General features: G+C 42.0%; 2 long non-coding RNA genes across 3 annotated transcripts; both read left to right on the top strand.

Annotated features, from left to right (window-relative positions):
- Window positions 1-48,341: 48,341 nt before the first annotated feature.
- Window positions 48,342-112,058, top strand: LOC147727596 (uncharacterized). 2 transcript variants are annotated; one of them, XR_015309501.1, is made up of 5 exons: window positions 48,342-48,381; window positions 50,526-50,595; window positions 56,722-56,760; window positions 61,295-61,474; window positions 64,404-64,530. It is a non-coding gene; the product is annotated as an uncharacterized LOC147727596 (long non-coding RNA). The 2 variants fall into 2 exon arrangements; XR_015309500.1 differs by lacking the exons at window positions 61,295-61,474; window positions 64,404-64,530 and adding an exon at window positions 111,849-112,058.
- On the top strand, window positions 102,662-107,962 carry LOC147727597 (uncharacterized). Its single transcript, XR_015309498.1, has 3 exons — window positions 102,662-102,704; window positions 104,739-104,808; window positions 107,924-107,962. It is a non-coding gene; the product is annotated as an uncharacterized LOC147727597 (long non-coding RNA).
- Window positions 112,059-144,179: the final 32,121 nt, after the last annotated feature.

The following is a 144,179-nucleotide window of genomic DNA, read 5'->3' as shown; positions in this document are numbered from 1 at the left end:
GACATTCCCCAATTTACTTGGCCTTTATGTCTTACCTCAGCATTTGATTTTGTAAACCGATCATGTCTTTGGCTAAGTTTTTCAAATTATAGGCTGGATGAGGATTTAGTTCACTTTCTGGTTTATTTACATAGGGACTTGGGGGCTAAGGTGAGGATCAGTAGGGAAGGGGCAGTATCAGGTAACATTGTGATTGGCAGAGGGGTCAGGCAGGGATGCGTATTGGCCCCTCTGCTTTTCATCCTATATATCAATGAGCTGAATAACGATTTATGCAAATTGATTAAGGACGTCCCGATGATTAATGGCAATAAGTAACCTGCCTTATTGTACGCAGATGATGCGGTCCTAATGGGCTGCACACCCAATACACTGCGTATTTTAGTTGGGGGTTTTGTAGATTTTATGAATAAATTGGACCTTTGCACAAATTAAAAATAATAATTTTTGAGTTGCGGGCCCAAAAACATATTCTGTAAATGTAATCAACTCTGGCTCTGAAAAAAATTTAAGCACACACACTTTTTCATATTTGGGGCTGGTCATCTCTGACTGCGAGACTACACCGGCTCCGAGAATAGCACTTCAGACGCCACCTATCAAGTTCAGGCAAGAGCCGCGCCGTGACCGGTGCCCATGATGGAACTTTTCAACGATGCCCCCCTAGGCAGAATCTAGAACCTTCTGTATGTACTGCGGTGCCCGAGCAACCTTTGGCCGATGACCGGTGGAGCTGCCCTTTGCAGCCAAAGAGGAGTTTGGCTTGGGTTCACCCCTCGGCCGTCACCTACCAAGCCGGACTTAGGACACTGTTTTTCCTCATCTCCCCATTGTATTTCTTACCCCCTCCACCCTATGTTTTTGCTATGCTTTTGCAACTCATGTAACTATTCTCCAGCACCTATTTGGCCGTCACCTACACAGCTGGTCTTCTGACATTCTTTTCCTCGTCTCCCTGTTTGTGTCTCCTTCCCTCCCCCTCCTTTGATTCAAACTGATGTAAATATGTAACCCGCTGATTCAACCGATGTAAAATACAAAACTGTTTGTACCTACCATGGAGCCTGAGCAACCTTGGCGGATGCCCAGTGGAGCTGTCCTATGCAGCTACAGAGGAGTCTGGCCCCTTGGCCGTCACCTACCGAGCCGGTCATCTGACATTGTTTTTCCTCGTCTCCCCGTAATGTGTCTCCTCTCCCACTCGATGGAACAATGATAACGCCCCCTGGGCGGATACCAAATCTGTTTGTACCTACTGCGGAGACCGAGCAACATTGGCCAATGCCCGGTCGAGTTGTCCTATGCAGCTAGAGAGGAGTCTGGCTCCTTGGCCGTCACCTACCCTGCCGATCATCTGACATTGTTTTCCTCTTCTCCCTGTTTGTGTCTCCTTCACTACCCCTCCCTCTGTGATTCTTTGATTCAAACGGTAGTACTTATGTAACCTGTAACTCGCTGATTCAACTGATATAACTATGTATCCTGTAACTTGCTGATCCTCATGTAAAGCACTCTGATACCTCCGGGTCTAGCCAGCGCTATATAAAACTTTGCAAAAAAATAAATAAATACATTCTTTGCAGTAATTTCTCATTTCCTACTCCTATTGTTAAATTTACTGTCTTCACAGTGGCCATTAGGACAAGGCTTTAGTCTCATACTGTATTTGAAACTATCAGAAAGATTTGAACCCTCATTCCTTATCCAGTTGTTTTCAATACTGGTAGGGCGTGCCACTCAGTCTCAAGAACATGAAGATTCGATGGAGGGTACAACTATCCACAATTTCGAACATATGCTGACTGCTCTTCATTTTAAACCTATCAGCGGTCTTTGACAAAGTCGACCATGAAGTACTTTTGAATTCCCTGAAACAACAAATCAGAGCAGATGGCACACTACTGTAGTGGTTCACCTCATTTCTGCAAAAACGCATTCAACTAAAAAAAATAAACAACTCAATGCCTGACATCTAAGCCATCATCTGAGGTGTCCCCAAGGCTCAGTACTCTTGCCAACACTCTTCAACATCTACATAGAGCCCCTCAATGTAATACTCAGACAAGCAAACATTGCCTGTCACCTTTATGCAGACGATATCCAGTTTTACCTAGAAATATCCTTGTTGTATTACATTCTCTGGCTTAATGCCACACACATAGAAGTTCAGAACTGGATATCTCTCAACCATTTTAAATTCAACCAAGAACAGGTGGAAATTCTTGCTTTGCCCGTTCACAGCCAATCACCACAGACCCTAGAGTGGCTAAATAACCTGGATGCTCTGAACTGCAAGCTGACTCTGAAGGACTCTGCCAACTCTCTGGGTCACCCTGGACTCAGATCTGAGCATGAGCTCACACATTAGGTCCACAGTGAAGAGCGCCATCTACTACCTAAACCCCTCAACAGAATTAAGCCTTTCCTTCCATCAAATAACCTAAAAATTGCCACACAAGCACTGGTACTATCCAGGGAATGCCACCCTCACAGGCTCACCAAAGGTATACTTAGCCCCCCCCCTAGAGCCACTCTAAATGTAGCTGCAGGGATGATCACTGGAGAAAATAGATACAATCAACCCTCCATGAAAAATCAAAGTCGCTACCAATCAAATCACTCCACACTGGCAATTCAGACTATCTCACATGTAAGCTCACAAAACCAGGCTAGTCGAGAAATTGAAGACGCTCCAACTCACTACTTCTCACCCTCCTGAAAAAACAGAAAAATAAAGCTCTTTTTCTCTTTTAGTGCAATGCCCTCAATATATGAGATTATCTCCCAATCCATATCAGAAAAAAAAACTCTTTTGTGAGCGTCAAGAGACAATAAAAAGAATTCCTCCGAAATCAGCACCTTAACCCTCTAGGAAATAACTCAGAACGCACAATGGGAAATGACGACATTATATGCTTATCCCTCTCAGTGTCCTTACAATGTTTTGACCCTCGTCATTACAATTGTACTGTACTGTCATTAACTGATTATGATTGAACTCTTGACACTACAATCAAACTGTATGGTGAATGACTGTTAATGGCTTAAGATGCTGTAAAGTGCTTTGATGCCTTCAGGTTTTGCCAGCACTATATAAAACTTTTAAATAAATAAATAGGCTATGAATAATCTTGCATCAGGTCACTTGACCAATAAACATTTACATTCGGTTTATGAACATTACAAACATATTTCTATGCTCTTTACCAATTCAAAGTCTCATGTGAGTAATGGGACGTATTGCGTTGTTTATTCCTGTAAACTTCAGATACTTTCCATTTGAAATCTATGGGCTTATTTACAAACTGCATTCTGTAGTACAGAAAGTAGAACTACAGTAATATTAATAATAGCAAAAGTTCTGTGAAATTATACGAAATTAAGTGTGAATAGGTCATTTCGTACTGTATTTTACCATGAAATGCACCCTTGCATCAATTATTTCGACACATTTGGCACTATAAAAGTGCAAAAAAACAAAAGCATCACAAGCAACAGCTGCTTGTATTCTGTTGTTCTACTACATTTGCAACGTTGATGAGGGTAGAGGTACTACACTCTGTGTAGAGGTGTGCACATTTTTACTCGGACCTGACGTGGTCCTATATTGCAATTCCTCATTGTTCAATTAGAATCCATTGACAACAACTCTGCTGTGATATTTTCCAATGCAATAGATTTTATTTAGATTTTATTTAATCTTTTCTTTCAACAAACTCATATTTTCAAAATATTGGCAGATTTCATTATTTTCAGCATTTCACATCAACCCAATGCATTTCGGGTACAAACGGACCCTTCCTCGGGGGTCTCTATGGAAAAACGCAAAAAAACAATGTTGCATTTCTAAACAGTGTTCCGAGACAAAACACTTAAGAGGGAGTAGCACAACGTGAAGCTAACAAAAAACATTATTTAACAGTGAAAACACAAGAGTGCAACTGATGGACCTATTAAGAGTTCTACTACATTTGCCAGAAAGCTTTACTCCTAAAGTATATTACTCATGTAGTACAAAATACATTTCACAAACCTACAGCTGGATACGTCTGCCTCCACCTCTTCTGTATGTTCTGTAATCTCCACGCAGGTAGAAATATGTTTATAAGTAAATATTAAATCTGGCAGGAACCAGTGGGCGTGGTGCGAAAATGGGGAAAACTAGTTAGGATTCCAAGAGATAGGAATTCCTTGAATTTTTTATTGGTAAGAACTTTGCACTGTTTGACGGATCTCCACAAAACTATGTAGACCTATTCCTATTTTAGATTGGCTGATGATGCAAAGTTTTGTGGTGAATAGTTAATTGGGTGCAAAGACAAAAGAGGGGTCCCATATCACGTTTTTTTCACCAATTTCATTTTCCTTCGATTTCTTTAGATAACTGAAATGTAGTGGCATAATGGCTATAATGGCAAAATGTTTCAACGGATTTTTATGAAATGTGGCAGAAATATGCATTATAGTGTGGAAAGGGCCCGTTTTGTTATTTTATGTAAATTGATTCAGTAGCTTAAGTTTTGAGGGAAAAAAACTTAGTGATATATTGGGCCACACTAATTTCACAGTATACCTCAGTACAAATAAATTGCAAACCACAATCTTATTGGTTAATGAAAGCCTTTATAAAATAAAAAGGCAACTGTTAGATCAGTCACTCTTAGGTTGGTCTTCCCCCAAACATTTTGCCTTCTCAATTCCTCCTTTTTGCTTTATGTTTTTGTTGGCCATAGAACTCTGAGCACTTTAGTACTGCTAACTAGTGCTAAAGTGCTACTCATGGTCCTGCTGCCCTGATTGTGCCTCCCAAACATATAGCCTTTCAAACCCATCTCAGGCCTGCCATTGCAAGACCTGTGTGTGCAGTGTACTGCCCCTTCGACTTGGCATTTAAAACCACTTGCCACACCTCTCTTTTTATTAAACTTAAGTCACCCCTAAGGTAGGCTCTATGTCCTCCTAATGGCAGGGTGTAGTATAAGTAAAAGGTAGGACATGTACTTTTAAGTTTTCACATGTCCTGGCAGTGGCGAGCACCCACATTCTTTTTTCACTACTGTGAGACCTTCTCCTCTCATAGGCTAGCATTAGAAATTCCTTAAAACATATTTAAGCTGTAATTCCTGATTGGAAAAGAGTAGCCTGAGGGACAGTGAGTGCTTAGTGCAAAAACAGAGCTTAGAACAATATTGTATTGGCGCGGAATTTGGGTGACACCCAAGCTGCTAGTCGATCGGCACTGCCTACAGGATGTACTCAGGTCGACCTGGTGTCAGGTATATCAAGCAATCTTTTATCCAAATAGGCTGTGCGAGTCTCCGGACAACCCCAGCAAGAGAAGTGTGGCTCAATGATTAGAGCAGCGGACCCTGATGCTGAGGTCTAGCCCGGGACCAGGGTTCAATTCCCCGCCTCGGGGGGTCTTGGGCTCAAAATTCCACAGACCTGATAATTCTCGCCTTGGTGCCTATTCCAATCATGGAGTCCTACTCTGCAACTCTGGGCAATAGCTTGCTTAATCTCCACAACGGCCCCCACAATGCTAAGGATGCCCGTCCTCCACCTTGGGGGTGCCCAGGAGTGGACGCCTCACAGGGAAAGCCAGGATGGGTTCCACAGCGGTATTCGTACAAGCGCCTTGAGACCCTTGAGGGTGAGTAGTGCGCTATACAAGTATCAATTTACAATTTTTTTTACATTTACCTTAGTGGGATTACCAAGGCTGCCTTAAAGAGCTTGTACTGACAGTATAAGACATCCATATACATTGGGCAAGTGGAAAGAGGTTCTCTAGCTTCTGCATTCCTTGATCCTAAAGTAGATTTTAAACTGGAACCCTTTCTAGACAAGGTCAAGTCCATTTTAGCTGTCTATATATATAAAATTCCATTATGGGACTCTTCCTCTATGTTCTATTTACTACAAAAAGGCTGCAAGCAAATAGGGAACTGAAACTAACCTGCCCTCTTTGTGGGGGATTTAACAAGACCATTGAACACATTTTGCTCTTAGGCCCAGTTTACCAAGATAATCGGAAAGAATGGAAATTTCCACTTTGTCGGCTTGTGGGCATACAAGATTGTAGAATAGTAATTAGGATATTGAGAAGCGATACTAGGCAATCCACAGTGTTTGTGGTCTCATGATTTCTGTTCTCTATTTGCAGACTAAGGTCCAAATATCTGTAGTCCAGTGATCCTGCTTTTATTACTGCTTGATTTGCACATATTCTGTATGTAAACTTGCTACTTAATTACATTCCTGGAATGATATCATTAGTTTATTTATTTATGTACTGTACCAATTGATTATATGCTTTTTATGTACTTTTATGGCTCTGTGCCGAAAAAAGAAACGTATAATAAAAGAGTAACTGCATCATGTTTCATATCTTTGGGATGGTAACGATAAATCCTCTTTAATGGTAAAGATGGATTTAACATTACTATTTTAGAAATGGCACTCCAATCAATCAATCAATCAATAAAAAATATATCTGGTTAAATATCCCAAAAAGTATTGTGCAAATACAATTCACTAGATACATTTCATAATGAATATCTAGAAAGTGCGTGGACATATATAGCCACAAAATTCATGACAAAAATCAATAGATATTAGCAAATACACATTTTAATATCCTTTATCAAATTTAACAATTAAACTAATAACCTGCTCATCAGGATTAGATAAGAAATTAAGGCTTATTAAGAAAAAGCAATGGTCACCTTGATACACTTAAATAATACATCTTTTTTCATATGGAGAGATAAATAGAGACAAAAAAGCGTCATTCCGATTGTGATAGAAACTATCAAGGTGTATTATTTCCTTACAATAATGAAAAGCTTAACACAAGTTGTGATATAACTATAAATTGTGCAGTATATTAACTCAGTTTACTGCAGTTGTAGGTACATCAAAGCCTGCCTACACAGTCCTGAGCAAATTCCTAAGTATAGATTTCCTAGGTATGCTATAAAGGTCACAAAAGAAAAAACACTGTAGTTGTGATTGGGGCATGTGCAAATCGCAACAGCACACTGCAATGTCGCTATCACAATTTGCAGCTGATGGATATGAAACAAGGAGATGAGCCATGTTGAGACTGAACTTTAACCAATGAAAACGCGGTATACTGGGATTGATAAGTAGTGTTGTGTGGTTCCTACTAATGCCTAGGATCTGCACATTTGTTTGGACAACATAAACTAGGGGCTTGGTGCAAAGACTGATTCAAAACAATCCCGCAGGATATTTTGGCCTATAGACCATCTAGCTACGGTGCCATGGTAGCCACACTAAACTACCAGGGAGCAAATGGTTTCTAGCAATCATTTATCATGACAACCCTGACCCCTCAGGGATTGTGGAAACAGTACAGATCCTTTCGCTCAGTCACTCATGCTCACTTATTGTCAGAGAAGTATACAGAGAATACACAGTGGGACGTTTTCAATAAGTTGAACCAACTTTAGTCTTATATAAAATAAGTGTGCTGCAATAAATAATAGACAGAAGCAGATAAACGTAATTACAAGCACCAAAAGCGTAAAGAGTAGATATAGTTCTACCATGGTGCGAAAACAGTGCATATATGCAGGTATATAAAACAAGAAGTAATCAAGCGTACTCCTACTTTGCAAACCCTACTCTAAGTGTACCTACAGTCTGTGTAGCTGTAAAGCCAAGAATCCCCCCAAGGGATGAACCAACCCCATTATCTGATGGGATAGGGTGAAGGACCTTGTCCTGGTCATAAACTGGAGACCTGTGACGAGATGTTAGACCACTGCATGTCAGGGGAAGTGCCTCCTCTATGGAAAGCAGACTTGCAATATGCGTAGTGATGTTATGGATATGTTGATTGCCCTGTTGCCCCGTGATGAAGATAAAGATGACATTTGTACATAGTGCAAACAGAGACCTTGTACATGATGTACAGGGCAGTGTGATATTGTTTTGTGAAGCTCGATGTGTAAACAAGTTTAGTTTCAGGGACATTAACCCAACATTGTCGTGCAAGCAAATTTATGTGAAGGTCACAGCTGAAATGTTATTGTGAGGGCAGTGTAGGACATAAGCTGCTTCGCTACATGGGCCTAACCCGGGAATATAACAGTAGATAAGGTTCTATGTTGTTAGTCGTTACCAACAAAACAAACATCCCTCCAGTCTTTTTTCCACACTCACCCTTCTCTCTCTCCCTTTGCATATGGTCCAAAATTGCTTTTCTAAACTGCAGTTTCATCTGCCTTACTGTATTTTGTGGCTTTTCAAAAAGCTCTTGGTGGCCTATTTTGGCTAATTGATTTTTCATGAACTGTAGCCACTAAATATTACAATCTTGATAGTATCATGCAGATATCTGCTCCCTAATTCTTCATGACAAATGAAGGCGGGAACAGAACCCGGTAAAGGCAACAACCTCTGTAAGAAAATATGTTCAGCAAATTGTAACAATACCAGGTCATGCCAGCCCTAAATGCCTATTCCTTAGGGGGCAGCTGCAATGCATCTGGCCTTATAAATATTTAAAATTGCACCCATAGGTGATGACACCAGCTTCTTACCAAACTTAAGGATGGATGCATCGTTTGATCAAGGTGGGTGTATTTAACTTTTAAAAGATGATTCCAGTTGCATTAATTTTCAAATGGAAGTCCTAGATATGCAAAGGGGTTTACTGTCTGTATCTGTAAAGCTCTTACCGTACCCATCAGTCTGCCTTATACCATAGTAAATGATTTTGACTTATTTATTTGATGACCTATTGAATCCATAACCTGCACAAACCAGTCTAGTAACCTCTTCAGGCCAATACGCGTTTGTGCCTTTAGTATGCTGAAATCTGCATACATGAGTAGAGGTTGGCCTCTTTTCCTCCCCGTCAGCAGCCACTGTCTTCAGGAGGTGCAGGTCCAAAATTATTCATGTATAGGCTGAACAAAAACTAAGCGAGAATACAGCCTTGCCGTACACCCGTACTGATGTAAATCAGAGGAGTACATTTGCTGCTTGTATCATACTTAACATACACAACCACCTCCTCATAAATTTGGCAAAGGATGTGCACTAACCTTGCCTCCTCTCCCAGAGTCAGCAGCTTCAACCAGAGTTCCCCTCTGTTAATGTTATCAAAAGCTACTCTGAGATCCATGAAGGCAAGGTACATGTCGTAATCTGTACATACTTTTTATACAAAAGGTAAAGGTTCGGGCACTGGTCTATAGTGCCTAGACCGTGTGTGAATCCATATTGTGTGGACAATAAAATGCTCTCCTCAGTTGTCCAGGTCCCTGTATAATGTAAGAGCGGTCTGTAATGCTACTGTGTGCATGAGTACCATGATCCGTTTTAACTGGTGTTTTTAAACTTTGCTCTATTTCACATTATTTTGTTGGTACTTACCCTGTCTAAGGCTCGCTGCACTTCGCCACTTTCTGCCAGCGCCCCGGTCCACCACGGGTTTACCCGCTTGCTGTGGGTTCGCCGGCACACATTCTTGGTCTCTCGCCTCATTGGAGACTGAGGGTCACGTGCTACTTTCCACTTAGGCGCCACCCTATTCAAACCTCATGATCTCCTACGCGCTCAGCGGACGCGCACAGCGGACGCGCGCCGCAGTCACGCCTAAGTCAAGCCCGTCTGCGCCCGTCCTCGCTGAGTTCGCGGCACGGGCCAGGGATAATGGTTTTTCCCTCGCTTGCTCACAAGTAAGTTCCTACCATTCCAGACAATCGCTGTTGGCTCTGAAACCCCTAAATAAACTCTGTCATCACACTATTCCCCCTGAGGCATACTCAGAGATTCTTAGGTGCGGATGTCAACATAGGTGCACTGGGAAGGCAAATTCCATGAAGGCACAGTCGACCACTGGTTCATCGAAGCCTTCCCCCAATACGGTCACTGAAGAGGGTTTTCTCATTGATGCAAGGTCTCTAATAAAATATAACATTGCCTTTAGGGACTTTGTTACACTAAGAAAGCCTACTTGGGTGTTTATTACTGAGACCCGGCCATCCGATGCCTCAGGACCTGACTTGGTAGATGCAATTCCCAATGGGTATGCCCTGACAAGGATGGATAGAACTGGTTGCCGAGGAGGCGGGATAGGATTACTACCTAAAGGCTCCTCTATTTGTCATACTGAATTTCTCTCTACTCCATCAAACTCATTTCAGGCTATATCATTTTCCATCAACTCTACTCCCTCAGACTCTTTCTCCGGCCTCCAGTTTTACATGCCGCCGGGCCCCAGATCCGCCTTTAGTCAGGATATGATCAAGGTGTTAGAGCCATTTATTGAGAGGCCTGATATCACTCTCCTAGGAGACTTTAATTTCCATCTGGAAAATATGGGTGGGTGTATTTAACTTTTAAAAGATGATTCCAGTTGCATTAATTTTCAAATGGAAGTCCTAGATATGCAAAGGGGTTTACTGTCTGTATCTGTAAAGCTCTTACCGTACCCATCAGTCTGCCTTATACCATAGTAAATGATTTTGACTTATTTATTTGATGACCTATTGAATCCATAACCTGCACAAACCAGTCTAGTAACCTCTTCAGGCCAATACGCGTTTGTGCCTTTAGTATGCTGAAATCTGCATACATGAGTAGAGGTTGGCCTCTTTTCCTCCCCGTCAGCAGCCACTGTCTTCAGGAGGTGCAGGTCCAAAATTATTCATGTATAGGCTGAACAAAAACTAAGCGAGAATACAGCCTTGCCGTACACCCGTACTGATGTAAATCAGAGGAGTACATTTGCTGCTTGTATCATACTTAACATACACAACCACCTCCTCATAAATTTGGCAAAGGATGTGCACTAACCTTGCCTCCTCTCCCAGAGTCAGCAGCTTCAACCAGAGTTCCCCTCTGTTAATGTTATCAAAAGCTACTCTGAGATCCATGAAGGCAAGGTACATGTCGTAATCTGTACATACTTTTTATACAAAAGGTAAAGGTTCGGGCACTGGTCTATAGTGCCTAGACCGTGTGTGAATCCATATTGTGTGGACAATAAAATGCTCTCCTCAGTTGTCCAGGTCCCTGTATAATGTAAGAGCGGTCTGTAATGCTACTGTGTGCATGAGTACCATGATCCGTTTTAACTGGTGTTTTTAAACTTTGCTCTATTTCACATTATTTTGTTGGTACTTACCCTGTCTAAGGCTCGCTGCACTTCGCCACTTTCTGCCAGCGCCCCGGTCCACCACGGGTTTACCCGCTTGCTGTGGGTTCGCCGGCACACATTCTTGGTCTCTCGCCTCATTGGAGACTGAGGGTCACGTGCTACTTTCCACTTAGGCGCCACCCTATTCAAACCTCATGATCTCCTACGCGCTCAGCGGACGCGCACAGCGGACGCGCGCCGCAGTCACGCCTAAGTCAAGCCCGTCTGCGCCCGTCCTCGCTGAGTTCGCGGCACGGGCCAGGGATAATGGTTTTTCCCTCGCTTGCTCACAAGTAAGTTCCTACCATTCCAGACAATCGCTGTTGGCTCTGAAACCCCTAAATAAACTCTGTCATCACACTATTCCCCCTGAGGCATACTCAGAGATTCTTAGGTGCGGATGTCAACATAGGTGCACTGGGAAGGCAAATTCCATGAAGGCACAGTCGACCACTGGTTCATCGAAGCCTTCCCCCAATACGGTCACTGAAGAGGGTTTTCTCATTGATGCAAGGTCTCTAATAAAATATAACATTGCCTTTAGGGACTTTGTTACACTAAGAAAGCCTACTTGGGTGTTTATTACTGAGACCCGGCCATCCGATGCCTCAGGACCTGACTTGGTAGATGCAATTCCCAATGGGTATGCCCTGACAAGGATGGATAGAACTGGTTGCCGAGGAGGCGGGATAGGATTACTACCTAAAGGCTCCTCTATTTGTCATACTGAATTTCTCTCTACTCCATCAAACTCATTTCAGGCTATATCATTTTCCATCAACTCTACTCCCTCAGACTCTTTCTCCGGCCTCCAGTTTTACATGCCGCCGGGCCCCAGATCCGCCTTTAGTCAGGATATGATCAAGGTGTTAGAGCCATTTATTGAGAGGCCTGATATCACTCTCCTAGGAGACTTTAATTTCCATCTGGAAAATATGGGCTCTAGTGATACCCTCACACTGCTGGAAACTCTGGATTCCTGTGGTTTGACACAGCTGGTGGCAGGCCCCAACCACCTGGCTGGACACACTCTCGATGGAGTCTTCACTAATGATCATAGGCTGAAGACGGGACTTCTGATCCCGCTAGCCTGGTCCGACCATCAGGCCGTCCCTTTAGAACTGTCATATCAGCAAGCAGCTCCTTCTCTTCTGGATGCCAGGAAATGGGAACTCAGAAGGAACCTTAAGGCTATTAACAAGGAAGCTCCTTTTCCTTTTCTGAATAAACTGAAGTCCGCTGAAATGCAGGATGTTAACTCTGCTGCTCTCGGATTTGCAAGTACCATCTCTGGGGCTTTGGACATCTTGGCCCCCTCTAAACAGTACTACTCTGCGAGAAAGAGGCCCTCGGCTCCCTGGTTTTCGGACAGACTTAGGCTGCTGAGGCAAGGGTGCCGTAAACAGGAGCGGCTCTGGCGGGCTCGGCTGGATCCCTTGGAGAAGGAACAACATAAACTTCTCCTAAAAGAATATAAGCTAGCCATCACGGAGGAAAAGAAGGCTCGCTTTGCTAATATGACTGCTTCTCTCAATTCTCCTTGAGACCTTTTTAAGATCATAGATTCCCTCTCCTGCCCTCAGTCAACTGACCCCAAAGTGGAAACCCAGGAGCTGTGTGATAAAATGTTGTTCTTTTTCCATTCACAAATTGTGGATATCTACGACACCCTTGAATCCCTGAACCTTGAGTTGGGACTTCCTACCAGTCCCGCCCTTCCTACAGTGGGGTGTCCGTCTGATGGACCTTCTACTAGTCTCCTGTACATCCCCCTCCTTACCCTAGAATGGATTAATCAGCTTCTTGATAATACCAAATCAGGCTCCCCTTTAGACTCTTGCCCGCTCAAGGTCTTGAAGGCATGTCGGGAAGTAGTTATCCCACCTCATGGAGGTTATGAATGCTGCGATTTCGGAGGGAGTTTTTCCTCTCTCATGGAAGATGGCGGTTGTTAAACCTCTTCTAAAGAAGCAAATTTCCACCCTCTTTCACTTCTTCCTGCCCCTGCAAAAATGCAGGAATCGCATCTTAATCAGCACCTCAGCACTTTTCTTGATGACTCCGGCCTCCTAGATGTTTCCCAGCATGGCTTTAGGAGATCTCATAGCACCATATCCGCTCTTACTGTAGTTGTTGATAACATCCGCTCCCAGGTCGATAAGGGCTACACTACCCTTCTGGTCCTACTTGACCTTTCGGCGGCCTTCGATACCCTATCTCCATCTATCTTGGTTACTCATCTCAGGGAGATAGGGGTCGGATGCTCGGCTCTGAGCCTTTTGGCTTCCTTTCTTAATCAAAGGGAACAAAGGGTGAAGTTGGGCCAGTTTCTTTCTCCCCCTAAGCCTGTGCATTGTGGGGTCCCCCAGGGCTCCTCATTAAGCCCCACATTGTTTAACATATATGTGGCCCCACTTGCCAGGGTAGTTAGATCTTTTGGGCTTGAGGTGTTGTCGTATGCCGACGACACCCAAATATTGGTCTCCCTCACTCAGCCCATGAGAGATTCTGCCCTGAACCTTAGGAACTGTATGGAGGCGGTGTCTCAATGGATGATACAGAACTTCCTGAAGTTAAATGGGTAAAAAACAGAGGTGTTGATTTTCGGGGGTAATCAGGATATCTGGTCAAATGACTGCTGGCCACCCTCACTTGGGGATTTCCCCCCCGCCAGTTCGCTAGGAACCTAGGGGTGCTAATGGACACCAGGCTTTCTTTTGAACGTCAGGTCAGCAGGACTGTTTCCACCAGCTGTGGCATCATCAGGGTTCTTAGAAAGATTGCTCACTATCTTTCCCCTGATGCTCGGAAACAAGCCACTGTGGCATTAGTTTCCTCAAGACTGGACTATTGCAACGCCCTCTATGTGGGTATAAATAAGAGCTTTATTCATTGTTTGCAAATGGTCCAGAATGTGGCAGCAAAGATGGTCCTTAATCTCCCCAGGCTTGCCTCGGCCTCATTAGCCAGAAGAAACCTACACTGGCTTCCCATTCAGTCCAGGAGCTCTTTTAAGATTCTTTGTCTGGCCCATGGGGCTCTTCATAGAACCGGTCCAGAGGGTATTAGGTCGCTTGTTCACTCCTACTCCCCCAGTCGAGCTCTTCGCTCCTCTAATAAAAATGTTCTTGTGGTTCCCAGATTTGTAAGAGCAACATGGGGAGGTAGAGCTTTCTTCTCGGTTGCATCCAGGTTATGGAACTCGCTCCCCCCTGAACTTGTAGGGCAATCTTCCCTTGCTCTGTTTCGCAAAGCATTAAAAACTTGGCTCTTCTCTGAGGCATACCTGTAATAGTACACCTTAGCGGATTACAGATTGGATGACCTGTTTGGCGCCTTGATGCCTTTGGGCTAAGTTGCGCGGTAAAAGACTCCCTTCATTCATTGAAGAGTATCCTGTGCAACACCTTTACTGTGGAATCTATGAGTGAGATTAGGCGGCAGCATTTGGGGTCCCCTCTATCACCCTTATAAAATACTAGCAGCCCGTCCCGACGTTGACCAGGTATGAATTGCTGCCGGCCAGTAGTATGTTGTTTTGTAGGATTTCGTTTTGATAGCATTTCTTATCTGTGACAGGCCTGTGAAACACTCCGATTCACAGTGCACTGCTGATGCACTTAAGAGTGTGCGGTCAGTAGTGTGTGAACTCGAGTTTCCCTACTTTATTTTTCCTTGCAATATTATATAGCGCAAACTCGACAACATGACATGAGCACAATTTACATTACAGAAGAACACATTCATTTGTGGTAGGCACAGGGAGACAAAGCGATTTGCCTGGAATCACAGGATGTTGAGCTGATGCCGAGATTCGAACGTAGCTCCCCAGCTCTAAAGTTCGCAATTCTAGAACGTCTGGCGGGAGGTGTGTCTAAAAGTGTATGTCGGTGCTGGCCATCAATGAGAGAGACCTGTGCATTTTTCAAATGGGTGGTGAAAAAATATGAGTATGTTGCTAGAGATGTGGGCCGCCGTGCCACCAATGTACTTACCGGGGGAGGGATAGTCCCTTTGTTGCTATTTTCGTTGAGGCGGGCCTTGTGTCCGGAGGTGCGTGGCTCGAGGCCTGTGCGCAACAGAAGTGGAAAATCTCCAGTGCGCGTTTTAGGCGTCACCGGAAGTTAAGGTGAGATTAGATTTCCTGCACAATGGCCCCTGTTTGCGCTCCTTCCGGCCCTTGGTCATAGCGCCATGCCTGACCTCCATACAGTAAAGCAGGTGCACGTCACTGGGAGCGCGAAGCAAGCACACCCGGCGCTGGAATGTACAGAAATATTGGGCACAACGCTCGTTTTTTTTTCCGTAATCCCGCCCCCGCACCCGCCCATGCCCTCAGCACACACCCACAGCACCCGATATGAGACATGGCATGAAGGGCGGAACGTACCACACGCCCCCAGAGTTTGTCACGCACCTAGCACATGCCCACAGCACAACGCAGACACGCCCACAAGGGACTACTTTGCTGGCACGGTTCTTTTACCTTTTAAATGTATATGGGGCGTCTGAATAGCCTATGCCCTTCTGCTGCAACTGCCCTTTCCAATGCTGTATTGGGTGTTGCGATTGGTGCTGTGGTTCCTGAGATTACCCGCTTTAAAGGTTTGGGCTCTCTCTTTATTATATTAGTATAGATTAGTTCTATTTTTTTTTTTTTTTTTTTAATTTTTGGAAAACCTTTATTGGTAATTAAATCAGTTACAATCAAAGCAATGCAGAACATCATAATCAGCCATCGGAACGGGATCAGTCAAAACAAAGCAATTAATCCATGGCAGTGCAAGGCTCCGCTCCGCAAATACTCGGTTGTAACCCATGAAGGCACTCTTACCAGAGAGTAACAGGATTAAAGAAGGTTTTGTTTCAAAAATAAAGAAAAAGGGCAGGATATGTGGCATTACACTTAAGACAAAACAAGTCAAGGGATATTCGAGAGGCAGGATGTTCATAGTCCAGGATTACTGGCGGTAAGACATAAATGTTCCGATACTGTATCAGGATAGTCAAAATGCAAGCAGTTCCCCCACCGACCAGTTCCTGACCGCGGTGGCAAAGCAATCAAAATCACCCTCATTGGTCGAAATAAGAGAAGCATGCGGAGGACTATCTCCACAGAGATCCCAAATAAGAGGAAAAAGGGGAGAGAGTAAAGTCAGCCAGAAGCAACAAAAATAAGGAAGGCCATAGAGACAAAAAGAAAAACACGAAAACAACAACACCCCCCCATCCCCCCACCCTGCACCCCTGCATGTGGCTACGGCCTACCCCCCTAGCAGCGTGCTTGCCGCCCATTGTGAACCCGAAATATAGACAGAGAATAAGAGAAATAAGGAGAAAGGGAATAACACACCAAAGGTAAGAAGAAAAGAGGAAAAGAAAAATAACCAACAGCCCACGATAGGGAAAGAAATATGAGGGAGATTCCCGGTACGGGAACCCCGACCCCCCCCACCGTCATACAACGTTCAATTGCTCAGAGAGTAAAGTCGTAACCATAGGAGCAACCACTTAAGCAGGATAATGTTAATCGCAAGTCCCACAGGAGGGTATAGATCTCCCCCAGTAGCAACAATGGCGCCCCGAGCGCACTCGACTTCCACGGGCCCCCAGGATCAATGGTACAGATGGCACCCGTCATGGGATGCCGGGCCGGGTCAGAAAGTACAAACGTCCAGGAGAAACCAAAGCCTCTTCAAAATCACACGGTGCAGTCCACCAACCACCACCAGCCGCCATCCACGGGGCCGATTATCCTGTAGTCGATCCGCTGCGAGCCACCAAGGAGTCTCCCAAGGGAGCATGTCCGCAATGCAGCCACCATTAAGTCACATCCATATATGGCTGCAGCCCCTCCGCAGGGAGTAGTAACATTTACCTCACAAGGAGTGACGGGCAAAGCTGGTGGCGGCTTACGCTTAAGCGTTGGTTCAAAGGTAATCAGAACATCCTCACGCCATTTCCAGAATATAATTCTTCGGCCTCTTGGGGATATTCAGTCGCCATCCCTCAGCATCCAATACACCCGGCCGCCGCCATAACTGGATAATATCCATCAAGTCGCCACTTTCCCAGGAAGCACCACCACGGCGCAGTACGGGCAGGTTTAAGAGTCGCCGGCCCCCGCCAGATTGAGGATTGCGAATCGCCGGTGCCCCAGCAATGAAGCAGCACAGGATGCCATTCTCCCCCACCACTGGGTATTACTTACGGGCCCCCCCCAGCACGAAAAGGAACACATTAACATCGTGCCCCCACTGGCACCAGTGAGCCGTAGCGTAAATCGCAGTTCAGTGCGTGCAAGCATGCAATGTACCTCCAGGGAAACAAGGAGCAGTTCCCAAAGTCCGGCTGCTGATGAGAAGCGCTGGGGGGGGAGAGGGGGGGGGAGAAGCAATCAGCACAGAGGGACTGTGCATCGCGCCTGTAGAGGGCTCCAGCGGTGTCGAGAGGTATATTGGGCTCCATGATGGGAGACCGGCGTCTCACAGGACCGTGTGGCCGCTGTTGTTGAACTGGCGGCCGGGTGCAGAGCAGCGCGAGGTCCCGGTCGCCGGCATCGGGCGGGACGCCCTGAGCGGAGGAGCACATCTTCGTCCCTGGAGCGCAGAATTTCGCCGGTGTCGTACGCCTCATCTCGGCGACCCCTCCGACGCGCAGAAGCTCAGTTATCGCACGGGGCAGGCAAGGAAATCAGGCGGTGAGGGGAGAAGGTCGGCGGAGCCGGGACTCCGTGCGGCCATCTTGGTTGCCGGCCCGGCTCCGCCCCTCTCTATTTTGGTGTTTTGATCAAGACATTGGGGACCACAAGCCATTCCACTATTCAGGACATTCACCAGGATTAGGACCCACCTATCCATATTGCTCTTAAGAAGGTCTATTGGGACTCCATCCGGGCCTGGCACTTTACTATTAGGGCAACTCGCCACTGCACAATCTGCCTCATTTAAAGTTAATGTCTAATGCTCGCTTATGTCTAGGGCCGATGTCTTTGCCTTGTTTACCCTGGGTTTCCATGGGCAGGGCTTCAAATGCCTTTGTAACATAGGCTACCCATTTAGGGGACATGATAGGGATATCCATGTTGGTATTATGGCCATTACTAAAATATGGAGCATTAACCACTTTCCAAAATGTTATTGTATCTTTGAACAGGCTGTCTTTCCTTAGCTTTTGCTATGCTTTCCTTTTTATTGTATCATTCCTTTTACTAAGGACATCTAAAGGACCGTACTTCCTCCAAATCCCTGGGTAATTTCTTCAGAGCACATTTTAACTGACTGTGGGCTTTTGAACAAAGACCAACAAACCCCTTGTGGATCTTTACTACACAATGGTCACCAGGATTTGATAAAGGTTTAGCGGTGCACCTGCATAGATCTATATAAGGCTCCAGTATATCCCTTGGGGTTGCATCAACATTCAAACAAGTCGCTATTTTATCTCCCTTACTTCTCACCAAACATCCAAGCAGTTCCCCAGATGCCATTTCTACCCACTTACACATAATACCTTTATTTGTGGAGTATTCTAGTAATGGCATGGTGTAAGTATGTATTCGGGCAACTAGTCCCAAGCATAGCAGAAGCACTAATGGATTATGGTCATTTTTATCACTAGACTCAATTGAAAAATTACAGACTTTCCCTCTCTTCGCTAGTGAAACTGCAAAATAATTAATTAAACTGCCCTTACCTCTTACCCTAGATGATACTTGCCCACTAGCTGTGTCCTTCAACAAGTCAACTGTAAGTATAAGATTATGTCTAACCAGTATAGTATTCCGCGAATCACCACATGGATTATGCTCAAAATGTTGGGGATAATGACAAGATCGATACCCCACAGGCCACACAGAGAATTACACGAAATTAAACACATTCTACAACTAAAGTCTTCTTCCCAAATATTAAAATAATCATTCCTTAATCTTACAACTTTAATTAGCACAGTGACCAGTGAATTCACAATTGTCAAATCACTGAACTTAAAATTATTCTGATAAAAATGTATCAATACTATAACAAGAAGTGAGTCAAAAGTTAAACTCAAAATCTGAAAGTATGGTGAATCAAGAACCCTTTCAACTATCTGACAGGGCAAAGTTATACTAATCAAAGTTAGAACTCCAACTCTGTTATGCCCATGAGCAACAGGCAAGGAGGAAGTGGTTATAGCAGAAAAGAAATTAGATGTAAATGTTCACATGCCCAAGTTTCCTGTAGACAAACTATGTGATAATCACCAATCATGTTTGCCCAATCTGAATCTGTCAACTTCTGGGCAAATCCTGCAATATTCCAAAATAGAACACTGGTATCTTTCATAGGTATGGAACTGGGTTGGCCAAAGCTCTGTGTACAACCATTTCTCCTTAGTAGAGACGCATTTATCGCAGGAACAGGAGAGCAAGCCACAACCTGGATAAAGTTTTTGCCCACCATGCCTAAACCAGCCCGTTCTTCTCCTCACACCCCTTCCTCTGTGCCCAGTCCAAATGGGGAAGGAGCCTAGAACTACTATTGTCTTCCACATTTTTAATCAGTTGGTTCTAGAGGCCTTTAGATATGTTCCACATTTGGCTCTCACACACATTCAGTATTCCCCAGTCAACATCAGCAATGGCAAATAAGCGGTTGTACGAAGGTATGACAAAAGGCACAGCCTGGGATTTTCCCAATGATGGATCCATATAATCAGACGCAACTCGTACCACAGAGTAGAGCTTATAGAAAAAACTCAGTGATACTGCTGGAATGGCATAGTTGCTTTTGGGCACCCCTGCTAGCCTATGCAGTATGGTGGCGACCAAATGAGCACTAGAAACTTTGATGACAATACAGTTGCCTTCTCCCTCTTTACTGTATTGCCCAATCAAGGTATTTTCTGCAACAAAACAATGTTCTATGAAGCACAGTTGGTCATCAGATCCCCCAAGGATGAGCATAACCAATGTATAGCCTTGTTTTTTTTTTGGGGGGGGGGGTCTGACTTGCAGTTTGGCCATGACACAGTATTGGTAAATTTTTTAGGATAATCACCTGTGGTGCCCCACCCCCCTGGTGGCAATTGAAGCACAGGCGGCATGATTAGTCACGCTTTAACAGAAATACTTTCCGTGGCAAGGGGAGGGGGAGGAAGTAAAGGACTAGCATTTAGCTTTGGAGATGGAGGGTATTTAGCAGGCGCAGTAGCAGTACCATGTACAATCTGTTAACAATTTAGTGGGTACTCCAGATGTTGGCACAATCACAGAGCCTTGACAATCGTTATGGGTGATATTCTGGTCCTTAGTGCATCTGGCATATACTTTTTCCTTTATGCATGCTAACCTATCTCTAACTGCCAAATCTAAAAGATGCCCTTTGACATTTCTCAAAGTCAAATCAATGTATGTCACAGATTAAAAATAACATGTTCCATATTTTTTCAGTCAAATTGACGGCTAATACCCTCATTCTCTTCAGCTTTTAAAACATGTTAAGAAGAAAACCCCTAGGGCCTGATCAGTTCTCTGACATCTCTCTACTCTTGTTTAGCCATCTGGTTGCTGCAGCAGGTTTCCAGATACCAGTTTTGGGCCAATTCATGCCCTTCTCCTTCTTTGTTGTAGGTGACCCCATTGGATCGCTGGTCCCCTGGGGTTCACACTCATGTATCAAGTCTAAGGGTACCTCACAAACACATGGTCTTTTCTTCGCCCTGATGCTACTTGTTGCCTGCTGGCTCTCCACCACCATCAACACCTCATCATATATGTGCCCATGCATATTCTCTGTGCTCCCGAAGGAGGACAAGGGATCAATTCGGTTAGAGCTCTTAGCTGTAACCAATTTTAGGGCTTTCTTTATAACTCCTAGTCTTTCCTCTGCACTTTCAATTATTGTATGTATTGTCCCCATATCGTTACCCAAGAAACTTGTAATTGTACCTGCTTAGAGGGGATATTTTTGGCCACAGTAGAGGTAATGGAGGGTATGGATTTTCTCAGTAAAGTTTTTTGAGGTAGCCGGAATATACTCATTAATATTGTCCTGTTTGCTCCAAGTAGCTCCCTTTTCATCCATTATATGTATCAGATTCCCCCTTTTGGTTTCTTTTTCAGTAATCAAGCCAACATTTGACCTTATTCTTCTCCTTTTCTTTTGAGACCCTGGGCTGATTTAAATGTTGGCAGGACTGTGACAGAGTGGGCTTGTTTGTGTTTTTTCCAGCCGTCTAACTAGCGGTCCACCCACTCGATAAGATGCTGTATTGCAATGGCTGAGAAGATGACTGCGGTCCCGCTAGCTCCACCAGGATTTTGCTCCCCGCCTCTCTGGCGGGATTGGCTGCAGGAGGCTATGATAGGACTCCAGCCCGGATTACCGCTGTTTGTATTTAGTTCTGGCTTGTTTGGGAGGGACTTCCAACTGGAATCCCTCCTACTTCAAGTCACTGAAAATGGACAAAAAGGATTTAGACTGCAGTTTCCTCCTCTTCTCTTTCGTCCAGGTCTTCCTGTCCTGTTGCACCTTGATTGCGACGGACCAGCATCCTGTTTTGAGTGACTGGAAGGTTAGTGTTAGTAGTGTGTGTAGATATACATTGCATGGTGTGTGTATGTTGGTGGAACGCAGTACAGAATATACACATAATGCACACAACACATATCCCACAGACACATATGTACACACACACACACCCACGCACACCCACACACACACACACACACACACACACAACACATATGTGATACACATAAAAAAGGCACTTACCTGTCTCCCCTCCTCCAGGGCCAACACCGTCAGTACTCCACTGACAGGACACCACCAGGCTAACGGATACATCCAGATCTGTTTGATGGAATTGTCAAGCCTGGAATCTTTGAAAAAACGGACATATTTATTACATTTGGGGTATATACTTGACAACGTTCTTTCCAATCTAACTCCACACATGCCATTTTTGTGTGTGTCTCTCTCTATCAAAGTTGGCCTGAATGGGATCTATTAAGAAATCAAATTTCCACCCAACTTGAAAACGTAGAGTAGGAAGATAAATATATTTTCTATCATTTGCAACAGATGTTATGCAGTTATAAGTTCCTGCTTAAATCAACAGCGTCCTATCTATGATACTGTCAAGCTTGCATATTTTGAAAAATAGTACATTGGTTATATTTGGGGCATATGGGCTTACAAAGTAGATTTAAACTCCTCACATACTGTTACATACCCCTTTCTGCACCCCTCAGAATCAATGTAGCCCTAACTGTGGCTCTACTATGGAAGCAAACTGCTATCTCTCTTGAAACGTTCGAGTAGAAAATTACTTTGTTAACACAGGGTCATGTGTTAAAACACTAATGTGTGTTTCTTTCAAGAAAGCAATTGTTACATTCAATCTACTTGTAAATGGTAGTATGCTATGGAGTTTAGGCTAGTTTTAGAGGCCTCACATGTTCCTGGAGATCATTTTATACAGCCTGACATACTACCCTACTTGCAGTTTTAGTGCCTATTGCCTGCATTCCGTTCACACTGTTTACTGTCATATTTCTGACACATCAACATCACTAATGTCAACTCATTGTAGCGCTGTTCAAAAATCAACAACTTAATGACCCAAATCAATCCAACTACCAAGGATATAGACTGTCACATCCCACAAATTTCATTAAAAAAACCTATGCCTATTTCCCCCAAATCCACACAAATAACCTTGTTAGCAGAGATACAGGCAATAATTCCTTACACGTCTGATTCTCCAAACCTCATCCAATGCATAACCCAACCAAGCTGTCAATAAACATCAGCAAATATGGAAAGAAATAACATTTGTGGAGCACTTGAGGTCTGTTTCCCCCCAATATTCAATTCCCATCTAATCATGCACCTGGGATCCAAGCACAGTACTCAGCATAGTTAAGGAAGGGAAAAGGGGGCCAAATAGGGGTGCACAGTGGCAATCTACAGTTATATCTGTTTCATCTCAGTGTGCCCACCATGAGATTTCTAGAGCAATCATAAGGTTCCGGAGCAATGTATACACCCTGATTACATTATTGTGTATACACACATTGAAAGCCCAGACTTGAGTCAGGTTCACCTAGCCACACAGAGAGTTGCATGTAATTTCACCAGGATTCTGTACAGCGAACTGGGAGAAGGCTCTTGTGCTTTAGCTTTGTCAAATCTATTGTAAGTGGTAGTGAGGGCACAGCTGCCATTTGTTAAGAAATTGCTGTCACCTCTCATTCTTTTTTGTATCTTCCAGTCCTTAAGCCAAACCAGCCTGCCTCTGGAGAAATGAACAAGGGTGTTCTGTCAGCTTTTATCACTCTTAGTTTTGTGAGGAAAAGGAGCATGTTTTTCAGGTTATCATCATGAGGGCTTCATTTGACTTCTTCATAGGACTTCCTCTAATGCTGTGCAAGCCACATACATTCAGGATAGATATGAATTGAAAGGCACTCTTACTGTGCCCTAGTTTTCATTCTAGTCGCTGTAGAATGGAAGCTCTGTCTCAATAATTCAATAAATGAGCTATAGCATCCCATGTAGAAGCCCCTGGTATCAGAGAGAATGTGAAAACAGTATGGACCCAGGGATTTCAAAGAGCCCAGGGTCCAGGTTTCTAAGAATAATTAGCCCCGTTTAACCCTGAATACACTCCCCAAATCGAAGAAAACAGCTTGTTTCTCCTCCCCTCTGAGTATTCCACCCTCACCTACAATATTATTATGGCTTCTTTATGATTAAGGTTTGCATTTTGACCAATTATTCATGATGATTTGTACAGGTTTTTCGGTCACTTTTGCTCTGTCTGCAACAATTCTAAGAGCAGTTCTGATAACTGCCATTTCAGTCAATGATATCTCCTTGGTGACATCTAGTTCTGCCCTTGAAGGTGATCAGAGAAGAGAGAGATGTTACATTCCCAGAACCTGGGGAATGTAACATCTCTTGTGTACCACAAAGTAATATTGGCCTGCTTCAATTTGTGGGCCTTATCCTTAAATATGTTTGTGTCCAGATACTGTTTTAATTGTGGGCTCCTATGCTAAGGTTATTCTACGGTTTACATCTGGTGCAGGCCCACAACACTCAGACATCACAGCTATTCTATGGATCTTCATTGACAGTTGTACTCTCTGGTCACAGTGTAACACAGTTCAGTTCACCTCTAAATTTAGTGGCACTAATATCTTTTCCACAAATAGCTCAGCTGCCCCCATTTGAGGCACTAGATATTATCTTCTCCACAAAAATCCAATGACTCAAAGGTCACAGGCACAGGAGAGACAGATGCAGGAATAGTATGGTTCAGCCCATTTCCAGTTGGCACTAGAGAGAATTAAAGAGGCCATCCCATAACCCACCAGGCACAGTTACAACCTGATATCTCTTTCCACCACTCCACTGTGAGGTCAATCGCTGAGCATGTCCTCATGTGGACATGTCAATAAGGGCTGTATTCTCCCCATCTCCAAACTCGACCATTGCTGCCTCTCCAGATTGAAGTTTCAGCACAATCAGCACTCACCTCTTTTCTGGTGAATCCTTTCCTTTGCCTGGCCCACAACCTCTGCCACATGCCACTCAGCCCCTCTCTAACTCAGCTAAGGATGTCTGCAGGTGTCCAGTGCAGATCCACAACCACCTTGGAATTCAGGTTCACACTGCTCTGTGCTTCAGGCAGGCCAAGCAACCCACACCTGCTTCTTTTCATTTACGTAGTTTCAGACACCATCTTGCCCTCAATCACAGGAGGATCGTTCTCATTTCCCAAGTGAATCATCTCTGTATCAAATCAAGGCCAGCAGTCGGTTTCAGGGTATGCTGTGACAGCAACAACATATGCTTTCCAGAAAAGTGTTGAAGTGTTTACAATGCTTCAAGTAATTCAGGACAAATATAGGATTCTGTTTTGGTTAACCAAGCTGCAGATTTGCATGTTCTGTTGGGAATGTTATCAGCCACGCCACTCGCACCAACAATCCTCTGAGGCATTTTCCTCTTTCTATGTGTGCCGCAAAATCCAGCACACATAGAAAGAGGAAAGAACGAGGAGAACAAAATATATTTCTCCTTGTTACGCCTCACTTGGGAAGGCGTAGCAATTTGGCGCATTGCCAGTTCTCCCAATAATGGTAAATCTGGGAATGCACCTAAATCCATTGGTGCTGCATGGGAACAACCACGCACCACTCATAGAACACTTTCCTGGGGGAGAGTAATGCAACACAGTGATTTCCGATGCATTGCATTACTCCAGATTTATCAAGCCACTCAGGGCCACGTAATGTGGCCTTGCGTGGCTTGATGAATCTAACTTAGAAGTTGTGTCAAGTCAGCACCCCTTTGCAAGGCGCAAGGGCAACGCATCTACTTGATAAATATGCCCTTGAACGTTTACTGCCACCTGCTCTCCATTCAGGCATTTCATTCTGCAATACACTATTACATGAGTGCAAAGTGCTATACTAAACATCTCTGAGTTCTGAAAGCACTGAAAATGCAGCTAACCTAAAAGTAAAATTTAACTATTAAGGCATTAATTATAGAAAGTATATGTAGCTGTCAGATGTATAGTATTGAAGTTTCAGTAAAAGCACACAAGCAACAAGTGTACAATTTTGCAACAATACACACATTAGAAATTACTTGAACTTAGATTCTGATCTACACATATGCATTGAATTTTACAAAGAGTCTGACCCCTTTTATGGTGCCAAAAATAAACAATGGCGTACATTTCCCCATCAAAAACAGGAAACAAAATAGTGTTTATCCTGCTGTAGTACTGAATGTAACAAAGTCCTGACGTAGACTTTAAATATTATCTAATAGTTTGTTGAGACAGCTGCTATTTTTCTAAGCCAATTTTAAATTCAATTTGGTGTTTAGGATGGATTATGTAGTGTAATTTCTTTTTTTGAACAGTAGCTATTTGGCCCAAAGTACCCACAAATGTCACGTTGCATATATGATGAGTTCCATTCGATAATGATGGTGTTTTTACAGTGGTTTTTTCCTAAGAACTCAAAATCTCACTTGCATTTACTATGTGTTGTATCCTGTTACCTATTTCTGGTTTGTGTGAAAAAGAAATATGATTAATTGTTCACTGCATTCATATTCTCAGTCAATAAGAACTACAGCTGATGTTTATGGTGTGCTAAATTCTCTGATTATTTCATTACAATGTGTTTACTCAGCCCATGACTTTTAACATATCTATGCTGTAGCCTGCAAATTAAGCCCCTTAGTCCCTTACTGGAATGTAAGTCCTATTCTCAGGATATGCATGATTTGTGAGCCTGGGCTGAGTTCACAAAGTGATAAAAAAGGCTCAGGCATGCAATGTTGAGTTTCACAAGCAGCGGAGTGTATTACTTTGTGCCGTTCACACTGATTTTTAGCAACTGGTCTTTGTCCCGCACTGTAAAATGTGTGTGAACAACACCACATGCAGCACAAGAGGATGCTGCCTCTTTCTTCTGCTCGAGTAGATATTCAACTCGAACGACAGCTTCCTCAGCACAACCAGAAGGTTTCTCAAGGTGAGCGGTACTGACCATCTGTGACCAACCCGTAGAGGAATCTCACCAGGAGATGGTTTGGAGCAAGATTTTCCTCACTCGTACTTGTCAACTTAACGTTGGCGAGCATGAGCGAGGGAGAACTCTGGTCAGCGAGCCCTTGTTTTTCCAAACTCTGTGCAGTTCGTGGAGCTCAGAGTTTGGAAATCTCCACAAAGTATGCGAGCAGAATTTCAAGCCCAGACATAATTATGTGTGCTTTGCAAAGAATAGACTAGGCACATGGAAGTCAATCCCCATGTGCATTTTTGCAGTGCTAAGTCATAAGTACAAGCAAAGGACATACCACATGTATTTAAAAAAAACAATCTGTTTATTAGGTTTTAAGCATAGAAATTAAAGAGTTGCTACATTCATTATAGTGTAGTGTAGTTCATATATTCCCAATAGGCTCTGCGCATTGGAATAATATATCCTGTAGTTTAGACATAGGACTGAGGTCTACTAGGTCTCTACCAGCTATATTAGACCTAATTGTGAGGGCCACCTAGCTCAGAAGTCACTAGAACCTTTCTTGAATAAACAAGAAGGGATTTGTTTCTGACAATCACATAAAACATGACAACTTTGTTTCCCAAGATAAAGAAATCAAATCTCTAGAGTCGCGGAAACAATAGATAACTGTTTCACTCAGTCAATCGTGCATGCTTAGTTTTACCAGAGGTGAAAGAGAAATAAAGAGATGGGCGTTTTCAATAAAAAGGTATTTATTGAACAGTGTTCTTTCTCAAGCATTGAAAATGAACTGCTACAATAGTAAAGCTTCCTACATAGTACAATGCATATAATACGAACAGTATTATAAAGTAGTACTGTAAAAGCATGATATGGTTCCTAAGCCATAAAGTGCATAAAATGTATAAAATACATAAAATACATACAGTGATAAAAGGATGACTAAAATACTCAACTGGTGCTTCTAGAATACGCCTACCCCGGTGTACCTACCTAAGTCTGGTCTGAGGGAGGCAGTATAAGAGGAGGAGTTTAAGTCTGGGAGTTCTCTGCCAGGAATCTGATTCCAATAATTCTCTAGAAGGTCTAATCAGCTCCGTACCTTTGTTCTAGAATGAAGGAGGTCTTGTATCTTGTTCTCGGGACTCAAATTCCCAGATACCCGCAAGGGTAACCTGGAAACAATGGAGCTGGATTTCTTGGCAGGAGAAATGGCAGTCTCGCAGTGCCTGTGATGGAGGGTCGGATTCCTTTGGCAAGTAGAAAGTCGATCTGCTCCAAATCACCATGTGTTTGTTTAGGCAAATCAAGGCATATTTATACTTTGAAGGTGCCGAGTTTGATGCATGTTTGGACTTAATAACATCACTCAAAGGCTCATTTCTTGGAAAACGCCGGGAGTTCTAGGAGAACTTAATATTTAAGCAGGGGGAAGTCCCGGGCTGCTGAAGGCGGGTTTTTCCAAGAAAACATTGTTAATTCTTGGAGCTTAGTGGAAGTATCCATGCTGTATTTGGGCTGTATGGTTTAGGCCAAATATGGTCATGATTTCTATGCCCATATAAGGGAATGATAAAGTATACCTATATAAGGGCATGAATCGGGAAATGTATACTAGGGTCCAAGATTCATGTACAACAACAGCTGGCAGAGTTGCCTTCAACATACAGCACATGCAAAAAACATTTGTCAACCAATATTCCCAAAAGCACTATCATGCCTATTTTGAGGATCTCAGTAACAAATACTGTTATATCAAAGATAACTTTATAACAAATTAAGCAGGCTTGTGAGACTGCATGGAAGAAGGAGTCGAGCCATTTATGATGAGTGAAGGGGATAGGCCGGAAAGGTGCCCGTCAAGTGTGAAAAGCAAATACTATGTATAGTAAAGTGACATGAGGGTGGGGGCAAGAGGGGGAGGTGGGTAGAGGAACTCCAACCCAGGATGGGAAAGGCCAGGGAGACATGGTAAATGCAGAGGATGCAGTTGTGCGCTCTGAGGGATTTAGGATGTATTGATCTGGTAATTACTAGATCCAGTAGTCATCACATGCTACATGAAAGGCACTCACCCCTGGGCGTGCCAACATTCATCATTCAAATTTCATAGAGGTAATTGGGGGTTCAGGGGGACACACACGTTTTTGGCTTCCACAATAAGCAGAATGGTCTCCAAACACTCACTCCCATAGCAGGAGATACCCAGAACCTGGAGACACGGGGTTTGAGCATATGCCAGAGTCCATGCCAGTAGGTCATAGAGCCATTGCTGGAGATCAGGCCGGAAAGGTGCCATCCAGACCATGGCCACCTGATGTTTGAGCAAAACAAAAGCATGGTCAATAAATCTATGTTGGTGCTTGTGGCCTTTCTTGTGGGGGCTAAGCCCTAGCAGGCAGGAGGAAGGCATGGGAGTGAGGGCATGTGCTGACAGTTCTGCCACTGCTGCAGTTACCTTGTGCCAGGATGTTTGCAGTACCAGGATGTCCCATACCATGTGGCCTAACCCTGCTTACTGTAACATTCCACGGGGACAATTGGAGGCAAGCATCGGAAAGATATGTTCGATGCGTTATGGAACAAGGTAGGCTTGATGGACATATTTAAACTGTCTGAACTTGAACCTGGGGTTGTGAGATACCCTCTTGACCATCTAAAGTGCTGTTGACCATGTTCCATCCGACAAAGGCTCTGCTGCATTACTGCGTCCCACCTGGCACGATCGCCTGCCCATTGCACAGTCCAGTGAGGTCCATGCAGCTCTGTATAGAGAGTGGTGATAGCATGCTGTGTGCGACCGGAGGACAACAGCCTAAGCAGCACTGTCTGGGTGGGAGGCTCCTCTTTTCCACCACCCCATGTGGCTTCAGTACACTTTGTATGGTGTAGTAGGCTAGGAACTGGCCAATAGTCAAGCCATGGGTATTCACAATGTCCTGAGAGGACCTAATGACCCATCTTGAGATAGAGGTCCTGTAGCTACTCAATGCCTGCTTCCCTCCAGAGACCCCTGTCAGTGCTCCTAGTCATCCTCTCCAATTTCGGTAGGTCCCAAATGACAATTGCTGGCAAATACAGGAGGTGGGGACCCCTAGGGAGTAACAATCTTTGACAGCAAGCATGGTCACCGCCATCAGGGTCGTCTTGTGTCAGGTGTGAAGGGAAGAGTCAGACATCCAGGTGTAAATGCTCATGCCATTCAGCACTGCTCGGACAAGAGGTAGTTCCAGGCAGGTGTCAGAACATACACAAGCCATCAGCCACTGCATAATACAGTTCAAAATTGGGAGGCCCTAGTCGTCCCTCCAGCAGCAGAGGGTGAATCATGGCCATGGTAAAGCAAAGATGATTGCAGATCCATATCAATTCAGATAATAGGCCATTTTATCATCAGAAAAAACTCAGCAAAAGCACGACTGGTAAAGCTGAAAATAATACATGACCTGGAGCAGCACCAACATTTTGATTATGGCTACCTGACCTAGTGGGGACACAAGTAGTAACCGCAAAAAGGGCATGGATGGTGGAAAGAACCAACCACCCTGTCAGGATTGTCCTTCTGGAGGTCCCTTGTGGTGTGATACATCTGCACCCCCAATTGAAGGTGCATACTTGTTGTGTTGGTCATTGGTTGTGCTGGGTGCGGTGGCAAGGGGAATAAGCAAGAGTTGGACTAGTTCAACTGCAGCCCCAACTCCACCCTAAACTCATCCAACTGGTGCATGAGATCAGGAAGAGCGGCCCGACATCTCTGAGGTAGGTCAGGGATTCATACGCATAAAGCAGTATGATGTGATGGATGCCTAACTCAGGCTCAGGAATGCCCCATTCACACACTCGGCTACGCAGGCAGCAAGCAAGAAGCTCCATGGTCAATTCAAAGATGATTAGGGACAGCAGGCAGCCATGGTGGGTGCCCCGTTGAATTCTAAAACAGTCTGATATGACCTGGGCTGTCTTCATCCTTGTGGATGGGTCTGTGTGCAGGGTGTGTACCCAGTGCAGGAACTCATCCCCAAACGCCATAGCTGTGGGGTCAAAAAGAGAAAATCCCACCTCAGAGTATCAAATACCTTTTCAAAGTAAAATAATACAGTCACTTGGTTCCAAGCATCCGGGGGAGTGTTGTGTATGAGGCTCAGTAGGCTGCATATATTGTTAAATGTTCTACGACCCGGTATAAATCCAGACTGGTTGTCATGCATGAGTGAATGAATGATAGGGAGCAAGTGCTTTGCCAGGACTTTGCCCAATATCTTCCAGTCCAGGTTCAAGAGTAAAAGGGGGTGATACTGTCTAACATCCAGAAGATCACAGACCGGTTTAGGTAGGACCAAGATCAGGGAGCCCACCTCGATCCCTGGCCTCATTCAACATAGCCAGTAGGTATTGGGCAGCCTGTCCATAGAAGGTGGCATAACATTCGATTGGCAGGCAGTCTGTGAACCGAGTCTTATCCTGTGCAATCTGGGAAATAGCTGCAAAAATCTCTTCCAGATGTAGGGGATCCTCAAGTTCAACCTGCTGCAAGGGATTCAGCCTAGGAAGGGAAATCCTGCTCCAGAGCCTGGATATACAATCCAGGGAGTGCCGAGCAGGTACCGCATACAGCCCCTGGTAAAAATCATGGAAGGCTGCATCGGGCCAGCTGGAGGCAATGAGCCTGCGGTCATGCAGATGTAGCACCACAATGGGACTGCAATGCTGTTCTTACCGAACAAGTCATGCCAATCATCCTAAGCATGTCTTCCGATAGTCTAGTCAACTCAAGGATGCCTCACCTTCACTGGACTGTTTGCACAGTTGTCGCAGTTGGATAGGGGATGCCGCCGGATTGAAACATGTATTTCCACAGAACGTAGATCCCACTCAATGGTGACAAGATCTTCACTTTATTCAATGATCAGTGGATACTCCACGAGGCCAACAAGCAGTGGTCATGAACCACAACCTTATGAGAAGTCCACTCCAGGTTGAGGGACAAGGCAGAACCATTATTCTCCTCAAAATATCGAGTGAGACATTTTGTCAGAGCCTCACAGGTAAGAGAGAACTGCAACCTGCAGCCACCAGGTGGGTATGTTGAGCCGTTGTCTGCCCCAATGCAGAGTGAGCAGCAAGAGGCAGTGGTTCGACAAGGAGCACGCCAGGTATTCCGATCAGTCCATTAGGGGACCAAGATGATTTGTGCACAAGAAGAGATTGAGTCTAGGGTGTACATCTTGTACTTATGAGTAGAAAGAGTATACATGGTAATATGGATGCTCCATGCACCATTCCTCATGTAGGTGCATATGCATGCTCCATTGGTTAAATTGGTGTGTAGGGCGGGTGCTGGCTGCTACATGCAAGGGAGGTGTAGGTCGGTCACGTTGTAAATCATGCACACAATTAAAATTGCCCCCAGAGACTAGGGTGAAATGGTTTGTGGAAGAGAGCTGGGATAAGTGCATCTAGAAACCCTATTTGGTTAGCGTTGGGGGCATACAGAGCCATTAGTGTAAGGGAAGCCCCGTGTAGGTGTCCCTCCAGATGCACATAACAGCTATCCGTGTCTACTAGTTGAGTGCTACCGGCAAAGGGAACCCCTGTGGCAATTTAAATGAGCACGTCCCTTGGATAGGCCGACATAGGGGTCCGTAAGTCTGCTCTCTCCATTTAGCACGCACCCTATACAGTATAGGCTACATGAGATGGGTCTCCTGGAACATGGCAATGGGAGCGTGCTGATCTTTGGGGTATGCATAAATGCGGTAACGCTTGGCCGGAGTAGCAATGCTGCACACATTCCATGTAATATTATAATATTGCTGAGTTGGGTAATCAGGTGTCGGTCCAGGCATTATGATGGGAAATACAGAGCAGCACAGGCAGTGTGTGAAGGCATCTCCCCTCCACTGCCACAGCTAATCCCACACATACAAGCCCTCCCATGCTGGTGTAGAGTCCCTTGTGGGGCATGTATAAAAACAACACTTTCCGGTAGAAGTAGGCTCAGAGCACAATGTACAAACAGAAACATTACCTAGCAAATTTGGAATTTTCTCCCCCAGGGTAGTAACCTCAAATGTGTCTGCACATAAATTCCCATATCTGAAGCAGTAACAAAAGAATAATAAAAAAAAACACCAGCCTACTTTGGTACATTGGCAGGACGTTGAATAATAGTGAGGGTTCATGGCCTAGTACACAGGCTCCTGTGGAAAGGGAGTCAGTGTAACAAATGCCACATTTGGTTTGATGTATGTTGTGCAAATGATCGCCTTGAGTTGGTATCCTGATTAGGTTCTATTATGCATGGTGCTACAGAAGTAAATCTCAGATTTCTGACAGAATTAAAATGTAATATTATTTCTTCTATGTGCTTTAGAAGTAGGAGTAAAGATTGAATCCTCTCAGGAAATCTATGAACCATCAGACATTGTAGAAGGGCACACTTTATATACTCATTTGCTTGCACAAATGGAATCTAGAGACTTCTGTGGAACTAATAAGTATAACTAGAGCAACAAAAAAAATCTGAATTGCTCATCACTAAGTGGAGCGTCCCTAGTCCTCTCTTTCCAGTCGAATAATTCAAATAAGCTTCCAGTTTAACTGTACTCCACCGCATCTCTTCCCACTCTCAAAATTACTCTAAATTGTCACTTACTTCTGATTGAAGATGGTCACAACTGATTACTATGTGCCAAATCATGCACACACAAGATCTCACCCTAAACTTTAATGTAAATATGTAAGAAATATAATTCAATTAAAAATAGTCTTTATTCAATATTTTTCAATCATAAAAAGACATTTACAATTTCAAAAAAAGTTGTTTTTTTTACACCCCACAAGAATACAAGATACACAATGAGTCATTTCAATATAGTCAAAAAAATATCAACCTAGCTCATCCTTATTTACATAGTTTTTATATATAAAAAGATTAAAACAGTTATAAAAAACGAAATTCATCAATGCAAAATATAGCAGTTACTTAATACGGTATGCATAGTGTATCACTTATTTAATACAATGTGCAAATTTGGATAGCAGCGTATAATAACGAGCCCTAGGATTATTCCAAGCTCGTTTTACGAGCCCGAATTATCCACATCCAGTGAAGAAATTTCGACATGGCTATAATAACAGGCTGGGAGGTATCAGTTCTTAAGATCCTAGCAGCCTCATTTGCAGATTTTAGGCCCAACTGGGCGCAAATCGGTTTTAGCCATGATCGTCTGGGGGCGTTATATTCAGGGCAAGCAAACAACACATGTCCGATATTCTCCTTGTGGTCAGGGCAAAAGGGGCACCTCTAAGTTTGGTTCTTATACCATTTTTCAGTTAAGGCATTTAGTGGTAATGTCCCCACCCTCAGTTGATGATACTTCTTCCGGTCCCCTGGGACTGTAATCCAATCCCAGTAAGGTTCTAGGGCCGGTGCATGCTTGAGTTCTAAGAAGTCATTAGTAAAAGATCGATCAATACGGCTACCAAAACACTTAGCCTCAACCATGCTCCAATACAGATCTTGAAGTATTTTCTTAGGTGGGAAAACATTCCTTACAGGGTCGTCCCATAGTTGAGATAAGCCCATAGCCCTATAAATTGTTTTTACCTCTCTTATCCATGCTATTTTGTGAGTTTTGTCCAGGGTTCTAACCTCAAGGAAGCCTTGGGCGTACTGGGAGAGTTCTGGGGTAACCCATAACCTCCTCCAGTAGGCTACTGATCTGTACCTGGCCATATCCTCAAAGCTATGGAATCCCAGATCATAGTGTAGAGGTAGCAAAGGGGTTGATATTGGTAAGCCAGTAATGTTGCGGAGAAATTTATTTTGGGCTACCGTCAACTTTGTAAGATTACTTGGCCCCCAGAGTTCGGCCCCATAAAGGACTGCCGCTCCAACCTTTGCATTATACATTTTTAAGACCGGACTAATAGGTCTGGTATGTGAAGAAAATAATTCCTTGATAAGGGCTCCTGTCAATTGAGCATGCCTTGTAGCTAGCTGGTTAGTGTGTTGTTTCCAATCTAATATATAAGACAGGGTAATGCCCAGGTAATTGAAAACCTGGGTCTGTTCTAGTTGAACCCCGTCCATGATGACCTTCCCTCTAATATGTCTCCGTCTGTGCAGGACCATAAATTTTGTTTTACTTGTATTAATGACAAGACCATGGTCTGCACAAAACACTTCAAAAACTCCAATGGCCCTCTGGAGTCCCTGTTGAGTTTTCAGTATTAGTAGGGTATCATCCGCAAACATCAACAGGGGGATCAGTCTTCCTGCCAACTTTGGTGCATCTGTTGGTTGTTGTTCGAAATACCTGATCACCCTGTTGATGTATAGCGAAAAGAGCGTTGGAGCTAGCACACATCCTTGGCGTACTCCCCTTGCAATGGGAAATTTATCAGTAACGCTGCCCTGCTGATTCCATCGAACTTGTGCAAAATTGTTCTCATGCAGTCTAATTTATAAGGACAAAATTTCATTTGGAATGCTCTGTTCTTGTAGAATATTCCACAACTTGGCACGAGGTACCAAGTCAAATGCTGATTTTAAATCAACAAAGGCTGCAAAGAGCATGCCCCCCCCAAGGAGGACTACGCGCCAGTATAATAAAACAAATCTAAAAACTTGGTCAATGGTACTAGTATGACTACGAAATCCTGCCTGTAAGGGTGACAATATGTCCTGTTCATCTATCCAACCATGGATGCGCTGCAGTACAAGTCTCGCCAATACTTTTTGTATACATGCAAGAAATATATATTTACATAAACTGTATATGACCTTTAGTATTCCAGTTCTGTTTCGATCTACACCATAGCTTGTTGAAAACGTTTATTTTTTTCGCTGGGTAAGTAAACTAAACAGCTATATTATGGAGATGAAACAAATACAAATGGCAAGTCATATATACACATGATATGTCATCAATACCATTCTATAGAATAAAGAAAATCAAAACAGTAACAATGAAATTAAGCATGTTTGAGAGAACCAACCTAAGAAAAGACTGGCATTATCTTTTAAAACTGTTAATAAACATTTTTTTGATTCACGGTTGTTCTGTGAATTCTGAATGACGCACATCTTCCTGCAGGACTCAACAGTGTCTTTAGTTATTAGGTAAAATGTTAAAAAGAAGACTTTAATGTACTAGATGCAGACAGATCCACAAGCTGAATAACTTTGACAACCCTGAGTGTCTACTTTTCGGAAAAGTTTCCATGGGTGCCGGCAATTTGCAGCCTCAAATCCATTGCCAGAATGAGTTAATTTCAAAGGAAATATCCTGATATTTTCCTGTCACATTTTGATGACTTCCCTACTGGAGTAAAGAGCCTCGCCCTCACAACTGGGGTACCTTTTTTATCTGGAGAAGTTTGAAACACAGAGTAGTAGAACATTTTTCATTAGTAATTAGTGATAGAATTTTTCTCCATTTGTGGCTTCCAAATGAAAGCCAGTTTGCAAGAAAGAACACATTTAACAAAATGTCTTCTGACTCGCATGGTATTATGGCAGTGGTGGCTCCTCCGCTAAGGTGGAGGAGTGTTGCCCCACGGCGTGCAGCACTGAAATAAAGACAACATAAAGTGATAATAACTTGCTGTTATTATCGTTTTATGTTTCACTGCTGTGGCAGCCTGGGGGTGGGCGGGGCTGCTCTGCTTACAGGGCAGGGGAGGAGTAGTTTGGACTTTCAACCTGCACCTGAATCTTTGGCCGGCCCTTTCAACCCGCCCAAAACAGTAATGTGCACTTTCCCTGTTCTCCATGCAGGCTGCATTATAGGTTGCAGGGAGAACATGCCCAGGCCCCTATTCAATGGCTGCGTGCCGATATATCACAACACTGCATTGGCTTACACCCAAATTCCCCATCCCTCACCCCAATCTCTGCAGACTGCCAATTTATTGTGGTTTACTCCAAATACAGAGTTGTACAAATAACCATTATTCATATACTCAAAATCAGGCATATTTGCCCTCTGTCGTGGTCTTGTTGTCAATGGAGGTCCAAATATTTCAATGTTCTGAAAATTCTTTTAGTCCTTTAGTATTCTGCTGTTATTGGATTTGTTCTGAAACACTTTAATTCATTGGGTACTTTGTCTTGAATATTTAGGCTTTCTGTCTATATTTTCATTCACGTTTATATAAAAAGTAGAAAGCGTGCTTCTCTTTTGTGTTTTGGGCGAATTTTCATATCTTCATTTATATCATCTTCTTCCCACCATTTTTTAAATAACCCTTATAGGTGAAATGTTCCTTGTTTTTTTTTTTTGTTTTTTTTTTTGGTGTCCTCATTTTGCCCTTAGTAAATCACCTAGGTGCACTAGGAGAGGGGTATGAACTTCGCTGTCACAGGTAAACTGGTAGTGCCGTCGCCCGACTGATATGGTTTTGACACTCAGCGTTGTTCATTCACTCCCAAAAAAGCGCCGCAAGATGACAACTCTAGAGGAGCAATGTTGCTGCTATGCAATACCCATACAGGATAGGGGGGACCACAACCTTGGATAGAGCAATGGGGGAGAGCAGACCAAGCAGCGTTAATCATCGGACAGTGGGGAAAAAAAAAAAAAAAAAAAAAAACCCCACAGTCTAGAGAAGAATCACCTAGACCAGTTTAAAAGGTGCCAGAAGCCACGTTTGTCGGGGTTGCCAGCTCTTACTAGGTCAGTTTTAGATGTTTGTAAAAATGAGATGCGCCAATCTAACACAGTGGGAGGCAGTGGTTCCTTCCATTTCCTGCATATTTCTCTCCTGGCCAATAGGATACAGTAGAAAAGGAGTTTTTTGACAGGGCCTTGGATTTCCAATGATGCTCCGAAGACCACAAGCAGTGCATCGATTGGGATTTCGAAGCCCAGGGATGTTGTTAACAGAGAGCTGATAGAATCCCAGTAAGATGACAGCACTGGGCATTCAAAGAACATGTGTAAGTCGGAGGCTGCAAGCAACCCACACTTAGGGCAAGCCACAGTGGAATCAGTTGAGAACTTCGATAGCCGCTGTGGAGAGTAGTAGGCCCTATGTAGCGTAAAAAGATGGTTCCTACGCAACCACGCCGGCTTCACTGTATCCCACAGAAGCCTAAAGGAAGAATACCAAATGTTCTCGAGATCTTTTCCGATAAAGGAGGAGCTCCACAATGTCTCGGGAACGACAAAATTCCCGTCTACCTCATCAAGTAACAAATTATACCAGAACGAGATTTCCTTAATTACCGGGGGTTTGTCCATCATCAGTGACAATATGTTACTATCACCTCCCATTTGGAATCTACCCCTAACAGAACTCTGTGTATGGGCCCAGCTTGCCATCTGTAGATATTTAAATTTAGAGAGGCCCAACCCCACTCTAGCTGATAGGTAGTCCCAAGGTAACAAAGAGCCCTCTAAAAACAGATCCCCCCATACCTCCAGGCCGGCCTCTCTCAAAGGAGTTGCCAAACTATCAAGGAGCCATCCTGGACACCCAGGAGAGTCCCACAATGGTGACCTGTCTGCGAAATACCCCACCTTTATGGCACTTCTTAATTTAACCCATGTTTTGGTGAATCCCAACAAAATCTTCAACTTAATCTTTTTAAAAAACTTAGGATCCCCGAATTTAAGCAAAAAACCCTGCTGGCCTGCTCCCTCTCCTCTAAGTAGTCCGGCAAACATGCTACCTATTCCTGCATTTGTCGGCGTCTTAAGCAGCATCCTGGCATGAGAAAATTGGAATGCCCAAGCGTATAGTTGTATGTCGGGTGCTGCCAGACCCCCCTCTTCTCTACGGCGCCTGATCTTTTTCCATGCTACCCGTGGTATGCGATCATTCCAAATAAAGGAACTAATATAACCTTGAAACTTAGTTAGGAGAGAGGGTTCAAAATGCAAAGGAAGAGTATTAAACAAAAATGAAATTTTGGGTAAAATAGACATCTTTACAAGGTTGGCGGTGAATTGTCGGACCCTTTTGACATCACTCGGGGTACGAGGCAGGGCTGCCCCCTCTCCCCTCTCCAATTTGATTTCTATATTGAACCCTTTGCGCAAAGGCTTAGGGATGACAATAACATCAAGTCTTTTTTCTATGGGGGATGGGAGAGGAAGGTAGCCCTGTACGCAGATGACATTCTCATTTTCACCTCAGATCTGTGCTCAGCACTCCCCTCGGTCATCACACTGGCTCATGACTATGGTGAGCTATCTGGATATCAAATCAATGAATCCAAAACTGAGATGATGCTGTGGAATGAGGCTGAGCCAGTGGCAGGGGCTCAGCGAAGTAATTCTATGCGCTATCTCGGTCTCACCATCGTTAAGGACATAGACAAAATCGCTTCATTGAATTTTGATATTGTGGCGAGAGACTGTAGAAAACTTATGAGGTCTTGGTCTTCACTCCCCCTCTCCATCCTGGGTAGAGCCAACCTTGTAAAGATGTCTATTTTACCCGAAATGTTCCTTGTTGTAGAAGACTTGGATCTATCCAAATGTTCATTTGTTTTCATAAAATTTATTATTTTTACTATATTTCACCACTCATCTACTTGTAGTTTTAACTGCTTTTCCATTTCACAATAATTTGTATTCAACATTGTACTATGAAGTTGATGATTTTGTGAAACATTCTTTAAACTGAAATGCCTCAGAAACATTTTGATGGAGCACCTTGTCATATTTTGGAATTCATTTCCTAAATGAATTTGCCTAAATGAAATATTAAAGAATTGTAAACTCTAATGAAGTCCACTGTAACTCTAGAGAATTGAAACTAGGTGAGAAATATTTGTTGATTTGTTAGATTTTGCGAAATGTACATGTTTGCTAGTTTTCCCCTTGGCAACGAGTTGCAAATTCTGACCCACAGTTATCTAGGTGGTACAGTTTCAATTAATTTCATGATCACCCTCTCTGTTTCTGCAACCAACAAAGCATTATGCAGTGAGCAAGAAGCAAGAACAATACTAAGGGTTCAATCATTATAATACTGTATAGAATTCAGCACCCAATTCCTAGAATCAAAAAAGCCACCTGTCTCAAAATGTTAAAGACATTATTGAACACACAAGTATTAGACATCACCTGAATTGTGATTTGAATGGCCACTGAAACTATGACAACTGAAGTGTGGAGTTTCTCTTCCTACCTAGTTTATTTACCAAGACCACAATCTTTTCAAAATATTGCATTTAAAAGCAGCAGCCTATGAAACCAGAGCAGGAGTCATCAAGGTTGGATTATTTACCATCCACTGTAATGTGTGTGACACAATCACCCCTAATCCTGGTAAAGCCAAGCCCTTAAACGAACACAAAAAATCTGCAGCCATTGTAACAGTTGATGAAGCAAGGTGAAGAACAAAATTTTGTTCAAACTTGTGAAATTAATCTCCCATAACAGTAATTAAATTAGTACGGTTGTGGTGAAATTACTAATCAACTTAGTTTAAGAATGCATTCACCAATACACTCAGGATAAACTAATGTGCTTTATGTTGCATACGCCAAGAAAAAATAATAAACTAGCCTTGTCTATTGACTTTGTCAGTATTAAATGCGGCAGTTAAATTAAAGGCATGTGCTTATTTTGTGTGCTTATGTTATGTTTTTTCTGTGATGAAGAGCTCATGGAGTTTGTGCTGTTCAAAAAGGAAAAGTAATTATAATGCTGCTTGATTGTGTTTATTGCTAGGTAACATAATTAACAGGATTAATTAGTAAAGGGGGTGGGTAACAGAATGGGTCTCAATTCTTTAATTAATGGATGTCTTGTGTTTGTTTAATAATAGTTTCCAAAGTGAGGCCTAAAGGTGGTTCAGAAAACATGGCTGACCGAACTGCAGACGCAAACGCTTGTCCAGAGTGAAGTCTTAGCGCATGCGTAGCTGTGACGATTTTTACTGCACAGTCATCGTTAATTGAAAAAGCAGTTCTTTGGTCGTGTTGAACGTGCTCATGGAGAAAAGGCTCACGGACAGAAACTTAAAGTGTCTGCCAAGGCTAGGAAGTAAATGTTCGAAACTCGAGGAAAAAGTAACTTTCTTGAGGAAGCTGAAAGACGTGGAAATGAAAGACAATAGGGCTTATTTGAAGCCTGGACTCGGTCAAGAATCGGAGATGACCTAATGTATTTTATCATGGACTGATACAGGACAGCCAATGAAAAGCTCGGATTTGCTTAAAAGAATGTAAAAGGTAGAAAGTTTAGCTAGAGAGAAAGGTATAAAATCTGACACTATGAGCACGGAAAAACTCTTGCTTTCCGATTCCTGAATGACGTGACATGCTGATGGACCTTTGGCGCATGTAAGGACAGCAGACTTTAAATGATTTTCCTTTTTAGGTGAAGTGAGAAATAGTCAGGGAAATAGATTTAGGGAATGGAAACTGTTATTCTGCTAAAATTTCATGTTTATGAGCTTGCTTTAAAAATGTCAGTTTTAAATTCATTTCCTAATTAAAATGCTGATTTCTTATTTGCTTATAAAATAAAGATTCTAAAACGAAAATGCATTTTCTTTATGAAAAATAAAGTTAATAAAATTAGATTTGACAAGACAAGCTGGTCTTGTTTATTCATGGTCTAGTTTCCATCAGTTGATCCAATCGCCTTAGTGGTCTGATTAATAAATGTTTATAACCATAGTAAAGAAAGATAAACTGCAGTTGTATATAATAGTGTAAATAATGTGTGAGTAGTTTTAATTAATCACACCACCTGATTCAGTTGCTCAAAATTGTCTCATTAGTATTATGGGCCTTTATGTGTGTTTCATGATTAATGGTGAGTATTGAGGTGATAGGTAGCGTTTATGAGACAATTTTTCAATCAGAGCGCTGGATCACACCAAAAACCACTTAACCCACAAAAGCATCAAAAGACAATCCTTGTACGAGCTCCTCCGAGTAAGCTATTGCTTTTAACCTTCAGATTGCTTGTCAGAGCTTGATGAATGGATAACCAGTCGATTGGATTTAGGTTTTGATAATTTCTATATTATTTCAAAGGAAACTTGATTGGTCATTAATGAACCACACCGATGTGCTTTATTGCACACATGCCTGGGATCTATCCATTTAATACATGTCTTTCTGGACCAAAAAATCCACAAATGCAAACCTAAGAGTAAGGTGGGCATCCAGCTGTTCAATTTTCAAGCATTATCCATGTCAGTCATAGTATTTATATGCTTTATATTTTCTGTATAGAAAACACACAATGCATAGCTGATTATTGGTCTCAATTTAAAACAGCATATTTTTGGAATGAAATATATATTTGGACATAATTCTTCTAACGTTTAAGCTTACAGAAGGTTGTATAAGTCTTTTGCTTATCCATATGTTACATTGACAAACAAAGCCCCTGGCTGACTGACATAATGAAATTCTGCTTATGTCCTCATTGTTTGATTCTGGGCTTTAGTCTCAAAAAAGGCAGGTTGGAATCTATGAATTGTTAGATTTACTTCTATGAGATACACAGATTTCCAAATATCAGGGAATTCACAAAAATTCACAGGACTTTACATGGAAATCTTTACAAATCATAGATTTCCAAACCTATATTTAACCTTAAACAGCCTAATTTCCACCACTGAAAATCTGACGGGTGTACGGTACTATTTAAGTAGTAAATGATCTTTCATCTTCTTTTTTCCTTACAGGGAGTGTTGCCTCTGAAAATAAAGCACTCCCTATCTGCCTTATAGAGCATAAATATATTAGTCCAGGACTTGATTCTCCCGACCGTAGGTTCCTATAATGGGTGAAAAAAATCAGGTCTCAATTCACAAAGAAAAACTTAGAGTTCAGGCCAATAGTTTGACCAGGTCTAAAGGTAGACTTGTAGTCTAAATTTAGACTTCAGGTCTAAGCTTACCTTTGTGAATCAGACCCTCAGAATGTTTGTGAATGCCTTCATAATTTGTTTTGATTTTGTTAAAAAAAACTCAAACTTGTTAAAGTGTAGTGAAGAAGACAATAAAAGCCAAACAGTTCAGCTATCAAAAGGGTTAACATATTTGTGTCTCAACTGATAAATATTTACAACAAGGGGTGGTGAGGGACAGAGTCTCTGAATTAAGCAGAAAGCTCTCACCCAGTCAAGAGATCAGGGCTAGATCCAACACCGTTTTTTAGCTCACTGCACCATCCCAGTTTCAGAACTTGGCTGTATGCAAATTAGTCTGTTCCTGTCCCAGTGCATGATGGGAACAGGGCAAACCAAACTACAAAAGCCAATTCTTACACTGGGAAGGAAACAAGCTCCCGGGGACCGGTTTCCGGCATTACAGCCGTCTTCGGCCCGGTTTGCTTGAATCCTGATGGTGCAATGAGCAAGGGTCTCACATCTGAGAATACCCTTCAACACCGTTTTTTAGCTCACTGCACCATCCCAGTTTCAGAACTTGGCTGTATGCAAATTAGTCTGTTCCTGTCCCAGTGCATGATGGGAACAGGGCAAGCCAGGTTCTGAGCTGGGATGGGGCAGTGAGATAAATAACGGTGATGGATCAAGCCCTGATCTTTGGACTGGGTAAGAGTGGTCTGCTTAATTCAGACACTCTGTTCATCACCACCTCCTTTTCTGAATCGTTTTTGGCCACTATAGGTGTGGCAGGGTATACTCAGACATGAGTCCCTTTCTCACTGCTCCATCAGGATTCAAGCAAGCCGGGCCGAAGACGGCTGAAATGCCAGAAACCGGTCCCCGGTAGCTTGTCTCCTTTCTGGTGAAGAATTGGCTTGGTAGTTTAGTCTGCCCTGTTCCCATGATGCACTGGGCCAGGGACAGACTGATTTGCATATAGCCAGGTTCTGAGCTGGGATGGGGCAGTGAGATAAATAACGGTGATGGATCAAGCCCTGATCTTTGGACTGGGTAAGAGTGGTCTGCTTAATTCAGACACTCTGTTCATCACCACCTCCTTTTCTCAACTGATAAATGGCACTACCACATATTAATCGTGCAACATCACATGCAAAATTCAATGACTGGGCTTTATAACTGTAAGGCAAACCTACAACACTATAGGCAGGGCCAGTAGAAAACAAATGACAGCATAGCAACATTTCAGCAGAAATATTGATTAGCTGCTCCAGCCACGTAGTTTACCAAAAACTGAATAAACTGAAGATTATTAAAATAGTTTCTGTCTCAACCAGATGAAAAGTAATTAAATTGCAGCAAATAGTAGAGCAACACACTGATAGACATTTTATTGCGCTAATGGGTCACTTTTCAGCCCCAGAATGCTGTATCTTGCATGCAAACAAGTGAAGATGTTGGCCAGGTACTGGAAACACCTTTTATATTTGGGGTGGTAGAATGGATTTTGTTTGGGGATTTCTTTTAATGAACAGAGATGTACAGGAGTCTTACTGTGTGAATTAGGCCAAAACCAAGACTGTAGAAAAGATATAAAACATATCTGTGAAGAACTGAATAAGTTAGGCGCACAATTCATCACAGGATGTCTTTATAGATAAGCTTTTTGTGCAGGTTACCCACTACATCTGTTTCACACAGTGCCTTACTCTGGGTGGTGGAGAGGCGAATGTTAATAAAATTGAGCATCTGTACTTATACACAAGGTTTTTTTTAATTGTTCATGAAAAACCTTTTTGAATATCATGTGCTAAATCTATATAGTTTTTTTTTTAAATCAAGAAACAAATGTTTTTGCACTAGGATCAGTTTTATATGGAATTGTGTTAAATATTTAAATAGCTACATAATATTGCCACAAAATTGGCCGTGCCTTGCCACATAATATTCTTTTTACCACTGTATAGTTTAGTCCTCTTATGCTTCATAACGCGAGTGGTGTTGAATATAGGTAACATTTCTAAATATGGAGCCAATTTTTACTTCCAACAAAACGAAACTTAGTTGAATGTGTTCTGCCAATAACCATTAGAGATCATGGCTTGAACTTCAGAAATGTACTCTATATTAACTGTTTTTCATATGTCCTTGTAGATATCATTCATAAAAGATGAGGACCTTGGTAGTGGTGTCCTGCCTTCTGGCCTTAGCCGTCTGCATTTTGGTGAGTGATGATGTGTGGGACATTAGCAGACATGTAGTACTCTATCAGTCTCACCTAAGAATGCTTCTAGTGAAAATATCTTTTGTGCTTCTGTTGATAAGCAGATATCTCCACTTTCATGTGCGCTGTAGTCTGTTTCCCTAAAATGGGAATTAGAAACACGTTTGTCTGCACTCTTACTGTTCAAATGCTCTGTGACATGACCTGCCATTCACCTTGGCTGCTGGCTATGTCATCAGGCATTGTGTTGTCAGAACTTGACTATAATAACATATAAAAGTAGAGTTCTGATATTTATTCTTTATAATTGCCAACAGAGTGTCACTAGTTGCAAATTATAAAGATATCAGAGACATGCCTTTTTAAAGGGGGTTACAGAATCCCATGTATTATACTAGAATTTTAGAGAGAGGACCATTATCTGCCATTGTTCATCCTCTAGCAGCCGCGGCCCATGACAGGAGTTCCGTGGGGCAGAGAGGTGGGGCGGAGGTTGCTAAAAAACGGAATATGGATAATTGGAGGTAAGTAAACAATTAAATAAATAAAACGAATTTCGTAGCGCACCCAGAATCGCAAAATGCTAATTTCTTGTATACATATTTGTCTTTATTTCTTTTAAAACAACAGCACCTTGAAACAGCACCTTGCAGAAAACAGTGTCTTTATTTTTGGTGAACACGCTCTATTTGTTTAAAGACCTTTTGCCTTCTGCATTATTATTTCCCTCAGCGGCCGGCGGTCCTGCCTCCCTTCGCTATTTAAAGCGACCGCGCCCAGAAACACCCTGCAGATTATTCCAGCATCCTCTCTGACGAAGCTTGTTTTTCTGCCAATAAGAACTTCCCAATACTTTTGTTGAACCATTATCTCAAGAATCTTAACACTAGCATTTCACCACGAACAGACAGGTAAAGAGTGCTATTAGCATTTGGTGCTTAATTGGTCTATTGGATATTTTACTTTTATTGTGACTTCATTTTAAGACTGCTTGTGAACATTGGAAATTTTATATTGTGAATTTAAAGAAAAAGTCGGACAATAGAGAATGCATGTTAGAACCATTTAAATCTTGAATAACCAAAAGAATCTTAGTGTACTCCTTTGAAAACAAGATATGCGCAACTACAGAACCTTCAGAATAATCTCAGAAAACAAGATTTGCACAACCAATCATTCTGAGTACAATATTTTACAGCAACTATATGCTTGATCTTTTTTCTTTACAGGTAATGGTTGTTTGTAACATAATAGATATATTTAAATGTAGTGTTTGTGATTGAACCAGAGACTGAAGAATCTCACTCAATCTTACCATCTTACTTACGTTCCAGATCTCCCTCCCTGCAGTACCCTCCCTGATTCCCTTCCCTCCATCTGGCCATCTTGAAACTCTAGTGTTTTCTGAGCGCAGAGTCAAGGCTGCCTGAAGGTGGGCTTCTTGGAGGTACTGCTCCCAAGAACTCAGATCTGACACAAGGGGACAGGATCATATGGGTAGGTCATTGTTTTTGTTTTCGTTATTTGTTATCTCATCTGTACGAACACCCAAGGTGAATGAACTGGTAACCCCACAGCTGTCTCATTCACATTCCATTGTATTTGCTGTAACTCTGCACAAAGTGTGATGGTGATTGGAGGACAGATTTTGTCACTGCCTTCTCAAAGGAGAGAATCTTGGATGCATACGACCTGCACGTCACAGACTGTGTACTTGATATAAAACACATATTGTATTGTAATGATGGCCAATGGTTATGCATGCAACACAACCTAGACTTTTACTGTAGAATACAATTACATGCAATTCTTACCTTTCACAAAAATGTAAAAATCAATAAAAAAGACTTAAACAAAAAAATGAGTTTGACGAGGTTTATGTAAGTGCAACAGGGAGTTATCATAATTTCTTGACAGAACTAAGGATTGGATCAGGGTCTTGAGATGAGTTTTTAAGGTGAATTGGGGAATAATCCAAAACATATATTATTAGAAATGCACACATTTAGGGCCTTATTAAGAGTTTGGCAGTGTAGCAGTGGGCGGCCACACCAGGGCCCTTCTGCCACACCGCCAAACCCATAATGAGACTGCCAGCTGTATTTTTAGTGGAATCCAGGTCAGACAGCTCTGCGGCAGCTGGCCCATGGGTGTTCTGTGCTAAGGCTCACACGTGAGCCTTAGCAAGGCACCTCAATGGGAACGCCATTGCACATTCCTGCAGGGCATGGACAATGAAGTCCATGCACTGCAGGAACTGGGGTTGCATGCATGCAGGGGACACATCATGCATGCATCCCCTAGTGCAGATGCACCAGGGAGCCCTGTAGGCCCCCTTAGTTTCCTCACCGCCGCACTTTTCAGAGCGGGCTTGTAGTAGGAACGCACGCAGGAAACAGCCACAGAAAGAAGTTGTATTCCAAAGTCAGTTTATTCTATAAATCCGTTCATATATTCATTATCAGGCATATTTGTCCCCTGTCAGGCTCTTTCTGTTAATGGAGGTCCAGAAATGTCAATGTTCTGAAAAACCTTGCAGCCCTTTAGTATTCTGTCGTTATTTGGTTTGTTTTGAAACGCTTTCTTTCATTTTGTACTTTTTTTGTTTTGCATATTTAGGCTTTCTGTCTATGTTTTTATTTACGTTTATTTCAAAAGTAGAAAGCATATTTCTCTAATGTGTTTTGGGTGAATTTTCACATCTTCATTTATAGCATATTCTTGTTCCCGTTTTTTAAATAACCCAGGAAGTTGAAATGTTCAATGTTGTAGAAGACTTGGATCAATCCAAATGTTAATTTGTTTTCATAAAAATTATTATTTGTACTAAATGTCACCACTCATCTGCATGCAGTTTAACTGCATTTCCATTTCACAATAATTTGTACTCAACGCTCCAAACTGCAATGCCTCAGAAAAATATTGATGGAAGACAGTGTCATATTTCTGAATTATTTCCTCTAAAGTATTGAAAGTAGGAGAGGAATATTTGTTGATTTGTTATATTTTGCTAAATGTATATTGTTTGCTAATTTACCCCATGGCATTGAGTTGCAAATTCTGACCCACTGTTACCTAGTTAGAGTTTCAATCTAATTCATAATCGCCCTGTCTGTCATGGCAACCGACAGAGCAGTATGCAGTGAGAAAGAAGCAAGAACAATACCAAGGACTTTATCATTCTAATTCGGTGTAGATTTTAGCACCTGATTCCTGGAATAAAAAAAGCCACCTGTCTCAAAATGTGAAAGGCATTATTGAACTCACAAGTAGGAGACAACGTCTGAATTGTGGTTTAAATGGCCACTGAAACTTCCAAAACTCAAGTGTGGAGTTTCGTCTGTCTACCTAGTTTATTTAACAAGACCACAGATTTTTACAAAATATTGCACTGAAAAGCTGCAGCCAAGGAAACCAGAGCAGGAGTCATCAAGGGTGGATTATTTGCCACTTACTGTAACATGTGTGACACAATGAGCCCTAATCCTGGTAAAGCCAGGCCTTTAAACGAACACTATAAATGTGCAGACATTGTAACACCAAACACCACTTCACCAACAAAAGCATCAAAAGCATCAGAAGAAGATCCTTGTACGAGCTGCTCCTGGTAAGTTATTGCTTTTAACCTTCAGATTGCTTGTCAGAGCTAGATGAAAGAGTTACCTGTGGGTTTAGGTATTGATAATTCCTAAATTATTTCAACATAAACGTGATTGGACATTATTAACCCAGTTTATAATTACATTTAAAAAGCTCACAGCAATGTGCTTCATTACACACATACAAAGCCTGGGATTTATCCATTTAACACATGTCTTTCTGGACCAAATGATCCACTGATGCAAACCTAAGAGTAAGAAGGGCATTCAGCTGTTCAATTTTCAAAGATAATCCTTGTCAAGTCAAGTCAAAATATATGTTTATTGTGACCATGGTCTTTAAACAATGCAGTGAGCATAGCACAGAATGGAGTATGACTTATTTTAAAAAGCTGATAATCCTTGTCAGTTCTACTATTTGCGTGCTTTATCCTTTCTGTGTAAAAAACACACAATGCATTTCTGTTCAGTGGTCTTGATTTAAAATGCTGTAAAGCTGTTAAAATTAAAATAGTATATTTTTTGGGATGAAGCATCCATTTTAATATGATTCCTATAAGGTTTGAGCTTGCAGAATGTTGTTTAAGTGACTTGCTTATTCATATGTTATACAGACAAGCAAAGCCCCTTGCTCACTGACATATGGAAATTCTGCTAATATACTCAATTTGAAAACAGGATTTTGGGCTTGACACTTCATCTTCTTTTTTCCCCAGGGGGGGTTATGCTTGCCTCTGGAAGGAAGCACTCACCAGCTACCTGATAGTTTACCTTTATGAATTGGACCTTTAGACTTCAGGCCTATCCTTAGACTTGAGGTCTAAAGTTAGGCTTCTGCTCTAAATATAGACTTCAGGTCTGAGTTTACCTTTGTGAATTGGACCCTCAGAATGATAGTGAATGCCTTCATAATTGTTTTTCTATTTCATTAAAAAAACACAATTTGGTTAAAGCACAGGGAAAAAGACGACAAAAGGCAAACTTTTCAGCTAACAAAAGACTAAACATATTTGTCTGCTTGTGACATTTGGCCATTTTGTCTCAATTTATTAAATGGCACTATCTCATATCAATCGTGCACAGGCATATGAATAATGCAATGAAATAACTTTCAAACTGTAAGGCAAACCTACATCACTATAGGCAGGGCCTGCAGAAAAAAAAATATGGCATAGCAACAACATCTCTGCAGAAACATTAATTAGCTGCTCCAGCCAGATATTTCACCAAAATCTGAATATTTTAAAGATTCTAAAAATAGTTTCTTTCTCTAATAGTTCAAAAGTTATTAAAATGCAGCAATTAGTTTTGCAATACAATGATTCACATTTTATTGTGCTAAAGGGCCACTCTTCGGCCCCTGGAAGCTGTATCACGCATGCAGTCAGGTGAAAGGTTTTAGCCAGATACGGGACACACCTTCTATAATTGGGTTGGCAGAAGGGATTTTGTCTGTTTGCAGGGAGATTTCTGTTAACGCATAGAGGTGTTACCAGAGGTCCTGCTGCGTGAAATGGGGCAAGCAGAAAACTGAAGAAAAGTTGTAAAGCATATCTGTGATGTACTGAATAAGTGAGGCATACCATTCATCACAGGACATCTGTATAGATAAGCTTGTTTTCTTAACCTTGCCCCATTGCATCTGTTTCACACAGTGCCTTACTCTGGATGGTGAAAAGGCAAATGTTAATAATATTGTGCATCTGTGCTTATACAGAAGATTTCTTTTTCATTCTCTGTGAAAAGCCTTTTGGACATCCAATGCTAATTCTTTATAGTTTTGTAAAATCAAGAAACCAATGTTTTTGCACTGGGATCCATTTTATATGAAAATGTATTAAATATTAAAGTACCTACATAATATTGCCAAAAAGTGTGCCACATGGTTACATTTAATTGCCTCCGTGCCATTAAATTGCCCGTGCCTTGCCACATAATTTTATTTTCACTACTGTATAGTTTAGTCCTACGTTGCTGCATAACTTCAGTGGTTCTGAATATAGGATACATTTATGAATATGGAGACTATTTTAATCTCCAACAAAATCAAATTTAGGTGCACCTTTCCTGCCAATCACCATCGGAGATCATGGCTGAAACATCAGAAATGTACTCTTTATTAACCATTCATTTCTTTCATATTTCCTTGTAGATACCATTCATAAAAGATGAGGACTTTGGTTGTGGTGTCCTGCCTTCTGGCCTTAGCCGTTTGCATTGCGGTGAGTGGTGGTGTGTGGGACATTAGCAGACATGTATTACTTTGTTAATCTCAGTCTACAATGCTTTTAGTGAAAATATTGTTTGTGCTTTTGTTGATAAGTAGATAGCTTCCTTTTCATACATGTGGTAGTCTGACTTCCAAAAATGGGAATTCAAACACTTCCAACTGCACTCTTATGGCTCAAATGGTGATTTTGGATTGTCTGGGCGCTTGAAGTGTTTCAATATTCGTCTGTGCTTGAGAATTACATTAAATATTCAACAGTCTTGAAGTGATGATAGGGCATGTGCAGTGTGTGATATTTTGATTTGAAATTGCATAAGTTGCCGGTGGACAGCACCAGTTTATATCAGTGTTTGGAAAAACCACTCTGAATTATCCATAGCTATTATTTAAATAGTACTATACTGGCTGTTAAAGCCTCTACTGTGCAGTGCGGGCGGATAAAAGGAGAGAGGGCATTAAACTAACAGTGTGCACTCAGAAAATTATTTTAGCACACATTTAGACTTAAGAACTAAACTGTTTACTTAAATGAGAAACAAAAAGTGTAATATAATGGATAAAGTACCCCATGCCGTACATAAAAGGGATATTGGTAATGCAAGTCACTGAGGAGTTCCATAACCATAATGAGGTTACTGAACTCGGAGTTGACTTGCAATTCCCTTATCTTGTATGCCAGGGGCTACTTTAGTCTGTATAATACATGGTCACACCATCACATTTCCCACAAACCACTTAAAACCTTAGGGGCAGATTTATGTTAACTGGCGCATCCCCAGGGATGCACCAGTTAACGTGCGCCACAGTGCGCCACAGCTCCGCCACCCCTGGTGCGCCGCATTTATAATGCGGCGCACCATGGTGCAAAAACGGCACAGATGCGTGACACAACTGTGCCGGAAATGTGGCGCATTGCTGGAGTTGCGTCGCAAGCGCAACGCAGCTCCAGCAAGGCTCGGGGGTGCCGCATCTACACAATGCTGCATCAAGACCTACGCCGGCTTCAAGCAGGCGCAGGGTTTTGACGCAGCATTGGCCTGAAAGTGACTGAGTGAAATCTCATAGATTTCACTCAGCCACTTTCAGGAGGCGTTCCTGTGCAGGAACGCCCCCCCCCTGCGCAGGAACGCCTCCTTATGGCGCAGGGCTTTACAACGTGACGCATCTCCTAGATGCGTCACGTTGTAAATAGGGAGCATTGTTTGCGCCGCAGTTGCGTCAAATATAGTGACGCAATTGCGGCGCAAGGGCATCATAAATCTGTCCCTATGTGCGTAGCTTTATGACTTGAAAGAGTGAGCATGTTTGCAAACAAGAAGAATAAAAATAAAGCTTTAAGGCAAACTGTAATATATCAGCAACCTGTAAGATATTTGTTGCAAACAGATATTAAAAGCAGTTCAATACAACTCAGTTTAAAAAAAAAAGCTGGAGTAGCTCGGAATACGTAGAAACACGTAGAAAGATTCTTGTGTTTCTCAATCTAACCATTGTAACCTATTAAACAGAATAGAAAAACGAAAAGCAATGTTCTGGCTTCGGTGCTTTAAACAGCTGCTTTAACAATGCTTGGTGACCTGACCTGCCTATCACCTTAGCTGCTGGCTATGGCAGCAGGCATTGTGAAGTCAGACCTCAAGTGTAATTATATATAAAAGTAGAGTTCTGGCGTCGCTTCTTTATAATCGGCTAATGAGTGTGTCACTAGTTGCAGATTATAAAGAAATTAAAGATGGGCCTTAATACAGGGATTACAGAATCCCATGTATAACATTGGAATTTTAGAGACAGGACCTCTGTCTTCCATTGTCCTCCCTCTATGCTGCAGTCTTTAATGGAGCTCTCAATCTTCTGTACTGGAAAGGTTTCTTGCTATCATGCAACCACACTGCTTAGAATGTGGTCATAACATCATGCCACTTGATATAAATACACAATGTTAAAATGAACAGGAGCTGCCTGCATTGAAACTGTTGCTCCTGCATATGAGCCTAATGCTCTCCACCCATTCTTGGTTCCATCTTGCCTTGTGCCATCAACCTTTCGCTACTGCACTTCCCCTACTTCTGTCTTGGGATACTCTATAGGAGTTTTGTGCCTCACATGACTCAGGTACAACAAAAGGTCGCAATTCTGATAACGTCCTATACATTATTTATCTGTTAGAGAATGAATAATGTACACTCTCTTGCCCTACTTTTTCCATTTCACTTTCAGTGGCGCCCATACCATAGACTAGGTCAATCAATTTAATTTCTCATTAGCTGCTACCTCTACACACTTTGGTATTTCCACACCCAAGGTGCTTCTTTCATTGTTTCCTTTTCATGATAAGAACATTTTACCAACAGCAGAATTAACTCACTTTTTATTTGCAAAAGATGATTCATTGGATGATATGATCTGATCACAAATTAGTTATAAACCTCAATTGATTACCTTGTTTTTCAAAGATGTTTTTGCACCAGGAAAAATATATGGGCTTCACAAATGTACTGAATCTCCCATCTCCCTTATAACAAGTGCAATATAGCCTATGAGATTTGCAATATGGTGGACGATGTATCCCTCGTGTTTTGATAAAGTATCTTGTTTGTCGAACTCCAAATAAGGCAGTTTTTTCTTGCATTTTCCACAGTGTTCCATGGGACAATTGAAGTATGCAGTATAGTTCTGACTCACCAAATGATGCTCAACTAGGCATGACATATGATTGGCTGTGACTAACTCAGGACATAGCTATGTCAAGGTTCATGTTTCAGATTGTAATTACATCGAAAGCCTCCTTTGAACCCATGGAGTCTGAAACACAGAGGTCCCTATTCTGGAAAGATTGACAGGTGTATTCTGACAACCCACTGCTGTCCGGATCAGAAGGACATGGAAACTGCCCGGGTAGTATTTGATCTTCAGGGATTAAAAATAAAAATATGGAGTGTCTCTTTCAGTTCTTGAATATGTAGTGAGCACTCCAAGGCAATGGCACCAGTTTTAACACATTTGCAGCTCAACCATTAGTGACGCTCCAGGTTTCTGAAGATGGAAAGCAAGTGTAAATGCAATTTCTCTGCCAATGGGCAGTAGGTGAAATGCAATTCATTGCTGAAATGTGTTTTCTACCTATTTAATGGGCAGTATGTAACCACTGGTGGGTTTTACCATTTATCACATAACATCACCACATTTTGGAATGGAAGTCCTAGACTGTTGAAAACGTCACGCTCCCAGAATAATGGTGAATGAGTGAGCTGTGTGTGAAATGCACATGGCAGATTGTACCTTATTTTGGCCCTATTTTGCAGCAGGTGTAAATTAACAAATGGCTCATTGTAAAAGGAGTGGAATCTGAGACGGTGGTCGGGATAGCGATTCAAAGCTCGTCAATAGTAGCAGCTGGAACTCATATCACCCGATAATGCTTTTACATTCTGACTACAAATGAAATACTAAACTTTTAGCCAATCTTTTTAATGGGATCACCGCGCATTTAATCCATCCTTATCAGAATGGTCTTATAGCCGGGAGGCAGCTTGGAAACAATACACATTTTTTAGTGGAGGCACTGGACTATTTGGAGACCCTGAAGATTCCAGCATTAATACTTTTTTTAGACGCCGAGAAGGCATTTGATTTGGTTATTTGGGAGACTTTGTTTTGTATTTTAAAGCAATATGGCATACCCTCTAAAATTACAGGGTTGGTTGAGAAATTATATATGAATGCAGAGGCCAATATTATCATTAATGTCACTCCAGTCGGCCAAGCAAAAGTTAAAAGGGGAACCAGACAAGGATGCCCGTTATCCCGGGTGCTATTCACCTTTTTTATTGAGCCTCTCGCGATAGCAATCATGAATAATGGGGATATGTGCCCTCCGCTTCCAACCATGGGTAAAGTTAAATTATACGCCAACGACATTATGCTTATTATAAAGCCGGAGGAGGAAGTGCAGGCCAAAGCCTTCCAGATTTTTGAACTTTATGAGTCGTTCGGTGGCTACAAAATTAATAAAACAAAAACAGAAATAATTTTGTGTGGGTGTGCATCCAGGGTTTTACACCCCCATATTATTCTGTGCCTAAATTCTAATCCCAAGAGGTACCTAGGGGTCTATTTTTTGCCATTCATTTCGGAACTATATGATTTAAATTTCGTTCCATTGTTATGAAAAGTCCAGGACTTGTTTACACGATGGAATTCTCTCCCTTTAACCATTCTCGGTAGGGTCGCTTTGATCAAAATGCCAATGCTTCCACTGTTTGAATTCCTTTTTCAGCAATTCCCTGTATTTTAGTGAACTCCTTTTTTACGAAATTAGAGTCAATGTTTACATCGTTCCTGTGGGCCAAGAATGTTCCCTGAATTGCACTTAGCACTTTATATGAGAAATTGGAAGATGGCGGCTTAGTCATCCCCAATTTGAGTGAATAATATTTTGCATATTTTGCACAATACATCTGTAGATTTAAATAGGGTTAACAGTCGGGTCTTTTTATTAACTTCTTTATGAATTTAATATTCAAAGAAAATCAGATCCAATGCCCATTATCAATATTTAGATCTCCTAAATTAGTAAGATATAAGTGTTTACATAGTTTTTTCGTAAACGTCAGGCATTTTTTAGACAGTATTTCATTCCAGTTATTAATGTCACAACCCCAATAGCTGATCTTCTTGTCTCAGCAGGTATTAGAGATTTGTTTTTAATTACACAAAATTGGACCAAGGCTGGTTTTCATAAACTCTCCGATTTTCTCCGGAATGATAGATGGTTGAATGTTAGCGAAATGTCTCAATTAGCACCCAGCGATTTCCTCCTCCTTGGGTCATTCATTATTCTCAGTGAATTCTTTAGAAAACTTGATCTGCTTCAGATTAGTGGCCAGAAACAGTTAGTCAATGACTTGATGGAAGATAGGGTAGTGAAAAAGCCAGGGGTTTGAAAAAATGCTTAGCAGCAGTTAAAAGGGTTGATCTGGATGCCAAGGCCATAACAAAATGGAGTAAAAATGAGGACTGAGGAAATTACTGCAAATATGTGGTCTACAATTAATAATTTACATTTTAGTTCAGTTAGAGGGGCTAACTGGAGAAGGATGTTATATTTCAGCAAGTGGCTATTGTATAGAACCCCTTGCTTTGTCGCCAAGGTTTATCCCAATCAATCGGGGCAGTGCTACCGGTGCCATATTCACCCTATAGCCAACGGTACTCATGTAATATTACAGTGCCCCTTGATCGAGAAGTTCTGGAACAATATTTATGATTATCTGGCAACAGATTGTTTGATATCAATTGGGTTTAACGATCAACTGATATTGTGGGGTTATGATCCAGATCTTCAGTTACCCGAGAAGTTGACTAAACATTTATATATTGGCATGGCTGTCGCCAGATCACTTCTACTTCAAAGATGACAAATGGATTTAATTCCATCTAATATTGAATGGGTTCAGAAAATGGGTCAGGTTAAAAGAAGCGAACAAACCTATGCTTCACAAATTGGTGGACTTAAGAAATTTGAGAAGATCTGGGCACTGTATTTTGACTGTGATCTCTAAAGTTAGTATATCATCTGCTGTATTCCTTCAATCTGTCCTTATTTTCATGACTCTTAGAATCTGGCATTTTAACATGGATAGTATACTTCATGTCATTTTATCAGCGTTTTTGGAGGCAATAGACATAAGTCTCGCGATTCTAGGCATTCTTTTTATCCTACGGTTTGATATTTTTTTTTAAGATCCTCCTGCTTATTAATTACTAGATGTGCTGTTTTTTATATTAATTGATATTATCTATTACCCCTTTGGAAGTTATTGATGACTTTTAAAGGATGTATATCTGGATTTAAATCTATGTATTTTATATGGTTTTCAATAAAAGAAAATTAAAAAATAGTAGCCGCTGGAATCTGCATGGGAGCTGATGGAGGGAAAAGCGGTGTTATGCCATTGAGGCAGATTTAGAGGGTAGCTGAACATTTCAATGACATGTAGTGACGTTAACTATGAGTTAATGGTTGATAAAAGTGTCGCTCTTGCTTTACACTGTACCTCAAATACACCTTGCTACGAACATTTTTGTCTTCAACATTTCTATCTTTCCTCCTTTCCAGGCCTTTGAACGTGATGAGAGGAGTGCAAGTGACAGTGGTGTAAGTATGAGACATTCTGCAACTAGTTTCTTACATCCTTCAGTGACCCTGGCATCTATCTCTTTATGCTTATTTTTCTTGTTTCATTGTATCTGATTTGCCAGTCTTTATAAAATATTTTTTCTGGACTGACTGTTGATAATATTCAGGCTTCTGGGATTGAATGGTCTTACATTCTACACCACCTGGACCATGAATAAGGCACTTAAATAAAAAAAGGAAGAAACAATTCAATTTGAAAATTTGAATCAATGGTACTTACTTTGACTAGTTTCCCATTCCATGTTTGCCAGGACTATGAGAGACATGGAACAATCATATCCACATTGTTTGTGACATTTGTTGAGATAGAATAGTAAACATACACTGCTAATTCTCTGGAAAGGAAGACATGTAATCCCAGAGGGGCAAGGGAAACTGTCTGGATCAATATTTGATTTTTTACATTCCATTTACTTTTTCTTTACATTATTCCTAGAAACATTGGACAGATATGCAACATATCAACAGTTCATGTATAATTAAGTCTTAATGGGTTTTCCTGTTGAATCTGACTAAATGGGTCCACTTCAGAGGTGATGCTCAGAGTCCAGCACCTAGTTTATGCACCTGTGGGGCATAAAGTGAATTCATTCAACCCAATATTTCTCTGACTTAGTATGCTATTTTCAGTCAGCACAAACCAGAAATTAAAAGAGGCAACTCTTTCTCACTGTTTCAAAGCAGTTATATCATAAAATAAAGAAGTAACCCAGAAAATAATCAAGTTACATGAATTAACTTTTTGCTTCGCAGAAACATAAACTAGGCGCTGAGATTTGAGCTGTGCCATTAAAGCCCATCATGATATGGCCCATGGCGTCCTTTTAGATATGTTCCAATGAATAGCTTGTATCGTAAAGGCTTGAGGCATTAGTTCTATCTCACAAGTGTGTTTTAAAGTCGTGGGTCCATCTAAGCAGTCAAACTGTAATAATTCTACATGCGTATCGTGTTTTACTTCTCAATCCCAGACGAGTGAATCCTCTTAGTGCATGTGTTTTGAAATCAGGTTCATAATGAGGGATAAAACGCGTTATAAATCAAAGCTCCTTTCATCAGTAGAACAGATGCTTCAAACTGTTTTGTTTTTAGACTGACATCTTCGTACTCTCATTTGTATAGGCCTATGCGTGGGAAATAGGCACCTGTAATGAATATATTTGATCAATGGCAATGTGATAAATGAATGGAGAGCAGTGACTTTCTGCTGCAAGAAAATGTTTGATGATGGACTCCAAAAATGTACCCTTTGTTGGGTACAAGTCTCACATGTATTATTAATTGTAAATTCAAGTTTGGTATTCTAAAAACCTGAAGTTACACTCATAAAGGGATCTACACCTGCATAATATTAGCCCAAGTTGAATGATATTGCATATTATAATTCCCCAGACACAGGGAGTAGGCACTGCAGCAAAAGAATGTCCTGAAAGTTTAGGAAAAACCCACAAACCAATGATTATTCTTAATATTGGTAATATTCACATTCACATGCTTGTAACCTATAGCAATCTTACAAATGCTTGGAGATTTAATCCTACGAAGACAATAAGTACATCTCTTTCTCGAGTGTGAATGGGAAATTGAAATGCTCAAAACTGATGGAATAGGAGAACATTTTTATTATTTGTGAAAAATTATTTCCTTTGGGAAAAAAATGATAGAAACAGAAATATGTGATTGTACGCATCAGAGGATATTATCCCATGTGCACTGGTACACTAAACAAATGAGAATTGTGGAGAACATTTCACATTTATGTAAGAAGTGATTAATATATAGGATTATAGATGGGTAACAGTGAACATCAGAGATGTTTTTCACCAAGAGGTCCTGAGTAACATCAATTAATAACAAGAGCTACGTTTGTGATCTCTATGATGTCAGTCAGGACCTCTGGATGAAAAACATCAGTGTTATTTACTCTTATTGCGCTTTAGTTTTATGTTATGTATGGTGCATAGAATTGTCTGCTCTGCTTTCAACTGTTGCTCGAGGACGGAGGTTTAATTGGGAGCCATACATAAGATGGCCTCCCCTTCCTGTCCCAAATCCTTTAAGAAAACTGGCCTCCTGCTCCCCACAAACCCCAGGGAGCTTCCTCCCATTTCGTTATCAAAATCAATATGAGTACCAGCACTGCCTTGACAGGCTCCCAGACTGCCATGTCACAGTAGTTTGGAATTCCTATATGACATAGTAACAATGGGAAACAGCTTTTGTCTCTCACTCTTGTTATGTCATAGCAGTGGGTAATGAAAGTCTGGTATTTGGATAGAGACTTAAAATGAAAAAGAGATGTATCATATATGGAATTATATATGGTAGATGGGTAACATCTTCATAATTCACTTTTAACACAGCTATAATGTTATATTATGTATGGCCTTTAAATACATCTGCCCCTGCTTTTAACTGCTAGAGACAGAGGAGTAATGAGGAAGCCATGGGCTTGCTTCCCTGTCCCAAATTTTAAACAAAATACAAGGGCTCCTGCCACCCATCCCCAACAACTCTCTATGCCTTCCTTTCCATGGCCTCAAGAAGGTGTGCACACTGATCGTCGGTGTTGCTTTGACAAGCTTTCAGAGATCCCAGACAGAGCAGCCTAGAATTCTTTTCTGATGTAGCAACTGCGGTTAACAAGTTCTGTTACCCTTTATTGGTACATCATAGTAGTAAATTACTGGATTTAGAATCCAGTTGTTTATGCAAAAGGCTCTCTATAGGCACCACACATAACATATAGAATTATTGATGGTTAACATGAAATATGGGAATGTTTTTTCAGTAAGGTGTTCAGAGGGCTATCAAATAGTGAACAAGAGCAACGCTCAAGCTGTCTATATTGTCACCTATCTCTCCAAGGTGAAAAAATATCATTGCAATCAATTTCTTACCCATCTATAATTTTATGTCATATATGGTTCCAAAATCAATTGCCCCTGCTTTCACCTGCTATATAGGGACAGAGGAGTAATACAGACCATACAAAAGGTCCCTGTCCAAATTTTAAAAAAAGACAATAAGTGGTATCCTGCCACCCAACCCCTCTGCTCTGTGCCTTCCCTCTCCTCCAGAAGCTGTGCTCCTTGTTTTCCAGCACTGCTCTGACAGATCTCACAGGGCTCAGCTAGAGCAGCCTGGAATTTCTTTATGATGTAGCAACATTGTTTAAGACTCTCTGCTACCCACTATTCTTTCATTATAGTAATAAACTATTCGATTTAGAGTCCAGTCATTCATGCTAATAGCGCTCTATACAAGCCAAACATATCAAACCCTTTTTAGGAATACCTTTGTAAAGATTTGTGAAATCCTCCAATTCAGAAATCTACATCCATGTAAATTAGTTAATCTTCTGTGCTAACATAATGTGGAGGAAAGCAGCAGCTCATCTCATAAGTATCCCCAATTAGGCCACTTTCAGGCACATGCATCAACCATTTTTGTGAGCGGAAACGGTGCAATTCGCAGAAATCAGCCGTTTGCACTCACAAAAAGGGCAATTGCGATGCAGCAAGGTTCAAGGCACTCGCAATTTGAGAATTGGCAAATAAGTGCAATGTCTCAAATTGCGATTGCATTTAAGGAATCGCAATTTGCGATTCCTTAAATGCAATGAAAGGACCACATTAAAATAGCGATTTCGCTATTAGGGGGCGCCAATTACCATGAAGTTGAACTTCATGGTAATTTTCAAAAACTTTGAAAAATGCACATTTGTGCATTTTTCAAAGTTTCATGTTGCGCACACACATGCCCTTAGAGCATGTGTGCACAACATATGTGCACAGATCAATTTCAGGAGTGCAACAGGGTGTCCTTTTGACACCCTTGCACCCTGAAATTCCATGCGCAATTTGCGAGGACCAATTGGTACTCGCAAATTGCGCATACAATTTCCTATTCATTCATATGGGCTTGTAGGCCCATAGGAATGAATGGGAAGCCATTTCTTATTTGCGATTCACAATTTGCGACTCGCAAATAAGGAATGTGTAGAAATCGCTATTTTTATATTGATTACTACATACATAGACTTTTGCGAGACCTTAATTAAGGACTCGCAAAATCCTATCTTGATGCATGTGCCTGTTTGTGATCGGAATGCTTTGGAGTCCTGTGTTCCCCACTGCAGTTGTTACAGGCTCAACATTTGAACACACACTTTCATACTTCCAATCCTTGATTTTTGGGGTTTTTGGGGTAGGGATGTGAATGTTTCCAAACCACACCATAAACAACTATATTTATGTATCAGAAAGGGTGACTACCTGCAGTGAATGTGCTTTAGATCTTAAATCGTAGGCTGTTGTTTTATTGTCCTTGGAAATATACCTTGGTTGGTATGTTCTGCTTTGTGTGCCTCTAATGAGCAAAAACCTTGATACATATCTCCAAAGATTATAGTCTGATGTCTTTTTATGTACATCTGTATTATAACTTATTTGAGTGTTGTATATGTTTTATTGTGTGTTCCATTTCCCAGTCGCATGAAAAAAAATGGCACAAGAAAAAGCATCATTATTTTCGTCGTACAACAACTCCAACCACTACTACTCCAACCACCACTACTCCAACCACTACCACTCCAACCACTACTACACCAACAACAACTACTCCCACTACGACCAAGGCTTCCACAGCTCAAGGTTAAATATGGAACCAGGTATGTGATGCATACACCAATAAACATTATATAAATATTTCATCATTTTGTGTGGGGACCCTCTTCTAAACAACAAGAGGCCAACAATCAGAAATCAACACAACCACACTAATTTTTCACGTTTGTCCTCATTTTTAGCATTGATAGATATAGGAACAATGAAAGTTGAAAGAACTCTTTATAGTGGTTAGAAAAACAAGCATGTTCACCAAAGTGTGTGTTAATAACACTAACCCCAAGTGCAGGTGCACAAATATACCTAGTAGCTCTACACTTTTGTGATAGCACAATATTGTACAAAGTCCTACCACATTGCTTCCCATCGCTGTGAGTGTTACAGTAAAAGTTGTGATTACCCCACCCTGCCAAACAAGCATGTCTTTATTAAAATGTTATTAGATGCAAAATAGTTATGCACATGCTCATTGAGCATGAGGCCATATAATGGATAGAACATACCAATCACTGTATTTCAACAAATCCAACATTTCTCAAAAATCAATCTCAATTTAAACAGTGGGAAGCAAATAAAGAAACAATATAAACATAGCTGGCAAACGCCACTCTTCAGTCCGCTTTAGGACACTGGCTTGAACATAAGAAGATGTAGATTAAACATTTGGGGTAGTTTATTGCTAACTGGATGCAGATTGTGATCCCTATCCAATACTGGTTGGTCACCGTCTATTTCAGTACATCTAGTACTCTTGGGACTTTGTTCTTCCCATGCAGTAGAAACTCTTTTTTCTATGCTTTTAGCAGCAGCCTGTGTAAAGCTCCCACCTGATTATGTTTCTATTGGTTTAGATACACTTTATAAAACTAGTTTTTTACTACATGCAGACCACTGTTGAGGTCTTTGGTGATCCTGGTGTGCATCATAGTATATTGCAGTGATGCAAATTACACCCACAGCCACAGATTTTGATAAATGCAGCCCAAAGGTGATTAGTGTGAAATTAATTTTTTTGGTGGCTGAAAAACAAACCAGGCCTGGTGGCTTCTGATCAATACCAGCTGAAGAAAACTGCAACTCCAAAAAGATTTAGAAACAAGCATTTCATACTCTTTGATTGATGTGCACCCATAGTGTGGAATACACTGCTATCCATTGTTTACTTAACCTTTGACTCTGTCTCCTTCTGGAAGGATCTTAAGGTCTGGAGTTGCCACAGCACTTAACACACATTCATCTCACTTTGTGATCTGTCGAAACACCTACTGCCTAATTTTGAGTGTCCCATAATCTCGATTCTGAAGCAAACTCCAGTTTGTGGCTGAATTAGGATTATCAGCTGTACATAGTTTCATGCTTCACCCCCCTCCCCCCCTCCACACGTAAGAACTTGTCACAATTATTGCAGGCTGAAACACAATGTACAGAGTTTTGCAGCTTGGAACATTGGAGAACAGGTTGCATCGCCTAGCTACCTGCCTTTCTGAGCTGCGAAGTGTAAAGATATGGGAACAGTGTCTGGGCAGAATAGAATCTGGTGGCATCTGTATTTCCCCTGCCCATGTGGCATATTGTGTAAGGTCTTTTTTTTATTTAGTGTACAACTATACACGACAGGCTGAAAATTTGTAGCTGGAGAGACTCAATCTGAACAGCACTAAATGATAAATAAGCATTACTTTAATTGAAATGTCACTAAGAGAAAGGCATGTATGACAACAGCCCTCTCTTCTGGGAATTTGCAGTGCAATGTGGCCACCAATCACAGTCCGGTCATTGTCCATAAATAAAAGGTTCTCAGTGGGGAAGAAATGTCACCTCATGTTCAAATTTAGTGATGATACAGCCAGGTGGACCAAAAAGGTCACCAGTAAGCCCTTGCCAAATTATGTGAAAAAGAAACTAGTACAGCTATATCATGTCCCCTAGTAAACATTTCACTTCCTACCTTCGACAAACATATTGAATATTGCACTGAGCAAATGTATAGCCAATTTAAAATGGGTTGCATCCCAACTTGTTTATAGTAACATTCATCCTGATTTTGCACTCACAAACATGTTTTGCACAACTGCTCCTTCAAAATGTTCATGATGCACTGCCACTGGAAAGCATGAGTTGGGAAGAAAATAATCTGTAGCACCACTTCATTGGGTGATCCCAATTTATCAATCTTGGACATTAAATACTTATTTTTATATTTCACTCTTTGAAATGTTGAGTGAAAAGATGCATTTCCGTTCATCGAGACTTCATAGCACCCTCTGGGTGAGAAGAAAACCTTTATTAACAATTGTAATCAATGACCCCATAGTCATTCCCAGGGATAATCCTCTCAAACACATGTATGCTTAACTGTGCTTTTTATAATTTGGTCTTTACCAATTGTATTTATTACCTTCAAAAGCTTCCACCAATGGTTTTCAAACTGTACTTTCTAATCTTAACAATATGTTTATTTAATAAATATATTCAGCAGGAATAATAAATATTTTGGCAAAATGCGATGCAGGGCACGGAACAAAATTCGTTTTATTAATTTCATTGTTTACTTACCTGCAATCATCCATATTCCGGTGTTTATCAACCCCCACCCTGCCCCTCCCCCGCCCCGCCTGCCTGCCCCACGGGAACTCCCTCCACGGGCCGTGGCAGCAAGTCCCTAGGTATGATCTGAGTAGCTTGAATGAATAGAATCGTGAAGTAGAACAGTGAGATTAGGGGGAACAAGATGGTTAAGATTAGTCCCATGAAAGGTGCAAGAAGACGCATATGGAGTTAGCATTTAAAATTGGTTTCTATTATAAAGATCATTTATAAGTTTAGAAAACAGACTTAGAAGTTAATAATAGTAATGAGTTGCTAATTTTCATCTCTGTTATGGACATTACTCTAGGTGCTGTGCAAAAATAGTTGAACTCAATGCTGCATCTTCCATATACTATAAACTAATATGACTGTGTTTCTTTACAGAAAGAGAAAAGAGGTTCTTCTGAACTGAAAAGAAGTGTGTGCTCTCTACTATCAGAATGAAAACATCTCTTTTGGAATAAGTGGAGGTCTATCATCCTAAAAAATGCAAAAAGCTGTATCTTATGTTTAGACTTCTTTTCAGTAAGATTTTCTTTCAATAAATCAATTCTTCAGAAGAAAATTGTGGCTTGATGTGTTTTCTTTTTTACTCTTCTAGGAAAAGTGTATACAAGTAGTTGTTTCCGGCATGCTTATTTTACATTTCATAAGCAACTAATCAACCAGAGCTCACTGCAATATGTGGCTTTAGACACCACCTTTCAGACTCAGGCTTTTAAAATATCTTGAATAAAATAACAACCACATTTGGTAGGGTATACAAACACAGGTAAAGAACCCTGGTTCCAATATAGCTGTTTTTTAAGGATTTTATTTGCCCAGTTTGTTCACAAGAGACTCATATCTCCAGATAATGGTAGTAATCTATGTTTTCTATCTCCATTGCCTGACCTCTGGCTCCTACTGCATGTAACATACCAAAATACCCTCCATGTGAAACATCTTTGGCCACTCTCTTCCAATCCATTTCATGGATGATTTCTAGTACCAGGCAACACATTTGAATGTAATCCCACTGCTGAATTTGTGCCAGTGCAGGAGGTAAGGCCTGCCAATGCTCATTTGTATGGATTGGCACTTATCTTTCTCATTAGAATTTGGGCAAAAGAAAGGGGGAAGAGAAATAAAGGAAAACCATGACAAAGCCGAGAATTCAGATTAAATAACCTGCAAGAGTGAGGTACAGGGTCAGGGAGCATCTGCTAGAGGATTAAAGAGGCATGAGGTGGAAGCAAGAATTCACAACCTTGGATTCGGCACACTGACAGTCCAGAGACCTGGCCGCCAGTTTATGACCAAAACCTTGGGCCCTGGCACTTATTCTTATATGATTAAGTACTGTGTACTCTTGGATTACACAAAGCCAGTTAAGGCTGATGAGAACAACAATATGTAGGGCTATTCTGGTTCATTCGTAGCAATAATTTCTCATTTCTGACTCCTCTTGTTCACAGTGGCCATTAGGACAAGACTTCAGTCTCATACTGTATTTTAAACTACCAGAAAGGTTTAGACCCCCACTCCTTATCCAGTTGTTTCACGTACTGTCAAGGTGTGCCACTCAGTCTCAAGAACATGAAGAATCAACAGAGGGTGCAACCATCAACAATTTCAAACAGATGCTGTCTGCTCATTCTTTTAGAAATATCAGCTGCCTTTGACACAGTTGACCATAAACTACTTTTGAAATCCCTGCAACAACAAATCTGAACAGATGGCACACTTCTGCAGTGGTTCACCTAATTTCTGCACAAAAGCTCCCAACTAAATAAATACACAACTCAGCGTCTGACTTTAAAGACATTGTCTGAGTGTGTCCCCCAAGGCTCAGTACGCTTGCCGACACTCTTCAACATCTACATGGAGCCCCTCACTACAATACTCAGAAAAGCAAACATTGCCTGTCACCTTTATGCGGACGACATCCAGTTTTACCTGGAAATATCCTCTTTGAATGACATGCACATAAAAGTTCAGAACTGGCTAGAACTCAACCACTTTAAATTCAACAAAGAAGAGATGCAAATTCTTGCTTTGTCCAATCACGGGCAATCACCACAGACCCAAGAGTGGCTAAATAACCTGTATGCTCTGAACTGCAGGCTGACTCTGATGGACTCTGTGAAATCTCTGGGGAACACCCTGGACGTAGATCTGAACATGAGCTCACACATTAGGTCCACAGTGAAGGGTGCCTTCTACTAACTAAAATCCTCAACAAAATTAAGCCCTTCCTTCCACCAAATAACCTACAAAATTGCCACACAAGCACTGATACTATCCGGGGAATGCCACCCTCACCAAAGGCATACTTAGCCCCCCCCTGAGAGCCACTCTAAATGTAGCCACAAGAATGGTCACCAAAGCAAATAGATACGATCCCATCTCCCTTCCATAAATAATCTGAAGTGGCTACCATTCGAAGCACGTAGCTGTTTTAAAACCGCTTGTCTCACCCATTAAGCACTACACACTTGCAATTCAGACTATCTCACATCTAAACTCACAAAACCAGGCCAATCAAGAAATCTAAGAAGCTCCAACTCACTACTTCTCACCCTCCCAAAAAACAAAAGCATAAAGAGCTTTTTCTCTCTTTCTAGTGTAATGCACCCAATATATGGGACTCTCTCCCAATTAAAATCAGAACTTACCCCTCTTTTGTGAGCTTCAAGAGACGATAAAAATATTTACTTGCTAATCAGCACCTTAACCCTCCAGGAAATAACTCAGAATACACAATTGAATAGTACCACATTATACGTATTTCCCTCCCAAGGCGCTGTAGTGCTTGTAATTTGATGCAATAACCTGAACCCTGCACTCCAGAGAAGTCGCAAATGCACTACTGCACCTTTAAATAACACAGGTAAAACAGCACTCCCTAAAGAAGAAGCGATAAAACAAGACCCAGCACTCTCTTAACCGCTTCCGTGCGGCACCGATTCCCCCCCCGGTGCTGGACATTCCAGAACAGGGTGCAGTCGTGACGGAACTATTCCGTCATCAGCACAGCTCAACCGTGACTGATGACGGAATGGTTCCGTCACAAGCATCGAAGGGGTTAAGGCGAGGCAAGTAAACAAATTCAGGTGCATTTAAAGTGGCACACACATGTTTATTAATTCAATATTTTAGAAAGGAAGGAAAAATGTACCGGTTAATGCAGACTACCAAATATCAAGTAAGTCAAGCACAAAACCAGAATAAAATGTGGCATATATACATGTAGCAAAGAGCAAAGAAACCTAGAAATTATATACGCAAAGTAAGTAACACCTCACCGATCATTCACTCGACATCCTTGCCAACTCAAGCTGGGGAACCCGTTGACAGCTGGGCTTGGACTTTCGACCGGGACTCAAGTTCTTACAACAGTATGTCTACTCCGTCACTGAGTTCCAATTCACCTGTCAAAATTCTCCGGAATTAATACATTTACTCAACATGAGGCAAAGGTTATAGAAACCTCGCCCCCTTTCTTCTGTTGCGAGAAACCGAGCTGACCTTACTGGTCTTTGTCAAGGTCAAGACAGAACCTGGCAAGGCTCCCGTATTTTGACTACTATACAGAGTTGTACATTCTGCACATTCCCTGAAAGGTACCATGCACGCATCCCACACAACATGTTCCAGTTCACTCTGATCGGTGAGGAGCGAAAACAAGTGAAGAGCAAAAACATGCCCTCCCACTTTGCAGCTATGTGTGAGCAGAGAAAATGGAGTCTGTTACACAAGATGGAGTCAAACACAGAAAATGGAGTCAATTATGCCAAATGTAGCCAATGGTCAATATGCCATTCTTAACATCACTACAGGTCCTTACAGTGTTTCGACACTTGTCTCTACAATTGTACTGTACTGTCATTGACTGATTATGATTGGACACTCACTATATAAAAATCTTAAATAAATGAATACACAAGCAGGCTATGATTAATCTTGCATCAGGTCACCTGACCAATAAACAAGCATTTACATTAGGTTTATGGACATTACAAAAATATTTATCTGCTCTTTACCACTTCAGAGTCTCATGTGAGTAATGGGACCATTGTTTCTTTTATTCCTGTAAAGTTCAGTTACTCTATATTTGACATCTATAAGCCTATTTTCAAACTTCATTCCATAGAACGTAAAGTAGAACTACAGTAATATTAATATGGTTGTATGAAATTTGCATAGTTCACTTTCATGTAATTCCGCAAAATTTCGGTGAAATTATACGAAATTTAGTGTGATTAGGCAAAATGAAAATCTGTCATTTCCTACTGTATTTTACCACGAAATGCACCCTTGCATCAATTCTTTGTCCCAGGACACATTTGGCACTATAATAGTACAAGCAAACAAAAGCATCACAAACCACAGCTGCTTGTTTTCTGGTGTTCCAGTACATTTCCCAAAAAGCTTTACTCCAAATGTTACATTTGCTTTACATTTTTACAGATTGTTAGGTCTAATCATACAAAGTGGCATAATAGTATATTAAGAGTAGTACAAACATTTTCGCAATTACCTGAACTATGATGGCGTAATTTAACTTACACCCAGGCTTAAATATTACTCATGTAGTACAAAATAAGTTTCACTAACTCAGTTGGACATGTCTGCCCCCACCTCTTCTGTATGTCCTGTAATCTCCACGCAGGTAGAAATATATTTATTAGTAAATCTGGGAGAAATCAGAGGGTGTGGTGGGAAAACGGGGACAGCTATAGTTAGAGTTAGGATTTCGCTAGATAGAAATTCCTTGAATTTTTTATTGATAATAACTTTGTACCGTTTGACCAATCTCCACAAAACTATGCAGACCTATTTCTTTTTTACAATGGTTGATAATACAAAGTTTTGTGGTGATTAGTTAATGGGGTGCAAAGAAAAATGAGGGGTCCCAGATCATGTTTTTCCACCAATTAATTTTCCATCGACTTTTTAGACAAATGAAATGTAGTGGCAAACTATCTGTAGTGGCAAAATGGCTGAAGTAAATATTATGAAATGTGGCAGGAATATTCATTATAGTATGGAAAGGGCCTTTTTTGTTATTTTAGGTAAATTGGTTCAGTAGCTTTAAGTGTTGAGGGAGAAAAACTTAGTGATACATTGGGCCACACTAATTTCACAGTATGCCACAGTACATATAAAAGGCAAACCACAATATCATTGGTTAATGAAATCCTTTATTAAATAAAAAGGCAACTGTTAAACCTGTCATCCTTAGGTTGGTCTTCCCCAAAACGTCTTCCCTGATAACCTCCTCCTTTTGCTTTATTTTTTTGCTTGCTTTAGGGCTCTGAGCACTTTACCGCTGCTGACCAGAGCTAAAGTGCTACTAATGGGCCTGCAATACTAATTGTGCCACCCACACTCATAGCCTTTCAAACCTGTCTTAGGCCTGCCATTGCAAGGCCTGTGTGCGCAGTGTACTGCCACTTTGACTAGGTATTTAAAACCACTTGCCAAGCCTCCCTTTTTATTACACCTAAGTCACCCCTAAGGTAGGCCAAATGTAGCCCTAACGCACGGTGTAGTGTAAATTAAAGGTAGGACATGTACTTTCAATTTTTACATGTCCTGGCAGTGACAAACACTCAAATTCAAATTTCACTACTGTGAGGCCTTCTCCTCTAATAGGCTAGCATTGTAAATTCCTTAAAACACATTTAAGCTGTAATTCTGGATTAGGAAATGGTAGCTTGAGTGACTGGGGGCACTTAGTACAAAAATAGGGTTTAGACCAATATTGCATTGGCACAGACTAAAAGTGACACCAAAGCTATTAGTCTTTTGGCAGCATCTAGAGGATGTACTCAGGTGCCTGGTGCCTTTAACATACCATGGGTCAGGTATATCAAGCAATCTTTATCCAATTAGGCTGTGCTAGTCTCTGAACTACTCCCAGAGACCTTAGTGGGATTTCCAAGGCTGCCTTAAGGAGCGTGTAGGCAGTAGAAGACATCCACATATATTGGGCAAGTGGGAACAGGTTCTCTAGCTTCTGCATTCCTAGATCCTAAAGTAGATTTTAAACTGGAACCCTCTATTGACGAGGTCAAGCCTCTTTTAGCTAAGTCATTATATTTGAAATTCCATTATGGGACTCTTCCTCTACCTTCCTTTACTTCTAAATTGCAGCGGGCAAATAGGGATCTGGTAGGAACCTGCCCTCTTTGTGCTGGATTTAACGAAACCATTGAACATATGTTGCTCTTTTGTCCAGCTTACCAAGGAAATCAGAAAAAATGGAAGCTTCTACTTTGTTGGCTTTTGGGCATGCAATATTGTAGAATACCAATTAGGATATTGTGAAGCCATACAAGGCAATCCACAGTGTTTGCGATCTCACGATTTCTGTTCTGTATTCGGAGACTAAGGTCCAAATATCTGTAGTGCAGTGATCCTGCTTTTATTATTGCCACATACTATGCATGTAAACTTGCTGCTAAATTGTATCACTGGAATGATCTCATTAGTTTACTTATTTATTTACTGTACAGATTGATTATATGTTTTATGTACTGTTATGGCTCTGTGCAGAATAAAAAAACGAATAAGAAAAGAGTTTCTGCATCATGTTTCATATCTTTGGAATGGTAATGATAAATCCTCTTTAATGGTAAAGTTGGATTTAACATTACTATTTTAGATATGCCACTTCAATCAATCAATGAATAAAAAATTTATTTGGTTAAGTATCCATAAAAGTATAATGCAAATACAGTTCATTAGATACATTTTATAATGAATATCTAGAAAGTGTGTGGACATATATAGCCGCAAAATTCACTACAAAAATCAATAGATATTAGCAAATACACATTTTAATATACTTTAGCAAATTTAACAATTAAACTTAAAACCTGCTCATCAGGATTAGATACAAAATAAAGACTTATTAGGACAAAGCAATGGTCACCTTGATACACTTAAATAATACATCTTTTTTCACATGGAGAGATAACTAGAGACAAAAAAGCGTTATTCCTACTGCAATAGAAACTATCAAGGTATATTATTTCCTGGCAATTCTGCGAAGCTTAATACACGTTGGGCTATATCTATAAATTGAGCAGCATAATACCTCAGTTTGCAGCAGTTGTAGGTATATCAAGGCTGGACTACACTGTTTAAAATGTCCTGAGCAAAGACCTAGTGTCCGCACAGACTGGAGTTGGAGTAGTAAATTATACTATTTCAACATCCAGCGGACCCCCCCTCCGCAAGTCGTTGTTCCGACTTGCAGAGTAATGGTATGCGGAATCACAACGCGGTCATTGTAACAACCGCGTTGTGATTCCCTGCAGGGAAAAAAGCTGCGGAATAACATCATTGATTCAATTACAAGCACCAAAGCGCAAAGAGTAGATATAGTTCTACCATGGAGCTAATGCAGTGTAGATGTGCAAGTATGTAAAACAAGAAGTAACCCTACGTTGGAAACCCTACTCTAAGTTTACCTAGAGTGTGTGTAGGTGTAGAGCCAAAAATGTAACCTCATTACCTGATGGGATAGAATGAAGGACCCTGTACTGATCTCGAACTGGACACCCTTGATGAGATGTCAGACCACTGTATGATGAGTTCTCAGCAAGCTAGGGCCCTCAGTGCCAGCAGAAGTGCTTTCTCTACTAATCTATTGGGTTGCTCTTCTTTTATAATAGAAAGCAGACTTGCGATGTGCATATAGATTAGTGATGTTATGTATATGTAGATAGCCCTGTTGCCCCGTGAAGAAGATAGAGATGGCATTTCTTTATAGTTTGAAAAGAGAACTTTTACAAGATTTACAGGGCATTGTGATAAAGTTGTGTGAAGCTCGATGATTAAACAAGTTTAGTTTAAGGGAAACGAATCCAACATTGCGTGCACACACATTTACGCAAAGGGTCTCAGCTGAAATGTTATTGTAAGGACAATGTAGGAAATAAGCTGCTTTGCTCTATGGGCCTATCCCGGGAATATAACAGTAGATAAGGTTCTATGTTTTTAGTCATTACCAACAAAGCAAACATCCCTACTGTCTTTTTTCCATACTCATCCTCCTCTCTCTCCCTTTGCATATGGTCCAATAGTGCTTTTTTGATCGACAATTTCATCTGCCTTATTGTATTCTGTATGTTATCAAAAAGCTCTTGGTGGCCTCTTTTGGCTAATTGATTTCATGAACTGTATCCACTAAATATTACAAGCCCTATTCAGGGCCCAACAGTCCGTAATCACTGCTCTTTTCAATGCTGCCTCAGGGTGGGACCAGGTAGGCAACCATAGCATAATTGGCACTAGCTTGATAGTATCACACAGATATCTGCTCCCTAATTCTTCATGACAAATGGAGGTGGGCCCAAAACCCGGTAAAGGCAGCAACCTGCAGAAGAAAATATTTACAGCAGATTGTAATGATGCCAGGTCATGCTAATCCCAAAAATCTGCCCCTTAGGTGGCCACTGCAATGCATCTGACCTTATAAAAATAAAAAATTGCTCTCAAAGGTGATGACCCCATCTTCTTAGTACAATTAAGGATGGACGCATATTTTGATCAAGTTGGGTGCATTTGACTTTAAAAAGATTATTCCTGTTGCATTTATTTTCAATTGGGAGTCCTAGATATACAAAAGTGTTTACTGTCTGTATCTGAAAAGCTCTTACCATACCTATCCTTCTGCCACATAGCATAATAAATGATTTTGACTTATTTGCCTGATGACCTATTGAATCCATAACCTGCACTAGCCAGCCTAGTAACCTCTGCAGGCGAATATGCGTTTGTGACATTAGTACGCTGTCATCTGCATAATGAGTAAGGATCGGCCTCTAATCCCCACCCTTGGGGGAGCCAGCCACTATCTTAAGTAGGTGCAGGTCCAAATCATTGATGTATAAGCTGAACAAAAATGGAGCAAGGACATAGCCATGCTGTACTCCCATACTGATGTAAATTTGAAGAGTACATGTGCTACTTGGCTCATACCTAACATACCCAACCACCTCTTCATTTATTTGGCAAATGATGTGCACTAACCCTGCTTCCACTCCCAGAGTCAGCAGCTTCAACCCGATTTCCCCTCTGTTAATGTTATTGAAACCTGTGCTGAGGTCTATGAGGCAAGCGCTTAACCTGTACATACTTTTTATACTTATTATACAAAAGGTAAAGGTTCTGGCACTGGTCTATAGTGCCTAGACAGTGTCTGAATCTGTAATGTAATGTAATGTAATACGTATTTATTGAGCGCAACTGTCACCCAAAAGGGTATCCTGGCGCTGTGACCAAAACATTACCGACAGATGTTACGCACTACACTACTCTTGGGAAGAGATAGCTTTTTAAACCCTTTTTAAAAGCCGCCCAATCCTGGCAGCTCTGCAGGGGCAGGGATAAGAAGTTCAAAAGTTTTGCAGCTGCAAAACTGAATGACCGGCCGCCCATCCTCACCCTTTTAATCCTGGGAACAACTACCAGGAAGGCTGAGGAAGACCTCAGCGGTCTTGCGGCTGAGTACCAGGAGAAGAGATCTTGTAACATCACTGGCCCTAGCCCATGTAAGGCACTAAAAACAAGGCAAGAGGCCTTGAAATGAATCCGTTGCTGAACAGGCAGCCAATGAAGGTCCGAAAGCCCCAAAGACGATGACGCTGAGCATGGACGAGAGAGGGCCAGCTTGGCAGCCATGTTCTGAATCCTCTGCAGCTTAAAAACCAAGATGTTAGGGGCTCCTAGAAGCAGTGTGTTGCAGTAGTCTAACCTACTGAGGATGGAATCTATATTGTGTGGGGATGAAAATGCTCTTCTTGGTAGCCCAGGTCTCTGTATAATCTAAGAGTATCCTGTCCATAACCTTTACTGTGGACTGTATGAGTGAGATCGGGCAGATGCATTTGAGGTCCCCTCTATCACCCTCATAAAATGTTAGCGCTATAATGGCTTTTGATCATGTCACTGGGGAACATAAGCCATTCAGCTATTCAGGATATTCACCAGAATTGGGACCCACAGATCCATGTTGCTCTTAAAGAGGTTTATTGGGACTCAATCCGGGCCTGGCGCTTTGCTATTAGGGCATCTTACCACAACGCAATCTACTTCAATTAAAGTTACTGTCCAAGGCTCACTTATATCTAGGGTCTATACCTTAGCCTTTTTTACCCACGATTTCAAAGGGCAGTGCTTCAAATGCATTTGTAACATAAGTTACCCATATACAGGACAGGATGGGAATATCCATGTAGGTATTATGGCCATTACTAAAATATGGGGCATTAACCACTTTCCAAAATGTTATTGTATTTTTGAACAGACCGGCTTTCCTTAGCTTTTCATATGCTTCCCTTCTTATTGCATCATTCCTTTCAGTAAGGATGTCTACAGGACCTTATTTCCTCTAAAACTCTGGGAATTGTCTTCAGAGCACCTTTTAACTGCCTGTGTGCTTTGAACAAGGACCATCAAACCCCTTGTGTATCTTTACTGTACAATGGTCACTGAGATTTGATAAATGTTTAGGAGTTCACCTGCATCGATCTATGTACGCCTCCAGTATATCCCTGAGGTTGCATCAATGTCCAAACAAGTCGCTATTTTATCTCCATTACGTCTCACCAAACTTACAAGCAGTTCCCCAGTTTCCACATCTACCCATTTTTCCCTAATACTTCTATTTATATCTAGTAATGGCATGGTGTAAGTGTGTATTGGGGCTACAAGTCTCAAGCATAGCAAAATAACTAATGAATTACGGTCATTTGTATCGCTAGGCTCAGTTGAAAAATGACAGACTTTCCCTCTCATCTCTACTGCAACTGCAAAATATTTAATTAAACTGCCCTTACCTCTCCCTCTAAACGATACTTGTCAACCAGCTGTGTCCTTCAACAAGTCAACTGTAAGTATAAGTTTATGTCTAATCAGTATATTATTCAGTGAATCACCACAAAATGTTGGGGATAATCAAGATCAATATCCCACAGGCCACACAACGAATTGCAAGAAAATGGACACATTCTACAATTAAAGTCTCCCCCCCCAAATAATAAAATAGTCATGCCTTATTCTTACAACTTTAGCTAGCACAGTGACCAGTGAATCCAAAATTATCAAATCACCACACTTAAAATTATTGTGATAAACATGTATCAACACTATAACAAGAAGTGAGTCAAAAGTTAAACTCAAAATCTGGAAGTGTGGTTGTTAGAAACGGGACCCTGGCTGGCCAGGGCTCACGCCAAAGTCAGTCAGGGATCACCACTTCTAAGTCAGGGCAAGGGAGTCACACGCCAAGGTAACCCCTGCTCACCCTCTAGGTAACGTGGTGCGAGCAGCAAGGCTAAACTTGGAGGCGGTATGAGTTAAGTATTTGCGCACGCACCCCAGCAACAACACCCAAGGCCCACCACAAAGGAAACTCCACACAAGGTTATATATAAAAAATAGCCTTTGTATTATAATAAAAAAACACATTAGATAACACACAATCTTTACAATGTGCCAGGGGCACGGGCAGAATTTACAGGGGAATTATGTACAGGATAGGGCCACATGGACCACTGTCAGGGGTAGGCACTTGTTAGAAAATAATACTTGTAGGTATACACTTAGGACATAAACATAGAATGATTAGCACCAAAATTGTAAATGCCGCACACATCCAGTAATCACTGGAAAAGAGTAAATACCTCCTACGCAACCCTAAAACACTGTAGGCAATTCACGCAGGGAACTAGGACCTTATCATCAGGACCTAAGGAAGGAATACCATCACCTAAGCATGTCACTCTTAGCAAAGGGGAGGAAACCTAAACATAAAATGGGACATCAACAATCCTCTAAGCAGGGCACACCTAGCAAAAGGGGATAAACATAAAATGGGACATCAACAATCCTCTATGCAGGTCAGCAAAAGGGGATAAACATAAAGTGGGACATCAACAATTGCACATGAGGTATTAAACACATTCAGAGGTGCAGGTTAGGACATTTGCGCAAGAATCACATCAACAATAAATCACAATGCTCAGGGTGCACATAGCACAACACTCGAAATGTCCCTCAGGCCAACTGGCCTCGAAAGGGGCGGAATGCCCTGAGTCTCAATGTCAGGGGGTCTGCGCAGGCAGCACAGAACACAAAGCCTAAACGTAGTAACGGTCTACTAAGTGCTGGACAGTTGTGAATAATGCTGGGCACACGTTGGAGCCTCGTGGGCTCAAGAACACTGGTGGGGAGACACAGCGGGGGAGCCTCGGGGCTACAACCAACTAACTGGGCCCCCCAAGAGCCTCTCAGGGCTCTGCGAAGGAAGGGCACCTCGAGCCTCTCAGGGCTCGCAAATCACATGAGGCACTATAGAGCTTCAGCGCTCTAAATCAATAAAATGCCCCCTCGAGCCTTGGGGCTCGTAAATACAGATGCGGTCACGTTGGAGTTCCTCACGGGGACTCTAAATGCACAAAATGCCGCCAGAGCCTCGGGGCTCAAACAACTGCCACGGATCGTTGGAGCGGCCCTCTGCCAACTGGGGCCGCTCGGGAAACAAACGAGGAATGGCCAATGTCCCACGAGCCTCTGGGCTCAAACACAACGAGGGCCTCTCTCGGCCCGCACACGGAAGGGGAGGGGCGGGCACCGACAATGTGCCCCGACGCCCTCCTCCCTTCCCTCCACTCACCGGCTGTCTCGCTGGGGCGGCTCGGGGCTCCTATCTCCTCGGGGAGCCTCGGCAGGATGCGGCAGGCAGCTTCCTGTCTCCCGCCTGGCCTCGTCCCTCGCAATCCGCCTGGCTTCCTCTGAGGCCGCCAATGGCAGCGCGGCCCTGGGGGTCAGGAGGCGGGACTTCCGGGTCGCACTAGGCAGCGGCCCGGCAACGGTTGTCGATGCTACGGGGCTGCGGCGGTGATTACGGGGCAATGCCGGGTGGGCACCGGCTCGTAATTAATTAAAAGGAAACGGGGCAATGCCGGGTGGGCACCGGCCTCAAATAAAATATAAAGCGAGGTGGGCACTCGCTATCCCAAAAATCGGCAAATCTGCTCCAATGCCGGGTTGGCACCGGCAATGTAAATAAAGCGCTCCCAGCGCCGAAGGTCAAGAAAAAGCGCCCTCCAGCGCTAGAAGGCAAAGCGAAGCGCTATTGAGCGCTGGGCCACAAGTAAAGCGCTCCTAGTGCTATACATCCAATAAAAGCGCTAGGCAAGTAATCCTCAGTGCTCCCCAGCACTGGAGGACAGGACACGGCTCCAGCAGGGTCTGGAGGCAGGCAGGGGGGCAAGGCAGGGCCAGAGCCAGCTCACTGGGTCTCCAGGCAGGGAGACAATCCAAGTGGCGGTCCTCTTGGCCCCAGCAGCAGCAACAGCCCCCTCTGACAAGGATCCTGGAAGAGAACCAAAGAACAACTTGTATGGGGACACAGCCCCTTCTTATACAGTAAAATCCCTTTGTCTCAGGGTGCAGGGTGGAGGAAAACCAGTCGCAGCTGGTTTTGAAGTACTCTGTTTACCTCAACCACCCTCTCTATCCACTGGCAGGGCTAGGGACATCAGTCGCACTACAGGGGGTGGAGCCAGCATTGTCTGGGGAAAGTCCAGGCCCATCAGGGACCAGGCGCACTCCTCCCAAGCCATCAACATGCTAATCTCACACTCACCACCGGGCAGACCCATCCAGCCTTCCTGGAGCCAGGCTCACCAGCCAGCTCCAGCCAATCACACTGCAGGCATATTTTACATTAATATGCCAAGTCCTAGAAATGGCATTTCTACACATGACACACACATGCCACATACACCGTTGCGAAGTATTCATTCCCACGAGCTCGCACATACCAAATTCGAGCATGCACTCCCCACGCATCAGGAACTACCAGGGACACAGACATTCCCCATGCATTCCTATGGGAGAGCAGGCCAGCCTAACTACATGCACACACTTTACTCTGGAACACAGGGAAAAAGTGTGCACAGACCAGAAAATCATCCATACAGATCACAGATCTAAAGCAAAAAGATTAGGGGTGAACCTGCCTTAAGGGCCAAGTCCAACAGTGGTGATTCAAGAACCCTCTCTACTATCTGACAGGGCAAAGTTGTACTAATCAAAGTTAGCACTTCAGTTCTGTTATGCCCATGAGCAACAGGCAAGGCTGGAGTAGTTATAGCAAAAAAACATTTAGATGTAAACTTTCCCATGTCCAAATTTCCTTCTAGACAAATTATCTGATAAACACCAATCATGTTTGCCCAATCTGGATCTGTCAACTTCTGGGCAAATCCTGCAACATTCCAGAATAGAACACTGGTATCTTTCATAGGTATGGAACTGGGTTGGCCGAAGCTCTGTGTACAACCATTTCTCCTTTGTAGAGCCGCATTTATCGCTGGAATAGGAGAGCGAGCCACAACCTGGATAAAGTTTTTGCCTACCATGCCTAAATCAGCCAGTTCTCCACCTCACACCCCTTCCTCTGTGCCCAGTCCAAATGGGGAAGGAGCCTAGACTTACTATTGTCTTCCACATTTTTAATCAGTTGGCTCTGGAGGCCTTTAGATATGTTCTAAATTTGGCTGTCGCACGCATTCAGTATTTCCCAGTCAACATCAGCAAGGGCCAAAAAGCGGTTGTACGAAGGTATGACAAAAGGATACAGCCTTGGAGTTTCCCAATGATAGATCCATATAATCAGACACAACTCATACCACAGAGTAGAGCTTATAGAAAAAACTCAGTAATACTGCTGGAATAGCATAGTTGCTTTTGGGCACCCCTACTAGCCTATGCAGTATGGTGGCGACCAAATGAGCACTAGAAACTTTGATGACAATACAGTTGCCCTTCTTCCTCTTTACTGTATTGCCCAATCAAGGTATTTTCTGCAACAAAACAATGTTCTGTGAAGCACAGTTGGTCATCAGATCCCCCAAGGATGAGCATAACCAATGTATAGCCTTGTTTTTTTTTGCGGGGGGGTGTCTGACTTGCAGTTTGGCCATGACACAGTATTGGTAAATTTTTTTGGATAATCACCTGTGGTGCCACCCCAGGTGGCAATTGAAGCACAGGCTGCAAGATTAGTCACAGTCACACTTTACCAGAAATACTTTCAGTGGCAAGGGGAGGGGAAGGAAGTAAAGGACTTGCATTTAGCTTTGGAGATGGAGGGTATTTAGCAGGAGCAGTAGCAGTACCATGCACAATCTGTTAACAATTTAGTGGGTACTCCAGATGTTGGCACAATCACAGAGCCTTGACAATCTGCATGGCTGATATTCTGGTCCTTAGATCATCTGGCATATACTTTGTCCTTATGATTGCTAGCCTATCTCTCACTGCCAAATCTAAAAGATGCCCTTTGACATTTCTCAATGTCAAAACAATGTATGTCAGAGCTACCACTATTGGGTTACTCAGATTAAAAATAACATGTTCCATATTTTTTCAGTCAAATTGACGTCTAATAGCCTCATTCTCTGCAGCTTTTAAAACATGCTAAGAAGAAAAACCCTAGAGCCTGATCCCTTCTCTGACATCCCTCCACTCTTGTTTAGCCATCTGGTTGCTGCAGCAGGTTTCCTGATACCAGTTTTTGGCCAATTCATACCCTTCTGCTTCTTTGTTGGAGGTGACCCCTTTGGATCGCTGGTCCCCTGGGGTTCACTCTCATGTTCCAAAACAATCAGGGAAGTGCAGAGGAGTTGATAGAATCACCCTCCAAAGCGATATATCTAAACAAAGAGATTCTATCAATGTGTGGACATGTATTTTATTTGTTAATTTTTCAGTGATGAAAAGATAGTGAAAGTACTCTCTCTTAGGGTGATAAAGATGAGAGCACAATGTGCTTTTTAAAATACCCCTCACACACTAAAAAAATCCAGTAGTGTCATGCTTCATCATTGGGGTCTTCCCGTCCCTCTACGGGGCGGGGCGTGCTACGACCTGACCGACTACGCGGGAGCACTAAAGTGGTGACAGGACTATGTGATGGTGCAAGGTGTCAGTGAAAGTGTAGGGACCTAACAATGTGTGTGAGTACAAAAATTAAAAATCCTCTGGCTAGTAGAAAAAAACAATTTATTAGCTTCTCTAGCTGGGGACATTAAGAAGGGGGTTTTGGGGTTGAGCCGATCGCTACAACCTGGTCTACATGTTTCGTAGGCAGTCCCCTACTGCCTACTCATCAGGACCTTCTACTGGTCCCTACGGGAATAAGCTCAGTTGCTAAGTATTGTCAGCCTGTCTTCCTAAAAACTAACAGTAAAATTCCACTGCTAGTTTTATGCTTCAGGGCATGAGCTGGCCCCCTAGGAAGCAAAAATTGTCAAAAATAGGTGACCCAAATATGGTCCTGTTGTGGCAGAGCGGCAGGATCGGTAGAAGTAAGACTTAGTGATTATGCGGACAAAAGCGCCGCGGTGAAATCCTACCGATTGTCAGCTCATGGGGCACCACGTACTTGCCACAACAGGACCATATTTGGGTCACCTATTTTTGACAATTTTTGCTTCCTAGGGGGCCAGCTCATGCCCTGAAGCATAAAACTAGCAGTGGAATTTTACTGTTAGTTTTTAGGAAGACAGGCTGACAATACTTAGCAACTGAGCTTATTCCCGTAGGGACCAGTAGAAGGTCCTGATGAGTAGGCAGTAGGGGACTGCCTACGAAACATGTAGACCAGGTTGTAGCGATCGGCTCAACCCCAAAACCCCCTTCTTAATGTCCCCAGCTAGAGAAGCTAATAAATTGTTTTTTTCTACTAGCCAGAGGATTTTTAATTTTTGTACTCACACACATTGTTAGGTCCCTACACTTTCACTGACACCTTGCACCATCACATAGTCCTGTCACCACTTTAGTGCTCCCGCGTAGTCGGTCAGGTCGTAGCACGCCCCGCCCCGTAGAGGGACGGGAAGACCCCAATGATGAAGCATGACACTACTGGATTTTTTTAGTGTGTGAGGGGTATTTTAAAAAGCACATTGTGCTCTCATCTTTATCACCCTAAGAGAGAGTACTTTCACTATCTTTTCATCACTGAAAAATTAACAAATAAAATACATGTTCACTCTCATGTATCAAGTCTAAGGGTACTTCACAAACACATGGTTTGTTCTTTGCCCTGAAGCTACTTGTTGCCTGCTGGCTCTCCACCACCGTCAACACATCATATATGTGCCCATGCAAATTCTCCATGCTCGCGAACGAGGACAAGGGATCAATTCGGTTAGAGCTCTTAGCTGTAACCAATTTTAGGGCTTTCTATGTAACCGCCAGTATTTCCTCCGCACTTTCAATTATTGTATTTATTGTCCCCATATCGTTACCCAATAAACTTGCAATTGTACCTGTTCAGAGGGGATATGTTTTGGCCACTGTAGAGGTAATGGAGGCTATTGATTTTCTCAGTAAAGTTTTTTGAAGGAAGCCATATTATCCTCATTAATAGTGTCCTGTTTGCTCCAAGTAGCTACCTTTTCATCCATTATATGTATCAGATTCCCCCTTTTGGTTTCTTTTTCAGTAATCAAGCCAACATTTGACCTTATTCTTCTCCTTTTCTTTTGAGACCCTGGGCCTGACTTAAATGTTGGCAGGACTGTGACCGAGTGTTTTTTGTTTTGTGTTTTTTCCATCCGCCTCACTAGCGGTCCACCCACTCGATTAGATGCTGTATTGCAATAGCTGAGAAGATGACTGCGGTCCCGCTAGCTCCACCAGGATTTTGCTCCCCACCTCTATGGCAGGATTGGATGTAGGAGGCTGTGATAGGACTCCGGCCCGGATTACCGCTGTTTGTATTTAGTTCTGGATTGTTTGGGAGGGTCTTCCAACTGGAATGCCTCCTACTTCAAGTCACTGAAAATGGACAAAAAAGATTTAGACTGCAGTTTCCTCCTCTTCTCCTTTGTCCAGGTCTTCCTGTCCTGTTGCACCTTGATTGCGACGGACCGGCACCCTGTTTTGACTGACTGGAAGATAAGTGTTCGTAGTGTGTGTAGATATACATTGCATGGTGTATGTATGTTGGTAGAACGCAGTGCAGAATATACACATAATGCACACAACACATATCCCACAGACACTTATGTACACACACACATACAACACATATGTGATCCACATAAAAAAGGCATTTACCTGTCTCCCCTCCTCCAGGGCACCCCCATCAGTACTCCACTGACAGGACACCACCAGGCCAACGGATACATCCAGATCTGCTTGATGGAATTGTCAAGCTTGGAATCTTTGAAAAAACTGACATATTTATTACATTTGGGGTATATACTCGACAAAGTTCTTGCCAATCCAACTCCACACATGCCATTTTTTTGTGTGTCTCTCTAAATCAAAGTTGGCCTCAATGGAATCTATTATGAAATCAAATTTTCACCCAACTTGAAAATGTAGAGTAGGAAGATAAATATATTTTCTATCATTTGCAACAGATTTTATGCAGTTATAATGTCCTGCTTAAATCATCAGTGTTCCTATCTATGATATTGTCAAGCTTTGCATATTTTTAAAAATAGTACATTGGTTATATTTGGGGCATATAGGCTTACAAAGTAGATTTAAACTCCTCACATACTGTTACATACCTCTTTCTGCATCCGTCAGAATCAATGTAGCCCTAACTGTGGCTCTACTATGGAAGCAAACTGCTATCTCTCTTGAAACGTTCGAGTAGAAAATTACTTTGTTAACAAAAGGGTCATGTGTTAAAACACTAATGTGTGTTTCTTTCAAGAAAGCAATTCTTACATTCAATCTACTTGTAAATAGTAGTATGCTATGGAATTTATGCTAGTTTTAGAGGCCTCAAATGTTCCTCGAGATCATTTTATACAGCCTGACATACTACCCTACTTGCAGTTTTAGTGCCTATTGCCTGCATTCCGTTCACACTGTTGACTGTCATATTTCTGACACATCAACATCACTAATGTCAACTCATTGTAGTGCTGTTCAAAAATCAACAACTTAATGACACAAATCAATCCAACTACCAAGGATATAGACTGTCACATCTCACAAATCTCATTCAAAAAACATATACCTATTTCCCCCAAATCCACACAAATAACCTTGTTAGCAGAGATACAGGCAATAATTCCTTTCACGTCTGATTCTCCAAACCTCATCCAACCCATAACCCAACCAAGCTGTCAATAAACATCAGCAAATATAGAAAGAAATAACATTTGTGGAGCACTTGAGGTCTGTTTCCCCCCAATGTTCAATTCCCATCTAATCATGCACCTAAGATCCAAGCACAGTACTCAGCATAGTTCAGGCAGGGAAAAGGGGACCAAATATGGGCGCACAGCGGCAATCTACAGTTATATCTGTTTCATCTCAGTGTGCCCACCATGACATTTCTAGAGCAATAATAAGTTTGAGGAGCAATGTATACATCCTGATTACATTATTGTGTATATACACATTGAAAGCCCAGACTTGAGTCAGGTTCACCCAGCCACACAGAGAGTTGCATGTAATTCCACCAAAATTCTGTACAGCGAACTGGGAGCAGGCTCTTGTGCTTTAGCTTTGTCAAATCTATTGTAAGTGATAGTGAGAACACAGCTGCCTTTTGTTAAGAAATTTCTCCCACCTCTCATTCTTTTTTGCATCTTCCAGTCCTCAAGCCAAGCCAGCCTGCCTCTGGAGGAATGAACAAGTGTGTTCTGTCAGCTTTTATCACTCAGTTTTGTGAGGAAAAGGAGCATGTTTTTCAGGTTATCATGAGGTCTTCATTGTACTTCTTCATAGGACTTCCTCTGATGCTGTGCAAGCCACATATATTCAGGATAGATCTGAATTGATAGTCACTCTTACTGTGCCCTAGTTTTCATTCTAGTCACTGTAGAATGGAAGCTCTATCTCAATAATTCAATAAATGAGCTATAGCATCCCATGTAGGAGCCCCTGGTATCAGAGAGAATGTAAAAACAGTATGGACCCTGGGATTTCAAAGAGCCCAGGATCCTGGTTTCTAAGAATATTTACCCTAGTTTAACCCTGAATACACTCCCCAAATCCCAGAAAACAGCTTGTTTCTCCTCCCCTCCGAGTATTACACCCTCATCTACAATATTATTATGGTTTCTTTATGATCAAGGTTTGCATTTTGGCCAATTATTCATGATGATTTGTACAGGTTCCCCTTTCACTTTTGCTCTCTCTACAACAATCTTAGGAGCAGTTCTGATAACTGCCATTTCAGTCAATCATATCTACTTGGTGACATCTAGTTCTGCCCTTGAAGGCGATCAGAGATGAGACAGATGTTACATTCCCAGAATCTGAGGAATGTAACATCTCGTATGTACCACAAAGTAATATTGGCTTGCTTCAATTTGTGGGCCCTATCCTTAAATATGTTTGTGTCCAGATACTGTCTTAATTGTGGGATCCTATGATAAGGTTATTCTACTCTTTACATCTGGTGCAGGCACACAACACTCAGACATCACATGTATTCTATGGATCTTCATTGACAGTTGTACTCTCTGGTCACAGTGTAACAGAGTTCAGTTCACATCCGAATTTAGTGGCACTAATATCTTTTCCACATATAGCTCAGCTGCCCCCATTTGAGGCACTAGAAATGATCTTCTCCACAAAAATCCAGTGGCTCAAAGGTCACAGGCACAGGAGAGACAGATGCAGGAATATTATGTGTCAGCCCATTTCCAGTTGGGACTAGAGAGAATTAAAGAGGCCATCGCATAACCCACCAGGCTCAGTTACAACCTGTTATCTCCTTCCGCCACTCCACTGTGAGGCCAATCGCTGAGCATCTCCTCATGTGGACATGTCAATAAGGGCTGTCTTCTCCCCATCTCCAAACTCGACCATTGCTGCCTCTCCAGATTGAAGTCTCAGCACAATCAGCACTCACCTTTTATCTGGTGAATCCTTTCCTTTGCCTGGGCCACACCCTCTGCCACATGCCACTCAGCCCCTCTCTAACTCAGCTAAGGATGCCTGCAGGTGTCCAGTACAGATCCACAGCCACCTTGGAATTCAGGTTCACACTGCTCTGTGCTACAGGCAGGCCAAGAAACCCACACCTGCTTCTTTTCATTCACGTAGTTTCAGACACCATCTTGCCCTCAATCACAGGAGGATTGGTCTCATTTCCCAAGTGAATCATCTCTGTATCAAATCAAGGCCAGCAGTCGGTTTCAGGGTATGCTGTGACAGCAACAACATATGCTTTCCAGAAAAGTGTTTATAGTGTTTACAATGCTTCAAGTAGTTCAGGAAAAATATAGGATTCTGTTTTGGTTAAACAAGTTGCAAATTTGCATCTTCTTTTGGGAAATTTATCAGCCACGCCACTCACCCCAACAATCCTCTGAGGCATTTTCCTCTTTCTATATGTGCCGCAAAATGCAGCACACATAGAAAGAGGAAAGAACGAGGAGAACAAAATATATTTCTCGTTGTTATGCCTCACTTGGGAAGGTGTAGCAATTTGGCGCATTGTCAGTTCTACCAATAATGGAAAATCTGGGAATGCTCCTAAATCCATTGGTGCTGCATTGGAACAACCACGCACCACCCATGGAACGCTTTCCTGGGGGGAGTAATGCAATACAGTGATTTCCGAAGCATTGCATTACACCAGATTTATCAAGTCACTCAGGGCCACATATTGTGGCCTTGCTTGGCTTGATGAATCTAACTTAGTAGTTGTGTCACGTCAGCACCCCTGTGCAAGGCGCAAGGGTAACACATCTACTTGATAAATATTCCCTTGAATGTTTAGTGCCACCTGCTCTCCGTTCAGGCACATCATTCGGCAATACACTATTACATGAGTGCAAAGTGCAATACTAAACATCTCTGAGTTCTGAAAGCACTGAAAATGCAGCTAACCTAAAAGTACAATTTTACTATTAAGGTATTAATTATCGAAAGTATATGTAGCTGTCAGATGTATAGTATTGAAGTTTCAGGAAAAGCACACAAGCAACATCTGTACAATTTTGCAACAGTACACACATTAGAAATTACTTGAACTTAGATTCTGATCTACACATATGCATTGAATTTTACAAAGAGTCTGACCCCTTTTATGGTGCCAAAAATAAACAATGGCGTACATTTCCCCATCAAAAACAGGAAACAAAATAGTATTTATCTTGAAGTAGTACTGAATGTAACAAATTCTTGACGTAGACTTTAAATATTATCTAATAGTTTGTTGAGACAGCTGCTATTTTTCTAAGCCAATTATAAATTCAATTTGGTGTTTATGATGGATTATGTAGTGTAATTTCTATGTTTGAACAGTAGCTATTTGGCCCAAAGCACCCACAATTGCCACGTTGCATATATGATGAGTTCCATTCGATAATGATGGTGTTTTTACAGTGTTTTTTTCCTAAGCACTCAAAATCTCACTTGCATTTACTATGGGTTGTATCGTGTTACCTATTTCTGGTTTGTGTGAAATAGAAATATGATTAATTGTTCACTGTATTCATATTCCCAGTCAATAAGAACTATAGCTGATGTTTATGGTGTGCTAAATTCTCTGAATATTTCATTAAAATGTGTTTACTCCGCCCATACCTACTAATATATCTATGCTGTAGCCTGCAAATTAAGCCTCTTAGTCCCTTATTGGAATTTAAGTCCTGTTCTCAGGATATGCATGATTTGTGAGCCTGGGCTCAGTTCACAAAGTGATAAAAAAAAGCTCAGCCATGCAATGTTGAGTTTCACAAGCAGCGGAGTGTATTACTTTGTGCCGTTCACACTGATTTTTAGCAACTGGTCTTTGTCCCTCACTGTAAAATGTGTGTGAACAGCACCACATGCAGCACAAGAGGATGCTGCCTCTTTCTTCTGCTCGAGTAGATATTCAACTCGACCGACAGCTTCCTCAGCACAAACAGAAGGTTTCTCAAGGTGAGCGGTACTGACCATCTGTGACCAACCCGTTGAGGAATCTCGCCAGGAGGTGGTTTGGAGCAAGATTTTCCTCACTCGTGTATGTCAACTTAACGTTGGCGAGCGTGAGCGAGGGAAAACTCTGGTCAGCGAGGCATTGTTTTTCCAAACTCTGTGCAGTACATGGAGCTCAGAGTTTGGAAATCTCCACAAAGTATGCGAGCAGAACTTCAAGCCCAGACATAATTATTTGTGCTTTGCAAAGAATAGACTAGGCACATGGAAGTCAATCCCAATGTGCATTTTTGCAGTGCTAAGTTATAAGTACAAGCAAAGGACATACCACATGTATTTTAAAAAACAATCTGTTTATTAGGTTTTAAGCATAGAACTGAGAGTTGCTACATTCATCGCAGCAGGCAGAGAGTTGCCTACAGAATATAGCACATGGAAAAAACATTTATCAACCAATATTCCCAAAAGCACTATCATGCCTATTTTGAGGATCTCAGTAACAAATACTTTTATATCAAAGAAAACTTCATAACAAATTAAGCAGGCTCGTGAGACTGCATGGAAGAAGGAGTCGAGCCATTTATGATGAGTGAAGGGGATAGGCCGGAAAGGTGCCCGTCAAGTGTGAAAAGCAAATACTATGTGTAGTTATGTGACATGGGGGTGGGGCAGGAGGGGGAGGTGGGTAGAGGAACTCCAAACCAGGATGGGAAAGGCAAGGGAGACATGGTAAATGCAGGGGATGCAGTTGTGCGCTCTGAGGGATTTAGTATGTATTGATCTGGTAATTACTAGATCCAGTAGTCATCACATGCTGCATGAAAGGCACTCACTCCTGGGCGTGCCAACATTCATCATTCAAATTTCATAGAGGTAATTGTGGGTTCAGGGGGACACACATCGTTTTTGGCTTCCACATTAAGCAGAATGGTCTCCAAACACTCACCCCCATAGCAGGAGATACCCGGCACCTGAGACACGGGGGGTTTGAGCATCTTCCCGAGTCCATGCCAGTAGGTCATAGAGCCATTGCTGGAGATCAGGCTGGAAAGGTGCCTTCCAGACCATGGCCACCTGATGTTTGAGCAAAACAAAAGCAACGTCAATAAATCTATGTTGGTGTTTGTTGCCTTTCTTGTGGGGGCTAAGCCCTAGCAGGCAGGAGGAAGGCATGGGAGTGAGGGCATGTGCTGACAGTTCTGCCACTGCTGCAGTTAACTTGTGCCAGGATGTTTGCAGTACTGGGATGTCCCATACCATGTGGCCGAACCCTGCTTACTGTAACATCCCACGGGGACAAGTGGGGGCAAGCATCGGAAACATATGTTTGATGCGTTATGGAGCAAGGTAGGCCTGATGGACATGTTTAAACTGTCTGAACTTGAACCTGGGGTTGTGAGATACCCTCTTGACCATCGAAAGTGCTGGTGACCATGTTCCATCCGACAAAGGCCTTGCTGTATTACTGCATCCCACCTGGCACGATCGCCTGCCCATTGCACAGTACAGTGAGGTCCATGCAGCTCCGTACAGAGAGTGGTGAGAGCATGCTGTGTGCGACCGGAGGACAACAGCCTATGCAGCACTGTCTGGGTGGGAGGCTCCTCTTCTCCACCACCCCATGCGGCTTGCAGTACACGTTGTATGGTGTAGTAGGCTATGAACTGGCCAATAGTCAAGCCATAGGTATTCACCATGTCCTGAAAGGACCTAATGACCCATCTTGAGATAGAGGTCCTGTAGCTACTCACTACCTGCTTCCCTCCAGAGACCCCTGTCAGTGCTCCTAGTCATCCCCTCCAATTTCCGTAGGTTCCAAATGTCAATTGCTGGCAAATACAGGAGGTGGGGACCCCTGGGGAGTAACAATCTTTGACAGCAAGCACTGGTCACCGCCATTGGGGTCGTCTTGTGTCAGGTGTGAATGGAAGAGTCATACATCCAGGTGTAAATGCTCATGCCATTCAGCACTGCTCGGACAAGAGGTAGTTCCATACACAACATCACTGAATCAAAGGGGAGAGGGAGGACTAGGTAAGCCAGTCTGAATCCCCGCTTTTATATATCAAAAATCAAGAAAGACTAGCTAGGTTTTTTATAGGGAAGACTCAATGGAGTACGTGTGTCAAGGAAAACCAGTAGGTTTTTTGAGTTCCATACACAAGCCATCAGCTGCTGCATAATACAGTTCAAAATTGGGAGGCCCTAGTAGTACCTCCTGCAGCATAGGGTGAATCATGGCCATTGTAAAGCAGAGATAATTGCAGATCCATATCAATTCAGATAATAGGCCATTTTATAATCAGAAAAAACTCAGCAAAAGCACGACCGGTAGAGCTGAAAAAAATACATTACCTGGAGCAGCACCAACATTTTGATTATGGCCACCTGACCTAGTGGAGACAGAAGTAGTAACCGCAAAAAGGGCATGGATCGTGGAAAGAACCAACCGCCCTGTCAGGATTGCCCTTCTTAAGGTCCCTCGTGGTGTGATACATCTGCATCCCCAAGTGAAGGTGCATACTTGTTGTTTTGGTCTTATGTTGTGCTGGGTGCGGTGGCAGGGGGAATAAGCAAGATTGGGACTAGGTCACCTGCAGCCCCAACTCAACCCTAAACTCATCCAACAGGTGCATGAGATCAGGAAGAGCGGCCGACATCTCTGAGGTAGGTCAGGGATTCATACGCATAAAGCAGTATGATGTGATGGATGCCTAACTCAGGCTCAGGAATGCCCCATGCACACGCTCGGCTATGCATGCAGCGAGCAAGGAGCTCCATGGTCAATGCAAAGATGATTAGGGACAGCAGGCAGCCCTGCTGGGTACCCCGTTGAATTCTAAAACAGTCTGATATCACCTGGCCAGTCTTCACCCATGTGGATGGGTCTGTGTGCAGGGTGTGTACCCAGCGCAGGAACTCATCCCCAAACCCCATAGCCGTGGGGTCAAAAAGAGAAAATCCCACCTCAGAGTATCAAAGGCCTTTTCAAAGTCCAATGATACAGTCACTTGGTTCCAAGCATCCGGGGGAGTTGTGTATGAGGCTTAGTAGGCTGCGTATATTGTTAAATGTTCTACGACCCGGTATGAATCCAGACTGGTTGTCATGCATGAGTGAATGAATGATAGGGAGCAAGTGCTTTGCCAGGACTTTGCCCAATATCTTCCAGTCCAGGTTAAAGAGTAAAAGGGGGTGATACTATCTAACATCCAGAAGATCACAGACTGGTTTAGGTAGAACCAAGATCAAGGCCTCCCGAAGGGAGTTTGGAAGCCCACCTCGATCCCTGGCCTCATTCAACATAGCCAGTAGGTATTAGGCAGCCTGTGCAGAGAAGGTGGCATAATATTCGATTGGCAGGCAGTCTGTGAACCGAGTCTTATCCTGTGCAATCTGGGAAATAGCTGCAAAAATCTCTTCCAGATGTAGGGGATCCTCAAGTTCAACCTGCTGAAGGGATTCAGCCTAGGAAGGGAAATCCTGCTCAAGAACCTGGATATACAATCCAGAGAGGGCAGAGCAGATGCCGCATAGAGCCCCTGGTAAAAATCATGGACGGCTGCATCGATGGCCAGCTGGAGGCAATGAGCCTGCTGTCATGCAGATGTAGCACCACAATGGGACTGCAATGCTGTTCTTCCTGAACAAGTCATGCCAATCATCCTAAGCATATCTTATGGCTGTCCTCTTCCGATAGTCTAGTCAACTCAAGGATGCCTCACCTTCACTGGACTGTTTGCACAGTTGTCGCAGTTGGGTAGGGGATGCCGCCGGATTGAAACATGTATTTGCACAGAACGAAGATCCCACTCAATGGTGACAAGATCTTCATTTTAATCAATGATCAGTGGATACTCCAGGAGGCCAAGAAGCAGTGGTCATGAACCACAACCTTATGAGAAGTCCACTCCAGGTTGAGGGACAAGGCAGAACCACTGTTCTCCTCAAAATATCGAGTGAGACATTGTGTCAGAGCCTCACAGGTAAGAGAGAACTTCTACCTTCAGCCACCAGGTGGGTATGGTGAGGCGTTGTCTGCCCCAATGCAGAGTGAGCAGCAAGAGGCAATGGTTCGACAAGGAGCGCGCCAGGTATTCCGATCAGTCCATTAGGGGACCAAGATGATTTGTGCACAAGAAGAGATTGATTCTAGGGTGTACATCATGTACCTATGAGTAGAAAGGGTATTCATGGTAATTTGGATGCTCCATGCACCACGCCTCATGTAGGTGCATACGCATGCTCCATTGGTTAAATTGGTGTGTAGGGCGGATGCTGTCTGCTGCATGCAAGGAAGGAGTAGGGCGGTCAAGTTGTAAATCATGCACACAATTAAAATTGCCCCCAGAGCCTGGGGTGAAATGGATTGTGAAAGAGAGCTGGGATAAGTGCATCTAGAAACCCTGTTTGGTTGGCGTTAGGGGCATACAGATCCATCAATGTAAGGGAAGCCCCGTCTAGGTGTCCCTCCAGATGCACATACCACCTATTTGTGTCCAGTAGTTGAGTGTTACTGGCAAAGGGAACCCCTGTGGCAATTTAAATGAGCAGTCCCTTGGATAGGCCGACATAGTGGTCCCGTAAGTCTGCTCTCTCCATTTAACACGCACCCTATACAGTACAGGCGACATGAGATGGGTCTCCTGGAAGATGGGAATGGGAGCGTGCTGATGTTTGCGGTATGCATAAATTTGATAACGCTTGGCCGGAGTAGCCATGCTGCACACATTCTATGTAATAATATAATATTGCAGAGTTGGGTAATCAGGTGTCGGTCAAGACATTATGATGGGAAATACAGAGCAGCACAGGCAGTGTGTGAAGGCATCTCCCCTCCACTGCCACAGCTATTCACACACATACAAGCCCTCCCATGCTGGTGTAGAGTCCCTTGTGGGGCATGTATAAAAACAACACTTTCCGGTAAAAGTAGGCTCAGAGCACAACGTACAAACAGAAACATTACCTAGCAAATTTGGAATCTTCTCCTCCAGGGTAGTAACCTCACATGTGTCTGCACATTAATTGCCATATCTGAATCAGTAAAAAAGGAAGAATAAAAAAAAACAAAAAACGTCTACCTTGGTACATTGGCAGGGCGTTGAATAATAGTGAGGGTTCAAGGCCTAGTACACAGGCTCCTGTGGAAAGGGAATCAGTGTAACAAATGCCACACTTGGTTTGATGTATGTTGTGTAAATGATCGCCTTGAGTTGGTATCCTGATTAGGTCCTATTATGCATGGGGCTACAGAAGTAGGACTCAGATTTCTGACATAATTAAAATGTAATATTATTTATTCTATGTGCTCTAGAAGTAGGAGTAAAGATTGAATCCTCTCAGGAAATCTATGAACCATCAGACATTGTAAAAGGGCACACTTTATATACTCATTTGCTTGCACAAATGGAATCTAGAGACTTCTGGGGAACTGATAAGTATTACTAGAGCAACAAACAAATCTGAATTGCTCATCACTAAGTGGAGCATCCCTAGTCCTCTCTTTCCAGTCGAATAACTCAAATAAGCTTCCAGTTTAACTGTACTCCACCCCCTCTCTTCCCACTCTCAAAATTACTCTAAATTGTCACTTACTTCTGATTGAAGATGGTCACAACTGATTACTATGTGCCAAATCATGCACACACAAGATCTCACCCTAAACTTTAATGTAAATATGTAAGAAATATATATTTACATAAATTGTATATGACCTTTAGTACTATAGTTCTGTTTCGATCTACACCATAGCTTGTTGAAAACGTTTATTTTTCTCGCTGGGTAAGTAAATGAAACAGCTATATTATGGAGATGAAAAAAATACAAATGGCAAGTCATATATACGCATGATATGTCATCAATACCATTCTACAGAATAAAGCAAATCAAAACAGTAACAATGAAATTAAGCATGTTTGAGAGAACCAATCTAATAAAAGACTGGAATTATCTTTTAAAACTGTTAATAAACGTTTTTTTGATTCACGGTTGTTCTGTGAATTCTGAATGACGCACATCTTCCTGCAGGACACAACACTGTCTTTAGGTATTAGGTAAAATGTTAAAAAGAAGACTTTAATGTACTAGATGCAGACAGATTCAAAAGCCGATTAACCTTGACAACCCTGAGTGTCTACTTTTCGGAAAGGTTTCCATTGGTGCCGGCAATTCGCAGCCTCGAATTCATTGCCGGAATGAGTGAATTTCAAAGGAAATATCCTGATATTTCCCTGTCACATTTTGATGACTTTCCTACTGGAGTGAAGAGCTTCACACTCACAACTGGGGTACCTTTTTTATCTGGAGAATTTTGAAACACAGAGTAGTAGAACATTTTTTTTTATTAGTAATTAGTAATAGAATTTTTCTTCATTTGTGGCTTCCAAACGAAAGCCAGGTTGCAAGAAAGAACACATTAAACAAAATGTCTTCTGACTCGCATGGTTTTATGGCAGTGGTGGCTCCTCCGCTAAGGTGGAGGAGTGTTGCCCCACGGCATGCAGCACTGAAATAAAGAAAACATAAAGTGATAATAACTTGCTATTATTATCATTTTATGTTTCCCTTCTGTGGCAGCATGGGGGTGGGCGGGGCTGCTCTGCTTACAGGGCAGGGGATGAGTAGTTTGGACTTCCAACCTGTACCTGAATCTTTGGCCGTCAATTTCAGGCCGCCCAAAACAGTAATGTGCACTTTAACTGTTCTCCATGCAGGCTGCATTATAGGTTGCAGGGAGAACATGCCCAGGCCCCTATTCAATGGCTGCGTGCTGATATATCACAACACTGCATTGGCTTACCCCCAAATTCCCCATCCCTCAACCTAATCTCTGCAGACTGCCACTGTATTGTTGTTTACTCCAAATACAGAGTTGTACAAATAACCATTATTCATATACTCAAAATCAGGCATATTTGCCCCCTGCCCTGTTCTTGTTGTCAATGGAGGTCCAAATATTTCAATGTTCTGAAAATTGTTTTAGTCCTTTAGTATTCTGCTGTTATTGGATTTGTTCTGAAACACTTTAATTCATTCGGTACTTTCCTTGTCTTGTATATTTAGGCTTTCTGTCTATATTTTCATTCACGTTTATATCAAAACTAGAAAGCGTGCTTCTCTATTATGTTTTGGGCGAATTTTCACATCTTCATTTATAGCATCTTCTTCCCACTATTTTTAAATAACCCTTATAGGTGAAATCTTCCTTGTTGTAGAAGACTTGGATCTATCCAAATGTTCATTTGTTTTCATATTTATTATTATTTTTACTATATTTCACCACTCATCTACTTGCAGTTTTAACTGCTTTTCCATTTCACAATAATTTGTATTCAACATTGTACCATGAAGTTGATGATTTTGTGAAACATTCTTTAAACTGAAATGCCTCAGAAACATTTTGATGGAGCACCATGTCATATTTTGGAATTCATTTCCTCAATGAATTTGCCTAAATGAAATATTAAAGAATTGTAAACTCTAATGAAGTCCACTGTAACTCTAGAGAATTGAAACTAGGAGAGGAATATTTGTTGATTTGTTATATTTTGCGAAATGTACATGTTTTCTAGTTTTCTCCTTGGCAACGAGTTGCAAATTCTGACCCACAGTTATCTAGGTGGTACAGTTTCAATTCAGTTCATGTTCACCCTCTCTGTTTCGGGAACTAACAGTGCATTATGCAGTGAGCAAGAACAATACTAAGGGTTCATAATACTGTATAGAATTCAGCACCCAATTCCTAGAATCAAAAAAGCCACCTGTCTCAAAATGTGAAAGACATTATTGAACACACAAGTATCAGACATCGCCTGAATTGTGATTTGAATGGCCACTGAAACTATGACAACTCAAGTGTGGAGTTTCTCTTCCTACCTAGTTAATTTACCATGACTGCAATCTTTTCAAAATATTGCACTTAAAAGCAGCAGCCTATGAAACCAGAGCAGGAGTCATCAAGGTTGGATTATTTACCATCCACTGTAATGTGTGTGACACAATCACCCCTAATCCTGGTAAAGCCAAGCCCTTAAACAAACACAAAAAAGTGCAGCCATTGTAACACCAAAAACCACTTCACCCACAAAAGCATCAAAAAACAATCCTTGTACGAGCTCCTCCAGGTAAGCTATTGCTTTTAACCTTCCGATTGCTTGTCAGAGCTGGATAAATGGATAACCAGTCGATTGGATTTAGGTTTTGATCATTTCTATATTATTTCAAGGGAAACTTGATTGGTCATTAATGAACCACACCGATGTGCTTTATTGGGATATATCCATATATTACATGTCTTCCTGGTCCAAATGATTCACAAATGCAAACCTAGGACTAAGGTGGGAATCCAGCTGTTCAATTTTCTAGCATTATCCATGTCAGTCATAGTATTTATATGCTTTATATTTTCTGTATAGAAAACACACAATGCACAGCTGATTATTGGTCTCAATTTAAAACAGCATATTTTTGGAATGAAATATATATTTGGACATAATTTTTCTAAAGTTTAAGCTTACAGAAGGTTGTATAAGTCTTTTGCTTATCCATGTGTTAAATTGACAAGCAAAGCCCCTGGCTGACTGACATAATGAAATTCTGCCTATGTCCTCATTGTGATAACGGGATTCTGGACTTTAGTCTCAAAAAAGGCAGGTTGGAATCTATGGGCCTCATTTATGAGGCCTTGCGTCAGTTTTGCGCTGCAGATGCGTCACTTTTTGTGACTCATCGGCGGCGTAAAACATGCTTCCTGTTGCGCACTATTTACAAAGTGACGCATCTAAGCAGATGTGTCACTTTGTAAACCCCTGCGCTACATTATACCTGCGTCAGGTATAATGTATGCAGGGGGGGGCGTTCCCCCGCAAAAAGCCTCGTAGAAGTGATGCAGTGAAATCTATGAGATTTCACGGCGTCACTTCTAGGACGCTGTTGCGTCAAAATCTTGTGCCTGCCTCACAGCAGGCGTAAGACTGATGCAGGCAAGCCCCATGTGAAAGGACGCATTGCTGGAGTTGCGTCACTTTTGTGACACACTCCAGCAATGCGTCACTTTTGCGCTTACAGATACGTCAGAAATACTGACGTATCTGTAACTCCTTGCGACATGATGCGTCATACAGTAAATAAATAAGGCCCTTTAAATTGTTAGATTTACTTCTATGATTTACATAGATTTCCAAATATCAGGGAATTCACAAAAATTCACATGAGTTTACATGGAAATCTTTACAAATCATAGATTTCCAAACCTATATTTAACCTTAAACAGCCTGATTTCCACCACTGAAAATCCGACAGGTGTACAGTACTATTTAAGTAGTAAATGACCTTTCATCTTCTTTTGAAAGAAAGCACTCCCTATCTGCCTTATAGAGCATAAATATATTAGTCCAGGACTTGATGGCCCTACCGTAGGTTCCTAGAATGGGTGAAAAAAACACTCAGGTCTCAATTCACAAAGAAAAACTTAGACTTCAGGCTAATAGTTTGACTCCAGGTCTAAAGTTAGACTTGTAGTCTAAATTTAGACTTCAGGTCTAAGCTTACCATTGTAAATCAGACCCTCAGAATGTTTGTGAATGCCTACATAATTCGTTTTGATTTTGTTAAAAAAACTCAATCTGGTTAAAGTGTAGTGAAGAAGACAACAAAAGCCAAACAGTTCAGCTATCAAAAGGATTAACATAATTTTCTGCTTGTTATATGTGTCCATTTTGTTTTAACTGATTAATGTCACTACCACATATTAATCGTGCAACATCACATGCAAAATTCAATGACAGGGCTTTCTAACTGTAAGGCAAACCTACAACACTATAGGCAGGGCCAGTAGAAAACAAATGATAGCATAGCAACATTTCAGCAGAAAATTTGTTTAGCTGCTCCAGCCACGTAGTTTACCAAAAACTGAATAAATTGAAGATTATAAAAATAGTTTCTGTCTCAACCAGATGAAAAGTAATTAAATTGCAGCAAATAGTGGTGCAACATACTGATACACATTTTATTGCGCTAACGGGTCACTTTTCAGCCCCAGAATGCTGTATCTCGCATGCAAACAAGTGAAGATGTTGGCCAGGTACTGGAAACACCTTTTATAATTGGGCTGGAAGAATGGATTTTGTTTGGGGATTTATTTTAATGAACAGAGATGTACAGGAGTCTTACTGTGTGAATTAGGGCAAACCCAAGACTGAAGAAAAGATATAAAACATATCTGTGAAGAACTGAATAAGTTAGGCACACCATTCATCACAGGAAGTCTTTATAGCTAAGCTTGTTTTGTACAGGGTACCCACTACATCTGTTTCACACAGTGCCTTACTCTGGGTGGTGGAGAGGCGAATGTTAATAAAATTCAGCATCTGTACTTATACACAAGTGTTTTTTTAATTGTTTGTGAAAAACTTTTTTGAATATCATGTGCTAAATCTATATAGTTTTGTTTTTTTAAATCAAGAAACAAATGTTTTTGCACTAGGATCAGTTTTATATGGAATTGTGTTAAATATTAAAATAGCTACATAATATTGCCACAAAATTGGCCATGCCTTGCCACATAATATTTCTTTTACCACTGTATAGTTTAGTCCTCTTATGCTTCATAACGCGAGTGGTCTTGAATATAGGTAACATTTCTAAATATGGAGCCAATTTTTACTTCCTACCAAATGAAACTTAGGTGCATGTGTTCTGTCAATAACCATTAGAGATCATGGCTTGAACTTCAGAAATGTACTCTATATTAACTGTTTTTTTTATATTTCCTTGTAGATATCATTCATAAAAGATGAGGACCTTGGTTGTGGTGTCCTGCCTTCTGGCCTTAGCCGTCTGCATTTTGGTAAGTGATGATGTGTGGGACATTAGCAGACATGTAGTACTTTGTCAGTCTCACCCAAGAATGCTTCTAGTGAAAATATCTTTTGTGCTTCTGTTGATGAGCAGATATCTCCACTTTCATGTGCGCTGAAGTCTGTTTCCCTTAAATGGGAATTAGAAACACGTTTGTCTGCACTCTCATGGTTCAAATGGGCCTTTTGGATTGTCTAGGTGTTTGAAGCATTTCAAAATCTGTCTAATCTGTAAAATGACATTAAATATTGATCAGCCTTGAAGTGATGATAGGGTGTGCACAGTGTGAAATATTTTGTTTTGAAATAACATAAGCTGCAGGCAGACAGCATCAGTTTATGTCAATGTTATGAAAAAACACTCTAAATAAATATTTGGCTTACATGAGGGCGTAAAACTAGCTGTGTGCCCTCTGATGATTCTTTCAGAACACACCTAGAATTAAGGACAAAACACTGTTTATTAAAAGGGGAAAAAAAGTGTAACATAAGGGATATAGTACCCGCTAATGTACATTATAAGGATGTTGCAAGACACTGTGGATTTCCCTAACCATATAGAGGAATGTGGCCGTAGTCCGAGTTGTTTTATAAGGTTATTGAACTCGAAGATGACTTACAAATACCTGATTATGTACTCCGGGTGTTACTTTATCCCATATAATACATAGTCAGACCATTTCCTTTCCCACAAGCTACGTAAAACCTTGGTGCACAGGTTTTACATATGAAAGAGTGAGCATGTTTGCAAACATGAATAATAAAAATAAAGCCTCTAGGGAAAAATTAAATATATCAAAAATGTGTTAGATATACAAGGAGTACAAAAAAAACGTATTCTTTCTGCTTGTAAGCTATTGAACAGAGCAGAAATAAGAAAACCAATGTTCTGGTTTCGGTGCTTCAAACAGCTGCCTCAACAATGCTCTGTGACATGACCTGCCATTCACCTTGGCTGCTGGCTATGTCATCAGGCATTGTTTTGTCAGAACTTGACTATAATAACATATAAAAGTAGAGTTCTGACATCTCTTCTTTATAATTGCCAACAGAGTCTCACTAGTTGCAAATTATAAATATATCAGAGACATGCCTTTTTAAAGGGGGTAACAGAATCCCATGTATTATACAAGAATTTTAGAGAGAGGACCTTTATCTGCCATTTTTCATCCTCTAGCAGCCGCGGCCCATGGCGGGAGTTCCGTGGGGCAGAAAGGTGGGGCGGGGAAGGGGCAGGGTTGGGGTTGCTAAAACCCGGAATATGGATAATTGGAGGTAAGTAAACAATTTAATAAATAAAACGAATTTCGTAGCGCACCCATTATCGCAAAATGCTCATTTCTTGTATACATATTTTTCTTTATTTCCTTTAAAATAACAGCACCTTGAAACAGCACCTTGCAGAAAACAGTGGGGCATATTATCAAGGGGGTTTATCTCCGCTTTTTTGGCTTTAAAAGCCAAGAAAGCGGAGATAAAAGTATCTCCCTATTACCTAGCTGTCGTTAGCACCAGTTAGCGACAGCTAGTAGGTGATAGCGACCATCTTGGGCCCCACTTTGCATGTCAGTGATATTTATCACTAATGACATGCAAAGTGGGCGTGCCAAGATGTTAGCGACTGAAAACAGTCGCTAACATCGCTATCTCCTATTACCAACTTTTGGAGATATTTGCGCTAAGCGCGAATATCTCCAAAAGCTAACACCTGCCCTGAGCAGTTCTTAGCCATGTTATCCAATGGGAGATGGATAACATGGCTAAGAGCATTAGCTCGGTAATGCATGACTATCGCTGACTTTTCAGCGATATTCATGCATTGCGGCGATTTTTATCGCATTTGCGATAAACCTTGGTAATACCAACGTTTATTTGCGGTAAAAATCGCCGCAGCTCAGCGGTAAATTTTTGTCTCTAACCAAGCAATAGCGATAATTATCGCTATGGCTTGGTAATATGCCCCAGTGTCTTTATTTTTGGTGAACAAGCTCTATTTGTTCAAAGACCTTTTGCCTTCTGCAATAATATTTCCCTCAGCGGCCGGCGGTCCTGCCTCCCTTCGCTATTTAAAGCGACCGCGCCCAGAAACACCCTGCAGATTATTCCTGCATCCTCTCTGACGAAGCTTGTTTTTTTGCCAATAAGATCTTCCCAATACTTTTGTTGAACCATTATCTCAAGAATCTTAACACTAGCATTTCATCACGAACAGATAAGTAAAGAGTGCTATTAGCATTTGGTGCTTAATTGATCTATTGGATATTTTACTTTTATTGTGACTTCATTTTAAGACTACTTGTGAACATTGGAAATTTTATATTGTGAATTTATTGAAAAAGTCGGACAATAGAGAATGCATGTTAGAACTATTTAAATCTTGAATAGCCAAAAGAATCTTAGTGTACTCCTTTGAAAACAAGATATGCGCAACTACAGAACCTTCAGAATAATCTCAGAAAACAAGATTTGCACAACCAATCATTCTGAGTAGAATTTTCTACAGCAACTATATGCTTGATCTTTTTTCTTTACAGGTAATGGTTGTTTGTAACATAATATATATATTTAAATGTAGTGTTTGGGATTGAACCAGAGACTGAAGAATCTCACTCCATCTTACCATCTTACTTATGTTCCATATCTCCCTCCCTGCAGTACCCTCCCTAATTCCCTTCCCCCATCTGGCCATCTTGAAACTCTGACATTTTCTGAGCGCAGAGTTAAGGCGGCCTGAAGGTGGGTTTCTTGGAGGTACTGCTCCCAAGGACCCAGATCTGACACAAGGGGACAGGATCATATGGGTAGGTCATTGTTTTTGTTTTCGTTATTTGTAATCTCATCTGTACAAACACCCAAGGTGAATGAACTGGTAATGCCACAGCTGTCTCATTCACATTCCATTGTATTTGCTGTAACTCTGCACAAAGTGTGATGGTGATTGGAGGACAGATTTTGTCACTGCCTTCTCAAAGGAGAGAATGTTGGATGCATACGACCTGCACGTCACAGACTGTGTACTTGATATAAAACAAATTTTGTATTGTAATGATGGCCAATGGTTATGCATGCAACACAACCTAGACTTTTACTGTTGAAAACAATTACATGCAATTGTTACCTTTCACAAAAATGTAAAAATCAATAAAAAAGATTTAAACAAAAAAATGAGTTGGACGAGGTTTATGTAAGTGCAGTCAAAAGGGAGTTATCATAATTTCTTGACAGCACTAAGGTTTGGATCAGGGTCTTTAGATGAGTTTTTATGGGGAATTTGGGAATAATCCAAAACATATATTATTAGAAGTGCACACATTTAGGGCCTTATTAAGAATTTGGCAGTGTAGCAGTGGGCGGCCACACCAGGGCCCTTCTGCCACACCGCCAAACCCATAATGAGACTGCCCGCTGTATTTTTAGTGGAATCCAGGTCAGACAGTCCTGCGGCAGCTGGCCCATGGGTGTGCTGTGCTAAGGCTCACACGTGAGCCTTAGCAAGGTGCCTCAATGGGAACGCCATTGCACATTCCTGCAGGGCATGGACAATGAAGTCCATGCACTGCAGGAACTTGAGTTGCATGCATGCAGGGGACACACCATGCATGCATCCCCTAGTGCAGATACACCAGGGAGCCCTGTAGGACCCCTTAGTTTCCTCACCGCCACACTTTTCATAGCGGGCTTGTAGTAGGAACGCACGCAGGAAACAGCCACAGAAAGAAGTTGCATTCCAAAGTCAGTTTATTCTATAAATATGTTCATATATTCATTATCAGGCATATTTGTCCCCTGTCAGGCTCTTGCTGTTAATGGAGGTCCAAATATTTCAATGTTCTGAAAAACCTTGCAGCCCTTTAGTATTCTGTAGTTATTTGGTTTGTTTTGAAACGCTGTCTTTCATTTTGTACTTTTTTTGTTTTGCATATTTAGGCTTTCTGTCTATGTTTTTATTTACGTTTATTTCAAAAGTAGAAAGCATGTTTCTCTAATGTGTTTTGGGTGAATTTTCACATCTTCATTTATAGCATCTTCTTGTTCCCACTTTTTTAAATAACCCAGGAATTTGAAATGTTCAATGTTGTAGAAGACTTGGATCAATCCAAATGTTAATTTGTTTTCATAAAAATTATTATTTGTACTAAATGTCACCACTCATCTGCATGCAGTTTAACTGCATTTCCATTTCACAATAACTTGTACTCAACACTCCAAACTGCAATGCCTCAGAAAAATATTGATGTAGGACAGTGTCATATTTCTGAATTGTTTTGTCTAAAGTATTGAAAGTAGGAGAGGAATATTTGTTGATTTGTTATATTTTGCTAAATGTATATTGTTTGCTAATTTACCCCATGGCAGTGAGTTGCAAATTCTGACCCACAGTTACCTAGTTAGAGTTTCAATTTAGTTCATAATCGCCCTGTCTGTCATGGTAACCGACAGAGCAGTATGCAGTGAGAAAGAAGCAAGAACAATACCAAGGACTTTATCATTCTAATTCGGTGTAGATTTTAGCACCTGATTCCTGGAATAAAAAAAGCCACCTGTCTCAAAATGTGAAAGGCATTATTGAACTCACAAGTAGGAGACAACGTCTGAATTGTGGGTTAAATGGCCACTGAAACTTCCAAAACTCGAGTGTGGAGTTTCATCTGCCTACCTAGTTTATTTAACAAGACCGCAGTTTTTACAAAATATTGCACTGAAAATCTGCCGCCAAGGAAACCAGAGCAGGAGTCATCAAGGGTGGATTATTTGCCACTTACTGTAACATGTGTGACACAATGAGCCCTAATCCTGGCAAAGCCAGGCCTTTAAATGAACACTATAAATGTGCAGACATTGTAACACCAAACACCACTTCACCCACAAAAGCATCAGAAGAAGATCCTTGTACGAGCTGCTCCTGGTAAGTTATTGCTTTTAACCTTCAGATTGCTTGTCAGAGCTAAATGAAAGAGTTACCTGTGGATTTAGGTATTGATAATTCCTAAATTATTTCAACATAAACTTGATTGTACATTAATAACCCAGTTTATAATTACATTTAAAAAGCCCAGAGCAATGTGCTTCATTACACACACAAAGCCTGGGATTTATCCATATAATACATGTCTTTCTGGACCAAATGATCCACCGATGCAAACCTAAGAGTAAGAAGGGCATACAGCTGTTCAATTTTCAAAGATAATCATTGTCAGTTCTACTATTTGCGTGCTTTATCCTTTCTGTGTAAAAAACACACAATGCATTTCTGTTCAGTGGTCTTGATTTAAAATGCTGTAAAGCTGTTAAAATTAAAACTGTATATTCTTTGGGATGAAACATCCATTTTAATATGATTCCTCTAAAGTTTGAGCTTGCAGAATGGTGTTTAAGTGTTTTGCTTATTCATATGTTACACATACAAGCAAAGCCCCTTGCTCACTGACATATGGAAATTCTGCTAATATACTCAATTTGAAAACAGGATTTTGGGCTTGACACTTCATCTTCTTTTTTCCCAGGGGGAGTTATGCCTGCCTCTGGAAGGAAGCACTCACCAGCTACCTGATAGTTTACCTTTATGAATTGGGCCTTTAGACTTCAGGCCTATCTTTAGACTTAGGGTCTAAAGTTAGGCTTCTGCTCTAAATATAGACTTCAGGTCTGAGTTTACCTTCGTGAATTGGACCCTCAGAATGATTGTGAATGCCTTCATAAATGTTTTTCTATTTCATTAAAAAAGACAATTTGGTTAAAGCACAGGGAAAAAGACGACAAAAGGCAAACTGTTCAGCTAACAAAAGACTAAACATATTTGTCTGCTTGTGACATTTGGCCATTTTGTCTCAATTTATTAAATGGCACTATCTCATATCAATCGTGCACAGGCATATGGAAAATGCAATGAAATAACTTTCAAACTGTAAGGCAAACCTACATCACTATAGGCAGGGCCTGCAGAAAAAAAAATATGGCATAGCAACAACATTTCTGCAGAAACATTAATTAGCTGCTCCAGCCACATATTTCACCAAAATCTGAATATTTTAAAGATTCTAAAAATAGTTTCTTTCTCTAATAGTTCAAAATTTATTAAAATGCAGCAAACAGTTTTGCAATACAATGATTCACATTTTATTGTGCTAATGGGCCACCCTTCGGCCCCTGTAAGCTGTATCACGCATGCAGTCAGTTGAAAGGTTTTAGCCAGATACGGGACACACCTTCTATAATTGGGTTGGCAAAAGGGATTTTGTCTGTTTGCAGGGGGATTTCTGTTAACGCATAGAGATGTTACCAGAGGTCCTCCTGCGTGAAATGGAGCAAGCAGAAAACTGAAGAAAAGTTGTAAAGCATATCTGTGAGGTACTGAATAAGTGAGGCATACCATTCATCACAGGACATCTGTATAGATAAGCTTGTTTTCTTAACCTTGCCCCCCTGCATCTGTTTCACAGAGTGCCTTACTCTGGATGGTGAAAAGGCAAATGTTAATAATATTGTGCATCTGTGCTTATACACAAGAATTTTTTTTCATTCTCTGTGAAAAGCCTTTTTGGACATCCAATGCTAAATCTTTATAGTTTTGTAAAATCAAGAAACCATTGTTTTTGCACTGTGATCCATTTTATATGAAAGTGTATTAAATATTAAAACACCTACATAATACTGCCAAAAAGTATGCAACATAGTTAAATTTCATTGCCTCAGTGCCATTAAATTGCCCGTGCCTTGCCACATAATTTTCTTTTCACTACTGTATAGTTTAGTCCTACGTTGCTGCATAACTTCAGTGGTTCTGAATATAGGATACATTTATAAATATGGAGACTATTTTAATCTCCAACAAAATTAAATTTAGGTGCACCTTTCCTGCCAATCACCATCGGAGATCATGGCTGAAACATCAGAAATGTACTCTTTATTAACCATTCATTTCTTTCATATTTCCTTGTAGATACCATTCATAAAAGATGAGGACCTTGGTTGTGGTGTCCTGCCTTCTGGCCTTAGCCGTCTGCATTGCGGTGAGTGGTGGTATGTGGGACATTAGCAGACATGTATTACTTTGTTAATCTCAGTCTACAAAGCTTTTAGTGAAAATATTCTTTGTGCTTCTGTTGATAAGTAGATAGCTCCCTTTTCATACGTGTGGTAGTCTGACTTCCAAAAATGGGAATTCAAACACGTCCTACTGCACTCTTATAGCTCAAATGGTGATTTTGGATTGTCTGGGTGCTTGAAGTGTTTCAATATTTGTCTGTGCTTGAGAATTACATTAAATATTGAACAGTCTTGAAGTGATGATAGGGCATGTGCAGTGTGTGATATTTTGTTTTGAAATCGCAAAAATTGCAGGTGGACAGCACCAGTTTATATCAGTGTTTGGAAAAACCACTCTGAATTATCCATAGCTATTATAAGTGATATCACTATACTGGTTGTTAAAGCCTCTACTGTGCAGTGCGGGCTGATAAGAGGAGAGAGAGCATTAAACTAGCAGTGTGCACTCAGAAAATTCTTTTAGCACACATCTAGACTTAAGAACAAAACTGTTTACTAAAATGAGAAACAAAAAGTGTAATATAATGGATAAAGTACCCCATGCCGTACATAATAGGGATATTGCAAGTCACTGAGGAGTTCCATAACCATAATGAGTTTATTGAACTCGGAGTTGACTTGCAATTCCCTTATCGTGTATCCCAGGGGCTACTTTAGCCTATATAATACATGGTCACGCCATCATATTTCCTACAAACCACTTAAAACCTTAGTGCGTAGCTTTATGATTTGAAAGAGTGAGCATGTTTGCAAACAAGATGAATAAAAATAAAACTTTAAGGCAAAATGTAATATATCAGCAACCTGTTAGATATTTGTTGCAATCAGATATTAGAAACTGTTCAATATAAGTCAGCTTAAAAAAAAAGCTGGAGTAGCTCGGAATACGTAGAAACACGTAGAAAGATTCCTGCTTTTCTCAATGTAAGAAGTGAAAAAAGTTAAAATCTTCTTTCTCCTTGTCATTGTAACCTATTAAAAAGAATAGAATAAAGGAAAGCAATGTTCTGGCTTCGGTGCTTTAAACAGCTGCTTTAACAATGCTTGGTGACCTGACCTGCCTATCACCTTAGCTGCTGGCTATGGCAGCAGGCATTGTGAAGTCAGAACTCAACTGTAATTATATATAAAAGAAGAGTTCTGGCGTCACTTCTTTATAATCGGCTAATGAGTGTGTCACTAGTTGCAGATTATAAAGAAATTAGAGATGAACCTTTATACAGAATCCCATGTATAACATTGGAATTTTAGAAAGAAGACCTCTGTCTTCCATTGTCCTCCCTCTATGCCGCAGTCTTTATTGGAGCTCTCAATCTTCTGTACTGTAAAGGTTTCTTGCTATCAAGCAACCACACTGCTTAGAAGGTGGTCATAACATCATGCTGCTTGATGAATTTATACAATGTGAAAATGAACAAGAGCTGCCTGCATTGAAACTGTTTCTCCTGCATTTGTGCCTAATGCTCTCCACCCATTCTTTGTTCCATCTTGCCCCCTGCTATCAACATTTCTCTACTGCACTTCCCCTACTTCTGTCTTGGGATACTCTATAGGAGTTTTGTGCCTCACATGACTCAGGTACAACAAAAGGTTGCAATTCTGATAAAGTCCTATACATTATTTATCTGTTAGAGAATTAATAATGTACACTCTCTTTGCCTACTTTTTCCATTTCACTTTCAGTAGCGCCCATACCGTAGACAAGGTCAATCAATTTAATTTCTCATTAGCTGCTACTTATACACACTTTGTTATTTCCACACCCAAGGTGCTTCTTTCATTGCTTCCTCTTCACGATAAGAACATTCTACCAACAGCAGAATTAACTCACTTTTTATTTGCAAAAGATGATACATTGGCTTATAAGATCTGATTACAAATTAGTCTTAAACCTCTATTGATTACCTTGTTTTTCAAAGATGTTTGTGCACCAGGAAAAATATATGGGCTTCACAAATGTACTGAATCTCCCATCTCCCTTATAACAAGTGCAATATAGCCTATGAGAGTTGCAATGTGATAGACGGTATATATATCTGTCGTGTTTTGAAAGAGTAGCTCGTCTGTCGAACTCCAAATAAGGCAGTTTTTTCTTGCATTTTCCACACTGTTGCATGGGAGAATTGAAATATGCAGTAATATTCTGACTCACTAAATGATGCTCAACTAGGCATGGCATATAGTTGTCTGTGACTGACTCAGGACATAGTATGTCAAGGTTCATGTTTCAGATTGTAATTAAATCAAAAGCCTCCTTTGAACCCATGGAGTCTGAAACACAGAGGTCCCTATTCTGGAAAGTTTGAAAGGTGCATTCTGGCAACCCACTGCTGTCCTGATCAGAAGGACATTGAAACAGCCAGGGTAATATTTGATCTCCAGGGATTAAAAATAAAAATATGGAGTGTCTCTTTCAGTTCTTGAATATGTAGTGAGCACTCCTAGGCAATGTCACCAGTTTTACCACATTTGCAGCTCAAACATTAGTGGCGCTCCAGGTTCCTGTAGATGGAAAGCCAGTGTAACTGCAATTTCTCTGCCATTGGGCACTAGGTGAAATGCAATTCATTGCTGAAATGTGTTTTCTACCTATTTAATGGGCAGTATGTCACCACTGGCGGTATTTACCATTTATCATATAACAGCACCATATTTTCTGGAATGGAAGTCCTACAGTATACTGTTGATAACGTCACGCTCCCAGAATTATGGTGAATGAGCTAAGTGTGTGTAAAATGCACATGGCTGATTGTACCTTATTTTGGCCCTGTTTTGCAGCAGGTGTAAATGACAAAGGGCTCATTGTTAAAGCAGTGGCATCTGAGACGATGGTCCAGATAGCGATTCCAAGCTTGTCAATAGTAGCAACTGGAATCAGCGTGGAAGCTGATGGAGAGAAAAGCTGTGTTAAGCCATTGAGGCAGGTTAGAGGGTAGCTGAACATTTCAGTGACAAGTGGTGACGGTAACTTTGAGTTAATGGTTGATAAAAGTGTCGCTCTTGCATGGCATTACACCTCAAATATCCCTGACTACGAAAACATTTTTATTCTAAATTTGTATCTTTCCTCCTTTCCAGGCTTTTGAACGTGATGAGAGGAGTGCAAGTGACAGTGATGTAAGTATGAGTCAAACATATGCAATAGCTTCTTACATCCTTCAGTGACCCTGGCATCTATCTCTGTATGCTTATATTTCTTGTTGTTTCATTGTATCTGATTTGCTAGTCTTTACAAAATATTTTTTTCTGGACTGACTGTTGATTATATTCAGGCTTCTGGGATTAAATGGTCTTACATTCTACACCACCTGGACCATGAATAAGGCCCCTAGATCAAATAAGCGGAAGGAAACAATTCAATTTGAATCAATGGTACTTACTTTGACTAGTATCCCATTCCAAGTTTGCCAGGACTATGAGAGAGATGGACCAATCATAACCACATTGTTTGTGACATTCTTTGAGCTAGCACTGTGCATCTCCACTGCTAATTCTCTGGAAAGGAAGACAAGTAATCCCAGAGGGGCAAGAGAGACTGTCTGGCTCAATGTTTGACTTTTGACATTTCACTTTCTTACTTTTTCTTTACATCATTTCTATATACATTGGACAGATAAGCAACATATTAGCAATTCATGTATAATTAAGTCTTAAAGTGCTTTCCTGTTGAATCTAGCTAAATGGGTCCACTTCAGAGGTGAAGCTCAGGGTCCAGCACCTATTTTATGCACCTGTGGGGCATAAAGTGAATTAATTCAACCCGATATTTCTCTGTGTTACTATGCTATTTTCAGACAGCACAGACCAAAACTTTAAAGAGGCAAACCTTGTTCGCTGTTTCAAAGCATTTCTCTCATAAAATAAAGCAGTGACAGATAATCAGGTTAAATGAATTAACTTTTTGCCTCGCAGAAACATAAACTAGGCGCTGAGATTTAAGCTGTGTCATTAAAGCCCATCATGATATGGGCCATGGTGTCCTTTTAGATATGTTCCAATGAATAACTTGTGTCATAAAGGCTTGAGGCATAAGATCTATCTCATAAGTGTGTTTTAAAGTCCTGGGTCCATCTAAGCAGTCAAACTGTAATATTTCTACATGTGTATCGTGTTTGACTTCTCAATCCTAGACGAGTGAATCCTCTTAGTGCATGTGGTTGGAAATCAATTTCATGATGAGGAATAAAACACATGTTATAAATCGAAGCTCCTTTCATCAGTAGAACAGATGCTTCAAACTGCTTAGTTTTCAGATTGAAATCTTCATACTCTCATTTGTACAGGCCTATGCGTTGGAAATAGGCCCTTGTAATGAATATATTTGATCAAGGTCAATGTGATAAATGAATGGAGAGCAGTCACTTTCTGCTACAAGAAAATGTTTGATGATGGACTAAAATATTTACCCTTTTTTGGGTGTAAGTCTCACTTTTATTAATAATTGTAAATTCAAGTTTTGTATTCTAAAAACCTGAAGTTACATTCATAAAGGGATTTACGCATGCATAATAGTAGCCCAAGTTGGTTGTTACTACACAATATAATTCCCCAGAGACAGGGAGTGGGCACTGCAGCAAAAGAATGTCCTGAAATTTTAGGAACAATCCACATAACAATGATTTTCTTAATATTGGTAATATTCCCATTCACATAGTTGTAACCTATTGCAATCTTGGAAAGGCTCAGAGGTTTGATCCTGTGGAGACAATGAGTGAATCTCTTTCTTGAGTGGGAATGGGAAATCAAAATCCTCGAAACTGATGGAAAAGGAGAAGATCTTTATCTTTTGTGAAAAAAAAATTCCTTTGGTGAAAAATGATAGAGACAGAAAAATGTGATTGTACACATCAGATGGTATAATCCCAGGTGCACTGGTACACTAAGAAAATTACAATTGTGGAGAACATTTCACATTTATGTAAGAAGTGATTAATATATAGGATTATAGATGGGTAACAGTGAAGATGAGAGATGTTTTTTTTTCCCCAGGAGGTCCTGATTAACATCAATTAATAATGAGCAACGTTTGTGATCTCTACGATGTCAGTCAGAACGTCTTGATGAAAAACATCAGTGTTATTTACTCTTATTGAGCTTTAATCTTATGTTATGTACGGTCCATAGAATCATCTGCTCTGCTTTCAACTGTTGCTCGAGGACAGAGGTTTATTGGGAGCCATACATAAGATGGCCTCCCCTCCCCGTCCCTAGTCCTTTAAGAAAACTGGCCTTCTGCTCCCCACAAACCCCAGGGAGATTCCTCCCATATCCTTACAAAAGCAATGTGAGTACCAGCGCTGCTTTGACAGGCTCTCAGAGGCATGCCACAGTAGTTTGGAATTCCTTAAGATGTAGCAACAATGGGAAACAGCTGTTGTCTCTCACTCTTGTTATGTCATAGCAGTGGGTATTGAAAGTCTGGTATTTTGATAGAGACTTCAAATGAAAAAGATATATCATATATGGAATTATATTTGATAGATGGATAACATCCTCATATTTCACTTTTAACACAGCTATAATTTTATATTATGTATGGCCTCTAAATACATCTGCCCCGGCTTTCAACTGCCAGAAACAGAGGAGTAATGAGGAAGCCATTGACTCTCTTCCCTGTCCCAAATTTTAAAACAAAATACAAGAGCTCCTGCCACCCATCCCCAACAACTCTCTATGCCTTACTTTCCATCGCCTCAAGAAGGTGTGCACACTGATTGCCGGTGCCGCTTTGACAGGCTCTCAGAGAGCCCAGACAGAGCAGCCTAGGTTTCTTTCCTTATGTAGCAACTGTGGTTAACGAGTTCTTTTACCCTTTATTGGTACATCATAGTAGTGAATTACTGGATTTAGAATCCAGTTGTTTATGCCAAAGGCTCTCTATAGGCACAACACATAACATATAGAATTATAGATGGTTACTATGAAATATGGGAATGTTTTTTTCAGTAAGGTGTTCAGAGGGCTATCAATAGTGAACAATAGCAAAGCTCAAACTGTCTATAATGTCACCTATCTCTCCAAGGTGAAAAAATATCACTGTAATCAATTTCTTACCCATCTATAATTTTACATCATATATGGCTCCAAAATCAATTGCCCCTGCTTCCACCTGCTATACAGGGGCAGAGGAGTAATACAGAACCATACAAAAAGTGACCTATCCTCCCTGTTCAAATAAAAAAAAAACAATAAGTGACATCCTGTCACCAAACCCCTCTGCTCTGTGCCTGCCGTCTCCTCCAGAAGCTGTGCCCCTTGTTTTCCAGCACTGCTCTAACAGGATCTCACAGTGCACAGCTAGAGCAGCCTGGAATTTCTTTATGATGTAACAACAGTGCTTAACACGTTCTATTGTTTCGTCATTGTAATGAATTATTACATGTAGAGTCCAGTCATCTACACTAATAGTGTTCTATACAAGCCAAACATATCAAACTCTTTTTAGGAATACCTTTATGTAGATTTATGAATTCCTGCAATTCAGAAATCTACATCCATGTAAAGTAGTTAATCTGCAGTGAAAATATGTGTTTTCGGTTTTAATCAAGGTTCCTGCATTCTACGATTACATAATGTGGAGGAAAACAGCAGCTCATCTCATAAGTATTCGCAATTAGGTCCCTTTGTGATCAGAATACATTGAAGGCCTGTGTTTCCCATTGCAGTTGTTACAGACTCAACATTTCAACACACACTTTCATACATCCAGTCCTTGAATTTTGGGGTTTTTGGGGGAAGGATGTGAACGGTTCCAAGCCACACTATAAAAGACTATATTTATGTATTAGAAAGGGTGACTACCTGCAGTGAATGTGCTTTAGATCTTAAATCATAGGCTGTTGTTTTGATGTCCTTGGAAATATCTCTTGGTTATGTGCCTCTAATGAGCAAACACCTTGATACATTTCTTTAAAGATTATAGTCTGATGTCTTGTTATGTACATCTGTATTATATTTTATTTGAGTGTTGTATATTTTTTATTGTGTGTTCTCTATTTCCCAGTCGCATGAAAAAAAATGGCACAAGAAGAAACATCATTATCATCGTCGTACAACAACTCCGACCACTACTACTCCAACCACCACTACTCCAACCACCACTACTCCAACCACTACCACTCCAACCACTACTACTCCAACCACTACTACACCAACAACAACTACTCCCACTACGACCAAGGCTTCCACGGCTCAAGGTTAAATTTGAAACCAGGTATGTGATGCATGCACCAATAAACATTATAGAAATATTTATTCATTTTGTGTGGGGACCCTCTTCTAAACAACAAGAGGACAACAATCAGAAATCAAAACAACCACACTCTTTTTCACCTTTGTCCTCACTTCTAACATTGATAAATTTAGGAACAATGAAAGATGAAAGAACTCTTTATGGTGGTTAGAAAACAAGCATGTTCACCAAAGTGTATGTTAATAACACCAACCCCAAGTGCAGGTGCACAAATATACCTAGCAGCTCTACACTTTTGTGATAGCATAATATTGTACATATTCCTACCACATTGCTTCTCTAGTGTTGTGAGTGTTACAAAAAAAGTTCTGATTACCCCAACCTCCCAAACAAGCATGTCTCTATTAAAATGTTATTAGATGCAAAATAGTTATTCACATGCTCATTTAGCATGAGGTCATATAAAGGAGAGAAAATTAGGTTACAGAAAGTCAATGATGCATCAAGTACATTCTAAAACTGTATTTCAACAAATCCAACAGTTCTCAAAAATGAATCTCAATTTAAACAGTGGGAAGCAAATGAAGAAACAATATAAACATAGCTGTCAAACGTCACGCTTCGCTCTCCAGCCTCTTCAGGACACTGGCTTGAACATCAGAAGCTGTGGATTAAACATTTGAGGGTAGTTTGTTGCCAACTGGATGCAGATTGTGATCACTATCCAATACTGGTTGGTCACCGTTTATTTCAGTATAGCTAGTACTCTTGAGACTTTGTTATTTCCATGCAGTAAAAACTCTTTCTTTTATGCTTTCAGCAGCAGCCTTTGTAAAGCTCCCACCTGAATATGTTTCTATTGGTTCAGATATACTTTATAAAACTAATTTTTAACTACATGTTGACTAGTCATGAGCGGATTTTGCGGATTGGCAATCCGCGAATTTGCGGATTTGCAAACTCGCAATCCGCAAAATCCGCGAATTCCCGCGAATTTGCGGATTTTTTTTTTTTTTTGTGTTCGCCCGTGTTTCTGCCAGTTCGCGAGGGTTTTTACAATTTCGCAATTTGCGAACTTACCTGTCGGGTCGCAAGTTTTGCGAACTTGTTGTTTCTACGTGTCCAACCTGTTTGGGACACTCTTCTTCATCACTGCCACTCTCTGTCACCACTGCCACTCTCTGACTACTCATGCCACCCTCTGGCCCACCCATGCCACCCTCTGTTTCATCACCACACCCTCTGGTTGTCCAGTGTACATTATTTTTGGCAAAGCAAAGCACACCTTCCCTGCCTCAAGTGACCTGAATTAATTTGGGGCTGATTAATGTGTCACAGAATATTTTTTTAGCTGGCACCTGCTTCCTTAGTGCGCCCTGATTAGTGATCTTTTGCACTTGCTAAGTGCTTTCATTGTTGCAAAATTAGTTACAACACCTGCCCTGCCCCAACTGACAATAATGAATTAGGGGCTGATTAATGGATTTTAACTTCCAGCCTGGCTCCTGCTTGTCTCCCTTAGCTGTAATTCAGGACCTTTGTGGCATATGTGTAACTATTCTGAGGTTCAGAGCAGGGTCACATAATAGTTGCAACTGGCAACTGAACTCTGGAGGGGCCCCTCAGGAAGCACTACAGGAAATGGCTACTAATGATGAGCCTGAACTTTTGAACCTGGTAAGTAGTTACTTTCAGTTTTGCTAAAATCGTATTTCTGCAATTTCGCACTTATTCGCGGGGCGCGAACTCACGCGAACAGTGCGAGCAGTGCGAGCAAAATCCGCTGCTCGCGGATTTGCGGATTTTTCAGGAAATTCGCAAATCTCGCGGATTGCGGATTTCCCGAAAATCCGCAAAATCCGCGAGCGGAACGGATTTTCCGCCCATGCCTAATGTTGACCACTGTCGAGCTTCTTGGTGATCCAGGTGTGCATCATAGTATATTGTAGTAATGCAGATTACACCTACAGCCACAGATTCTGATAGATGCATTCCATAGGTGATTAGTGTCAAATTCTTTTTTTTGGTGGCTGAAAAAACAAACCAGACCTGGTGGCTTCTGATCAATAACAGCAGAAGAAAACTGCAAATTCAAAAAGATTTAGAAACAAACATTTCATACTCTTTGAGTGATGTGCACTCGTAGTCTGGAATACACTGCTATTCATTGTTTGCTTAGCCTTTAACTTCATCTCCTTCTGGAAGGATCTTAAGGTTTGGAGCTGACACAGCAATTAACACACATTCATCTCAATATGTGATCTGTAGAAACACCTACTGCCTCATTTTGAGTGTCCCATGATCTCGATTCTGAAATAAACCCCAGTTTGTGGCTGAATTAGGATTATCAGCGGTACATAGTTTCATGCTTCACCCCACCCGCCCCACACCACCCCCTCCCCCAAATGTGAGAACTTGGCACAATTATTTCAGAATGAAACACAATGTACATAGTTTTGCAGCTTGGAACATTGGAGAGCAGATTGTATCGCCTAGCTACCCACCATTCTGAGCTGCGAAGTGTAATGATATGGGAACATTGTCTGGGCAGAATAGAATCTGGTGGCATCTGTATTTCCCCTGCCCATATGGCATATTGTGTAAGGTTTTTTTTTTTATTTATTGTACAACTATACACAACAGGCTGAAATTTTGTTTCTGGAGAGACTCAATCTGAACAGCACTAAATGATGAATAAGCATCAATTTAATTGAAATGTAACTAAGACGAAAAAGGCATGTATGACAACAGCCTTCTCTTCTGGAAATTTGCAGTGCAATGTGGCCACCAATCACAGCCCAGTCATTGTTTTCAAATAAAAGATCCACAGTGGGGAAGAACTGCCACCTTATCTTCAAATTTAGTGATGATGCAGCCAGGTGGACCAAAAAGGTCACCAGTGAGCAAGTGCCAAATTATGTCCCCTTAATAAACATTTCCTTCCTACCTTAGACAAACATATTGTATATTGCACAGAGCAAATGTACACCCAATTTACAATGGGTTGCATTCCAATTTGTTTATAGCTACAATCATCCGGGTTTTGCACTCACAAAAATGATTTGCACAACTGCTCCTTCAAAATGTTCATGATGCACTGCTACTGGAAAGCATGAGATGGGAAGACAATAATCTGCAGCAGCCCTTCATTGGGAGATCCCAATTTATCAACCTTGGACATTAAAGACTTATTTTTATATTTCACTCTTTGAAATGTTGAGTGGGAAGATGCATTTCCGCTCATCGAGACTTCATAGCACCCACTGGGTGACAAGAAAACCTTTATCAACAATGTTAATCGATGACCCCCCAGGTCATTCCCAGGGATGATCCTGTCAAACACACTTATGCTTAACTGTGCTTTACCTAATTTGGTATATGGCAATTTTGTTTATTAACTTCTAAAGCTTCCACCAATGGTGTTCAAACTGTACTTTCTCATCTCAACAATATGTTTATTTAATAAATATATTCAGCAAGAATAATGAACGTTTTGGCAAGAAATTCTGTATATACCCATAGAATATGAGTATAAAAGATTATATACAGCTTGTCTGAATTGGATAGATGATAGCTGCTGATTGCAAGTCCAAACAAGGGATAGACAACCTACTATATTTACATATATACATCTCACACTAATGGATAAAGTGAGGGAATGGGTGTGCAAGAGAATTAATTGTGACCACCATCTATCAAAGGCCGGTGGGATTTCAGAGTCATTTTGACATTGGGAAGAGAGTTGATGGAGTTCTGTCTGAATAGGAGTCAAGTTCCTAGGTATGATTTGAGTAGCTTGAATAAATGGAATCGTGAAGCAGCACAGGGAGATTAGGGGGAACAAGAAAGGTTAAGATTAGTCATGTGAAAGGTGCAAGAAGACGCATATGGAGTTAGCATTTTAAAGTGGTTTCTAGAATATAGGTCATTTATAACTTTAAAAAACAGACTTAGAAGTTAATATTATTATTGAGTTGCATAACTTTCATCTCTGTTATGTTACTCTGGGTGCTGTGCAAAAATAGTTGAAACCAATGCTACATCTTCAATATACTATAAACTAATATGACTGTGTTTCTTTACAGAAAGAGAAAAGAGATTCATCTGAACTGAGAAGAAGTGTGTGCTCTTTACTATCAGAAAGAAAGCATCTCTTTTGGAATAAGCGGAGGTCTATCCTCCTAAAGAATGTAAAAAGCTTTATCTTATGTTTAGACTGTTCTTTTCAGTAAGATTTTCTTTCAATAAATCAATTCTTCAGAACAACATTGTGGCTCAAAGTGTTTTCTGTTTTACTCTTCTTGGAAAAGTGTCTAAAAGTAGTTGTTTCCGGTATACTTGTTTTACATTTAATAAGCAACAACTCAACACGAGCTCACTGCAATATGTGGCTTTTAGACACCATCTTTCAGACTCAGGCTTTTAGGATATCTTGAATAAAATAACTACCACATTTGGCAGGGTATAGAAATACAGGTAAGAAGCACTGGTTCCAATATAGCTTTTTTTAAGGTTTTATTTTGCCCAGTTTGGTTCACACGAGGCTCATATCCCCAGATAATGATAGTAATCCATGTTTTCTATCTCCATTGCTCCTGGCTCCTACTGCATGAATGAGTTGAATCCCAAAATACCCTCCATGTGAAACATCTTTGGCCACTCTCTCCCAACCAATTTCATGGATGATTTCTTGCACCAGGCAAAACTTTTAAATATAATCCCAGTGCTTAATTTGAGCCAGTGCGTGGAGGTAAGGCCTACCAATGAACATGTGTATAGATTGGCACTTATGTTTCTCATTAGAATTTGGGCAAGTGAAAAGAGGAAGAGAAATAAAGAAAAACCATGACAAAGACAAGAAAGCAAATGGAATAACCTGCAAGAGTGAGGTAAAGGGTCAGGGAGAATCTGATAGAGGATTAAAGAGGCATGAGGTGGAAGCAAGAATTCTCAACCTTGGCATTCGGCACACTGACAGTCAAGAGACCCGGCCGCTGGCTTATGACCAGAATCTTGGGCTCTGGCACTTATTCTTTTATGATTAAGTACTGTGTACTCTTGGATTACACAAACCCAGTTAAGGCCAATGAGAACAACAAGTTGTAGGGCTTTTCTGGTTCATTCTTAGCAGTATTTTCTCATTTCCTACTCATATTGGTCACAGTGGCCATTTGGACAAGGCTTCAGTCTCATGCTGTATTTGAAACTACCAGAAAGGTTTAGACCCCCACTCCTTATCCAGTACTTTTCAGATACTGTCAGGGTGTGCCACTCAGTCTCAGGAACATGAAAAATCGATGGAGGGTGCAACTATCCACAATTTCAAACAGATGCTGCCTGCTCATCCTTTTAGACAGCGGCCTTTGACACAGTTGACAATAAACTACTTTTGAAATCCCTGCAACAACAAATCAGAACAGATGGCACACTTCTGCAGTAGTTCACCTCATTTCCGCACAAACGCTCCCAACTAAAAAAATACACAACTCAATGTCTGACATTAATGCCATCATCTGAGTGTGTCCCCCGAGGCTCCGTTCTCTCGCCGGCACTCTTCAACATCTACATGGAGCCCCTCACTGCATTACTTAGACAAGCAAACATTGCCTGTCACCTTTATGTGGACAACATCCAGTTTTACTTGAAAATATCCTCTTTGATTGACACGCACATAAAAGTTCAGAACTGGCTATCACTCAACCACTTTAAATTCAACCAGGAAGAGATGTAAATTCTTGCTTTGTCCAATCACGGGCAATCGCCACAGACCCAAGAGTAGCTAAATTACCTAGATGCTCTGAACTGCAGGCTGACTCTGATGGACTCTGCCAAATCTCTGGGGATCACTGTGGATGTAGCTCTGAACATGAGCTCACACATTAGGCCCACAGTGAAGGATGCCTTCTACTACCTAAAACCCTCAACAAAATTAAGCCCTTCCTTCCACTAAATAACCTACAAAATTGCCACACAAGCACTGGTACTATCCAGGGAATGCCACCCTCACCAAAGGTATACTTAGCCCCCCCTGCGAGCCACTCTAAGGGCCCGATTCTGATGCGGGTTGGAAAGCATTCCCACCCAGGGCCTGATTCTGATGTGGTTAGGAAGGCCTCCTAATGGCATTTCTCCTTCCAAATAGGACCGGGAGCGACCCAGTGCCCAATTATGATGTGGTTAGGAACATGTGCTCCCATTGAAGTCAATGGGAGTCCAGCCAAATCGTATCTGGAAGCATCCAGATGGATCGTACTTGGTCGGTCGGACTCTCCTGATTCGAGTGGATCGGAAACCATTTCCAACCCGATTCGGTTGAGAAGCATTTCCAACCCCCATCAGACTCAGCCCCTATATGTAGCCTCAAGGATGGTCACCGAAGCAAATAGATACAATCACATCTCCCCTTTATAAAGAATCTGAAGACGCTCCAACTCACTACTTCTCACCCTCCCAAAAAAACAAAAACATAAAGCATATCCCTCCCAAGGTCCTGTAGTGCTTGTAATTTGATGCAATAGGACACACCTGAACTCTGCACTCCTGAGAGGACGAAAATGCACTATGCGCCTTTAAATAACACACGTAAAACAGCACTCCCGAAAGACGAGGCGATAAAACAAGACCCAGCACTCTCCTAAGGCGAGGCAAGAAAACAAATTCAGGTGCATTTAAAGTGACACATGATTATTAATTCAATATTTTTAGAAAGGTAGGCAAAATATACGGGTTAATGCAGACTCCGAAATATCAAGTAACTCAAGCACAAAACCAGAATACAATGTGGCATATATACATTTAGCAAAGAGCAAAGAAATTTAGAAATTAAGTACACAAAGTAAGTAACACCTCACTGATCATTCACTCGACATCCTCGCCAACTCTACCTGGGGAACCCGTTGACAGCTGGGCTTGGACCCTTGACCGGGACTCAAGTTCTTACGACACTATGTCTACTCCATAATAAGTTCCAATTGACCTGTCAACATTCTCTGGCTTTAATACGTTTACTCAACGTGAGGCAAAAGTTCTAGAAACCTCGCCCCCTTTCTTCTGTTGCAAAAAACTGAGCTGACCGAACTGGTCTGTGTCAAGGTCAAGACAGAAGCTGGCCAGGCTCCCGTATTTTGACTCCGAGACAGAGCTGTACATTCCGCACATTCCCTGAAAGGTACCAAGCACACATCCCACACAACATGTTCCAGTTCACTCTGATTGGTGAGGAGAGAAAACAATTGAAGAGCAGAAACATGCCCTTTCCACTTTGCAGCTATGTGTGAGCACAGAAAATGGAGTCTGTTTCACAAGATGGAGTCAGCACAGAAAATGGAGTCAATTATGCCAAATGTAGCCAATGGTCAATATACCATTCTTAACCTCATTACAGGTCCTTACAATGTTTCAACACTCGTCTGTACAATTGTACTGTACTATCATTGAATGATTATGAGTGAACTTTTCACACTACAATCATACTGTTTTGCCAATGACTGTTAATGACTTACAGTGCTGTAAAGTGCTCTGACAACCTCAGGTTTTGTCAGCACTATATAAAACTCTTAAATAAATAAATACACAAGCAGGCTATGATTAATCTTGCATCAGGTCACCTAACCAATAAACAAGCATTTACATCAGGTTTATGAACATTACAAACATATTTATCTGCTCTTTACCACTTCAAAGTCTCATGTGAGTAATGGGACTCAATGTGTCTTTTATTCCTGTAAACTTCAGTTACTTTAGATTTGACAACTATGAGCCTATTTTCAAACTGCATTCCATAGTACGTAAAGTAGAACTACAGTAATATTAATATGGTTGTATGAAATTTGCATAGTTCACTTTCATGTAATTCCGCAAAATTTCTGTGAAATTACACAAAATTAAGTGTGATTTGGCAAAATGAAAATCTGTCATTTCATACTGTATTTTACCATGGAATGCACCCTTGCATCAATTTTTTGTACCAGGAAACATGTGGCACTATAATAGGGCAAGCATACAAAAGCATCACAAACAACAGCTGCTTGTATTCTGGTGTTCCAGTATATTCAATCAATCAATCAATCATGACACTTGTATAGCCCGCTACTCACCCGGAAGGGTCTCAAGACGCTTGGGGAAGGGGGTCCGCTACTGCTCAAACAGCCAGGTCTTCAGTTGCTTCCTGAAGGAGAGGTGGTCCTGGGTCAGCCGAAGGTGGATGGGGAGGGAGTTCCATGTCTTGGCCGCCAGGTAGGAGAAGGATCTGCCTCCAGCGGTGGCTCTTCGGATGCGTGGTACGGTGGCGAGGGCGAGGCTGGCAGACGGTAGTTGGCGGGTGGGTGTGTGGAAGGTCAGGCGGTTGTTGAGGTACTTGGGGCCCAGGTCGTGGAGAGACTTGTGTGCGTGGGTGAGGAGCCTGAACATGATCCTCTTGCTGACGGGGAGCCAGTGCAGGTCCCTCAGGTGGCCGGATATGTGGTTGCGTCGGGGGATGTCCAGGATGAGTCGGGCGGAGGCGTTCTGGATGCGTTGGAGTCTTTTCTGTAGCTTGGCTGTGGTTCCGGCGTAGAGGGTGTTTCCGTAGTCCAGTCGGCTGGTGACGAGGGCCTGGGTGACTGTCTTCCTGGTTTCGGTCGGGATCCATCGGAAGATCTTGCGGAGCATGCGGAGGGTGTGAAAGCATGATGAGGAGATGGCGTTGACTTGTCTGGTCATCGAGGGGGAGGAGTCCAGGATGAAGCCCAGGTTGCGTGCGTGGTCTGTGGGCTTGGGGGCGGTGCTCAGGGCTGGGGGCCACCAGGAGTCGTCCCAGGCGGAGGGTGATGGTCCCAGGATGAGGACTTCCGTCTTGTCTCAGTTCAGTTTCAGGCGTCTGTTTTTCATCCACTCGGCGACGTCTTTCATCCCTTCGTGGAGGCGGGTTCTGGCGGTTTCGGGGTCTCTGGTGAGGGAGAGGATCAGCTGGGTGTCGTTGGCGTAAGAGATGATATTGAGGTTGTGTTGGCGTGCAATGGTGGCGAGAGGTCTCATGTAGACGTTGAAGAGGGTGGGGCTGAGTGATGATCCTTGCGGGACGCCGCAGATGACTTTAGTGGCCTCGGATTGAAACGGGGGGAGGCGGACTCTCTGTGTTCTTCCGGCGAGGAACGAGATGATCCACTTCAGTGCCTTCCCTTGGATGCCGGTGTTGCTGAGGCGTTGGACTAGGGTGCGGTGGCAGACCATGTCGAACGCTGCGGAGAGGTCCAGGAGGATGAGTGCTGCTGTTTCCCCGTTGTCGAGCAGAGCTCGGATGTCGTCGGTGGCTGCGATGAGGGCGGTCTCGGTGCTGTGGTTGGCTCTGAAACCGGACTGCGAGGGGTCGAGGGATCCATTCGTCTCGAGGAAGGTGGCAAGTTGTCTGTTGGCGATCTTCTCTATGACTTTGGCAGGGAAAGGGAGGAGCGAGATGGGGCGGAAGTTTTTGAGGTCGGTGGGGTGCTCTGTTGGTTTCTTCAGTAGGGCGCTGAGCTCGGCGTGCTTCCAGCTCTCCGGGAAGGTGGCGGTGCCAAAGGAGGTGTTGATGACGTCTCGGAGTTGGGGTGCGATGGTGGAGTCGGCCTTTTTGAAGACGTGGTGGGGGCAGGGGTCAGTCGGGGATCCGGAGTGGATGGTGTTAATCGCGCGGGCTGTGTCTTCGGTGGTCACCGTGGTCCAGGTGCGGAGGGTGGTGGTGGGGTGCGTTGGTTCGACGGTTGGGTGCGTGGATGGTGCGCCGAAGCTGTTGTGGATGTCGGCGATCTTGCGGTGGAATAATGAGGCGAGGGAGTCGCAGAGATCTTGTGAAGGGGTGATGTCGGTGTTGCCGGTGCTGGGGTTGGGGAACTCCTTGACGATGCTGAAGAGTTCCTTGCTGTCGTGGGCGTTGTTGTCCAGTCGGTCCTTAAGTGATTTCTTCTTGGTGGTGCGGATGAGCTGGTGGTGCTTGCGGGTCGCGAGTTTGAGGGCGGTCATGTTGTCAGTGGTCCGGTCGAGGAGCCTGGCTTTCTCGAGGGTGCGGCAGGTCTTCTTGGAGTCCTTGAGTTCATCGGTGAACCAGGGGGCCTTCTTGCTTCTGGATTTGCTGGGAGGGTTCTTCAGTGGTGCGAGGTCGTCGGCGCAAGCGGTCAGCCACTGCGTGAAGTTGCGGGCCACTTCGTTGGGGTCCGGTGTGCTGGCCGGTGGGTTTTGGCTGAGGGAGGTGGTGAGCTGGTTGGCGGTGATCTTGCTCCAGCTTCTGTGAGGAGCCTGTTGCGGGTGGTGGTGGGTTGTGGTTCTTCTGAAGCTGAAGTGGACGCAGCTGTGGTCGGTCAGACAAGAAAGAACAGTTTTCCCTTACCTACCACATAATTGAAAAATGCAGCTACTGCAAAATAGGTGACAAGAACAAGACCATAACTTGCAATATTACAAGGTATATATTATTTATTTCATTTTTATAAATATATGCTCCATAAATTTACTTCAAATAACATTGTTTCAAAAAATTCATCAGATATGGTGAAATTTATAATTTTTATACAAACAAAATATTTTTATAAACACAGAAAAAGAGAACACAAGAATATAACAACGAATGCAAGTGAGTCAAACATTTATAACAAATCAAATGACTAAAGACTAACACATGTATGAAACAACCCCTGGAAAGAAGAAAAAAGATAACAACATCCAAACACATTCATAACAATCTCCACATTACCACTCAAACTACACACATTCTCACAACATTTAAAACACGGAAGAAAAATCAAGAGTGAAGGTCTCCAAGGTCAATGGGAGACCCCGCACTTGGTCGACGCGTTTCGGCGGCTCAGGGCCACCTTCTTCAGGACCACTTCCGGTAAAGAAACCCAAATATCCAGGGGGTCTACAATATATAAATAATCACATTGTCACCAAAAAGAAGTATATATTTCACATAATTTGAAAACAACAGTGAGACATCCCGATGAAAGTGACCAGCATGACATGAGGAAAGACAATCAGACAACACAAGATGCTTGATACATGTACAAACAACAGTAAAGGAAAATTAAAAACATGCATGGATTAACCTGTAGGACATGCAGAGGTCTCAGTAATGTGGTCTGATGTCTAAAAAGAGGGAAGACGACCCCCTCATACCCTGCACACTCTCACCCTGCAAACTGGCTTTGATGTAAATGCAGGGTCCAATTAATAAAAATCATAAGGGTATGGATACTCACAAAGAGGAGCGAGGGTTGACACTACTGTTGACGATCTAGTGGTGCAATCCAATTATAAAATATCCTGCAGCTGTGGTCGGTCCAGTGAAGTCCGGTGGAGTGGCTGAAGGCGATGTGCTTGCTGGATGAGAAGACGGGATCAAGTGTGTGGCCGGCGTAGTGGGTGGGGGTGTTGACCAGTTGCTTAAGTCTGAGGATGGCGAGGTTGTCCAGCAGGGTGACGGTGTTGCTGTCCTTGCTGTTCTCCAGGTGGAAATTGAGGTCCCCTAGGAGGATGTAGTCGGCGGAGGGGAGGGCGTGTGGACTGATGAAGTCCGTGATGTCTTCGCTGAATTGTGCGCGTGGTCCCGGGGGTCTGTAGATGAGGGTGCCTCTAAGGGTCGTCTTTGGGTTGGTGTGAATCTGGAAGTGGAGGTGTTCGGCGGCGGCGAAGGTGTCGTCAGCGTCGGTCGTGATGCGGACGGTGTTCTTTTGGACGATGGCGATTCCTCCTCCGGTCTGGTTGACGCGGTCCCTCCTGATGATCTTGTATCCATCCGGGATGGCGATGGCGATGTCGGGGGCTGATTGCCATGAAGCTTCACTCCAAATGTCACATTTGCTTTATATTTTAAAAGGTTGTTAAGTCTAATTACACAAAATGGCATAATAGTATATAAAGAGTAATACAAAAATGTTCCCAATTACCTGAATTATGACGGCTTAATTTAACTTACACCCAGGCTTAAATATTACTCATGTAGTACAAACTACATTTCACAAACCTACAGCTGAACATGTCTGCCTCCATCTCTTCTGTATGTCCTGTAATCTCCACGCAGGTAGAAATATGTTTATTAGTAAATAGTACATCTGGGAGGAATCAGAGGGTGTGGTGGGAAAATGGGGCATGCAATAGTTAGAGTTAGGTTTCCAAGAGATAGAAATTCCTTGAATTTTTTATTGATAATAACTTTGCACCGTTTGACCAATCTCCAGGAAACTATTTATACCTATTCCTTTTTTACAATGATTGATGATGCAAAGTTTGTGGTGATTAGTTAATGGGGTGCAAAGAAAAATGAGGGGTCCCATATAACGTTTTTTCCACCAATTTATTTTCCATCGACTTTTTATACAAATGAAATGTAGTGGCAAAATTTCTGTAGTGGCAAAATGGCTGAATGGAATTTTATGAAATGTGGCAGGAATATTCCTTACAGTATGTAAAGGGCCTTTTTTGTTATATTACGTAAATTGGTTCAGTAGCTTTAAGTGTTGAAGGAGAAAAACTTAGTGATAAATTGGGCCACACTAATTTCACAGAATGCCACCTACATATAAAAGACAAACCACAATATCATTGGTTAATGAAAGCCTTTATTAAATAAAAAGGCAACTGTTAGACCTGTCATCCTTAGGCTGATCTTCCCCAAAATGTCTTGCCTGATAACCTCCTCCTTTTGCTTTATTTTTGTGTTGGCTTTAGGGCTCTGAGCACTTTACCACTGCTGACCAGAGTTAAAGTGCTACTAATGGAACTGCAGCACTAATTGTGCCACCCACACACATAGCCTTTCAAACGTGTCCAGGCCTGCCATTGCAAGGCCTGTGTGCGCAGTGTACTGCCACTTTGACTTGGCATTTAAAACCACTTGCCAAGCCTCCCTTTTTAATACACCTACGTCATCCCTAAGGTACTCCCAATGTAGCCCTAATGGCATGGTGTAGTGTAAATAAAAGGTAGGACATGAACTTTTAATTCTTACATGTTCTGGCAGTGACGAACACCCAAATTCATTCTTCAGTACTGTGAGGCCTTCTCCTCTCTCTAATAGGCTAGCATTGTAAATTCCTTAAAACACATTTAAGGTGTAATTCAGGATTAGGAAATAGTAGCTTGAGGGACTGAGAGCGCTTAGTGCAAAAATATGGTTTGACCAATATTGCATTAGCACAGGAGGCGTGCCAAGCCACGGACGCCTGGTGTTGAAGCTCCGCCAGCCGACCAAAGCCAATAGCCAATAACCCCGCATCCTTCGATGAAAACCTGGTGATCTCGATGCCGATGATGCCTGAGAGCAGTGCCCCATAGCCTCAGATGTCTCGGGACGGCGCGGACCTTGTTGGAGTGGGTGATGCAGACAAGCACCGAGTTCCGACTGGAAAGAAAATGGCGGCCTGTCCGATAGCCGGGCCAGGACGCAGACGTTGAAGATCTAAGTGTGGCAGCTTGGGATTGGGATGGTGCACTGTGAGTGAGTACCCCGGGTGCCGGTCGGGTGTCTCTCTGCTACCACCCTCCCCCGAAAATCAGCTGGGCGCCATCGCAGGGTCTGGTATTGCCTGACTCGGTGCAGTTTCAAGGCTGCGCTGCCATCCACTCCCTGTGGCCCATACATGCGCTTAGGGAGGCAGCGGCAGGGAAAGTATTGGCAGCTTGCACATCTGGGTTAGAGAGGAGCCTGAGACCACTTGTTGCCCCCGGTGCAGGGTTTGCCTCACTACAATCAGCGGCCCGGCTGTTTCCATTTCCCGCTGCAAGGACGGCGCATTTCGTCCACGTTGCGGTCCAGTCTCCAAACCCTTGCCAGCTGAGCTGCATGGCCTCAAATAGCCACCATCGTGGAATGCTTGCACTGCGGTGAGCAGCCCCTAGGCCCATTGAACATTTGATCCTGGGCCCACAGCGCCATTATCGGATCCTGGTCACCCTCAAAATTCATACCAGCGTTCAATCTGGTGCCCTAGTTACAACTCTCCAGTTCCTTCCATACCCGAGAGTTCGAGTTGAAGTTTAAGAGATCGAAGAAGCTCACCTCGCCACAATTAAGCGGTTCCCGTTGCACTATGATCCCATAGTCGCATCCTATCGGGTAAAAATCTGCTTACAGCCTGTCACATCTATACAGCTATAACCAAGATACGGAGTGACCATCACCGTTTTTATTTTCTTGTATCTCCTCCCTCTAAATTATCTTCAGCGAGCCTGAGAGTTTTGTACTGGCAGTCTCACTTGGTTCTGAGAGCGATGTTACCACGTAGACTCGTTTTGCACAGCAGTCCCCTTCTTCCGTCTAACAAGCAACTAGCACGCTAGGAATTCTCCCCTGAAGAAGGGTACCGTCAGGTCCCGAAATGCATTGGGCATCGTGGTTTAAGAAAATCAACTCACAATAATTGATGCATCATTAAAGATTAGGGCTCCTGAAATGTTTAAAAATATGTAAATATAATGCGTGTTATGTACAATATTTCATCTTTATGAAACAGATGGTTAGGTTTTGATAGTTAGAACAGATGTACACCATTATACATGAATACAATGTATTAATGCATACATGTTCCATAAAAGATCTATGAATATGAATTCAACAATAGAACGTGAAATCATATAATGTTTACTCTCTGATTAACTTGATTAGCTGTTTCTCTTAATTTGTCGGAAAAAGGTATTTTCCATGCAGGAACAGTGCTCACTACAAGTAGGTTTTTTCCTACTTACTTATTTGCTTAAATCTTTGTGCTAGCCAACACAGTTCTGTAGTAGAGCACCCTTGGATTAGGTCAGTTTATAGTTGTTCTTTAAATTAAACTCTGAGTGCGCCTCTTACTTTATTCACCCTTCCATGCTGTGAACACACTGACAGATCACAGTTTCACATTTAGAACACGGCTTGGCGACTGATTGGCGTGATACACTGTGAATGCTGCTCTGACGACTGGAGTGACTCGTTGACCTGGTGTGGTTGCGGCTGGGTGGGGTACTCCTTGCCCGGACTAGGGTGGCGCTCCCTGCAATATACCTCTGGCGTCCTTGGCCAGCCACCTGAACCCTATATATTGGCCAAAGGAATGGGCCGCATAGACCTGAAGAAAAAAAAGAACACTCCTGTTTGAAAAATTTGCGGAGCATACCGTGGAAGAAGGTCCAGATATGGCATAGCCTGGCCCGAGCCCAGAGCGGTGTGTGACTCCTGCGGCCCCTCTGGCAGAGTGGCTCCAGGAGATGAGAGCTGGTTTTCAGGCACTGGTAGGCCATTTTCACACCCTTGTCAAAACTCTCGAATCCATGGGTACCAAGATTCAGGCGCATGACAGGTGTGTAGACGTGGTGGAGGCACGGATATCCGATATAGAAGATGGGACGGCGCAATCGATCAAGACACTGGACAGAATGGAACGCATCTTGAAAGACGTCGCCATAAAGAATGAGGACCTTGAAGCGCGAAGTCGTCGGAATAATGTCCATATGCTAAGGGTTCTGGAATCCACCGCCACGGGTCGACTGGACACCTTTGTAGAAACACTGCTGTCAGATCTGTTCGGGATAGACTCCTTCACTCCTGTGTTTGTGGTGGAGCGGGCCCATTGTACTCTGGGACCGCGGCGTAACCCGGGGATGCATCCACAAACTCTTATTGCCCACCTCATGAACTTCCGGGATCGTGATACGGCCCTTCGACTGGTGAGAGAGCGTGGAGACATCACTTGGCAGGGTTCCAAAATCGCACTTTATCCCGACTTCACTGTTATGGTGCAAGAAGCCAGGCACAAGTTTACTGGTGTGAAAGTAATGCTTCGTAATCTTGGCCTCAAATGCGGCATGTTGTATCTGAGGGTCGAGGTGGGGGGCCGAACATGCTTTTTTAATAACCCTATTGAAGTTCAGGAATTTTGTCACAATTATAAACGTAGCAGTGAACAGCTGCAAGAAGACACGGGTAGCCCATCCCCTCCTCACAGTGGCTCTGTGGCAAGCTTAAAAATCTTCTCTGGCTCTGGTGTTGGGTGACGTTGATGTAATGTTATCCTTTCTTGTTCTTAGGTTGAGTTGGGATTATGTTGTGTCGCAGTCTAAGATAAACTTCATAGTTGGTTGACTGACGTGGCGTTGACACCCCCACTGGTGGAAACCTTGGGTTTATCATTGTGAATTCTGATGTACCTTGCTGAAGTGGCGCTATTCCATTGTATAACAATTTGGTACTTTGCTTTTTGGTTGCAGAGTGGGCTGTGTCTTATCTTTATTGAAGAAGGGCTGGGTGGTAGGAGGGGGGTGTGGGAATGCAATAATGTTTTCATTATTGATTATCGTTGGTGTTGCTCTTTTTTTTGGTCTACTGCTTTACTATTGCACTCAAACACATTAGATTTCTTAAAGTATACAGATGGCACGAATGTCTGACAAAATATCGAAATCAAAAATATCGAAATACAAAAATATCGGAACAAAAATATCGAAGTCAAAAATATAGGAATCCTATCCCTAACAAGGTAAGTACAAAAATATCGAAAAATTAATATCGTAGTACAAAAATATCGAAATTAAAAATATCGTTTTTTTAAATGTATTAATAATAATGTAAAAATAATTATAAAATACATATAATGTTACAAATATTAAATAAAAATATTAAAACATAATTAAAAAATTAAAAGTAATACATATACATTTAAAATAAATTAAAAACTTATTAATTTAATGTAATTTTATAATTTTTAATTTCATTTAATTGATTTAATTTAAATTTATTTTATTTTTACCCTGTACGACTGTACCCCAAAAACCCAAAACTGACCCTGAACCCTAAAAATACCCCTTTACCCAAAAACCCAAAACTGACCCTGAACCCTAAAAATACCCCTTTACCCAAAAACTGAAAACTGACCCTGAACCCTAAAAATACCCCTTTACCCAAAAACTGAAAACTGACCCTGAACCCTAAAAATACCCCTTTACCCAAAAACCCAAAACTGACCCTGAACCCAAAAAATACCCCTTTACCCAAAAACTGAAAACTTACCCTGAACCCTAAAAATACCCCTTTACCCAAAAACTGAAAACTGACCCTGAACCCTAAAAATACCCCTTTACCCAAGAACTGAAAACTGACCCTGAACCCTAAAAATACCCCTTTACCCAAGAACTGAAAACTGACCCTGACCCCTAAAATACCCCTTTACCCAAAAACTGAAAACTGACCCTGAACCCTAAAAAAACTCCTTTACCCAAAATTAATTATTATTATTTAATTACCAATTAATTATGTAAATGTATGTAAATGTAAATGTAAATGTATAGGCATTTATATAGCGCACTACTTACCCGTAGGGTCCCAAGGCGCTTCGACCGCTGCGAAACCCTTCCTGGCTTCCCTGAGAGATGGTCCCTTAATGGGTATCTCCAGGGTGAGACCAGGCATCCCCGGCGGTCTGGTGGGGCCGTTAGTGAAGATGAGGCAAGCTAATGCCCGGAGTTGCCGAGTGTGATCGCTGATCAGAGTGGGCACCGAGGCGAGAGAATTATCGAGTCCGCTGACCCTGGTCCAGAAACCTGCCGCGCCGGGAATTGAACCCTGGTCCCAGGCTGTTCTCTGCTCTCGGGTCTGCCGCCTCTAACCAGTGAGCCACACTACTTCAATTATTAATTAACAATAACAATAAAGTAAATATATTAGCACATTAGCTGTAATTAATTAAATTTAATAATTAATATTATTTTTTCCCAAGTAATTAATTAAGAATAACAAAAATTTATGTATATAAAAAATTACTCTAATTAATGTAATTAACTAATTAATTAATATTACTTATTACCAACTAATTAATAATTACAAATATGTACAAAATTATATTAATTAATTAACTAATTAATATTAATTAATTACCAATTAATTATTAATTAAAAATATTTACAAACATATATTAATTAATTAATTATTATTAAATGACTTCCCACCCTATTCCCCTATAAACCCATAACCCGCTACAGAACATATTTATCAGTTAATCAATTAATTAAAATTAATTAAAAATTAATTCTCAATTAAATAATTAATAATTCCTACTAATTAATAATTAATTTAACATAATTAAATTACTTCCCACCCTATTCCCCTATAAACCCACAACCCTCTACAGTACTAAAAGACAATATTTAATTAAATTACATTAAAAATAAATAATAAAACATAATAAATACAATATAATATTCACAAAATGTATTTAAAAATTGATATTAGTAACATCGAAATTATTTATTTCGATATTATTGACATCGATATTTAAAACTTCGATATTACTAATATCATACTAATATCGATATTAAGACTGTCGATATTACTTACCTTCTATATTATGTCCCATCGATATTTAAACTTCGATATAATTGTATATCGAAATTTAAAACTCGATATTTTGTCTGTGTACCGATGGCACAGCCAGGTTTGGTTAAAGGTCCCTCTAATTTTTCTATGCTGTCCTGGAATGTCCGTGGCTTAAATGATAATCATAAAAGACTGCAGGTTGTGCATTATTTGGTTAGACATAAAATAGACATCTCCTTTTTACAAGAAACACACCTACCGGCCTCGAGCTCTGCACGATTTGCTTCAAGCTGGGGGGCACACAGGTACTTTGCTAATTTTAGTAATTATGCAAGAGGCACCGCAATTCTCATACACAAGAGGATTCCCTTCGCATGTCAGCTGGCTGTTAATGACAGGGAGGGCAGGTACACTATAGTTAAGGGGTCCATGATGGGGCATAAGGTCACATTGGCATTTGTTTATGCACCAAACACTGATTCCCCAGAATTTTTTCATACACTAGAGACACAACTCTCCAAACTAGAACTGAGTCTGATTATCATGGGTGGGATCATAATCCCCTACTTAACCCGGACTTGGACAGCACCTCAACCTCTACTGATGCCAAATCACGAGCGCGAGGCACCCTATTTGAACTATGTGACCAATTTGCATTGATGGACATATGGCGCAGGCGCAACCCGGCCCTCACAAATTTCACACATTATTCAGGTCAGCACAATACATGGACCAGGATTGACCTCTGATTCCTCTCCCCTGCTGCGTCCTCTTGGTATCAGATATTGATTACACTGCCCAGAACATACTCTGATCACTCCCTGATCCTACTTTGTCTTCGGGTTCCTCATCCAGAGGTCCCGTAAGTCTGCTCTCTCCATTTAGCAGGCCCCCTATGCACTACAGGTGACATGAGATGAGTCTTCCGGAGCATCGCAATGTGAGAGTACTGACATATGAGGTATGCATAAATGTGATAACGCTTGGCCAGAGTAGCCATGCTGCACATATTCCATGTAATAACATAAAAATGCAGCACAGGCAGTGTGTGAAGCCATCTCCCCTCCCCTGCCACGGCTATTCCCCACACATATAAGCCCTCCCAGGCTGTGTAGATACCCTTGTGGGGTATGTATAAAAACAACACTTTCCGGTTGAAGTAGGCTCAGAGCAAAACGAACAAAGAGAAAAATTAACTAGCCAATTTGACATATTTTCCACCAGGGTAGTAACCTGAAAGGGGTCTGCACATAATCCCCATCTCTGACGCAGTAACAAAAGAAGGATATAAAACCAAAAACCACAGTCTAAATTGGTACATTGGCAGGACGTTGAATAATAGCAAGGGTTCATGGCCTAGTACACAGGCTCCTGTAGAAAGGGGTTCGGTGTAGCCAAATACCACATTTAGTTTGATGTATGTTGTGCAAATGATTGCCGTGAGTTGGTATCCTGATTAAGTCCTATTATGTGTGGTGTTACAGAAGTAGGACTCAAATTTCTGACGGAATTAAAATGTAAGATTATTTATTCTATGTGCTCTGGATGTAGGAGTAAAGATTTAATCCTCTCAGGAAATCTATGAACCATCAGACCTTGTAGAAGGGCACACTTTATATACTCATTTGCTTACACAATTGGAACGTAGAGACTTCTGTGGAACTCATAAATATAACTCGAACCACAAAAAACATCAGGTGCCTTTATGCCACAAAGGCAGTTAGTGTAGCATGTGGCTTTGAGCAGACACGTAGTAATTATCATATTTTATGGTGAATCGAGTTATACTTATTAGTTCCACAGAAGTCTCTACAGAGTTAAACAGCCAGAAAAATGCCAATTGTCTCTTAGGCTGGACTTCTCCAAAAGTTATAGTGTTGATTGCTCTCCACAAAAATATATTTACTTCTCAGAGGAGAAGAAAGGAGTAAATGCGTCATTCTACAATGTAGCTAAAGAAAGCATTCAATTGTGTTTCTGGTAGAAATGAATAGGGTAGAGAGACAAAATATCGAAAATAAAATATCGATATACAATAATATCGATGTTTTAATTTCGATGGTATAGAATATCGATGTGCAATAATATCGATAGACAGAATATCGATATTAAGGTATGTATGTTACTAATATCGAAATTGTGTTTAGTGTTATGTATTTTATTATGTTTATATGTTTGTTAAATGTTTTTAGTGTATGTTTAGAAAAGAGTAATTATGTTTACATTTTGCGTTTTAGTATCAGAGCCGGTTGTGGGTTTATAGGGGAATAGTGTGGGAAGTAATTTAATTATAATGAATTAATTATTATTTTAAAAAATATATTTTTGATTAATAAATAATTATTAATTATAAATTAATTGGTAATTAATTATTATTAATCAGGTAATTAAATTAATTAGAGTTAATGTAGTAATATTTATTATGTTTTGTTATTGTTAATTAATAATTAATTGGTAATTAATTATAATTAAGTGATTAAATGACAATTACATGTTTTATGTGATTTATTTATGTGTAGTGGGTTGTGTGTCTATTGGGGAATAGGGTGTGACATTATTAAATTAAAGTATTTACAGAGATTGTATTTATTTATTGGTATTTATTGTTAATTAATTAATTGGTAATTAGTTTTTTAAATTATTTCATAATATTAATTATAAATAATGTATTATTAAATATTGTTTATTCTTGTAAATATCTTGTTAATCAATTATTAATTGGTAATTAATTATTAATTGGTAATTATTATGTGTTAATTAGTTAATTAATAATTACATCAATGTAATAATATTAATTGTTATTAATTGATTAATTGATATTTATATTAGTTGTGTTTTTTTGTATGTGTAGTGTGTTGTGTGTTAAAGGGGGAGTATTCTGGGAAATAACTTTTACCCCCATGCTATCCAACGCTTTCCCTACTGTTGCACCCTCTGGAGTGGGAATAGTAATTTTTACCCCTATGCTATCCAACGCTTTCCCTTCTGTTGCAGCCTTTGGAGTGGGAATAGTCATTTTTACCCCTACACTATCCAACGCTTTCCCGACTGTTGCACCCTCTGGAGTGGGAAAAGTAATTCTTACCCCTATGCTGTACAATGCTTTCACCACTGTTGCACCCTCTGGAGTGGGAATAATAATTTTTACCCCTACGCTATCCAACATTTTCCCTACTGTTGCACTCTCTGGAGTGGGAATAGTAATTTTTACCCCTACGCTATCCAACGCTTTCCCTACTGTTGCACTTTCTGGAGTGGGAATAGTAATTTTTACCCCTACGCTATCCAACGCTTTCCCTACTGTTGCACCCTCTGGAGTGGGAATAGTAATTTTTACCCCTACGCTATTCAACGCTTTCCCTACTGTTGCACCCTTTGGAGTGGGAATAGTAATTTTTACTGCTACGCTATCCAACGCTTTCCCTACTGTTGCACCCTTTGGAGTGGGAATAGTAAGTTTTACCCCTACACTATCCAACGCTTTCCCTACTGTTGCACCCTTTGGAGTGGTAATAGTAATTTTTACCCCTACGCTATCCAACGCTTTCCCTACTGTTGCACTCTCTGGAGTGGGAACAGTAATTTTTACCCCTACGCTATCCAACGCTTTCCCTACTGTTGCACTCTCTGGAGTGGGAATAGTAATTTTTACCCCTACGCTATCCTACACTTTCCCTACTGTTGCACCCTCGGAGTGGGAACAGTAATTTTTACCCCTACGCTATCCAACGCTTTCCCTACTGTTGCACCCTCTGGAGGGGGAATAGTAATTTTTACTCCTACGCTATCCAACGCTTTCCCTACTGTTGCAATATGTGGAGTAAGTATATATATTAATTTATATGTAGAGTTTTAAATTTATTTTAAATGTATATGTATTAGTTATTATTTTTTAAATATGTTTTAATGTTTATATTTATAATTTGTTAAATTTTAAGTATTTTTAAATTATTTTTACATTATTATTAATATATTTAAAAAAACTATATTTTTAACTTCGATATTTTTGTACTACGATATTTTTTTAAAAATATTTTTGTACTTACCTTTATGTAGATAGAACTCCGATATTTTTGATGTCAATATTTTTGTGTCGATATTTTTGTATGTCTATATTCTGTCTGTCGATATTATGTCATAGATTCAATGAATAGTAGGCCTGGTCGGTAAATTCCATTCCGCTCGCGGAATTTGGGTAATTTCGCTTTCCGTGGAGAACGCGAAATTGCCCAAAATTCTGCGTTCCACGACTTCGCGACATTTTTGCTTGTTCGCGTTCTCAAAATACGTGTTTGCGAGATATTTTCCCCCGAGCACGCAAACAGCAATTGAAAACAGGAAAAAAGCATTGCGAGCAAGCAATTCCGCGTGTTGGCGGAATTTCTGCGCGTTCGTGGAGATTTTTACAGTTTCGCTGAGGTTTGCGTAACGCGATTACGCAAATTCCGCCCATCAAGTTTATATGGACATCTGATGATCAGCGTTCCTCCTTCTGTAGGGAAACATAGTCTTTATGCAGAAATGAACAGGTTACAGTGTATGGGGATGAAGTATTGAACTGAAATGTTTTTACAAATCAGCCATTGTAATGTTACGTTACCAGGAATAAAATTAGGGCAATTTAGTATTATACATTTAATAATATGTTTTCATATCAATTTCTAACTTTGTTTGGAGCTATAATTGATCTGTCTCCAATCACCTTTGTGAAGCGTTAACACAATATATACATTTTGAAGCTCTTGTGCGCTAAATTTTCTTTTTTCCCCCAACCACTCTATGGAGCCCCTCTAGTCCTCTCATTCCAGTCGAATTATTCAAATAGGCTTCCAGTTCAACTGTACTTCACCCCCTCTCTTCCCACTCTCAAAATTACTCTAATTTCGCACTTACTTTTGTTTGAAGATGGTCACATCTAATTACTGTGAACCGAATCATGCACACACAAGACCCTCCTTAAACCTTAATGTACATATGTAAGAAATAAATATTTACACACACTGTTTATGACCTTTTGTACCATAGTTCTGGTTTTTATTTACAGCCCACCTTGCTGAAAACGTTTATTTTTCTTGCTTAAATGAAACAGCTTTATTATGCAGATGAAAAAAATACAAATGGCAAGTCATATATGCACACATAATATGTCCTAAATTCCCTTCTATAGAATAAGGCAAAATCATAACAGTAACTATGAAATTACGCATGTTTGAGCGAACCAACCTAAGAAAAAACTGCAGTTATCTTTTAAAGCTGTTAATAAACTTTTTTTGATTCTCAGTGGTTTTGTGAATTCAGAATGAGAGAACACACATCTTCCTGCAGGACTCAACACTGTCTTTAGTTATTAGGTAAAATGTTAAAAAGAAGACTTTAATGTACTAGATGCAGAGAGATCCAAAAGCCGATTAACCTTGGCAACCGTGAGTGCCAACTTTTCAGAACGTTTTCCATGGTTGCCGGCCAGGCGAAGCCTCAAATCCATTGCCAGAATGAGTGAATTTCAAAGGAAATGTCCTGATGTTTCCCTGTCACTTTTTGAGGACTTCCCTATTGTAGTAAAGAGCCTCACCCGGACAAATGGGGTACCGTTTTTATCTGGAGAAGTTTCAAACACAGAGTAGTAGATCATTTGTTATTAGTGATAGGATTTTTCTCCATTTGTGGCTTCCAAATGTAAGCCAGTTTCCGAGAAAGAACACCTTTAACAAAATGTCTTCTGACTCACATGGTATTATGGCAGTGGCAGCTCCTCCTCTAAGATGGAGGAGTGTTGCCCCAATGCATGCCGTAGTGAAATAAAGAAAACATTAAATGATAATAACTTGTTGTTATTATAATTTTATGTTTCCCTGCTGTGGCAGCATGGAGGCGGGCTGGGTTGCTCTGCTTAACAGGTAGGGGAGGAGTGGTTTGGACTCCCAATCTGCACATGAGTGTTGACTGGCCCTTTCAGGCTGCTCAAAACAGCCATGCACACTTTTCCTGTTCTCCACGCGGGCTGCTTCACAGGCTGCAGGGAGAACATGCCCAGGCCCCCATTTCCTGGCTGTGCGCCGATCCATGGTGCTCAGACCAATCACAACGCTGCATTGCAGTGTTGTGATTGGCTAAAGGGAGCCTAGGAGCCGGGTGCTTCCTGCTTCCCTGTTCCGGCTGGAGGGACGACGGAGGGACGGAAGAGAAGACACCCAGTAATCAGGTAAATTTTTAATAATATTTTAACACCCTCACTCCCCACCCACCCAGACTGAAAGTTGATTTCGGTGGACGGTCCCGAATTTTTGATACTCCTGCAGAGGCCAAAGAATTTTGCCGCACATACAAGAATCAGAACTCTGTGCCTTCGGCGGAGGCCGCCCTTATCTCCCCGCCCCACAGCGGATCGGATGCTAGTGCGGAGTTTTCTACCTCCGGAACTGGATGAGGGTTTATTTGTAATAGATGGCATTGCTGTTTTGCTTATGGGAAATCGTACTGTTTAGATATTGTAACTGATATGTCATTTGTCCAGCCTGATTGCGGGCTGCCACCCCCCCCCCCCCGGGTGTATCCTTTGTGTTTGGTTCTTTGCATTACTGAGGGGCCTCATTTGGTCCTCAATTAAGTGCTTGGTGGTCTCTTTGGCCTACAGGTGTGATAGGTTCTCGGGGAATGACCACCTTCTGGCTAGAAGACGGCTGGGGGGGGTTGTGGGGTGGGGGAGTATTTGCACACTGGAATTTTTTCTGTTTACACTCTGCTCTAGTATTGCTTGCCACATTGTTGTTGTGTATATGTTCCTATCTGACCATGATTCCTCGATGTTCACATGTCAGGGCCCTCAGTGATCACCCTCATGTCCTGGAATATTAGGGGGCTTAAAAACACCCGCAAAAGGAGACATGTGATCCATTATCTTAATCGACACAAGGTCGACATTGCATTTTTGCAAGAAACGTACCTCCCCACTACTGACTCGGCCTGGTTTGGAGCCAGCTGGGGCCCCCACAGGTTCTTTGCCAATTACAGTAATTACGCTAGGGGCACAGCCGTCTTGGTTCATAGGAGACTCCCCTTCACGCTCATAAACGCAACTCTTGACCCTGAAGGTAGATACGTGATAATCACAGGCAGCCTTTGTGGCCGCAAAGTCATCTTAGTAAATGTTTACACACCCAACGTAGATGCCCCAGAATTTTTTCACGGCCTAAATGCCAGGGTCATTCAGCACGAGCCAGATGCACTGATCTTGGGAGGATACTTCAATTTATTAATACACCCCACATTAGACAGTACTTCCAGGGCCCCAGACCCCAAGCCCTGAGCTAGGTGCGCCCTAAGGGCCCTCTGTGACCAACACACATTGATTGATATTTGGCGACAACGCAATCCCAATCTTACCCAATACACTCATTACTCTGGCCCACATGGAACCTGGTCGAGGCTGGACTATTGGCTGATCTCTCCTGAGGTGACAGACTGGTTTGGGTCGCATACAACACTCCCTTCCACTTACTCGGACCATTCCCCTGTGGTATTGCACTTGCTGATCCCCCGTCCTGAGGGATATGAGAGGCAATGGCCCTTCCCTAGAAGAGCCCTCTTTGATGACCTGTTCAAGTCCGAGGTCCGAGAAGCGATCGAAGACTATTTTGAACTCAACACCGGCTCGGTCGACATCATGGCGGTACTGTGGGAGGGACTTAAGGCTGTTATCAGAGGCGTATGTATCTCCAAGCAGGCCGGTGTCCTCAAGGAGCTTAGACAGATGATAACCCGCTTGGAGCAAGACATAGCTGCATTAGATATCCAATTAGAGACCTTCCCGACGCTGCGTTACAGACCAGGAGGCTAGCTCTGCTGACTGAATATAGGGACACAGCGGAGGGCGAAATTCTATATATGGGGAAATACCACACTGCAAGGAGATATGGGGAGGGTGATCGATCTGGCCGGGTATTGGCACAAATGTTGCGACCCCATTACAGTACAAATTACATTACTGAACTGCACTCTGCCGCCGGCACCAATCTTACCTCCACTGTTGCCATAAGGGATGAGTTTTTGGAATATTATACTAGTTATAGACCTCCAGGGCCGACCCCAAACCGCCTACCTCGACGAAGTTGCTCTGGTATTTTTGGAAAAATATATGTTGGACTTCATGGCGGAACCCATTTCCGTTGACGATGTCATACTAGCTATAGACACTCTGAGGGGCTCAACTGCCCCTGGGTTAGATGGCTTCACCGGAGACTTCAGTAAGGAGTATAAGGACATCTTGGCACAATCTCTCCCCCCTACGATGCGTGAGGCCGAGATCATCCTGCTCCTGAAGCCAGGTAAAGATCCTAAACAATGCGGTTCCTATCGGCCGCTGTCCCTATTGAATTTGGACTATAAAATTCTGGCTAAAGTGCTTGCAAACAAGCTCTCGCAGCTAATGGAATTTATCATTTCAACGGTGCAGTCAGGCTTTGTACCCAGGCGCTCAACCTCCCTGAACCTCCAGACGCTCTTCACAGTGCTACATAGGATAGAACCTGAGATACCAGTGGCGGCGGTATTACTTGACGCTGAAAAGGCGTTTGACTGAGTGGCCATTCTTAGTGGAAGTGATGCAGCGTATGGGCCTACCCTTAGGCTTCATTGCCACGGTCTTCTTGTTGTATAGCGGCCCTTCAACTCAGCTTCGTCTAAACGGCACACTATCCACTCCATTCCGTCTACATAGGGGAACCATACAGGGCTGTCCCCTTTCCCCCCTATTATTCATTTTAGCTATGGACCCATTAATAAGGCACTTCCAAGAGCGCCACTTACATAGGGGGATACAGTACCGCACAGGCCCTCTATTGGCCTCGCTGTACGCGGATGACACCATCCTGTATGTTCGGGAGCCTCAACAGAACCTGGCACCCCTGATCCAGGAAATTATCCGCTTCGGCAGATTCTCGGGTCTAGGCATTAATTGGCATAAGTCCATCATATTTCCACTAACGGAAGGCCCAAACAGGTGGGATTGCTAATATCCGCTGGAATGGTGTCAGGACTCGGTGAAAAATCTCGGCATCCATATCCATTTAGACACCGCCCAAATTATACGCCTCAACTACGGCCAGACCCTCCATAAACTGGAAGAGCAGGTGGACAGGTGGCTGCGATTACCCTTGTCTCTTGCTGGTAGGGTAGCCATATTAAAAATGGTGGTGCTTCCTAAATGTTTGTATCTTTTTAATAATATTCCTGTGCCCCTATCCGATGGATTTTTTCGCACTCTGTGGACATTGATGATCCGCCTAGTATGGGGCGGTAGGCGGCCCAGCGTTCGCTGGTCCACACTTACTCTGCCGTATGACAGCGGAGGTTTCAACGTACCAGATTTCCAACTGTATTATTTAGTGGCTCAATGCCACTATGCACACGCTTGGTTCCACCCTGACGCTTGCATCCCCTTTTTAAAACAGGAGGCAGGCCTGGTTCTCCCAGCAAAACTGGTCAAGGAACTACCTGGGGGTTTCCCACGCGACAGACACGATATCCAGGCTGTGTCCACCACCGCTTGGGCATGGAGCAAGCTGATAAAGCTCACAGGCGCCACGATTCTATATTCCTCTGCACTGCCGTTGCCGAATGTGAGATGGTTCCTGCTCACGGGGGAAGGGCTGATACAGCGCACACTGCTCTCACTGTACATAGTTAAGATTGGAGATCTGTTCCCTGAGGGTCATGTTTTCTCCATGGATGAAGATGACAGATTCACCGATTGCACCTTCATGTCCTGTTTTTTAATGAGTCGTGTAAAATCTGCGCTACGTGCAGCGTTTCCCTCTTACCCGCTGGAGCCGGACTCGTTCCCCCACCTGACTCTGGTACTTGAGAGCACTAGCGGCGCACACCTGATATCTAAAATGTACAAAGCCTGTGCCCAACTAGTCCAGGTAGATGACACTAAGATTAGACAAGACTGGGAGGAAGATACGGGTGGTGCGATCTCAGACGAACAATGGGAGAAATGTTGCAGGGCCACAGGGGACATATCACTTAACAGTAGGCATAAGTTGGTACATTTTAAATTCCTCCGTCGCACCTATTTCACACCCGTCTTGGCCCACAGAATTGATGCCACTAGACCACATAACTGCCTTAAATGCGCTTCCCACACGCTGGCTTCCTGCATCTGGCTTTGTCCTGCCCCCGCCTGCAGCACTTTTGGGCAGCAGTGCACGAGAGGCTGGGAAAAATAATTGGGCTTCCGCTAATCCCTCTTCCCTAAATTGCACTCCTAGGGTACACTGTGCAGATACCCCGTAAAGTTAGGAGGCTAGCGTCACTGGGTTTACTATTGGCGAAGAGAGAGGTGGCCATACACTGGGGTAGGAGAACGGTCCCCAAACTGCAAGTCTGGCTGAATAGCTTGGTATATTCCAACACCAACACTGAAACGTATGCCAGCCTTATGCCTTCAACGTCACACCCCAAAGACATATGGGGACCGTTGAGGTCATATTTGCAAACTACCACTCAGTCCGCCAATGCACGAGTGAATAGGGGCATAGTGCCGGAGGGTGTGGGCTGAATGAAGGGCCCTATTGATAGCGTAACTCTCAACACAGCGTGTGAGTCCACGGTATGGGACTGTGGCTCAGGGCAACTGATGCTATTGGTCAATCCAGAAATTTTGCATGTTATCGGGGGTCCTTGAGGGGCATGGGTTTTGGGGATGGTGTGTATGGGGGTGGGCTGTGGGTTATCTCTGCATTGATTGTCATTATACACAGTGTTATACCGATCAGGGGTCAGGAATGTTTATTCCCCATTGTAATGTAATGTTATGCAATACAAATCTATATGCAATTATCCTATATCTGGAAAAAAATAAAGTTTAAAAAATCCTACCGGAAAGAATACTACCCATTCTTGTATGTTGATTTTGTAGCGTGTGGTCATATCGTAAAACCTCTTATATAACATTTATACTCATTTTATAAAAACTTGTGTGGAGTCTATTTGTGGTGACATCATTGGGTTAGTGTGTGCGTGGTTGCACATACTCTACACTTGTGCCTTGGAGATAAGCCTGGCTGCTCATGCCAAGCTACTAAAGGGGTGAGCAGGGCTATCTCAGAAGGTGTCCTTTCTTAGCCTAACGTTGAAGTGAGGGATCGGGACTCCCGCCTCCAGCATATGGTGGCAGCGGTAAGCGATAAGGACCCCCACTTCCAACAGACCTGCAGCATGTTTTAACTGTTTCTACAGTGGCACATTGTCCCTGCTTGTGCTGCCACTGGTGTCTCTGTGGCCTTCCCCAATGTAAGGTCCACTTGGGCTTCCTGCCCCTGCAACCATTGCTGTTTTTCAGCCGTCGCCCCTGCACCAGCCAGCACAGGTGCATCCGGGATAAACCCTGCCCTTTCATGCTCCTCAGAGCCGTTTTCTGTAACTGCAGTAGCAGGTGCCTGCTATTGGGCCAGGAGGCTGAACGACCTACTGGCCCGCATGCATCGCCGGTAGAGAGCAGAGCGCTCTGGCCCCTCTCACGGTTGTCTTGTCCCCCCGCCCACCCTTACCCTTGGCAGATTTGCAGGCGCCAACCACATCTGCTTCCCCAACAAGCAAGCATCGCATCGGGCGGGTCAGCCTGACCCCAGCCTGCCCCTACACTCTGGGCATGAGTAGAACCTCAGTCTGGCTGCACGCAATGTTTGCAGTGTGTCCCTTACCTCTGCTGTTGAAGGCACAGCCATGCTTCGCAGCTGCAAATTTCACTCCCAAAAACTTTTTTTAAAATTCCTTTTATTAAACAGAAGATCAAACTTCAAAGACAGAGCATACAAGGACATATAATTGCAGGATATGAAAATGGCCCGGTAACCCCATAGCCCCCCAATGTCTCACACCTAGTTACATATTGTGTAAGACATTGCGGAACTAGACTGAACTCATCACTTAACGCTCATAGATTGACACATTGGACATCTCAAGGCCCCAATCCCAGGTCTCTATACTGTGCCCATGCCCCCCATATTTTCTCTCACGTTTGGGGGCATCGCCGGCTTTGATGACCACTTGTTCCGCGCCATGACACCAGTTCATATTGCACATCCATGCTTCCACTGTCAGAGGCTCCCTGCCAACAATGCCCGGCCAATATTCCTCTTTGTGACCCTTCCTGCTAAGGCTAGCCATGACTTGGCCCATTGTGGCCATTTGATCTCACCTGTGACGCCCAGGATGTGCCATCTGGACTCCAATGGGACCTTCTCTCCCACCACTGCCTCCATTATGTGAGGCAGGCCCCTCCAATACCTCTGAATTCTGGGGCAGGACCATAATATATTGAAGAAGGACCCTTTCTCGCAACACCCCCTAGCACACAGCTCAGACACACAACCCCCAAAACAAAACTGTACCACCCGTGAGGCATATGATATGTGGAAAATGCGGAGTTGAACAAGCCTAAAGCGTGCTCGAATGGCTGTTTCTGTAGGATTCTGAAGGGCCTCCGCCCAGTTGTCATCCTCCAGTAGCCCCACGTTGGATTCCCAGGTTTCCCGTAAGGTACCCACACAGTCTGGGGAGTTGTTCATCAGTTTTTTGTAAGTGCGGGACACAGCTTTGTCAATCATGGGGTCTAAGAGGAGCCTATCCTCCAAGGTAGAATATTCGGGTAGCACAGACCCTTCTGTCAGATGGCAATTAAGCGCAAGATGCAGTTTTCGGTATTCTCACGGAATTCACCTCTCCCAATTGAAAGTCCTCCCGTAGGGTATCAAATATCACCATTTTGCCTCCCTTCCAGATGTCCCCAAGCACGTCAATCCAAATGAGGCTCCATTTCCGTAAGCCCTGAAACCGTCGTAATTCTTTCAGGAAGTCTCCCTCCCATAGTGTAAACTGCTCTATATGTTTCTTCTCCCAGCCTGTCATTTTAGTTGCTTTATGCCAGACCTATATAACTGTCCTTGTATGTGTCAGGAGATGTGCATTACCCTGCCCCCTCCAGTATAATTCAGCTAGGTAGCTTTGGTTGTTTAACACCAATCTGTCAACCCTAAATGCTGATTCTTCAAGTTGGGATAAAACCCATCCATTATTATTAATGAGTTGAGAGGCCGAGTAATATCTTCTAATGTCTGGAACTGCCAGATCCCCCTCATATACACCCTTCTGGAGTTTCTTGAGCGAAATTCTAGGACTGCCCCCCATGACAACTTGCGCTGTTCGTATTTAACCGCTTGAAAAAATGTTTCCTGTATCCGAAATGGGGTATTCTGGACAACATACAGTAAGAGAGGGAGAGCCATCATTTTAAAGAGGACAGCTCTACTCATAAGGGAGACTGGTAGCCTCATCCAGTGTGCCACTTCATCCCGTAACCTGTTGAGCTGCGCCAGCAGGTTTAGTTGCATGAAATCCTCCACTGACTTTGTTACCCAGATGCCCAAGTACTTAAACTTGCCTTTATGTATCAGCTCTGAGCATGCTGAAGTTAATACCGGAGGATTACCCGCCAGAGAGAATACTAAGGATTTGTCCTAATTGATGAGGTATCCCGAGTAGGACCCAAAGGACTGTATTATGTGAATGAGCCTATGAAATGTTTGTCGGGCTTGTGAGCATGAGGAAGGAAATCATCCGCATACAAGGATATGCGCTCTTCCCAGCCCCCCCCCCACATCAATACCCTGCACTACAGGGTCTCCTCTTATCCAGGTTGCCAGTGGTTCCAATGCACCACCAATAACATCGATGACAGTGGGCACCCTTGTCGGGACCCCCTGTGGAGTGCAAAAGCTCTAGATGCCATTCCGTTGACCCTGACCCGTCCCTTTGGAGCGGTGAATAGCAACCAAATC

This window comes from Lissotriton vulgaris, chromosome 3_1 (assembly GCF_964263255.1).
Source record: "Lissotriton vulgaris chromosome 3_1, aLisVul1.2, whole genome shotgun sequence".
Taxonomy (NCBI): domain Eukaryota; kingdom Metazoa; phylum Chordata; class Amphibia; order Caudata; family Salamandridae; genus Lissotriton; species Lissotriton vulgaris.
The sequence above is the reverse complement of the archived record's forward strand: the minus strand, read 5'-3'. Positions and strand labels throughout refer to the sequence as shown.